Raw genomic sequence first — 123,739 nt, forward strand, 5'->3', positions numbered from 1 at the left:
ATTATAAATATATTAAGTTTTACTATAGCTAGTATTATTACGTAGTTAAATTAGGAAAAAATACTTAATAAAAAAAAATAAAACTAGTAGTAGCCTGTTGCCTTTTACTTTTAATAGCTTTATAAACTAAAGCTAAAATATAAGGTTTATAATTAAGAATTACTTATAATTATTAAGTTTTTTAAAAAATAATAATACTACCTAAAGGGCTTTACATATTTTATATATATTTAGTGTAATTATAATAACTTGTAGTACTTTTTTAAAATAAAGGTTTTAAATTAAAGGTAAGCTTATTAGGTAAAGTTATTAATAGCCTATAATTTTAAAATTAAGTATAGGCTAGAAAGGTTTAATCTAGTAAATATATTATTAAGGCGCCTGAATTATTAAGTAAAAAATAAAAAGTATTAAGTTAGTTTACTTTTAACTTTATAAAAAAAGTTAAAGTTATTTTTTAACTAAATTAATACTAAACAGGCGCCGGAGGGCCTAGCTATTTTTTTAAAAAAAAATTAAAAAAAGTATTAGCTCCTAGGGCTAATATATTTTAAGTTATAAGTTATAAAGGCAGCCTGTAAAAAAGAACCTACTAAACTAACTATAAAACCCCTTTAATAAAGGCTACTTAAAGCCTAATATAAAAATACTCACGCCGGCTATATTTAGTAATAATTAAAAAAAATAATTTTAGTTAAAATAAGGCAGGGCTCTTATTTAAAGCACTAGTATATAAAAAATAATTTTTTTTTTATTAAAAGGCTATTTATATCCCTCCCGTGTTTATATTATAGCATAAAATTATAAAAATATACTATAATAATTTTTATATAAGCTACTTTAGTTATAAATATATTATTAAGCTGCTTAAGCACAAGTTTTAGTAAAAAAATCTTAATAAAAAAGTATAAAAGTATATTAAAGGGTATTTTTTATATTAAAGGTTTAAAACTTTATAATAACTAGCCTAAGGCTGGCTTACCTTTTTACTAGTTTTAAATATACTATAAAAAAATCTTTTTATAAACTTTATTATTAGCCTACCTTTATTAAAGTATAAAGGCCGCGTGTATAATATAATATTAGTAATAATAAATTATTTTAGTAAGAAAGTAAAATATATCCCTACCACTTAAAAAGTTAACACTAAAAAGCTAATTAATAAGTTTATTAAAAAAATAATATATAATACAAGGGCGCCCAGGAGCCTAGTTACTAACTAAGGCTTATTATTTACCTTAAATTATTAGTAATTATTTTATTAAATACTATAAATTAAAAAATGCCTTAGCACTGCGTACTATTTATAGTTAAATAATTAAATTAAATAATAAAATTAAATACTTAAAATATACTTATATATTTATTATAACTTTTAATAAAATAACTAGGTTATATTTTTACTAGCTATATTATTTACTTATAATAATTTAAAGTATAATATAACTAGGTATGCATTTTAAATAGCCTTGCATAACTAAAAACCTATTATTTTTTTACTAAAAAATTATAAAAAAAAAATATTATATTTTTTATTAAAAAATAAACTTTATTAATTATAAAAGTTATAAAATAAATTATAAAACTATATAAATAAGGCCTAAAAAAAGCAAGCCCTTTATTATAATAAAAAGTATACCCCTATTAAATTTAAGGTTAGGAATAATATTTTATTATTATTATATAATATTAAAATAATCTAGCTAAGTAAAAAACTTAATTAAAAGTTTAATAGCCTTTTTAAAATTATTAAACTTATTAAAAAGTAGGTGTATTAGCTCCGGCTTACTAGTTATTATACTTAATTAAAAATTTATTTAGTATTTTATATATTTTTACTAAGGCCTTATAACAAGCAACCTAAATTTAAGGGGGATAAAAAAATACCTAATATAAAACTTATTAATAAAAAGTAAAAATAAAAAGTTAAAGCTATTTTTACTAAATAACATGCTTATAAATTAAACTAGTTTTTAATTAAATAAAAAGGCTAGCCTAGCTATAAAAACTTATAAAAGCTACTTAAAAATTTTAAGCATATATAAAAAGCTTTAAAAAATTATTATAAACTAGCTAAAATAGCGCTGGAACACCCCTAATTTAAAAAAAAGTAATAATAATTTTTTACCTACTAGGTTTTTATATTACTAAAGCTAAAGGACTAGCAAAGTGGTTATTTTTTTTTTATATTTTAAAAGGTTTAAAGGTTTAATAAACTACTATTATAAATAAAATGCCTTTTAATAAAATTTAGACTACTTATAGCCCTAAAAATAATATTAAACTTATATATTAAAAACCTAAATAAAAATAATTACCTTTTTTTTTTATTTTATATAGTTTTAAGGTTTAATAAACTATAACCTAAATAGCTCCGGACTGCTAAAATTTATAAGTTATATTTATAAAAGTATATTAAAAAGAAAAAAGAATTTTTTTTTAAAAAATAAAAAATAAATAAAATATTAAAGTAATACTAGGCTACTAACTTAAATAGCTAGCTACGTGCTAAAAATATAAATAAATATAAAACCTTAAAAAGGGGCATAAATAAAAATATAAGGCTTTTAAAAAGTAAAATTTAAAATTACTATAATACTAAAATTAGTTATATTAAATATATTTTTATTATATATTTTTTAATACCTTTTATTAAAAGCGGCCAAAGTCTTGCCGGCGGATAAGTAAAGTTTATTAATAAGTATAAAAATAATATAATATAGGTTATTTATAAACCTAATTTTAACTAGCACCTTATTAAAAGCCTTAATAATATTTTTCACGCGCTTATTAAATATTTTTTATATACTTATATATTTTTTTAAGCTTTTATTAGCGGGTAAGTATTATAAAATATTAATATTATTATATATATAAACTAAAATAAGCTTATATTTATTATTATTATTATAATATTAAACACATGCTAACCCTAAATCCTAAAAAATATAATTATAATAAGGCTTATAAAGGTTCCCCTTAAAAAATACTACTAGTTTATTACTAGTAGTAAAAATTTACTAATTATTTATATTTTTTATTTTTTTATTATTATAAAAAATTATTTTAGTATATTTAAGGCATATTTAAAAGCTATTAGCTATTTATACTAAAAGCTATTTAAAAAAAAATAAAAAAAACTTACTTTTTTTAAAAGGGCAGGGCCGGCTGTAATAAAAGTAAAAAAAGTTAAAGTAAAAAAAATAAAATTAAAGGGGGTAATTATAAAGGGTATAATAATACTAGTATTATTATTAGTATTATTATTATTATTATTTAAGATGTTTTTATTTAAAATGCTTAATAAGTAAAAAAAAAATTAAAAAATATATTATTAGGCTTAAAAAGCCTATAATAATTATATATATTATTTATAAGTTAATTAATAATAGCCTAATAAAAAATAAAAAATAATAATAAAATAAGTTATTAGTTTTAATAAGTTTTAAGTTAATATACTTTAATATTAATATATTATTACTAAAATACCTTTAAATAAGCTATTATAAATAAAAAAATACTTATTATTAAAGTAAAGCCCTGCATATAAATACAAGCTAAAAAAAAAATTATTTTTAAAATTAATAAAATAAAAGGGTATTATTTATAGTTAGCTATTTATTATTACTTAAAAAAAAGCCTTAAAAGCTTTATTTAAAATTATTTAGGGGACTTACTACTAGGGGAGTAATTAGGCAAGTAATTAAAAAAAAATAATTTTTAAAAATAAGGGGCTTTTAAGATTTTATTTAAACCTTATTTTTTTAGTTTTTAATAAAAAAAGTTATTAATTATACTTTTTTAATATTAATAAAGCGCAGCGCTGCACTAAAAAAAAAATAATTTTATTTAAGTATAATTAAAATAAAAAATAAGATAAAGGGGTAAAATAAAAGCTAAAATAAAGTTATATAATTTAGTTATATAAAAGTAATTTAAGGTTTAAAGTTTTAAAAAAACTAGACTTAGGTTAAACTAATAAAAAAGCTATTTTTATAATTAGGCGCCTTTTTAAAAGTAAACAAGTAGTAAGATATTTTAAATAAAGTATTAAATATTATTTAATATTTTAAACTAAAAATAATAAATAATAAAAATAGTAATAATAAAAAACGCTATTATATTATAATATAATAATAAGTTAGTATTATAAATTACTTACCTATTATTTTTTTAAAATAGCTAGCGCTAAATTATAAATAATTTATTTTTTTAAAAAAAAAGAAATTATTAGGGCTAATATTAATTTAGGTTATGTTATTAAGTAATACCTAAAGCACCTAGGTTATATTATTATAAAGTATTAATATTACTTATGCAGGATGTTTTAGGCACTTATTTAGCTTAGTAAACCTTATTATTATAAATTACTATATAAGACTTAATATAGCGTTAAATTTAATATAATATTAAGTTTAATATAGTGTTAGCTTTAACTAGGGACCTTAGCTTGGGGATTTTAGGTTTTAGGCACTATTTAAGTAATAAAATAAAGGCATGCCTTGCACTAAATTATTTTAATAACTAAAAAATAGTTATAAGGGGCGTAAATATAAAAATATTTAAATACTACCTATTTTTTAAATAAAAATAGCTTAAAAAATTATTTAAAGGCCTTAGGCCTTTAGGCAAGGCCTATATAAAAAGGCTAAAGGCCATGGTATATTTAATTCTTTAAGTAATCCTTTTAGTTAAATTTATTAAGGTTTTGAATACTTTATTCTTATTGGTTGAAGATACTTTGCCAAGCTTTATCATTATTAGTAAAGAACATCTGGGTGCTAGGGCGCCCTTACATTAATCTAGCTATTAGGTTGGAGTTAAGGGTTTAAATAGTAATAATTTTTTTAAAAGTGGCCGCTATATTTATAGTATTTATAAAAATAAACCTTATTATCCCCTTGCTTTATTTAATTAGCCCATTTTTTTTATTTATATTATTTAAAGGGTTAGTAAGTGCTTTAGTATAGGGTTTTTTATAATAAACCTATTTTTTTTACTTTCCTAAGAGCAGGGCCGCGGTGGCAAGTAGGATAATTATTTTAGCTTTAGTTATAATATTCTTATATAATTATTTTAGGTTATTCTTGCTATAGTTTTTTAAAATTTTATTAATTAAAAATAATTATTAAAATATAGCCCATGTTTTAAGGTTACTATGGATTTCTTAAAAAACTAATAATATAGTAATATTAAATTTAATAATAATATATAGGTTTTTAGTAATATCTCACGTGGTTATAAACACTATAATAAACTTAAAAATAGTAAAAAACTAGTTCTTGTGTATGTTAATAATACTAAATACTACCTTAGTAATTTAGGGTACACCTTATTTAATAATAATCTAGTAAATTATATTAAATATTTTATTAGTATACTTTATTAAATATAGGGATTTTATAATTTTAATATAAATCTTATAGCTAACTTAGCCCAGGAGCTAATTAATAATAAGTATTAAGTAATTTTTTTATTATTTTTAGTATAGTTTATTTTTAGGAGGCCTGGTAAGCAAGAAATTAATTAATTAAGAAAGGCGTAGGGCTTGTAAATACTTTTTTACTTAATTAAATTACTTATTATAGTTAGTTTAGCCTAAAAGTTTAATCCTAAGTAAGTATATAATAATAGGAACTATGGCCCTAAGCAGGCAGTGCTTATAGTATGCCTATTTAAGTAAGAAATTAGGGGGATTTATTAACTAAGTTACTTGCTAAAATATTTTTATAGTAAAATTAGGTATTCTTACAGTGGGAATAGCTTATTAAAACTTAGCTATATTAAATATTAAGTTTTAATTAATTAAAAAATTATAGTTTTATTAATTTATAAATGGTAGGTGTTAAAAATCGCGTTTTAAAAAGGTAAAAAAAGTATATAATAGTACTTATTACAAGCTTTAAAGCTTATAAAGGCGCTTAAAAAAGTTTTAAATAATATTTTAAAGTAGTTAAAAAAGTTTAAGGGCTTATAACCTAATAACTAGTTAATAGCATTACTTATAGTAAACCTTTAAATTATTTATATATAGCAAGCGGTAAGTCATAAGAAAACCTTAACCGTCACGTGCTGCGCTAGTCCTAATCGGGATAGGCGCGTCCCGGGCGCCGGCCCTCCGGGCGTCCGACAACCAACCAGCAGCTTGTTGATTTTACACTTACTGCGTGACTCTGCTAGTTGCGACGCTCGTTCATCAAATACATGATTTCCTCTATTTGGTCCGCTCACCCTTGCTTAAACGCCGAGTGGCGAGTGCCGGCTTTGTAATGTTCGGCGGTGGTTGGTGGGATACCGCGGTGGGATCCCGACTTCGGATCCGGTGGGATGAATTTCAGACTCAACTTAGTCTAGGCAAATTGGCGAATATAACAAGAAATCAGGAGTTCTCACAATGCTGAAAGCTTCCAACCGCTTCGAATGTCATTACCCCGGCTGCAACTCAAGCTACCAGCGCAAAGAGCACCTCCGCCGTCACGAAGCCCAACATGATGGCCGTCTCGCCTCCACATGCCCGTTCTGCAGCCGGACATTCGCACGAAGGTAATGCGCCCTTAACCACCACAATGGAACTTTCTAACGCTCAAACGCAGGGACACTCTTAGACGCCATGTCCGGCGCGATCATGCGGATTCCCAGTCTCAGCTAGAGTCAGCTCGTGCATTGCAAGCTTGCGAAGCGTGTCGAGGCGCAAAAGTACGTTGTCGGGGCGGACATCCGTGCACTCGATGTCAACTGAGAGGGAGTCAATGTGTCTTTGATCATCCGGATCATGTCCTTGAGCATGAGCCTGATGCCGACGCTGATATCGACACTGATGCTGAGGTAGATGCTGAGACATCGGAGGTGCAGAATGATGAGCCACAAGGACCGCAGGCTAAAGCAGTTTGGGAAGCGAGACAATTGGAAGACGATAGTCATAATTTCGACCATGCCCCAGTGACCTCAGACTCTACAGAACAGAACAAGTTTCAGCGCTGGGTGCACCTCTACTTCACACGTTTCCATCGCCACTGGCCCATTCTGCACCGAGGCACATTTGATATTGCGCACGAACCACCGCTTCTGGTCCAAGCTGTGATGATGATCGGGCTATGGGTTAGCGGGACACCGAAGGCAAAAGAAGCCGCAATTGAGCTCCATAGTAAACTGGGAGAATCCATCTGGGAGCACAGGGTATGTGGTACTACACCGTCAGCCGACTGAAACTAACCAACTCAATTCAGAGCACCTGGGCCAGGACATGCGCATTGCAAGACCAGCCCGGCCAAGAAGAACGCGAGCAGGAGAACGACAACCCAACATCCCAGTGGCCAATAGCGACATACCAGGGCATTCTCATCTACCTCATATTCTCGCTGCTTTCTCCCGGGACAAACAATCCCTCCTTCGAATTGAGTTTAACGTTCCACATCCGGCCCAGAGACCGCGATATCCTCTCCGTCCTCATCTCCGCATGTCTTGAAAACAACATATTCTACTACCCGCGTATGCTGGAGCGATACTGGGGCGTCGAGAACATCACCTGCATCTGGGTTGGGGTTGAGGAGATCAAGAGACTAGGGCTGGCGCTGTATCGGGTTTCTTGCTTGTGTAGCACGGTCTCGAACGGGATACTCCCGCAACACCTGGAGGATGGTGACCATGTCCGGCTATTACACCTATCTGACTTGAGATTTCCCCCACCGGATAGCGGGTACCTGTGGGAAGCTGCGTCGAACGAGGAATTGTCGAGGCTGCTGAGGGTTCGGAATTTGAACCTGGAGACTCGGCCTGCTAGTGAGCTTGGAAGGACGGTTGATGGGAGAGACGAGAGGAATTGGATTTCGGCTGTTACGGGTCGTTGAAGATTCGTGTATAGACTTTCTAACTGTCTACTGCGCCGTCCTTCGGAATGTAGATTGGGTGTGGGATCCCATATCGGTATCCCACCGGAATCCCGACTCGCTACACCCGTCTCCAGGTCATGGAGCGCCTCCCTGACCAAGCCTCTAGCGTCTCATTCGATTACTTGAACAGCCCGGCGGCCTTGGAAGGGCCAGCGTAGGCCCTACCTGCCGCTTCAGGAATGTAGTTGGATGAATGGTGTCTGGACTTGACGGAGTAAGTTAGAATGATAACCGTACCTCGCTTGGACCTCCACTAAATGGCTTAGGTACAGGTGGTCGCCGAAAGAGTGGAGACCGAGCTCTAGACGCCCAGCAATGTCGCCGAAGTCTCCGGGCTGAAATCACATAAATCGATGTTGCCCGCCTCAGTGAGGGCATGCAATAGTTGTATAGCTCAATGGAAACCAACAAGGAGCCCGCCCTCCCCAGCTGGGACACCGACCCAGCAAACGCCAGGAACTGGACCCTGCCCAAGAAGCTCTACAACACCGCCGTCCCGTCTTCTCTCTGCCTTCTCATGCAAGTACTCAGCCCAGACAGGGCGGTATCTCACTAACCGATACAACAGCTCCTTTGCCCTCGCAATCTACTCCCCTTCCCACACCCACACCCAGGAAACCTTCCACACGAGCACCACAACCTCCCTCCTCCCCTTCACAACCTACGTCTACGGCCTTGCGTTCGGCCCCATGATCGCCGCCCCACTGAGCGAGACATACGGGCGACGCCTAATCTACCTCCTGATGACGCCGCTCTCGCTTTTGTTTATTCTCGGCGCTGGCTTCAGCACGAACATAGCCGCCTTGTTAATATGCCGCCTGTTCGCGGGCCTCTTCATCTCTGCGCCTCTCGCCGTGGGCGCCGGAACAATTATGGATATCTGGACTGGGCCCGCTGCGCACTGCGCTGTTGTCATCCTCATGACGACCGCCTTTCTGGGCCCGGCCATTGGGTCTCTCGTTGGCGGCTGGATCGCCGAGTATAAAGACTGGCGATGGTCGCAGTGGACGACGCTCTTCCTCGGTGCTGGCCTGTGGGCGTTTAGTTTCGGAGCGAAGGAGACATACGAAAAGCCCATTGTCCGCAGGCGCGCAGCTAACATAGGTCTCCCTGTCCCGCCTAACCCTATACCATCTGGAATACCCGGGATCAAGGTAATGCTGACCTCAACCCTAACTCGTCCGCTGTACATGCTCCTCACCGAACCCACCGTCCTCCTCTGCTCGCTATACTCAAGCCTGAACTTCTCCGTCCTCTTCTGCTTTCTAGCCTGTGTGCCCCTGGTCTACAGCACAGTCTACGACTTCTCGCCCGGGCAGTGCGGGCTCGTCTTCATCGCCCTGGCGATAGGCTGCCTCGCCGGCGCGGGCATCCTACTCCTCAACGTCATTTATTCATCACGCAGGCCCACAGCCGCGAATACAGACGCAGAACCCCGACCACCAGAGACTACCCTCTACCCCGCGATGCTCGGCGGCCCGCTCATGGCGGCATCGCTATTCACGTTTGCATGGACGACGACAGAACCGCGCATCCATTGGATCGGTGGGGCCATCGCACTGGGACTCTTCGGGTGCGCGAATATCATGGTCTTCGTACGCTCCGCACCCCTTTCCCTCCCCGCCTGGGCTCTTGCTGCCTATGTGTCTAACAAACGGGGACGTATGCAACGCGCAGGTCTCAACAGCCCTCTACCTAGCAAGCGTCTACGGCGCCTCCCATGGCGCCTCGGCGCTCGCCGCAAACGGCCTCCTCCGGTATCTCGTCGGCGGCTCGTTCCCGCTGTTTACGATCGCGTGTATGTACCTCGCCTCCCTAGACATGGACCACGTCCCCGTCCATTGGCCAAATCCGCGAACTAACAAGGGCGTCCCTTTCTTGGCCGCAGTGTACAATAACCTTGGCTTCGCGTGGGCGTCGAGCCTACTGGGTTTCGTGGCCGCGGCGTTTGCGCCTCTGCCGTGGGTGTTTTATGCCTTTGGGGGGAGGGTTCGGGGGAGGAGCTTTTATGCTGTTGCTTGAGAGGATCGTGAGCGTACACTACTCGTGAGGAAGAGGTAGCTGTATGCCGGCCATGGATCGTGTCTTGATGTCTATGTTGGGTACCACAGTACCTTGAGCTAGATAGTGTGCGATTCTCGTGTCCATGAAATGAAGTAGATGTAGATGGGAAGGTACAGGCGCAGCATACGTACTATATAGGCATAAGCATACTATACCCACCTACCAAGGTAGCATGATACCTAGCTCTATACAGTGGCCTATGCTCCGCTATCCCCAAGGCGTTGAACAGTCACCTGGGCCCATACCCAAGTCACCTGTCTGACCGTGTCCACTTTGCGCGTGTGGTCTTGCGTGGCAGAGACCTGTTCGACGTTGCACCAGTGGTATAAGGCCAAGGTTGTGACCAGTAGAGCGTTCGGCCGCATCCCTGTCTTTCATCTAGTGCAATCCAGTTCAGTCGTGGTCTGATCGGATAATCCGGATGAGGGCTAATCTCGAGATCCATCGAGTTCAGCGGGAGGGGCCTGGGCGGCCTACTATATCCCCAATCCATGCAACAGCAGACAGAATATGTCCAATTTCTTCCCTAATCACACATCCCCACTCAGAATCCCCCTCGGCCAAGCAAGGAACTCCCCATACCCGCCATCCAACGCCTCCTCCACACACTCCAACCAAGCACCCCCCTGCCCGCCGACAAACCAGTACTGCCGAAACGCATGCAGCTGCGCGCAGTAGAACGCCAGGAATACCAGAGCGACGGGGTGGCGCTGCTGCAGGAACGCAAAGAACTCCTCTTCCAGTGAGAGCGGCCACATGTAGAGCATGCCGACTTCGAGGGGTTGTCGGGCGTTGCAGGCCTCGATGCACGCGGACGTGGCCTTTAGGCGGCTTAGGGCTTGGAGGAAGGTTGGCTGCGATGTTGGCGGGATGGAGGGGGTTGTTGCGATGAGTTTATGCAGGGCGTCTAGGTGGGGGCTGAGGTTTTTGAAGAGCGCGGGGGTGGAGGGGGTGTCTCTGGACGAGTCTAGATGTTAGATCCATGGGATGCAGCTGCAGCCAGGCAGGGGAAGATATGGCAAGGCAAGGGGACTCACGACGCAGCAGCCTCATCACCCATGAACTCCGGCTGAAACAGATGCGCCAGCGAGCTCTGCCGGATGCGGTCGAAGTACGGGTGCAGCACCAGGGTCCCGCGGCACAGCACCAACAGCTCCAGGATCGACGATAGCCCGGTGTCCACGGCCGTGTGCTCCCTCGGCGACGCGTAGATGTACACCATGACCAGCCCCGAGAAGCAAAACAGCGCGTGGCAGTTGTCCCTCGACGGCGCGAGGATCAGCCGGCGGTATGTCCGTAGCCCCAGCGACATATGGAACCCCGCGAGCGCGAGGTAGTGGCTGTACCGCTCCGGCCTGAGGAAGGCGAGATGCGACGCGGCGAGACCCAGCAGCCCGTGCATGAGGAACTCGTGGCCGTACGCGATTTCGGGGACGGACACCTGCCACGTTTCCTGCATTGATGGCCGGTGCGCGAATGCTTTCGATGTGTGCAGCGTGTAGTGGTGCATGAGCTCGGCGTCTTGTCCTGTCCATTCGTGGGGGAACCATGTCCCCGTGGATAATCTGGCGGCGAGGAGGTGGAAGGGGTCGGTCGAGTTGCTGGATGCTGACGCTGGGCCTCGTATGTCAGGGAGGAGGACGCCCATGTCGTTCGATGGGGGGATGTCGGGGGTGGCGCTGCGGTTGTCGAAGGAGCAGGCCATGCTGCGCCGGGTGCAGTTGCGGCAGGGGCGGGCTTCGTCGCACTATACTCCTTGAGCGTCATATAACAGAACATTTGGATATAAGGACCTTGATGCGCCGGCGCTTGCACTGGTCACACCCATTGCGGGATTTCTTGTGCGATCTCCGAGTGGCCATGGTCGGATTGGCCACAAGTACCACCAGGGAGGCGTGGGTCTGACGTCGACAGAAACGGATGTATTGGAGAGTGCGAGAGGAACGGGCCCGAAATCCCAACATAAACTCAGCAAAACAGCGATACGTAGAGGCAATGGCAGTGAAGACTGAAGAGGTACGAATACGGAGCGAACACGAGGAGAGAACGAGCACGAGAGATTGCGGTGGAGAAGAAGAGAACAGTAAAGGCTTCATCCAGCCAATCAGACTTTCCATTTGGATCAAGACATCCACTCAATCAGAGGCCTCCAGCTCCTCCCCCAGCATGCCCATCTCCGCCTCCCCCCGATCCTTCCCCTTCTCCAACACCACACTCGGATGGCAGACATTCATCACCACCATGGCCAGAAACATCAGTGCCGAGTCAAACACATACATAAACACCTCATGGCTAATCAGGTACCCGTCATTGCCCTGCGCGTACTCAATCAACCTGAACACCGAACGCACGAGGATCAGCACGCTGGCCGCATACAATCCCACCAGGACAGTCTCCCAGCCTCGCCTCTTCTGCCGCCGCAGATGCAGTGAGAGGGCTGCTACTTCCTGCGTTGGATGTCGCCGGATCCGCCGGTGGAATAACCCACACGTCACCATGAAGACGCTGAAGAAGAGCAGCTGCACGGAGAGACCGCCGATCGTGATATTCTCGCCGAGTTCGTAGCTGGATATCGTGCCCGAGGCCATGATGCCGCCGCCTGTCATTGCCAGAACTCGTCAGTACCATCCCAAGCAGTAGCACCATGACACTTGGAAGAAGGCTGGGGAGACTCACCCGCAGCCTGCATCACAAACGCAATCACATCCCCCGCGACAAAGATCTTGGTCATCCAGCGCACGGGAACAAGACTGAGCTGGTGCGCGTGCAGGAATGTAATCAGCCGGCCGAGGACCATGTAGATGGACGCCGCGTAGAGCGGGGGCGCGAGGAGGATCAGGATCGTCTGGATGCTGTAGATGGGGATGGACTCTTTGTCGTTGTGTGCGATGATGCGGCAGACGTAGCCGATGATTTGGACTGGATGGAAATAATGATGGTCAGTCGCTTTTGCTTGTCTGGCCGGGACATGGACAAATTGGTGGAGGTGCATACAGACTCCGCCTACGACGAAGGCGATGAAGTACCACGCTCGTCGGCGCCAGATCTGGTAAACATGGTACAGCGTTGTCAGGAAGAAGAGAGCTACGAATAGCCCTGCTGCGGCTTGGTTGGGGGTGTATCTGTAGAGCTGGAAGTCGATGAACCCTTCGGCCATTTTGTCTGGTGTAGATGGAGTATGGAAGTATGGAAGGAATAAGTGAATCTTTAGAGCACTGCGGTACTTATACTTGTATTCAACAGTCAACGTGCATCCAGGGATGGCGCAGCAGTTTCTTCCCATTTACTCGTAGTGGATCTAATACTTGCAATATCCTAAAAGGGTACGAGCACGAGCTCGGATACGAGTACGCTTCATGCTGTATTCCTACCTCCAGTCAATCTCGAACATGGTCTTTCAACTGCTGCCCGAGTGGAGCAAGCTAGATGTCGTCTATAAATACTAGCCTCACTCTGCGCACTCGAACGTGGTTCCTCATCCCGTTCGTTCTCGGCGGATACTGTAAGCTGTAAGCCCCCTGGGCAGTTCTTCCTTCCTCCCTAACTACCTACTATGCCCGCCATGGAAGCCCTAGACGCAGAACTAACCCCTTTCTCCCTCCCCTATGCTAGTTGAATCCATCGGCTACATCGGCGTATGCAAAGGATACCATAGGGTATGGTATCGGCCGCAGGAAATACCAATCAATCCATGGATGCACTACCAACAGATGGATATATGAACAAGGAAATACACCAGTTTAAGTAACTGCATTTACGAGTGTATGTTTACTATACCCGAAGTGACCAGGTAAGACCCAACAGCATCCCATAAGTTCACTCAACAGCACCAAGAGCATCAAGTTAAGAACCCCCAAGCCCAGAAAACAGCACACACAAACGTCAAGCACGGATCCCCCCCGTCTTCGCCAAACCACCATACTAGGTACCTAGGTAAACAGGCAGGCTACGCCCTAATGGATCTCCTCGGAGACAACCACACTCCCAAACGCATCCGCCACCTCGCCCAACGCAACATCAACCAGCACACCCGCCCCAACACCAGGGATACTCCGGTCCCCCACCGCATCCCGAACAACAAGGACATCGTACCCCAGCTCCGCGCCCGCCCTGGCCGTCGTCGAAACACACACGTGCGCCATGTACCCCGCAAGCACGATCTTGCTCCCTACATCGCCTAGACTCTGCAGGTACTCATGCAACTCTGTCTTTGCGAACGAGGATGGGTAGTTCTTGGTGATGACCTTCTCCCCTGCCATGGGAGTTAACTCGCTGAATTCATCTGCGAGGTCTGTGCCGGCCGTGAAGACCGGGGCGCCGGGTGGTGTCTCGTGCAGGACGTGGATGATATTGCTGCCGTCGCCGGAAGAGCGGTACCTGGCTAGGAGGGAGGCGATGACGCGGCGGGACTTGTCGACATCTTGGACTTTAAGCTGGCCATGCGCGTACTCGTTCTGGGCGTCGATGATGATGAGGGTTGAGGTTGTGGTTGTGGCGGTTGAGGGGGGGATGCCGATGATTTGGCGGAAGGATTGGGTGGACATTTTGCTGGTTGGTTTGGTTGAGGGATAGGTGCGGGTTGGGTGAGGTGGTGAGAGGGTGAGGATGGTCAGATGGGTTCGTCAGGGAGATGCAGGGTTTATATAGGTACTGCAAGGGGCGACTGCTTGCAAATCCCGTGGCGAAGGGTGGTGGGAGGCCGGTGGGATCCCGAGGCCTGTCCAGAAAGTGGTCTTGCCCTGCCATGGTTATGTACCGTGGTTGCTGGGACAGGTCTGACTTACGTTACTCTCCGGCTTTAGGGCTACGGGCGGATTCGCCATCGGGACTGAAAGAGACTCAGGGCTAGACGGGATCTCATCTCTGGACATGGCCGGCGAAGCATCTCTTTCCAAATTCAGGCCCCAAATACATACGGTCCCGTGGTAAAGACCAGCAATTCTCACCAACTCCGGATGGTTTGCTGCAGGCATTCGTGGCTGGGAACTTCGTACCTACCGACCACATCCTAGGTATCTCTGTGGACAGTATCTGTATGGGAATCATTGTATCATTTGTCTTAGTAGCCCTAGGAGTAGAATGCAGAAAAGAACATGGTCCTTAAAAACAACTCAGGAACTATCCATCGCCATACCATCGTCACCATCACCAGTATTGTCTGTCCGGTTGTCCAAAGAGGGTCTCTCCAACCAACCAGGAGAATGGGACGCTCTATCTAGGTAGCGTACCTGAGTATTCCCTCGACTTCTGTCGAGGTCCAACTGAGTGGTGGGCAAGTGCCCCGGCCGTTTGTGTCAAAGCGGCAAAGGCATGGTTGAACGTGGAATGGAAGACAGGCCACAAATGGCACAAGTCCGCGGACTTGCAGGTGCCAGGAGTCAATGTCGAGAAGGCTTGACTCAAGAACAAACAGCGTGATGTCATTGCCAAAGACATGCGGCGTGTTTAGCAGGCGCCCTCAGCCACGAAGCCCAAAGGCAAGACCGACGAGAGCGAACGCGGGACCGAGACCGAGGGTCAGTGGCTGTCTCTCCTGTCCCGGAACTTGCGCTTAGTCCGCTTGGCAAACAACTCCAAGCCACGTTGAGGCCCTAGCGTGCGGCATCTCTGCTAAATATGGCAGTCCACAGGGCTGGCGCTGCATCCGCGGGCCTTGATAGGCGCACGGCCAGGCTGAGCGTCTCCAAGTCCGGCGCCACGCCCACTTGGGGATGTTTCCTGCAGTCTTCAGCCTTTGGCGCGGGCAAACGCTGCTATTTATCACGGCGCGGTGGGCAGGAAAAATTTCATGATCCTCCAACTTCTCGATCGTTGCCAGCACTGAGTATCCAGTGCATTATCGCTGTGCAACAACACGGCGAAATGCGATCGACTGCATATGGATATGATGCGCTGGAGGTTCAGGAGGGACGCAAGGGTATGTTTGACCCTCCAGCTTGGAAATAAACCCAGTGGCTGACATCTCCAGACGCATACTCCTGCAAGCGCGTCGACTGGGGAGAAAACATCTGGTATCGATCGAATCGGTGGTATCGACGACTCGTCGTCTGGTGCACCTGGCTCTTCATCGTGCTCGGGGCGATCAATGTCCTCGCCGTCGCGGGTCTCTTCATCCTGATGATGGTCAAGTTCTACAACACCACGTATCCGGACTTTGACCTGTACAAGAACTCGCGATTCGCTGAATGCGCCGCCAGCGCCCCCACGAACGCAGTCAACTGCAGCATGATGGCAGACTTCGCCGGTGGCGTTGATGGCCCCGGTCGATACCACATCATTGGCTCGAAATGGACCATCTATCCCAACTGGACGACCGAAGGCACCCCATTCGAATGGTGCGATGCGATGAGCTGCTTCAGCGACTTCAAGGTCATCCCCTCCTCGGTCAACCGTCGCGCCATGGGGGGTACGACCTTTGGCGGATGGTGGTTCACCAGCTTCAGCGCGCTGAGCGCCTTGTGGGCGTTCAAAGGTGTGTGTCCGTTCTTCGATGACGACGAGTCGGAGAAGCGCTGCAAGGGCATCCGAGAGCTTGGCTTCCTCGACTGGATCTTCACCATCTGGGATATCTGCGGGCCTACCCTGTGGTGGTGGATCTCCTTTGCCCTCACCGTTGCGCGGCACGACCCCAGACCGTCGCTATCGACGATCGCCTGGACGGTCAGTTGGAAGTATTCCTACCTCGTCGAGTACCATCCTTACCGCTGCCTCCTCGCTCGTTCTCCTGGAGCCAGGAAAGCACTGCCCTGGATCTTGCGCTTGCTGGCGGCCCTGCAATGGGGCGCAACCTTCTACGTCGTCTACATCATCCGAGACACCACCTTTGTCAACGACCGCTACACCTGCAAAGCCGACGACACCTCTGTCTGGCCCGGAACGTCTACCTGCACGACCGAGCAGCTGTGCTCCAAGTCGTGGCTCTTCGGTAGCAACGACTTCCGCACCCCCGGCTACCCTGCGAACACCCTGCCTGTAGCTCTCTTCGCAACGTCAACCATCATGGTCCTCCTCTACCCCGGGGAGCTCCTGATCGCGAAATCATTGAATGTGTGTTGGCCCGGGTCGATGAGTGACAAATCAATCAAGCGCTTCAAGCACTTCTTCTCGCCCCTGTCCTGTCTCGCGTTGTGGGCCGTGGTCATGGTCGGCTTTGCGAGCTATACGGGCGCCGCCTCGGTCGGGACCAAGTTCAGCCAGGCGCATCGTGATGCACCGGTCGCCATTGACTATCAGTGTACGGCGCTGAATGTGGGAGTCAGTCCGTGGCGGTATTTCCTGGATATCAGCGAGTACGAGAGGGCGCTGAGGATTGTCATGTTGTGGTTTGGGGTTTAAAGCTTTGCAGTTATGTGGTTTCAGTTCCATCTAATATCAAGCTAGATACATGGATGTTATTCTCGAGATTATTCCAACTCTGGTGTATCCGAGTGCAATGTTGCCATAACCCTAAGTTCTCAGTAATTAGCCCAAAGCCCTACCGTTGAAAAAGAAACACCCACGCAGCAGGATACCTCTCCCCTCGAACCCCCTTCCTCGCGTTCTCCGCTAGACTCCTTATCGATCTGAGCGGAACGTATGCGACCCATCCTCCTGCCTCGGAGCCCGAACCTCGTCGCGACGAAGACGTCGTCTCGTTTGCCGGGGTTGCGCCTCGCCCATTCGCCGACTGGATCTTCGGCGTCGAGGTAGATGTTCGCCATGTCCCAGAAGCGCAGGCCAATGGCATACGCGTGGTCTAGCAAAGACAGTCTGGCTTCGAGGGGGCTGGGGGAGCAGTAGAAGCCGCTTAGGCTGCCGAGGCCGAGGCCCATGCTGGGGATTTGGGGGTCGTTGGGGCCAAGGGTGCGGGTTGTAGGGGCATTTCTTTGCGGGGGAATGGTGGGAAGGGATGAGGGAAGTAGAAGGGGCTGGGGATGGGTTGACGGTGGAGCAGAGTCTAAAGAGGCTTTGTGGATAGCTCTAGTCAGTAGCAGAACTTCTCAAGACGACTCAAGACAAACAATCAAATCATTCCCTCTAGAGACCGTCAGGGTACAGCCCCAGCCACGAAACAGGCCCGGTAACAGCACAGCAGGTCTGTCGAACCCAATCGCAAGCCCGCATCGTAGTTCCAACCACCAAACAAGGACGCCGTAACTGCCTCCTAACCACCCCGAGACACCAAAACTCCACCCCATCCAGCGCATCCCCCTTCTGCCTATGAAGCGTGCCATGCTCCGCAGCATCCAGCAACCCCTGCACCGTGCGCCGACACCATTTGGCCAAAACCCTCTCGCCAAATTCCAGTCCGCAAAACCAGAACCCCGTCGCTGTGAGGTAGAGGCCTAGACCCTTGAGCGTCGCAAGAGCAAGAGTCTCAGGCGGGATCCAGATCAGCACGGCGCTGCTTATTGCGTACCATAATGTGCATGCTTTGAGGCTGAGAACGCTGGGAGGAGATTAGTATACGAGCTAAAGTTGGACTGCACAGCATGATGGGTGGTGGATTATGGGGAGTTGACGGGCTGACCTAGGCTCAGACCCAGTGCTTGCAGTCTGTTCTGCGACTGCCAGGACCTCTAGTTTGGACCTCAGAGCCATAAGGTCCCTTTTTAGATGATCCTTGCGGATCCCAGCTTCCAATTTTAGATGTTCCTTGTGGAGGATAGCGTTCCATTGCCGCGGCGAGATGGGGCTGGGACTGGGGTTGCGCTTTGGTGTACCCGCTGGGGTGTAGTTCATTAGCCTCCTAGTACACTTGGAATAGATAGATGCAGTAGGCAAGACGTCTTGTGTCGTCTGAATGCTAGGGTTGTTCTTACTATTGCTTGATCCCAAGGAGCTGCCCGTGTCATGTCCCAGAATGTCTCTGACAGTTTCCAAATATGAAGACAGGTTGCGTGCGGCTGAGCTTCTGCTCGCTTCGAGTTGGGCCCAGATATCTTTATCTCCGGACGCTCTGGCCGGCCTCACTCTTCCTCTTTCTGGTGTTGTATTATCGAGGGTATGGCGGTTCGAGGGCGCCGGTCTGGGGACGGATTGCTCCTGGGGCCACGGCCACTGCCACAGCAACGCGCGCATGCTTGCCGTTCGTCGAGACGGTATGGTTATGGTGATCTTAATGGACTTTTCAGCAGAAGCGAATGTGGCTTGCGGATTTTTTCAAGATGGAACTGCGTTCCGCAGCTTGAGGGGGAGGTTTCATGTCCGGTTGGCTGGGGACGCAGCCCTAGGTACCTATCCAACCGGTTATTTCATCCGATGACGGACGGGGCCTGGATGAGTGGAAGCCAAACAGTTAGTTATATCCTCGAAGATACCACATAGCCTTATTCGCGGATATACCATGAATATCTGTACTCCTTGGGTACAAGAACTACGTCCCTGCACCGCGGAGTCTATCCAGCATCACGCGTCTGTTGAAATAATCAGTGGCAGATTTGTCCCTTCTTTGGATAAAGGAACATTGCATTTTTTCCTCTGCTATTCTAGCTGAAAGTTACGTTGGGAAGCAATGGCCTTGCAAGAGCCGCGGTATCATATATCATCCTGGAAATGTAGCCCCCCAGTGTTCATACTGACACGCAAGCTGGCGGAAGTGATCCAGAGCACCAGTGACCTATCCCATGACTCCTACATAGTTTCTCTCGAGAAGCATGAAGCCAAAACCTGCGTCATGGGCAGCTACATGAGGCACTGATTTGCTGGGTCATTAAGCTAATGGTGAATATCCTTACGTCGGTTGCCACTTCTACATCATCGAAACTACATATGTGGGCCATTTTGTTGGTAAATAAACGTCAACTTCGGTAGGCACAGGTAAGGACCTCCGGAAAACTATGGGACCTACGGTACGTGTTCTACAGACACATCTACTGAAGGTCCATCTAGGTGCAGGAGGTATGCAGTGAGCAGTAGATCCGTTGCATTGGAAGAGAAGAGAAGAAATAAGCAAAGATCAACCAACCAAATAAAGGATTGGGCCGTGGCACAGGCCGAGGCGTACAGTCTGACTCCCCAACCGCAGAGTAACAGCAGAGTTCAACACCAGTGTAGAGGTCTGGATAGCGGACATAGACATATGCTCCCCGGGGCAACAGATACCGTCCACACCAGACCACTGCTCTCGAGGTCCTAGGCCACCCCGTCACGCTTCGCACACCTCCTCATCCTCCCATAAAGGCTCCCTATTGCGATACCTCGGACAAGGTCCATTTGCCTTCACAGCCATTCGCACCCAATTTTCAACCCCATTTTCAACTCCCTCCATGCAGCTCTGGTTGCGGTAATTTTTGGCTAGCATATCGCAGCTATAGCAGAAGACGAAGACGTCGCATTCAAGCGCGTATTTCGATTTCATCAGTTGCCGTTCATCCCGATATTTGCGTTCGGCGTGCTTCAACCCAAGCGGACCGAATCTCGTCCATAGTATCAGCGGGTCGCAGCCAGCGACGAGTCGTCCGTCTTCAAGGAGTTCGTTTATATGGCGTAGTCTTAACCCCGTCTCGTCCATCTGCATTTTCAACTCCGAGAACTCAGCGGACTCGGCATCATTATTGCATATCCCGTACTCGATGATCCCTAGGCGGTACTCCGGTGGTTGGTAGAGAAGCATCCGCCGCCAGCTTGCGTTGGGCCGCTGGTAGGCCTCAGCTTTGATGGGATCAAGAGGCAGGAAGTACTTGGGGGTGGCGAACCCTTTCCGTCGGAAGAGTTCGTGCCAGAGGCGAGGGATGAGCGGGTTCATTTGTCGGTGTCCATGGCGGCTGGATGCTTTGCGCGAGGGCTTGAAGAAGAGAGCTTGTTGAAGTTCGTCTTTGTTCTTGATGAGATCGTTCCAGAGCCGGCAGACGCGCTGGGCGGAGGTTAGGAGTGTGCGGGGATCGGTTTCGAGGAGGATCGCTTCGACCAGCTCGGGGATGGAGAAGATCTTGTGGTGGGGGGTTGAGTTGGACATGGTTAGTTATCGTGGCTTTTGGCGAAATGAATGAGACGTTGGCACCTGGGCGGGCTTTTGAGGAAGATGATGATTTCCGGTGACTCATAAGCGTAGAACTTTTAAACTTTGAAATAAATCGAAAGTCCTACGTCATTAAACCACTTCAGCCCCTTACTGGACCAAACAAACAATTCCCAACCGGTAGAACAAAGTACGGTATGAGGCCGGAGGCAAGATCCATTCCGGCTCCCGCCTCAAGAATCGTTGCTGAGCTCGGGACTCTGGTCCCATGACAAGATTCGACGGTACTGCCGCTGCAGCCCGAACAACAGAAGAGGATAAGAGGAGGAGAACAACAAACCGGTGGTGAGAGGTTCTGGGATTGGAGGTACCCCCGGTAGGTGTATCCGGCAAAGTCGTAGGTGGCCACCTTAATGGACCAAAGATGCGGAGACGCAGCGTCCAATATAAATACAATAGTCAAGGCTGAATTATATGTCTTACCTCAGTAGGCAGGATATCAGAGTACTCCGTAATGAGGAGCGACTGGGGACGCAGAGGTTATCAGGACATGCATGCATTAGGTAGGAGGCTGTGGCAGGGGATGCGCTAGGCCGGATACGGTAGGTATGGAGGCGGTGCGGAAGGGCAGTATGCCTGTTTCGGCATAGTGGACCTTGGGGATATCCAGTTAGGGCTACACCGACGACTGCAAGTTTAGGAAGCCTAGTCTTTGATCCGCCATGTCATGAGATCCCAAGTTTGTCCCAGTGGTGCAGTGAAACTAGGCAGTAACGTATGGGCAGTGCATAATGCCCGAATCGAGCCTGGCGTAGCGAAGCGGTGCTTTTCTGCCATTCTATATATAAGCGGTCGATCCAGTCACGGATTGCTACAAGACTCCCTACTAGGACATAGCTTCTCCTGTCTCACGGCCAGTTACCTACCCTGCATTTCCCAATCACCAGTCATCTAGAACGAGGCCTAGGGTAGAATGAGAAGTCGACGAGCAACTAATCCCGCCACTGCCAGCTGACAGCTGCCGTGGTGGTGCAGGATCGCACCTTCTATATAGGTAGTGTAAACAATGAAGAGCTGTTATGTCTCAAGATTCGCCCGCGCCAGTTTTGTCAATCTCCTGCACAACCTACCCGTTTTCATAAGCACGTCTAACATCTTCACAGTTTCTGATAACCTCCCCATATCATCCAAGATGAGTCTGACCCTTGCGATTGTTCGAAGAATAATCACATTAGCCGAAAGGCGTGGAAGAATATCACGCCAGGCCGCTGAAGAAATCCGCGCCAAAACCAAGCAAGAGGCCGACAAAGCCAACCAAGCCCTTCCCTCTGTCCCCGCCTCCTCCCTCACGATGACCGAAGTCGAAAAGATCTTCGGAATAAAAATGGCCCAGTGGGGTTTCTACTCCTGGGACCTTGAGGCCGACTAGCCTCGACCCCGGCACGCTTGGCTTAGTAGGAGCTTCCATACTCAAGCGTTGATCTGATTAATACTAATACCATAGTCATTAGACAAGATGCTAGACATTCATTGGAAGAAAATGGGCGAATCGCCCCGAGTCGAACCTGTTTCGCGGACCCGACTCGACATAATCATGCTGCTGGTAGGAGCCTACCTCGAACAAAACGGGTTGTGCCCTACATTGGGGAAGAAGCTCTATCTCCAAGCCGAGACACAGGCCGAATGGCCAATCACCCACAAGATGAAGAAGAAAATGCTGCGTGGGCGTTTCGACTACTCATTCTGGTATCAGGAGGCCCAAACCCTTGCCAACAACCTTTTCATCATCGAAGCCAAGCCGGAGACCTGCACCGGTGGAGAAACCCAACTTCTTGCCTATATGGGTATGAGCAGAATCAATCCCAAACAACTATAACGATTATAAACTAACTGCTATCAAGGCATGGTTCTTGCTGCTCGTCAGAAACAGCACAAGGCCAATACTGTTCTTTTCGGTCTTTTGACCGACTCTTGGTCCTTTTGTTTTTATTGGATGAATAAGGAGGGCAAGGTAAGATTTTGCTGGAGCCCTAGGCCTGATTAAGGCCTTAGCAGTTTAGTCATCTGAGCCATTGCTAACCTATAATAGTACCGGAGGTATCTCCTCAGTTGGAAAGGGGGCGAAAATGAGCAGGACATGATCCTGGGCTTGCTTGGGCGGTGCATGTTACATGCAGCCGTGGTGTCCCCCGAGGGGACTGACAATGCCGACGGCCAGCCGATGGACATAGATACAATGTTAGGTTAGAGTCATCGGGGTATAGCTTTTGTGCAGGCAGTTTTGTTACGGCCGCTGGATTGGCATAGAACTCATCAAGAATACAAATTGTCCTTTTAGGGCTTCTGGCCCTGGTTCAAACTGTTTTTGGTGTTCAGTCATGGACCCTTCTCATCAGGTGCTCGCGTCCACCTTGATTATGAAAAGAGTTATCTAAAAAAAAAAAACCAGGGCATGGAGTCAGACTCAGCATTTACGTACGAAAAGCGAACAGTCCACTACACCTGCGATGCTTACTCCACCCCATGTCGGGAACCCAAACGGGTCAAGCTCACGCCCATCCATCTGGGATCAATCAACGCAGGTACATAAGCATTGAATCCCGGACTCTCTCCTCCGTAAGCAAGAAAGCCTCGGGCAGATTTTCTCTTCTCTCCTTCCCAACCATCATCAACCCCAGACTCTCACCTACAAGCCAGGCAGCGGGCATCCCATACCCGTTATACGCCGCCGCTATCCACTCACCATTACCAGGGCGGCCCGTAAGGTCTGTTGGGAGCCGACCAACAAGCGGCAGAGAATCGGCAGAGAACCCCATGATGCCTGACCAAGACGTCACGAGGTTATACTCTGTTGGCGAATGACCAAAAAGCGTAGCGAGCGACTCCTGCAAAAAGTGCACCGTGGTCTGCGAGTGCGCGGCCTCCGTGTCGTCGGCCGAGAGCTGTAAGTCCAGAGGCGACTTCTCGCCGCCGAAGAAGTACATCCCCGAGCTGGGGCTCTGCATCCCATAGATCAGACCGTCCGCGTAGGCGCCGGTTGCTTCGTCCAGGGTCGCCTGGTAGTGGATAGCCCAGGAGGTTGAGGGTTTGGCTGAGGCCGATGGTTGACGTTCTTGGACGGTCATTGTCCCCTTCACTGGATACAGGCTGCCTCGAAGCCGCGGGAGAAGGTGACCAGTGTACCCGTTTGTGCAATGGGCTACTTGAGCGGCTCGAACAGTCCCTCGAGGGGTGTGTATGATGTACGGATGGTCGGGGTCAGTATCTGGATTGTACGCCACCTTCGTCACGGGGGTGTTGGTTTCGATTGCCAGACGGTCAGGGTAGTTGGTTAGGAGTGCATCAAAGAGGTTCGTGACGACGCGGTACGGCCAGATCGTGCCAGCGGGATGTAGGATGGCCCCTGTGGCGCCGTGGATACCGTAGTCCTGGAATCTGGATTAGCATGTTCATCTGGATGAGATGAGCCATGTCCGTGCATCATACCCTACACTCCCCTTCAAGTAGCACCTTAAACAACCCCTTGAGATCCGGATGATCCGTCTCTAGCTCATCAATCCCAACACAGGCCTTCAAAAACGCATCGCCTTCATTGTCCGACAGAAACGCCCTGATCTTAACAACCTCATTAACCTCGGGGTCCATTCCAACCCCCCGGAACCGCACCGCAACCTCCCTCACAGCATCCAACGTCTTGATATAAAACCGCACAATCTTCCCCGCCATCTCCTTGCCGAACTTCTCTTTAAGCCCTAGATACCGCTCTGGGGCACTAATCGCCAGCTGCCCGCCATTGCGACCGGTCGCACCAGAGCAGAGCGTACGGGCTTCGAAGACGGTAACGTGGACAGCGGGGTCATGTTCCAGGATGGCTTTTGCGACGCTGGCGCCAGTGATTCCAGAGCCGATGATGGCGATGGAGGTGGTTTGGGGCAGCGAGGGGCTGCGGATGTTGGAGAGGCTGTGAGGCGGGGTTTGCCAGTGTGAGGCTGTTGGAGATGGGCGGGGGAGGCCTGGGTCAAGGGTGATGAGGGAGGCGAGATCGGGCTTGGAGGAGGACATCTGAGCTTGTTTTGTATCTTTTGAATGATATGATGTGTATTTAATTGCGGAAGTGATTGGATGGAGATGGATTTTATTCGGTAAGGAGTATCAAGAGACCTAGGAGCGAGCTGCCGCATCTATTTGACGACCAAAAGCCTAAGGTAGAGGCTTATCTATTCTGGCGCACTAATCACTGGTTGAGACTAACCCCGGAGAATAATCAGAATACGATAAACTTCCGAGATTCACCATGACAGTGGTGTGTGGAGTATTTACCTTGATTTTCAGACCCTAGGATGATAGCATCTACATAACCCTAAGAACATTCCCAACAGACGTATGCGGCGGCCTCGTGTAGCCCCAACTTCCTACTCCAGGACGTAACCATGAACTGTTTGCTCTTTGTCTATTATATTCGGGGGTGAACAGAACATGAGTGGCATATTCTCTTGCGCGCTGGGAATTCCTTTCGCAGAGGCATGCCATTCAGGTGATGGAATGTCATATAATCAAAGGACTGTCAACTAAACTCCTGGAACAGTACAAGAATAAAGATCAAGGTAAGACAATAATCATACCACGTGCATTCTCAGAACTATACAAGCAAAGCCTTTGACAGCGTTGCAAGCGTGTTCATCTCCTCGACCGTCTCCTCCCAACGCCTCTTCTGTAATTCCTGCCCTAAACCCAAAAGTAGACTTACTCCACGATATCATTGCCCCTAATTCGTTTTGACCATGCCCGGACAGACCAGGTTCAGGATAAGTTTATCAGAATCCACCCTTAGAACCCCATCCATGCCGCAGCAGTCCATTGAAGTCATTGACGAGAAGTAACACTACAAATGAACTCGTGACGTAAATTCTGGTGCTGCGGGTGTTTAGAAGATAAAAGCTCAACTGCATCATGCTAAGGCCGAGACGATAGTTGAAAGACAGCTGGTGCATGATTGTTCTGTCAATTCTCAAAATCGTTTTCTCTTTGTATACAGTCAGTCGGGGTGCTGTCTCAGGTCCCGACTCCGCCGCAGTATCAAGCGAAAACCCCTGTTCAAGACCAACAAAGAAGCACCGGCCATAAAGCCACCGTGGTGCCTGCACTCGAATCACATATGGCAAGAGCCAAATCTATCGGAACCATGGCCGGACAGCTCCAAGCATCGTAAGTCAACCACTCCCCGTCTAAACTCCAGAATATGCAAGCCCTAACCTTCCCCCCCAGAACCTTCACGGGCGGAATCGCACACCTCTTCATCGGGCCCAACGAAATCCTCTTCAACGTCCATCTGATCCTCCTCTGCTCGGCCTCGCCCTACTTCACCGCGCTCCTGAAGAAGACCCCAAACACATACATGAAAGTCCTCGCGACCGACCCAGACGTCTTCGCCGAGCTCGTGGCCTGGCTATACAAGGGCTCTCTATGCCCGGATCTCTCACCAGATTTCACGCTCGAGTTCGGGCTGCCGAAGGTTCTTTTCCTGTTGAAGTTGTGGAGAACGGCGTATGGGTTCGAGATGCACGAGTTGCAGGTCGCTGCGCTTGAGGCCGTCGAGCGTCTGCGTACGCATCCGCATCCGCATTCTGATTCCAATGCGGCTGCTAGGAAATTCCCCAGGAAATACAAAAACGGCGGCATTCTCAGCGCGGAAACCGTGGACTTTGTCTACGCGCATACGGAGGCAGGGGATCTGGCGCGCGAGCTGGTCGTTGATGTGTGGTTTGTGCATTCTTGCCCGGAGGCGTTTGCGTTGCAGAGGCGGGGGTTTCCGGTGGAGTTTGTGCTTGATCTTTGTGAGCTGCTCATTGAGCAGTTGCCTGCTTTGGAGAATGGGAAGATTAAGGAGAGTGATGGGGTCGGTGATGAGGGGAGTGGTGGGACCCTGGTCAGCTGCAGCGATCGGGGGTCGGAGGTGCACCCTGACTCTTCGGCTTCGGCTTCTGGGTCGCGGAGGGGATCGGGGGCACAGAAGCCCCAGGAACCATGTCGTTGCGGACGTGGCCTGGTATGTGACGACGGTTGAAGAGATTTAGGAACATGATTTCCTATAGGCGAAGTGCATGGTATCAATAAGTAGTCGGTTTGGATATGGCATTGAGTAGACCAGTAAAGAGCCAATGGATAAATCATTGCAACGAGACAACATTAAATAACGACTCAGCCCAGCACCTTCTGTTCCTAAATCCGCGTGATATCTCAAATATAGCCACTCAGATCCGCTCGATCTCCGCTTCCAGCATCCATCCCATCATACCACAAACCCATGCAAAGCCGTGAGTGCGGCAAACTCAACTCTCAGCACCGTGTCCAACCTCCCTATGCCCACATGCACAGACAGCCCAACCCTTTGCGTCAGTCCAGGAGTACTTGTACGAGGTACATGCGCACTGCGAGCCATTCTCGTATCGAGCGGCGCAGCGCTTCTTGTGCTCGTCGTTTCGGTGCAGGGTCGGGTGGTGGGTCGTGGTCACGGCCATTGCTTGGTACCTAGGTAGAGTATGCTTTCGTAGATGCTATAATATATGATAGGCTGGATCAGATCGGGATCATGGACTGGGTGAACTGGGATTCTGACACTTTCGTAGGTTTTAACTTACGGTCAATGTATGCGGCTCGAGAGTGAGTGAGACGTGAAGTGATGAGGGATAGTCAGAGGATTGCATGTGCGAGGTGACAACAGCCTGATATTTATATGGCAAAGGCGCAAGGCTGAAGGTTAGTGAGTATGCACCTAGCCACCATCCACAAGGCTCAGGAGCGGGGTATCACTTGGCAAGGCTGCCCAACATATATTTAATGTTAATATCCAGTCCCAATACGAAGCTATACAAGATCGCAGCAGATGTAAGCATATACCTATTGCTCGAGACAGCCAGGGTCGACAAGTTAAGTTGGCCCGCAGAACAACTCCGCCGCTTATTTGTTTGTTGAACAGCGTGAACCCTTGAATCATTTGAGTCAAGTACTTGATTAGGGCTCAGCAGCATTCCCTCTTTGCTTCCATTATCAATGTCAAGGGGCTAGCACATGTTCTTCAGCCCTTCGATCAACGCATGTACTTTGAGGAGCAAGCCAGATAGAAGGCGCAAATGAACGACGAACCACACCTACTGGACGAGACCTTCTGCCAGTCTCTCGAGTTTGTCATTCGGTCAATTGCTGGCCAGGACATGGTCGTCGACGGTATGACCATGTTCCTGAGCAGTAACTACAATATAAAAGAAATCATAACATTGCGGATAATGAAGGAAGGCGGAATAAATGATTAGGAAAAGCTTAGAATGAGGCAGGGCTTGGGGCTAATGCCAATGCCTTCATTTGGTTTATGTTAGCTTCTGTCTTGCATAAATGTATTGGTTAAAGCGGTGCATTGTGATTGAAGTCTATTAGGTAGATAGGGCTTAGCTCAACGCTCGGAGCGCTCGCCTCAGCAATCAAATACACCGTTTCTACCTCCTTCACCCTAGCCCACCCAACCCTAGCCCACCCAACCCTAGCCCTCCAACACCCCCTCCGGTCATGAACCCCCATATCCATTGCCCCCCGCAAGAATTAGGCGCCGGCAAACCGTCTAGCAGACCTTGGCACCGTTCGAAATCTGGCTCCCTGTTGATCCTAGTCAGCAAACCGCCATCAGACACGTTACCAGGGCTTCTACTCACCACCAGCTTCATAAAGACGCCCATCAGTGCGGATATAAACGTCTAGACAAATATCAGCTCGATCATCTCACTTGTAGGATTAAGCGCACTCACCCCCATAGTTCGCAGGCCAGCCATAAGTCACCGAGTTCGCCTTTCCAGGGCAAACAGCCGCGTCAACCCAGAAAAACGCCCAGCCGCCGCCGATGTTCACGGAGGCGCCGTTGGCCAGGTAGACCTCGGTGCCGGTGGAGTCCTGCACCCAGCCGTTGTGGCCGAAGGAGTTGTGGAAGTTGGTGGCGGAGACGGAGGCCACGGCCGAGAGGGCGAGGGTTGCGAGCTTGGTGAAGTGCATTGTTGCGGCTGGGTTGGTACTTGTGGTTGTGGTATGATTGTTGGCTGGGTTGGAGATGGGATTGAGATGCTGTGGTGAGGGATGGATTGAGGGCCGGGGATGAGGGGGCTTTTATACCTTTCTCTGGTCACTCTTTTGAAGGATGGCCTTGTGACCTGGCTAGATTGAGTCTAGATACGACCCTCCACTGCTTGACAATACTGCCTTAGCTCTCTCAGCTCCTGCCTGTGCGGCGAGCGTCTACGCCGTACTCTGCCCCGTTGGATTCTCCACCAACGAATGGTACCATCCAGCTGACCTGTTTGACAATTGATCAGAGTCCACAGCGGCTGAACGGGGCACGTGGTGAAGTCCTTGCCTTTCCTGCTTCAGTCCTGCAAGGTTGATGCAACCATATCCAAACCAAGTATCGCAAACTGCACGAACTGGCCCCATTAGGGCTAGACGACTAGTGCAGGGTCCGCCAGGGACATTTTTCCGCACTTCACTTCGCGTATAGGCTTACCCTATCAAGGAACACTAGTCCGCGACGGCCCATTCATACGCGGTCTAGCCTGAGTAGAACAGACACACGCGAGCCGCCGTCGAATCTGGCGTCTCGGTCTCACCGATCGAACCGGTGCTTGTAGGTCTAATTGGCCAGTAACCCTACCACTCCCCGCATAATAGGCTAATGATGTATATACTATACCACAATTTGGGTGTCATGCTGAGGTGAGCTTGCATGTAGCTAAGCATGCAGGGCAAAGGCTGGGCGAGCGCCACCAATTCCCTGCTTGGGCTTAGTGGCGGGCCTCTCCGAATAGCTTCATTTAGGGCTAGAGCCTGGACTGCTCGTCACAGCGGTCACTAAATTAACCACCCTCTTATTCAAAAAACAGTTGCAACGATTGATGAATGGATTATCCCGTTCCATGTATACTGCATACCTACCTACCAGGAAGACAGAAATGAAGACACATCAACCCTCAAGGCACTTTCATGGCCGCGGCCATAACTAATAGCCTCAACCCACCATCTCCTGCCCCTGCGCTGCAGGTCTCAGCCCTGTGGGTCATGACCCAGGCTGTGCAGTCATGCCCTCTACCCCCGCTAAGGACTTGTACGACCCGAACGGGCATTATCCCAATCCTCCGCGGAGTCCTCTCAGCCGCACGAGACTAGAAGTGATTGATGTGGCTAGTTGCAGGCAGAGCACATCCAACACGGCTAGCATCCCTTTTTTGCGTTGCTATGTGTTATCCCGCGGAGATACACCGTCGGATTCTAATTCCGGGTTGGTTTGTATTAGCGAAGATTGTCTGCCTATGGGAGGAGCAGCACTAATGGAGGAAGTACTGTTGATTACGCAGGACTTTCGCCCGGAAGACACGCCCAACGCTAGACAATCCCGTTTCCGAGGTAAAGGCCTAACTCTCCTCAACAACGTCTGGAAGTTCCGACCACGTCCTGGCCACTTCCACGGCTTACAGCCTCGTCGATCCTCCCGGAGAGCTGTTCCTACCATTGCACAGGGCAAGCGCTCAATATGGCCTCATCCATGAACCAAGGGTTCTGGTCTCAGCCCACATCGACAAACCTCGGAGATAAACCCCGGTCATTTCCCTGTTCCAGTCTATATAACCTCACACAGGTCCCAGCAGAACATGCGCTCTTACATATCTCGCCTCGATCATCCCAGCCTCTCGTGACCGTGCCCGTCAGCATTGGACCTGCCGTGTCCCTATTGCATCAAACTTCTCTTGCTGTTGCTTCACCAGAGCGGGGCCCACCATGGCCGGTCTGGACTTCACAGCCGTACCCTTCCAATTACTTGGCCCGGAAATGGGGGCGGTGATACTCGAGAAGGCGTTTCTGGCCATCTCAATATCCGTTCTACTCAGGCTTATCGACCAGCTGTATAGCTGGAGGCTTCAACACGCCTGTTCTCGTTCCCGAAAGCGAGCTCGGAGATCTGCTCAAGTCCAAAAGCCGAGAAATGTACGAGGCCCTGGGGCTGAAGAGCAAGATCGCCCCCGGCAAGACCCGCGCCATCTGGAAGGACGATAACTACCGCGTTGACCTTGGCCGTACCGTGCAGGGCAAGCCGCACCTGAACACCTGGCATCTACAGGTTCAGCGGATGGCGAAGTCGGGCGCGGCTCGAGAGCTGAGGGGGAAGTAAAGTATGGCACGCATAAGAAGTTGTTCGGGATGTGATGGATATGGAGAACGCGCCTGGCTTCTCGGCCTGGATGGTTCGGTTGCTGTCTATTTCGATTGGGGGATTCATGTCATATCACTGTGATTGATTTAAGGAGTGTTTAAGGCTGCCAACTGTGGATTTCGCAATCGAGTTCTTCTGATTCAATGATGACTCGGGGGAGCGTATCTACCGAGATAGCGTTCACCATCAGTTTCAGCACCAGGCCCGCCATGCGCTGGATAGGCTGTGTTCCTTCATCACCACTAGCACCATAACCGAGCGCAGCGAGATATGATTTGATCAGTCGGTTGCGGTGGCGCACTGGTTTGCGGAGAGACCGTGTCCCCACGTTGGAAAGGAACATTGTGTGTGTTGGATGAGTACTCATCTATCAATGAACATATTGCGATGGAGTTGATAAGGAGAAAGGGCCTCGAGGTCTATTGAATCCTTCCACTCCAACTCGGCCCTTGCCACGAGTCAATAATGGTGCTTCTTATTGTCCTCTCCAACTTGACTTTATTAGGACTAGTTTGTCATATCAGGAGGCAGGGTTTCCTCAGTGCTGTACTCTCGCGTAGTTCTGTATCTCCTTCATACTAAACCAGCGATCAACGTATTCCCCTGCTGATATGCTCATCGGTAGAGCAACACTGTAACTAAAGAAATGCGGGCTTTTTTCCCTCGCAATCACGTTAACATGATAGGAGCTGAAGTAAGATTGTGCGAGCTTTGGAGGAAGCCCTGTTCTTCACAATATCTGGCCATGACTGCTAAAGGTGCCGGACAAAAGGCTTGAACCACCCCACTCGAATAACCGGACATGGCCATGCGTAGCGCTGGGTTACTAACCGGCCCAATTGACCTCAGCGAAGAAAAAGCGATTGAAGAATATATAGGCTTCGGCGTCCAGAGTGAAATTCCGAATACAGTGTAGTCCAGCTTAGCACACTTGAAGATCGGACGGACCTGAACAGGCGTATGCAGCGCCTATGATGGGAGACCTCCGCGCAAAGCATATCCCAAACGTCGACGAGCACACGCCTGGTGTCGAAATGGGTTATCTCCCGATCAGCGCCAGCCACCTCCTCTGAATCTCCTCCTCGCCCATTAGTGACTGCCGATATCCCTCAAGGGACTCCAACCCCTCCTCCTCAACAACGCCCCCATCAGGCGTCGGGATTCCCTCCAAGACGTCCCAGTCCGACAAACCGGCCAGGTACATCCGCCACGGATCCCAAATCACGACGCCGAGCCGACGGAAGGGACGCATGTCCCAAATGTCGTAGTTGGGTGGTTGAAGCCACGTCATTCTTTCGCAGCGGTCTTGGAACTTCATCGCTGGTAGTGTTGGCTTATTGTAGGTGCGCGGATGGCGCATGCGGCCCCAGTCCCTGTTTACGGGCGTGGGCAGTGGTGCTGGGGGAGGGCAGTAGACGTTGTCAGAGTATCGGGGCGGTACTTCGAACGAAGGGAAGAACGGGAGCGGGGTGTTTTTCCGAGGATAGAAAAAGATGGGCAGGGGAGGTTCTTGCGTATGCGCGTCCAAAAGCTCACTGGTGATCCATGCTGGAGGGAAATTGGTGTAGCTCTTTAGCCTGTGCATATTCTGGTTTCGGTACGACGGGTTGAGACCTAGATCAGCTAGGATGGCGGCTACGGTCCAGACTTGCTCAGATAGCCAATGGGAGAGCCAATGCCGCTTCATATACCCATCTAGTCCAGTGCACCGAGACTCGGCGGACCAGTTCCAGTGGCCTTTGGCCGCTGTCTGAAGAGCGGAGAAGTGCTGAAGCCGCCAGATGGCCCAGGAAACGCGGTGGTGCTCGATCCAAGAAAAAGGCTCGCTTTTGATTTTCTGCGCGCGGGAATGGCCCGACGATGGTGGGCCAAACGACGTGTTTTCAATAGCGGTGGTGAAGTTGTGATGCATCGTGGCCAAAACAATGCCAGTCAGACGTTGATTTTGCGCAGCGATGTGGATTAGATCCGATAGTTCTGCGGCGCTCATGTGCTCCGGAAGGCCCTCTAACGGACGTGCATTTTTATACTCTTCATGGCTCGAGTAATAGGCGTGTGGGTGACGGATTACCGCTATGTTCTGGTAGAGCTGCTTAAGCGATGCTGTTTGGATTCCTGAATTGGCCGAAAAGAGGCCGAGCGTTATAGGGCGTGGTTTGGTGTCGAAGATAGCTCGAACCCATGGCGAGACTGAGAGAAGGCTGTCAGTCCCAACAAAGTCGGTACTTAGACTAAGGATCTCGTAAATAATCTCAACCGGTAGTTTGCTGAAGGGGTCGTCCATGATGATCAAATTGGGTGGAAAGGAAAGAAGCCAAGAGCTGAAATAAAAGAGACGGGTCGACCACCGCCAAGATAAACTAGACACAAGTAGGAAAATACAGATTGTACAGAGAGAGCTAGGCCTGACTAGGACCTCGATTAGCGCACCCTGTCCAAATACGGACTTTCTTCCAGCTCAGGACAAGGCATCTCTGTACCGTCGGCGCATTAATAGATCATCATCAATTGCGAAGAGACATCCTACGCTGTACGAACGACAAACATGCAGATTCTATGCCCCAATCTCTAAATCTTTCGCTCTCACCCAGCGCATCGGAACCGCCCTCTCCATGTCTCCATCTAGAGCATCAGCATCACGTCTCGCCCTCAGGTTCTTTCCAGAAGCTCCCATCAATGAGACATTCCCTCGGTACTGCCAAAACGTCCAAATAAGGATCGTGACCACGGTCAAGGGAATTGTTGTGACCCAGTAGAGCCAGAACTCCGAAGACGCGGACCACGTGCTTGATGCAGGGCCGAAGAAGTTCGTGCTAAATATGGTCTTGAAGGTGTATCATTAGGCCATGGTCATATATAAAAAGGGTAATGAACGGTAACTTACGGCGACAAAGGTTCCTGGCAAAAAGAACATTGTCACAGCAGTAATCGCCATAATGCTGCTACTATCTGTTTTTGCACTCCGATGTAGAGACTGAGATTCAAGATTGAGAGCCTGTGATGCACGTATCAGTGGCTGTCACATATAGATTTAGGGTTTGGGCGTACCAGGCTGATTTCATTCATATGCCTTTCACTCAGTGAATGTAACCTCATCTTCAAAGTGTGAGCCCTCCTCATTTCAAAGCAAAGTCCCTGCTGCGTCTTAAGCCATGGTCTAAGAATGTCATTGTTGCGGAATATCTCAGCACATTCTTGTCGCCAGCGCTCTTGTTCATTGACCAGTGCCTGCAGTGTTTGTTCTGCTACTTCGATTGTCTCTTGGTAGTGAAAGAGATGCCGGGCAATGTCATGGAGGGGTGTGAATGCAGCTTCACTCTGGATGCTTCTATCCTGTTCCGCCATGTAGTACAAAGCGTTGAAGGGCGCAAAGACAGGCCATGCCTTTTCTTGCTTGCGGACGAGGTCCCGCAATGACCATAGCGCGGTGTCGTATCTTTCGAGAACCTCGTGTGAGAAGATCCTGTGCCATACGAACGGGTTAATCATTCGCTCTTCGTAGTCCGGGCTACGGTCCAAGAAACGCTTTGCGGTATCGGGAGTCGTAGGATGGAAAATATCGAAGACGAATATGAGTTGACGGCCAGTCTGGCAGTCCCACTCTACATGGATGCAAGGCTGTCTCCAAACGTAATCACTTGCTCCCCTCACTTCCTTGATCTTGAAACAGGCCCAGGAAACTGTATTTGTCAGTCAAAACGTGGAAAATTAGAAAAGACATAGCTAACCTTTAGGACTAATCCCGCGACTGCTGACATCGTATTCACAGTGGCAGGCACCGTTAATGTCCTTGTCTATTACCGGCCTGAATGTTCTGTCGAAACGGCGTCTATATTTAGCGATATTGAAGTTGTCTAGCGCGAAGCTGCAGGGTATATCAGCTTTGGTCTCTCAAGTCAGGCTCAGTCAGATCCGTACACGACAAAGTTTCTGTCCTGCTGTTGCTGCATCGCGCAATCTGAATTAGCTAAATGGCTTCATGATTCAGGTAAATCGATTCATGCATACCTCGACTGTGTCCAAATTCCACCCACAGGGCTGCCAGTCGTTGGGATCTGGACTAAAGTTCAGATATCTTTACCAAACGTTCAGATGCAATCTTTGCACGTACGTGTCTCTTCAAATACCAAGATGCCCTCTTGAGGAACCGCGGGTTTCTCTGGGTAAGAGATAGTCGAGAGGGGGCCTCTTCGGTGTAAAGAAAAAGAGGAGACCGCGACCGCATTGGTAATATGAGCAGCAGCTGGCTGCCACGAGTCCCATTCCGGTTGCGTACTATGAGACTCAAATGATAGTGATGTAACTGGACTTGGGGGTTCCTGATCACACGAGGACTGCTGGAGTGAGGAAAAGCGCGTGCTCAGTGAGGCAATAGGTGACCCCTCGACCATCTCCGTGAAACGGGAACTCGGATCAGGCATAGACACATTTTCTGTTCCAAATGCCTCTTTCACTTGGCGTATTGTAGCCATCATGGGCATGATGTAGGCTTCTCCGAGGGGATTCAGACCTACCACATAACCATAGATCTGATTGGTGATTAAGTCCACGACTAAAGACCCAGAGTCCCCTTTTTCCAACCCTGCAACTTGTGTGAGCATGGCTTTGAATAATCCAGGGGTAGTTACACTTACCATGTTCGCCTGCGAACGCGACATTCCATGCCTCACATGGACTTGGGCGATTTATACCGCCAATGAAGGAGCTCCCAGGGAGCAACGTGCCTCGACGCGGACAATGGATTGAACGGATGATAAGAACTTCTCTCTCCGCCCCAGGGTGCTGCTCCGCAACTTCATGTAACAATCTAGGATTTGCAGGATCTTCGGTAGATAGACAGAAATTGGGCTTTCTACTCTGCCCATTGGAAACCTCCGCTAAGGCCCAATCAAGATCAGGACTGCTCGGATCTCCATCATCCTTCAGATGCAAGACCACGGACCGTTCTTCTTCTTGACCGACCCCAAACCTTTTTTCCGAATCTGGTACAGCTACAACAGTGACCCCAGTGGAGTCGCTTAAAGTGTCGCCTTCTTCGGTTGACTCGTACTCGATATCGTTGACGGCAAAACAATCGTCATGGAAGCCGAACTCGCTAAATGATCGACCTGAGACATGACGGTTGTGGCCACCGTTCGGAGGCTCACCTTTCTCCGGAAAACTGCTAACCAAGTGCGCAAAAGCATGGGCGACTGTAAGCCCATACGTGTTCGAATCAACCTCCAAAAGACAGGCTATTGTCGCACTGGATCCGTCATAGCCAGTAATTTTCGATCCGCACATTGTCAAATCCGACCATGGAAGGTTACCAGTGCCCTCTGGCTGTCGGATCTGGAGCCCGTCGGCGAGACGGCTCGCCCAGAGCAGGGTCCTATTTGGCGTTCCACGCCAAAAGTATATCTTGAATCTCGGGATATGTGCGCCAGCTCCGTTGTCTATTATGTTTGCTCGCCAACGTCCCAGACGCCGTGGATCCGGAAGATAATATTGCTTCGTCAGGTGTCGACTGGTCAGCAGTCGCTCGAGGTCACGAAAGACCCTCTCTGTGCAGCATACAAGTATAGATGGATGAGCTTCCTTGGGCGACGGTCCACATTTCTTTAGCATATAGTCTATCTCCGAGACGTGCATCTTAAGTTTCTTGTCGCTTTCCACGTTTTGCTTGAACATCTCGACCACGGTGCGGAATCGTTCATGGTGATTTTCCCCGATATCGGACGCACTGTATGGGTATACATAGACTGTGTTTCTCTTGGTCTTCGGTAGCACTAAAGCGTCTCGGAAGGCGTCAGGCTGGGGTGAGGGTTCGGGCAGCGAAGTCCTCGAGGCAGCCGCGGTTGTGGGAGCGGTTGTGGGAGCGGGGATCGAGCTCTGGTTTGAAGACACTTCGGTAGTTGTCGTGGAAGCATTTTGGCGTGGTGTCGTAGGCCATGTGCTAGAATTCGAGCGGAATGGCGGAGGGGTGTTGGAGAAGAGATGGGGAGTCTGAATGGGAGAACTGCGGCCGTCAGAGGAAGGAGCGAGGCCAAGTCACATGAGCGTTCGCCTACCGACGCACAACCTGCAGTGATCTGTCTTCTGCTTCCATCGATGATCAATCCATATGGGGGAAAGCTGCCTTTCAGAAGAGTTCTGCGACGCGGGATGAGAATAATGAAGATGAAATCAGCAGCAGGAAAATCTCGCATCTTACGCCGCCCTGGGATTCTTACTTATCGCATGATATTATAGCCTCGCGACGAGTTGCCAATGGGAAGTCGAGTCAGCACAGCCCCAAGAGGGGGCTTTGCAGTTCGGGGCTCAATGTTACACATCCTCGTATTGCTCTTAAGCTGGACCTTGGCCGGAATCACGCTCAGCTTTTATTGACAATCATCGTCAATGACTCCTCTGTACCGCTGCACTATCTACCGTCGTATACAATGCGTCCACTAGAAGAGACCGAAAAAGAGGAGATCAGGCGCGAATTACTTTCGGATACAACTCCTGCATCATTTCCAGCTTACTTTGCGCTCTATGAGTCAATATTCTGCCCTTCAGACCGTCAAAGCACTATCATCCAGGTCGACAATTCAGTCTTCACAACCCATGACGACGTCCTCCAGTGCGCAAAGAGACTTCGTCAGAATCCAACCTTGACCCGCGAGGCTTTTGCGAGTATTCTGTCTCCCAGTAGGTCGGTTTCACAAAGAGAAAGGGAAGATGCTATTTAGTCAGTCGTTCGCGTCATGTTTATGCTGGACTGCTCGTTAAAGGACAAATACTCGAAGAACTTTGAGGTTGGAAACTATTCGCCTGCCCGGTGGGAGGCAAACGAGCCATTCGTCTCCTACGTCGAACGCTCTATTCCAATTAGACCAGGGCAGTTCGATGCAAACCGGCACAAAAAGGTCCTCAGGGCGTGGAAGCTGAAGAAGAGATATCAACTCCAGTTTCGACCGACAGACAACATTATGGAGCACCTATTGTATGATCCCTTGACAAGAACTGTGCACGTCTTCCATCACACAGGATATCTCAAAGCTCATCTCAGACGGTCAAAAGACCAACCTATCGATCAACAAGCGTCAGAGAGCCTGAAGCTGTAAGTCCCTGCCAGCAAAACCCCGGGTGGTCGCCTCTAACCCTATTCTTCAGAGGCACGCTCCCTCCCCAATTACTCCTCGAGACTCTCCACACAATCCACTTCCTCCTCTTCCCTCTATCGAACGATCCGCGCGGACGATCAAGCCGATTCCTTGCCAGCCTAATCCGCAAGCAGAACTTTGATCCCGATGCACAATGGGATGAAGGATATATAAGAGATGATGTTCCTCCAAACTTCAGCTATCGATACTGGAACGCTCGCCTAGAACAACTCTACAACATCGTGAAAAATCCTCCCCCAAGAAACAGACTCATCTCGTGGGTGGAACGTCACACCTCGGAAAGAAATGCTTTGACGGTCGCGATCCTCGGCTTATTCCTAAGCGCGCTTTTCGGATTCCTGGCTTGTGTTATTGGTGTCGCCCAGCTGATTGTTTCCATCTTTGCTTGGAAGCAGCCGAGGCAGCCATCCTGAGCCAGGCGGCTAATCCCGCAGCGAGTATACGCATGCCTTGGATCGCAACACCATCACCCCAGCCCGAAAAAATCATCCGTCCCCAATGTGCAATTTCTCGTGATCATCTGACATCTCGGTACAACCACGCCGCTTCCCAACCAGCGGAACGCGCTTCAATCCACGGTTCACCACGCTCGCTCCCGGAACCATCAACCTTATCACCGGCGTCGGAGCCCCGAGCCAATAAAGGCACGTAGAAGGGCTGAGATGGCAACAAATCGCCAAAATCCACTTCGTGACTCTAAACCAATGCCGACGCGACGTTGAACAATGGGTCGTGTTTGGGTTTTGTTGCACATGGTTGGGGAGACCAAGGGTAAGGGTACGGGTACGGGTTCGAGCGGAGGTGTTGGCCGGGGATGAACTCTGATTGTCCCTTCTAATGATAGTCGATGGCATCAGCGGAGAGGATAGAGGGTTCAGTTATGCTGCAGTTAGAATATTTTAAGCGGACCGGCTATCCCAGGCCGGAGAGCACCTATAGTTCGATATTAAGGTCCATTCCGGAACGCGCAACCCTGAAGGATATCCATTCTGGGCTGTCCTCGGCCTATCTAGGTAACCTCTCGAGCTTGCTAGATGAGTTTAGATGAGATTCGACGATTGGGGCTTCTTACAGTTTACAATCTGGACAAGGGTTGGCTTAACCATGTTCTACGGAGTACTACCTTAAGACAGAGCCCGAGTGCACGAGTAATTGATTGTTTGATTCTGACTGCAAGATAAATGGTAGGATAATAAAGATAAATTTATTTGGCAAGGATACCTCTCAAACAATAAATGGGAAAGAGAGCCAAACTCGATACCGTCCAACATGAAGAATGTTGCAGGTGCCCCACCCAAGCCCTAACTTGAAGACCCCAGCCAAGGCCGGGACGAGACACTTACCCAACTCCAAACGCCGTAGATACAGAATGGGAATAACAAGAAATATGACTTTGACAGAGGCTTTGGACATATCACAGCCACTCAGCAACCCCGTTAGGAACCCACTCATTCACCTCCCACACCGGATAGTTATCGCCCCATTTGTCCGCATCATAACCGCCCCCTTGAGCATTCGCCCACGCATTCAGCTCCTCCGGGTTGCGGAGACACCAGAGGACCACCTCGCGCGTGGCAAACGTATCCTCAAGACAATCATGCCCTGAGTCACCTGCCTGGATCGTCCTGCCCAGGAAATCATGGGCAAGATTCCTAAGGGCAAAGGAGCGGCGGCAGGAACGGCCAACGGCATGGCGTGAAAGGAGGACTGAGTCGACAATGCGAGCGTGCGCCATCCCAAGGACATCCAGGTCACACTTGAGGTTGTGGCCGATCAGAATTGTTTGCTGGTCCATGTGGTCCCAGAGGAGTTGGCGCGCAGCCTGCCAGCCTCGAACAGAGCGGCCCTCTTTCACCATCTTTCTGAGAAGAGGGTAAGAGACGCCGCTGTACCGAGTCCGCCAGGCAATGACGTTATCCTCCGGCTGGACGAAGATATCAACCAGGATCTCGCCGGTCAGGAAGTCGACTGCATTGAGGCGAACGACGTCGCTGACTTCGTGTTTGTTTGGGCCTTCCACGCCGACCATTTCGCAGTCTAGTGCAATTGCTTTCCGCACATTGGGATTGGGGTTTTCGCAGGACCAGGGGCACGGCTTTGTATCTGCGACTTTGGCGTCCGCTGGGCCGAAGGTGTGCTCGCGTGATGAGCAGCAGCCGTTCTTGCTTCCGCGCTCGCCGCATTTGACGCAGTTCTCTTTGGCGCCTGTGCCTCGGCCACGGATGATGCCTTTCTGTGAGAAAACAAGTCGTTAGTCAAGCATTCTATCTTGAATCAGAGGCGGCTAAGATCTTGCGGTTGACTTACTTTCAGATCTTCCCTGTCTGGATGGAAGCGGCATGCGGAGGAGAAGTATTTCGACACCTTGCGCTTTGACACTGATGCGATAGATGGTTAGTTTGCTTCATTGGGAAGTCTTTAGGATGGAATAAAGGAAGACTTACTACCACAATCAACACACTTTCTGGTCGCCTCAATCTCCGCCGGTGTGGCGCACTCGGTAAAGTAGCCCTCCAACTTCAGAACTCCCACCGAGTGGCATTGCGCCCTGAGTGCAGCGAAGATAGAGTCTCGCTCCGCCAGTGGAATGCATGACCAGTTTCCATACACAGTGGGCTCCGAAGGCTCAAGAGTATGATCCTCCGAGATATCCTGGATTTTCTCTGAGCTACGGGGTGTAGTCGTCTCGGTCTCAGACTTGGTGCCGGTAGTAGTTTTCTCGCGGATAGCCAGGGTCAAGTTCGAGATCGAGTTCGACTTTGCAGGCTAGATATATCGAGAACGGATTAGTTGAATCTGCTCTACCTTGGTCCAAGAAATCAGGAATGGAAATGAACTCACAACATGCACGCTCGAGTTCTCATAGTGCATTTGCAGCGCCCTCGCGTTAACAAACGGCCTTTGACATTTCTCGCAATAGCTTCCATCCGAAGCAGCCTCGGCCGCCTGGATTCGTTTCGCTTTGGACATGTTAGACTTCGACATGGTACAGGTACTCAATACAGTAGTGATACACGATATGGATAAACCTGAATGCTCAAGAAAGATGGATGGAGGATGGATGGAGAAGACCGTCCTCGACAAGATAGAAAGACATATTTATACTCACCCAAAGATCCGGGGTTTTTGATGCTGGTGACTCAATACTATTGAGTCAAAGGTTAAAGACCATTATGAAGGGATCAAGGGCCAGGCTTCCGGACCATGAAGTTCTTGCGCGGCAGTACCATTAGCAAGATGGAACAAGGCCGGCGAATAGACAGACGAACCATGGTTGACTTGAAGCTTCTGGTGACTGAACTGGTAAATTCATACTCCATGCTGGTGCACAACCTGAGTCACAAAAGTCTGAAAACCCATCTCGATACGGCAGGGCCGCGGTGAATCAAATGCTCTGCTGGGTGGCCCAATGCCCCAGGCAGGTCTCCCGTCCTGGAGGTCCCAGGGCCAGTCCACGCAGCACATCTTCGTCTCCGGCGCAACTGAGACCCGGTAAGGTTCGTGTGGCGGACACGTTCCACGTTCCTTCCTCATGGCGGAGCTGGGGTCCGGCCATCATTTCCGTCAGGCTCAAGTGCAGGTTGCGAAGACAGCCTCTGGATAATGCCTTGACTGGCAGATTCACTGCAAGCGCGCTTTTGGTGGTGGAACTCCGCAGGGCACTGCCTTGACTAGTCTGGCTGAAGGGTATGTGAGAGAGAAATAGAGGAGAGAGGAGAGATGGGAGCGCGGCCAGGCCAGCAGGCCTGATGGTGAGTAGCAGATATAACTCCTGGTTGCATGAAAAGGTCATAGGAGATCGATGAACTCTTGGAAGAACTAGGAAGATTCCTGTCATGGATTGAGTATTACTACTAGGCTATCAAACGGCCATAGAATTTACTAGTATGTTAAGTCTCGCCCATGGCGGGGTCGCCAAACGGAGGCTCCTTGCACCTGTAAGGCCTTCTAACTATCGACAAAGTGCGTGTTATCAGAGATGGTATGTAGAAGATGTACCGCCTACTATATTGTAGACCAAGGTTTAACTCCAGAGAGCTGATAGTGGCAACTACGCTCCTCCACGTAAGCCTACACGGGGTGCTTTATTAGACTTAGGGCTCATCCAACACGTGCAAGTACCAGTTTCATGTACTTGCACCCCCTTGATCAGCCAATGCAAGTCCCTCCAGACTCAACAAACAGCATCTGGAAGATAATTCCGCTTACGAGATACAGACTGCAGGATTTAGCCGAGAAAGGTTCAAATCTAGCCGCGTCCTGACATCTGGTTGCAGTCGTGCCATAGGTTACCCTAGCCTAGCCTAAGCCCAGTGCTTCCGGCGCCATGGTCTGGCCGGTGGCTAGATTGCTCTCTGCTTCATCTCATATACCCAGATAATAGTCCAGAAAATGGACAATGGCATTACCAATATCTAATGTATCTGGGACAGCCAAGCGATCCAGGGCTGGTGCTACTGCAGACTAGGCATGCACGCGGATGCGCTAATGTCGTGTGGCGCTGTCACTTGTCACGCCATCGGAGATTTGATCGGAGAAATTACTCAGATCCTGCGGGAAAAGGTGGATTCTCTGGTTCTGATCCTCGGTTGATTTTCATTTCCGAAGCGATTAGGACGGTGGGTATGGAGGCGGGAGGATCGAAGTCGAGGACGGAGGAGCGTGATCCGAACTGCGATCGACTGTGGGAAGCCCATTGTAGAACTTGCCAATTCCATGGAATTGCCTTTAGAAGGTATTCCAGGTGGCACTCGGGTAGTCAAAGACGTCTCAGCAAACAGTGTAATTGTAGCCTCTTCTTAGAACCGTCCACGGTCTTCCTGCATCCGAGGATGCTGGTCCTCAATCTCGACTGTGATATCGACCGTTCTCATAACCCCCTGCTTGCCCATAGCCTCCTGTGTAAGACGTCTCGTACTCTCCGTTCCCTCACTCGAACTTGAGCTCCGCATCATTGCTCCCTGCGTCTCATTATGATTGTGATTCGTCGTCGTGATCTCTGTAACAACTGCGGTGTCCACATTCCTCGGGTCAAAGAGCGAAGAGTCTCGTCGAGCTCTCCCGTTTCCCCTGCCCCTGTCTTGTTCTCTTTCCCTTGACCGTCCGCGCGTTCTGTTTCCACTACCTCCGGCCCAGTCTCCACTTGAAGATGTCTGATTGATATACGCGCTCGTTTTTGTCTTAGCGTATTTGCCTGTTCCTGTGCGGGAGAGTTCGTGGCTGTCGGGAAGCTGGATTTGCGTTGTTATTAGGCCTGAGTGCAGTCCTGCGAAAATGTGGTAGAGCGTTGGGACGCAGGCGATTGTCACCGATGTGAGCATCATAGCTTGACCGATTACGTGCCATAAAGTTGAGTTCCCTGTTCGATTAGTTTGAGGACGTAAAGTTGAGAGGTAGAGCTCACATGTGATGTCGTTGGAGCGCACGAACGAGGGGAGGACGGCTAAGTGTGCGATTGCAAGGCCAACAACACTGTCCAGGATTTCTGCGATTAGCCCATGAATGAATTGTTTGGGAAGGTAATGAGGACGTACCATAACCGCGAAGAAAACGAGCACAGGATCTTAACTCTCTTCTGCGCAGCCATCTGCACATTCTGCATCATGATGAATGGTAGGACGACGAGGACAATCTCCGTAAGGATATTGACAACTGCAATAGGGTAGAATAACGCTCCCTGGAGTTCTCCCGATTAGCTCATTCAGGTCCAACACTTTCCCATACATACCTCTCCAGCACATCGCTCCGGTCTATAAAGCCACGCCTCTGGCAATTGACATTGAAACGAGATACCAAACAACGCAAATATCGTCCATCCGACGACAACCCCTGCTGTGATGGTGCAGTGCAGGCGCAGGCTTTTGCTCGGCGTTAATTTCCAGATCAGAAGTATTGTCGACAGTTTGGTAAGCGAGAGAACGATCAAGAGGAGGAGCTGAGCGGCGAACGAAAACTGAGACTGGTCAGTACGCGATCGAAAATGACAAAGCTGCGCTCTGCTTGCCTTGCTCAACGTCTGGATCTGACTCTCGCTGAGTCGGTCCTCGTGTCTTCCGAGTCCATTATCAACAGCCTTTTGCAGGACTACAACCTGGATTATGGAGAGAATCTTTGTAAAAGGCAACAGAGTCAGCTTTTTACCTTTCTGATCAGACTTGTATAACGTACCAAAGCAACCCAGATCGGGGTATTCACTGCCGTCCGCCGCTGCTTAAAGTAAATCGCAGACCCAAACTTGGCCAGGACAAATATGACAGCGACGATCAACAGACAGACCGACACTAGAGTGACTATAGGCCCGCGATTATCGCTCGACAGTTGTTGGAATGGAGACAGGCCCTCTGCGGTGGACATGGTTCGATCGGAAAGTCACCATACCATGGAAGACCATGACGCGGTCGAGTTGGAGTCGAGAGGGCGGAACACATAATAAAGAGAGAAAGCTATTGTGCTATTGCATCCCTACCATTAATTCGACGCCCTCATTGTTGGGAAATTCCGAATCAGCCACTCACTCCTGTCGTCTAATCCTGCAGCCGAGGCCCTCCCGTGCAAGGGTACGTACGACTGCCATTGGAAAGACAACCGAATTGCGCATTCGTGGCAAGGATTCAGATCCCCGAGGCAGTTACATCGGGCTGGATATTGGCCAGTCTGGACTGCGCTCGACCGGTTAGAATCAGACAATGGCCGGGCTAAGGATTTAAAGGATGCAGCTAGGAGGCACCGTCGGGCTGAGTGACCAGGGTCTTGAGACGGACCGTTCCAGCATGTGGGAGAGCTGTATCGAGTGCGCCGTTAATCTATATCCCTGTCCCTGTCCCGTCATGTTGCCTTCGCTAGAAATACGGGGGAAGCAGTCCGAGTACTTCTTGCCGTCTCGTCTCCTCTCCTCTGGTCCTCCTCTTCTCCACATTCTTCCTTTGTCTTCTCTCCACCTTTGTATGTGAATCGACACAATCGTTGCCAGTATGCAGGAAGAGTTGGAAATGAAGAGCGGGAGTGCTGTGCGATCGGGGCCAGCAGATCATGCACAGGGTGGTGGGAGCGTGGCGTATCGGCAGAAGCAGCAGTTGGAGGTACAGTCCTCCCTTCCTTTTCCAAATGGCATCAACGACTCTAACGACTGCAGAGATACCTCAGCTTCTTCTCATCCCTCGCCTTCTCGGCGACCCTGCTCGCCTCATGGGAGTCAGCTGGTGGCAGTATCCAATCTGGCTTGCTCAACGGTGGCCCGGCAGCCATCGTCTACGGCATCATCATAAGCACAATCGGTAACCTGACCATTGCATGCTCGCTGGCCGAGCTTGCCTCTGTGTATGTCCTCAGCAGCATTGGGTATGATGTGCGCTTGCTGACCGTGTGAATAGACACCCGACTGCTGGCGCGCAGTACCACTGGAGCTACTTCCTTGCGCCACGCTTCCGTCGCTTCATCAGTTTCTTCCAAGGTAGCCTCGCTCCTCCATACAGTTATGTTCCCGCTAACCTGGCAGGCTGGGTCACCGTGTTCTCCTGGTCGGCGCTCGTCTGCATCTCGCCGTACTTCATTGGGGCCCAGATCCAGGGCATGATCGCCCTCGCTCATCCCGACTACGAAGTCGTACCATGGCGCAGCACGCTGCTCATGTGGGCGGTTGCTCTGATCCCCATTGTGATCAATATCTTTGCGCGGCGTATTCTAGGGCCAATTGAGGTCGCTGCGGGCATCATGCACGTCGTCTTTCTGCCTGTCACCATCGCCGTCTTCGTCATTCTGGCCCCTCGCAACCCGAACGAATTCGTCTGGAATACCTTCGTCAGTTTGGGTGGCTGGAGTAACTCTGGGGTGGCGTACTCAGTTGGTCTTCTCGGAGTCATCACTCCGCTATCCGGTATTACCCCTTCCCTTCCCCTACTCATACATGAAGCTGATGAGTGTCCAGGCGTCGACGGTGTCATCCACATGGCGGAAGAGGTCAAAAACGCCAAAACGGTCGTCCCGCGCTCCATGATCTACGGCACCCTCATCAATGGCGTCCTCGCCTTTTCCTACCTTGTCGCAGTCCTCTACTGCATGGGCAACTACGAAGAAGCCCTTCTCAGCCCGACCGGCTTTCCGATCATCACAATCGCTTACCAAGCGACGGGCTCTTTGCCCGCCACATTTGTCCTGATGGCGATGGGTATGCTACCTGGCTGGATTGCACTCTTCAACGGCCTCGCATCCGTAACGCGTCTCGCCTGGGCGTTTGCACGAGACAACGGCCTCCCCTTCTCCGACTTCTTTGCGCGCGTAGACCCGCGTTTCAAAATCCCCATCCGTGCTTTGTTCCTTGTTGCGTCGTGCATAGTTGCCCTGTCATTCATCCAGATCGGATCCAGCACGGCTTTCAACGCTATCCTGTCTCTCAGCACACTGGGGCTCTACATCTCCTATCTCATTCCGCTGTGGCTTCTCGTCTACAAGCGCGTCACAGCGCCCTCGGACATCCCGCGGGGCACGTTCAGCCTCGGCAAATGGGGCCTTCCTGTTAATCTGTTGGCTATCCTCTTTGCGACGTACTTCGTCATCTTCTTGCCGTTTCCGCCGCAAGTGCCGGTTACAGGGGAGAATATGCAGTATGCGGGCCCGGTGCTCGGATTCGTTATGCTCTTTGCGATTGGCGATTGGATTGTCCGAGGCCGGCATAGGTGGGAGGGTCCGACGGTGAGTTTGAGGGCGTATGGTAGGGAGTAAAAGAACACAAGTTGGGCCAGTGTCTGTGTTGGCGGTGTTGCTGTACTTTAGGTGTATATATTGGGGTGGTTCGCTGTCTTGTTGGATACTTCGTACTTTCGCGATCTGTATGTAACTGCCTGAGATGCGGTATACATCAAAATGTTTTGATTTTTCTTGTTCCGAAATCAATTCTGAAGTGATAGTCAGTATATCTGTGCCCAATCAGCCCATACCCATGAGAACCTACCGATATTGTAGATGGCGGGACAATGCTCATCAACCTGAAACTGCTCCTATGCACGTAGGTAGGGCTAGCAACCTTCCCATGCGACCACTGAAACTAGAATCGGAGCTCCTCAATTGAGTCACCATTGCAATACCCCTGCCACATCCAAGTCCATAAAAATAAAGCCGGCCTGGCCCTGTTCAACTGCTCAAATGCTCCTGACACGTGCCGATCTGCCTAATTGGGAGCATCTCGCTAGGCCGCAGCCTCCGACAGCGGTAACGGTCGTTCACCGGAAACGAGTCAAAGGACCAGTGCAGTCTTTCCTATGATGTCTCGTCATAAACAACCGCAAGTTAAGAGGCAGGCTGTAAGACAGGTACTATGCGTAAGCTTTAGTAGATACAACTTTTGGGTACTGCTCTGCTCAAGCACGCATTTCGATGGGATTGGGAGATGGAGTTTGATGTTGCCGGCATGTAGATAGCTCATGGCTTTGGCGATACTCGACCGATGACTTTTGGGCAAGATTGGCGCTGTTGGTATTGGTATTGCGTGGGCCATACGGTAGTAGATGGACGGACTAAATGGAGGTTCCATTGTCATGTCAAGCACCAATGCCTCTTGATGCCGAGCCCTGCTTCCATCCTAGGGCTGACTGTGGGCAAGAAAGCAGAAAGAAGGATGACACGAGCAGGTGTGCAAATTAGTATGAGGCATCTCCTTCTAGGGACCAGGACTTCATCAAGGATTCCGTAACATGAGTTGCTCAAATTTTTGAGTAGATACTCTCCGTTGAGACAGCTGAGTAGGGTTGATGGTTGTGCATACCGCTTGCGAAACACCCACGGAGTCGTTCATTTCTGGTAGGATAGCTTTTGAAAAAGAAAGCTCCTGGCCGACGTGAGATCAACCGGGTCGCAGAGGACAGGGCTTCTGATGGTGAATCCAGTGCCCACCTATGCATATATTTGTCGCGGTGTCAATTCAAATGATAAGGGACGCTGACGTGGTCTATAGATAGCAGGCGAATTCAGCGAACTGTTCGCCTGCTCAAGATCATATTCTGGAGATGGGCATCGGGCTACCGAGGTATGACCGGGCAAGTGCTATGACTTGCTCACTCCAGCCTTTGGCTCATGAAGCACAAGTCGAAAATTGTCCACCATTACCTATGCCCTTGGTCCAACAGTCGGCATAACTCTTTGAGTTCAGCCTCGGCATAGTTATCGTCCTATCAGGGATTGTCTTGTTGTGGCTAGGGCTCATAGTATATTTCCGAACAACAACCGTACCCGATGACAAGCTCAAGTCTCCAAGCTGAGGGTGCTCAAGCGTAAAGGGTGAAGAACTAATATTTTGAAAGGCCAAAGCGGAGAAAAGATAATCAGCTTATTAGGACGACCCTGAAAGGCGTTTGGGCCTCAGATACACGCCAAGCTGCGTAGGGTCTCTTGTCGAAAGCGGGCTATATTGCTGTATCAGGCGCTTGTGCTGCAATGTAAATTGAGATGATATCATTTGGCATCTTTTCGGGGACCAGGTCGCGGTCGATGTTTGTTTTCGGTACAGAAACACTGTATTATCTTTGTTGCCAGAGACGAGCGTTGAGACTTTGGAGGGATTATGCCTGCGACTCACCAAGTGCGCATGGTTGGGACACGGTGCCTTGACCTGCAGCCCGTCGAAATCAGGCAAGGAAGAACCAGTCGGCTCGCTAGACCATGTTCCAAAAGCTCGAGCACACTGGGATCTCTTCATGACGCATAATCCAGCTATGTCTTAGTCAACCGGAAGAGAAACCTGATCACCCGATAGCTTGCCGTACTTTTTCTTTACCAGGAAAATGATCCTGGAACTATTGTTGCAACAAAGAATTAGTACTTTCTTCTGCGTCAAGCAAGCATGTGAAAATGATATCAGGATGCCCCTACAGAAGGAGGATAAATGACCCATTCCACTTACAGACCCATGAAACAGCCGCATCAGCATAAGGATCAGCGTCGTACAGTTTCGCATGCATTATGCATCCCACATAACTTACTCCGTATCTCCAGTAACATATATGAGATGTCCGAGATCGAAGCATTGAACGGACGGCCCGCCACGGGACGACGCAAAGGCGCGAATACTCCCTCCCGTCGGCAGCCAAGGATCAAAACTCGGATGCCGGTCGTGCATCGTTGATAATCTCCTATTCGACGCAAAGAAAGAAAAGGACGCCACATGATACGACGCAATGCGATAGATGTAGGGAGATCCATCTGGATCCATGTCGACAGGCCGGAGGCCGGCGAGGTGAGTGGAGTATCACCAGTGAGGTCAGTTGTGTACGGTACGGGGAACACTACAGTCCGGGATGGACGGGACTCGGCGCTATATCTGGCTGTGGTATGACAGGTCTGCAGGTAGGTATCGTCACGTTCATATGCGAGCCACGCTGGTGAATCCTGGGCTTGGATTGTCATTACTAATATACAAGTGGGTATCGATATCGAAATTCATGCTTCTTCGTCTTCAACTTCCTCGATTTGGACGGACTTGAGTTCTTGGTTGAACCGTCTTTCTTCATCGAGGAGTTTTTCCTGTTCTTCGGCGGCAGTGACCGTCCCTGCAGGGCCGGCGTTGTACCCGGCCTTTTCTAACCGGTCGAGCTCTTCCGGCTCTAATAGTTTGCCCTGGCCTCGTATTGATTCCTGCTTGGTTCTGACCGCGGCCGGAATGAACTTGCTGACGGCTTCTTGTCGTAGGTCACGGATTTCTGGCTTGGCCTCGTAGACCGTCCTTGATTCTGTCACCGGGGGCCTGGCCGGAAGGGAATGCGGGCCGCGAGCCTGGCCGCCTGCATTTGCCTGGTTTCTTTTCTGGTACTCGCGTGGAATAGGCGGGGGCGTATCTCGGGGCATCGGTATCCTCCGGACATCTTCGTCAGTCTCGCTGCTGTCGCTATCCTGCTCCCCAAAGCGCCCATGGCCATCTCGCCTCCGCTTCCCCAATACCCCGCCGTCCCTACCTTCGTGCGGGTGATCGTCGCCCCGCTGGCGCTGCGAGTTCGCAAACTTGGGTGCCTTATCTCCCAATGCTTCCCGGGCCTTTTGGACGGCCCGCAAATCCCGTTCGAGAGCTTCCAAGATCTGTTTCTCACGTGGTCGCAGGGCCTGCCCTGACTGCTCCATTTCCTTGAGCTCATTGATTTGCCGTTGGATGCGCTCTGGATTTCGACGGCCGAGTTTTTCATTCCGGCGGGCTAGCGCCTCGGCCTTGCCTTTTTTGAGACTCTTTTGCTTCTCCAGCTTCCGCTGCGCGGCGGCCGGATTGACCGAGCGCTCCTTGTCTTTAGGCATTGTAGTCCAGAATCCACGTCCTTTTCTTTCTTCCTGACTTTTCCCTTTCCTCCAGAAACGATAAAACCAATTGACCTCAAGGGCGGTGCAGGCGAGGGTGAGCTAACAAGGTTCAGCTAGATAACAAAGAGAAGCTCGGTTATTCAAGTTGAGCGATGAATGCTTATTCGATGAAGTCCTGTTGACGGCAAGATGGCGTCAGTCCGTGCTCTGAAACTACTTTAGGCAAGAAGGGAGGACCGTCTGCCATGGAGGGGTAGCGGGGAAGCATAAAAAGACCTGCAGCAAACTAGACGGGCTTGAAAGGATCGGGGAACGCTCACAGGCTGGGAGCAGGAGTAAGCTGCAGCAGTGGTAAAAAAGAACTGAGCAAGTCGGGTCCGACGCGGGGCTTCCCCAAACCCAATGGAACAGTCCAGACACGATATAGGGCTCTAGCCTCACAGGTTGGGCAGCGGCAGCTCAGGTCGCCCGTATGCGCGAGGAAGCTAGGAGCAAAAACGGTTGGAGAGGCGTCAGGAGAGACGTCAAACGCGGCAAGCCCGGACGCTCGGATCACATATAATCGGAGGAGAGGAAGTTGATTGGTCGTGGAAGTGCTAATGGCAGATGTCGAGATTGGATTGAGGACAGGAAGATTATCGGAATTGAAGCTGGAGTTGAGAAGGACCCGGGTGTGAAGGCGGTGGGCCAGCGATACATCATGATTCATACATTATTGACCTAATTTTTGATATTCCTGCATAGTAAAGCTGATAGGTTCAGCCGTCTCATCAAATCTGGCCAGGAATTGAGCTCTGAGATGCTGTTGGTTGGAATGTGAGGCTCATAGCGAGTATATGTCGAGGTGCAGCTTCAGCCGTTGATACCTTCATCTTCACGCTCCCCCCGTGTACCTCGATTACTTCCCCGAACCCTCCCCATCTGACCGTTCTCCACGCTCTCTCTTTTCTTTTTCTGTCCTCCTCCCTTTCCCTCCGCATCCTGACCCGTCCCTGCTTATGGTCTGCCCATCCCTGAACCGCCTCACTTAGTTGTGCCATTTATATCCCACCCTCCCACGTCCGCATCCAAGGGGCCTGATCGTGACTGAATCCCTCAGTCCCCGTCAGTGTAACTTCCGACTGCCTCGAGAGTCGCCGCGGGCTCTTTTTATCCAATTTCTTGTATGTTTTGTTCTTTTCTTACCGCCGACGGTCCAATCCGTTTGCTCCCTCATCAACCCATCCCTCCACCCTTCGTCCTTTTCCCCCTACCTGATCCCGAGAACGCCAGGTTAATGTCCGCAGAGGATTCGTCTTCCATTTTCTGAAAAGATAACCCGCGTCGTGCCGGGGGTGCTCAGCCTGTCCTCGTGCCACTTCTCCGACACTACCCCTTCTCCCCATTACATCCTCCCGGTCTGCCTCCTCCACTTTCCCCGTACCGTCCATAACGCCCACCCACGTCTCCGCAGTCCGCACCGCCTCGCCTCCCCTTCTGGTCTTGGGTATCAGCATCATGAACCTGGGTCTACCGTGTCCATCTACATTGAGATCGGCTGGCGCTTCCTAGACTTGTCGCGGTCGGAGCATGTCTTTGCGCGGACCAAATGTCCGTAGCCTCGATTCCCGACACCTCGCTTGGCCTCACCTCCTCCGAGATCCAGATTCTCCGTCAACAACAACAGATTGCTCTACAGGGTGGTCATACTGGCAATGGGGTTTCCAGGGGCAGAGGTACTGGGCGTACAAGCAACTCCAGCTCGCGCGCTGCCAGCGCCGCCAGCAGTCACGGCCGATTGCTGCTGGACCCGATGAGCCTCCGGGCACTTTCGCACCAGCTGGACGGGTTGCAACAACAGATTCAGAATCGCCTCGAACACGTACGTCTTCTTTTCTTTATTTTCTGTTCTTTAGGAATTTATCCGCTTTCGTTTCCGCGCAGCGCGAGCGAACTCCCGACGGACCGTTGAGCCACTCTTCGCTCTTCCACCTGCGCAAAGCAAAAATGCCCAGTAGCCGATCTTGCAGCTAATTTAACCCGCATTAGCTGGAGGAGCAAATGCAACTGTCTATTCAAAATACTTATGACCGCGCCGGAAACGTTATCCGCAACGCTGACGCAGAGATCGCCCGTGCCCGTTCGATACTGTCCTCAATTGACGATTTGGAGAATGAACTTGCAAAAATTGGACACATTAGAGAGATTGTGAGGGCCTATCGTGGCCGAATAGAAGGCCTAGACCAACGTCTTGACCAAGCTGCCCGCCGCAGACGATGATGCATTGCCCTTCCTCCGGATACCCCTCTGCGATGATACCTACATTCGACCACTCCCTATTTTCTTTACACCAACTCTCAGGAACAGAAGCTTGACACTGGCGCCGGGGGCGCTTGCTTCGATCTTGCACCGTCTGCCACCGCATTTGCCTAATCATTTGGCCTTTTCCTTTATCTTAATACACATGACACGAAGCCCTCATCTTCTGCATACTCTCACGAAGTACGACTTGCACGACTGCTCTCAACGACGGCTATGACAGCGACATGAAGGAGAATAAGCTCGAACGCTCCAAAACCCTTATATACTGTATCTTGTCCTCGCGGACTCTATGATTTGAGTTATGCCCTTGCTATGACATGACATTTGTGGCTTTGCTGGCTTGCGTGTTATGTTGAGTTGCTTGGCTTTTATTTTGGTTACTGCTGCCGCTTCTCGGGCGAACCGAGGGAGGCTTTCTGGCTCAATTCGCGAAGATTGGATACGTGCCTCACGGCAACCGTGGCTATCGTGATGCGGTACAAATGTGCTGATTCAATACGAGTACTCACGCGATAACAGTCTAATTATGTTTCTAGCGTCGGAGTTGACTCGCGTTGGTGGGTGCTTGGAGTTTACTGCTGCTTGCTATTGCGTCTGTCATCGCTTTCCCTGTCTAATATAGCTCATCTTCTTCTGACTAGTCCGTTGTTTCTCTTTTTGCCGAGACCTCGGCAGGGCTTCTGAATACGCCGAGGTCGCGAAACCAAGCTATCTGCCTTCAACGGCAAATGAAAGCATAAGATCTCGCTGCTACCACGGGTCCTCCGGCGGCCGTGGTTAACGAGCAGTTGGTTCTTGATCCCAATTGCCGTAGCGCGGGGAATCCCAGTCGAATCACGGAGTCCGAATCCTAGGCTGGTCGTAGATGGTCGTAGATGGATGCCCTCTATATCAAGCATTTATTTCAAAAAGCCATCCTTCGATTCGATGCGCAAGTACGACCTAGCGACTGCTGAGCGGTGGGCTCGGCCTGGCATTTCCATTCTATTGAACAGGATTCTTAATCCTGGCGGCAGATGAGACTCCGAATGGCCGTCACGCGTACACGTCGGCTGGGTAGGCTGCGAGAATATTCGAGCATGCGCCGGCATTTCAAGTCGGTTTGTCCGAGTCTACCACATTTTCTAGTTGTCCCTCCTTCCTCCGGTCGATGAGCTTCCGGCTCCGTCTATCTGTCTGAGGGAATCGCTTCTCTGTGCTGCAGATGCTGCAGCGCACGACCCGTACCTCCGCCCATGGCTTCTTGGCTCCTCGGCTTGGATTTCTGGTCTCGTGTGTACAGTTCGTCCCCGGAATCAATAATGTATCGCAGCGCTTGCAAAACGACCGTTTCTGTTCAATTGGTAGACGAGTTTGTGACTTCTGAGACACTCCGCGCATCTGGGCGATGCAAAGTCGGGCAACTTTAGGGGCGTGTTCTCTGTGACTGTCGCTACGAGGTTCACTCGCTGAAGCTGGTACAGTATGCGCGTCTGACATCACCGCGTCTTCTTGGTTTGCAACGTCTTTGGCTGCTGGAGCTGTTTTCGCGGACTGAAGGTATGCCGCGGCTTTGTATAAGTAGTTGATTCGCGCTCGTACATGGCTGTTGGCTCCGCCACTGGGGCCTTTCTTACCCTTTGTCTTTGCCATGAGAGGGGTTGTAGTTGAGTGAAGAATTGTTTGTGCTTAACCCAAGCTGTGATGTGGCAAAGGAGCTAAGCTCAAAGCAGTAACAGGCGGCTCTAAGTGACTGACTAATGCTAATCACGTGCTGCAGCTTGCTTTCTTCTCCCCTTCCCTCAAGGCTTCACCACACCCTTCTCTTTCATCATCGCCCTTTGTTCAATTCATCCCGCAGCGTCCATAAAAGCTGCTGTTTGTGTCCCCACTGTCAATCTCACCTTCGAACCTCTATTTTCGACTTCTTCGACTCCGCTATCCAGAAAGGCTCCCAGCTTCAGACGCGTCGCATTAATCAGCACCTACCCTTCGCGTTCATCCTAAATTAACTCGCCACAACCTTTCAACATGTCTCACGAGGAGGATCTCATTGACTACTCCGATGAGGAGCTTCAGACCACTGATGCCGCAGCCACCACTGCCGCCCCCTCCGCTAACGGGGGCCAGGCTAAGAAGGACGGCGAACTGACGGTCACCGGTGGCCGTGCCGACAAGAAGGGAAGTTATGTTGGTATTCATTCGACCGGTTTCCGCGACTTTTTGCTCAAGGGCGAACTTTTACGTGCCATCACCGACTGCGGTTTCGAACATCCTTCGGAGGGTTAGTCCATCACATATTCTTTCCCAATAGCTCTCCTCCATAGCTCCAAGTTGCAACGTCCGTCCATCTCCTCGGAAAAGGGAATCCATCCAAGTCGCTTCTTGTCATCTGTGTCTCGGTCTTCGGCGACATGAAAGGATGTTTCTGAAAAGAACATCACGAGAAATGTTGCGCGCCGCGCGAAAAAAAGTGCTCAACAGCTTATACTGTTTCTTCATTGATTCATGGCGAAAAATTGCTTTCGCCGACACTTGCCCAATATATCGTTATTTGCGATAGTGGGTGAAACAATGCGCAGCCTGAAATACGGTGCGCCTTGCCACAGATCGGGACGAAATCGTCTTCGCGCAACGGGGGTCTAGACGTTGACTCTGTCCCCGGCGGTTGATCTGATACTTTGGCATGCTTATGGCTTGCACTTTCCGGCTGTTTTGGCGAAGATGGGCTTGGGACCTTGACCTTGCGTAGTCGATCACTCGGGGGATGGACGGACCTTGGAACGCGGATTGCCTTTTCTCTTTCAAGTTTCATGGATTCGAACCAAAGTCTAACATACCGTTCCGCCTCACCATAGTCCAGCAAGTCTGCATTCCGACTGCTATCCTCAACGTTGATGTTCTCTGCCAGGCCAAGTCTGGTCTCGGTAAAACCGCTGTTTTCGTCCTCACCACCCTTCACCAGCTGGAGCCTGTTCCTGGAGAGGCCTCCGTCTTGGTTATGTGCCACACTCGCGAGCTGGCCTACCAGATCAAGAACGAGTACGCTCGATTCAGCAAGTACCTTCCTGATGTGAAGACTGCTGTCTTCTACGGTGGTACTCCCATCCAGAAGGACATTGAGGTCCTATCGAACAAGGACACCATGCCGAATATCATCGTCGGTACTCCCGGTCGTCTCAACGCGCTCGTCCGCGACAAGAAGCTTTCTCTCCGCAACGTCAAAGCTTTCGTTCTCGACGAGTGTGACAAGATGCTTGACCAGATTGGTAAGTTCGCCGCTTATCTTGGATTTTGATCTTCGCTCACTCGGTTAGACATGCGCCGCGATGTCCAGGAGATCTTCCGTGCCACCCCCACCGACAAGCAAGTCATGATGTTCAGTGCCACTCTCTCGCAGGAGGTCCGACCTATCTGCAAGAAGTTCATGAGGAACCCGCTCGAAGTTTACGTCGACGATGACACCAAGCTTACCCTTCACGGTCTCCAGCAATACTACATCAAACTCAGCGAGGCTGAGAAGAACAGGAAGCTGAACGAGCTTCTTGACAGCCTTGAGTTCAACCAAGTCATTATCTTCGTGAAGAGCACAATCCGTGCCAACGAGCTCGACAAGTTACTGCGCGAGTGTAACTTCCCCAGTATCGCTGTGCACTCAGGTGTCAGCCAAGAGGAGCGGTAGGAACTCTCACAAAGCAATTGAAATTACGCTTACTAACAAGGCTGCAGTATCAAACGCTACAAGGAGTTCAAGGAGTTCAACAAGCGTATCTGTGTCGCCACTGACGTTTTCGGACGTGGTATCGATATTGAGCGTATCAACCTTGCCATCAACTACGACCTGCCCGCTGATGCCGACTCCTACCTGCACCGCGTTGGTCGTGCCGGTCGTTTCGGTACCAAGGGTCTCTCTATCTCGTTCGTCAGCACCGAGGATGATGAGAAGGTCCTGAAGGACATCGAGAAGCGTTTCGAAGTTGCTCTTCCTGAGTACCCTGAGGAGGGCGTTGACTCCAGCACCTACATGGCTTAGACGCCTACTAATTGATTCTTTATCGAGCACAGTCTCCGTGCTGACTTTTATTTTCCTATCTATGTTGTCAGTTTGTTTTGCTTTTGGCGCGATGGTTCGGTTGTGATTTGTTGATGCGCTGGGAAGGGCATCGGGGACATCTGGATCGAAAACTGTACTTGCAATAAATTACTGAATTCTTCCCATGATTGTTCGAGTCTTCCTCGTAGTCTTCAGTCTCTCGGCGTGAGTCCTCCCGTAGAGATGGTTCTTGACTGCCTTGACCACTAGTATCAACGCAATATACAGCAACGTCTTTGAGCTTTGTTATCATATATATCGATTTCTTATCCCGTTATATAGCTCCAGCCTCCCTAACTATCATTCGCAAGAGCATCTACTCAGTGCTTACTCGCCCTCGCAGTCTTGGACTGCAACTTCCTAGCCCTCTCAATCCAGATCTTCGCTGCAGCCTCAACGCCTCCATCACGCGCACACTCCCTCTCCACGATCGCCGTAACTCTCGCCAGAACCTCCTCTTCTGTAACCCCATTGCCGCCTTGCAGTCCACTCCCGCTCGCACTCCTGCTCAACCTCGACGATAATCGAGCCCGTGGTGGCTTTCCCTCTGCCTCACCCTGTGACTCTGCCTTTACCATGGATATTCCGCCGACGATGCCGATGTTCCTCGTGCTCGGGATGCGTAGTAGTGTCTTTACTACGGTGTCAGAGTCGGCGCCAGTTCCGGCGCCGACCTCACCGACGTATGCAGTGCCCGTAGCGAGCTCATTCGCTATCGCGATAAGTTTATCTGTGAGTCCGCCGTAGGTCGAGGCCGAGAAGGCCTTGGTGTTGTGGGGGTCGGACGCGGCGAGCTTGGCTTTGCGCATGGCTTTGAGGTCGCCGGTTTCTGGGGAGTTTTTCTTCGTTTTGGGCTTGGTTCTGTCTTTGCTCTTGCTTCGGTCTTTGCTCTTGCTTCTATCTTTGCTCTTGCTTCTATCCTTGCTCTTTTCCTTACTCCCACCCTCTTCCTCGTCCTTATATTCGGGCCGGTCTCCGTCATGAGGTTGAATCTCGGTTTCGCCTTCGGCTCTTTGATGATTTTGTTCTTGCGTAGACGAGGATGAGGGCTGTGGCTGATTTCGAGACCGAAAGCGACCCCGCGCCCCGGAGAGGAAATGCGAGCAGCAGGGTATAGCTAGGAATGGCGGTGGGCTTGTCGGGTTGAGAAGTGCTGCGATAATGGGTGTCCAGAGGGTGAGTTCGTCTGCGTGGTTTGAGATGATGAAGGTGTTCGGTGGGAGGGTAGAGAGGGATGTGCCAGGGCGAGCTGTAGCAGCATCATTTGATGCCTGGCCTGGTTCGGGGTGCGTTGGTAATGACTTGTTTAATTCAGCTTGGATCTGCTTCTGGTCCATGTCCATGTTCTCATCCTGGTCCTGGCTTTGATCTTCAATGGGAAGGACATCGGAAAAGGGCTTCGGGATGTATATTTCCTCCTTGAGTCGCTCCTGCACGCCACTTGGAAATATACTCCACGTCTTCCTGCGGCGCGCATCGAAGCCCCAGCCGGAATATCCCTCGCTGATCAGGATGTATACAAGCACGCCGTTGCCGCAGGCAAGGTCCACAAACCCCGGAAAGCACCCTGTGCCCACTCCCAGCGTTGAGCTTGAGCCTTGTTTCCGCTCATCTTCCGGCAAAACACCATATAGATCCCTCCACAACTCCACCAGGAACGCCGCAATGCCTAAATCCTCAAAGACATGCTTGCTCGGCTCCGTGCTCTCCACCCACCGCTCCTTCAGGTCGGCCGCATACTTGGCCTTTAGTCGGCAGTACGTGTTTTGCATACGATCCCGCGGAATCACACTGTCCTTGATGGATGAGTGGAGGGATGCTGTACTATTGCGTACGATCCGGCCCATCGTAGTACGGATCTGAACCTCAATGAGCCTTCCAAGGGACCGCTCCAGGCGGTTCGTGATCGACTCTTGATCCCAGGGGACAAAATGGATGGACATTGTGCCTGCTCCTTTCGAACTCTTCTCGCCTTCTGGCGCCTGGGGTTGAGGCTTAGCCTGCAACTCAGCCTCTAGATCATAGTCACACTCATACAGAACCGCCAAAGCCCGAACAAGCGGGTGGTAGTACGGCATCTCCTCCTTCGAGTCCACATGCGGCGTGTAGACAACCATGAACCGACCCGTGCCAGACCTTACGTTCCAATCCGGCCTCCCCTCCGCTTGCGCTTGGTCGCGCTTCCGCCTCTCCTGCAGCTGGCCCTCGTGCCGATAGAGATGACACGTCTGCACGACCGGCGCATCGAGCTCCTGGTTCCTGGGAATAAGTCGCCGCACGAGCGTCCTCCGCAACTCGAACCCTGGGAATTGCCGGCCCGGTTTTTCGGCCACGGGCTCCTTTTCCTCTTTCACGTCTGCATTCTGAACCGTAGACGTAGAAGTAGACGCAGATTCTGCTAACGCCCTCTTCCTCTCCTTCTCCTTCGCCTCAAACTCAGCGACCGTGATACAGTCCCCACTACGCCCTAGGACATCCGCGCGGAAGAGCACGCTCGAGCTCAGTCCCGGGTTCTCGAGTAGGTATGCTGTCGTGTCTACGATCTCCTTCTCTGCGTAGGGCAGGTTGTATTCCGTCAAGTCTGGCGAGGTAACCCAGTGTTCTTCTGGGAATGCTAACACCGGAGACGGGATCAGCGTCTCGGATAGCGGGAGGCCTGAGAGGCGGGTAGCATCACGCAGGGACTTTTTGGACTTGCCCATCGCGGTTGGCGTTTAGGTTTTGGATGAGTGTATGGCAGTGAGACATGTTGATGGAGAGAGTTGGGCAGATGGGGAAATGTGCTTAGTCATTGATGAAGCAGTTATGGTCGGTATACAGTAGGTATAGGTATAGATGGCTCGCAACAAAGAAATTCAATTCATTTGGCCATTATTATTGCGTTAATAGAAGGAAGGTACTAATCATCATAGGAGACTCTCCCATGCTGTACTAGATTTGAGTTCATTGGCATGCATACCCACATGACACACCCTTATACAGCCATGACACAGCTGGACTAAGACAGGCACAACTTGATAAGCGTCCCCATATATGACGCAACCCTGTACATCCTTGCTAGGTACAAATTCCCCCTCCCCTCTTTTCCTACAGAGTACATTCAATCCCCCTCCTCAATACCCATACCTGCGCCCTCTTACCTCCATCCATTCTAATTCAACCCCCGAAATGGCCCCCCGCTGCTTCATCATCCGCCACGGCGAGACCGAATGGTCGCTGAACGGCCGACACACCGGAATCACCGACCTCGCACTGACCGAGAACGGCGAGAAGCGAATCAAAGCGACGGGCAAAGCCCTGGTCGGAAACGACCGTCTGATCTCGCCCAAGAAGCTCGTGCACGTCTACGTCTCCCCGCGCGCCCGCGCGCAACGCACGCTTGAACTCCTCGAGATCGGATGCCGGGAGCGTCTGCCCTGGACGGAGAAGCGCAAGGCCGTCTCGGACGAGCCGATCCGCACGGAGGCGAAGGTTACGGTTACGGAGGCCGTGCGGGAGTGGGATTACGGCGACTACGAGGGGTTGACGAGTAAGCAGATTCGTGAGCAGAGGGCCGAGAAGGGAGACGGGAGTTGGGATATTTGGCGGGATGGGTGTCCTGGGGGAGAGTAAGTCGCCATTGACCCTGAGCCATTTGCATTGGTGTGCACTTTGCGAGAAGTGTATGAAAAGTACTATGCAGCAGCTGACTATAAGTGCATAAAAGATCCCCCGAAGACGTCATGAAGCGGCTCGATGCGCTGATTGCCGAGATCCGAGAGAAGCATCACAAGCGATGCTTTGACGGCGAAGAAGATGGTGGAGATGTGCTTATCGTCGCGCACGGGCATATCCTCCGTGCGTTTGCGATGCGCTGGACAGGCAAGCCGTTGACGGAGACGGCGCTGATTCTGGAGGCCGGTGGTGTGGGCACATTAAGGTATGTACAACATCAATGAAGCTCTCCGCACGCACAGCGGTCCGGTGTCGCGTGGAAATTGCAGCGCGAAGCACATGCTGACAAGCGTACAGTTACGAGCACCATAACATCGAAGAGCCCGCGATCATTCTCGGCGGTGGTTTCGTCGTGGAGAACTGAGCTTGGCGGGGCTGAACTCACTCGTCGATTATTCTAAACGATAGTTAGAAATGCATAATCCAGCATCATAGACCACATAGAAAGAAAGCAAATACTCACTTTACCGTCCGGTCCCTCCCGTTCATAACCCGTCAAATTCCCTCCCTCTCTCGCTTCCTACAGAACCGCAATGGACTGACCCAGGCCTATCTCTCTTCTTCCATTTGCTGCTCCTGCTCCGCCTGCTGCTGACCGGCCTTCTTAACCCCCTCCTCACCGAGCACATTGGCAGCGCCCATGAACAGCGCACCGACATACCCTCCGAGGAAACGCATATCATTCGCTTGCACGGCCGTGATCTCGAGAAGACTCTTAGTGGCTGCGAGATTCGCATTCAGTTCGGCGAGTTTCGATTCCAACTGAGCGTATTGCCGGCTTTTGGCGGGGGACATTGTGGAAGCGCCGCCGGAGGGTGCCATCGAGTAGCGGGCGGGGTAAGACTGCGATTGCGAGTTGGAGTACGAGTGTGTGTATTGGTGAGATGGAGGCATCTTGTCGGTCGTCTATCTTCCCTAGGCTGATATGTTGGGTTTTGGTCGGGAGAGAAGTGTCAAGCGGAGTTGTTGTTTGTTATGGTCCCGATCACGTGGGGCAACCGATTCATCGAATATCAGATTACGACTTACAAGGTAAATGCTGTGTGGCTCATTACAATGAATCTAGCTGCTCGAGTGATTCAATTCTCATTTATTGTCAATCAGATAGGCACAACGGACCAGAACCTCATTAGGAAAAACAAGAACCAGCCAAGTCAACAAAAAATCAACCCATGCTCTTTTATGCGCCGCAAATACAAACCGTCAAGGAAAAGTGATGGTGATGGTGGATGGCTATAGCAAGCCCATATAAAATGACGATGACAAACACAAGGAAATTGAGATATAGTCATGGGGAAGGAATGGGAACATCAGCAAGTGACGGTCGGATATGGAACACAACATCAGATGATGCGCAGACAGGTAATGTACAGCAATGTCATGCATTAGTATGATTCGCGGCTGTGTTCGAAAGCATCGTGGTATAATTGCAGCGAGTCAGAACCGTTCTCCTCGCGAGGACTTCCGGCTCCGTGTTCATTAAATAAGACAATGTCGCAGGAGTCAAGGACAAATGACCAATGCGATATAAAGCACCCACCCGCAGATGCGCCCACCCGAATATGAAACAAGAGGGAAAGAAAACAGAAACAACCACGTCCCTTATGTCCCTTATGTATATGTAATCAACAGAAACAGTACGGCAGGGTGTCAGCTCTTATCCCCTTGCCAGGCATCTCATTAGAAGGTATTCTTTATAACAAGTAAACAGCGCTGCGAAATGAAATCCTGAAAACGTAGGAAATAGCGGGAATGAATGCTGGACAAGACGCGGATGCGGAAGGAAATGAGAAAGGATGGTTGCTTCGCTCGACCGGCGCGGCGAAGGGGGAGGTATGCCGGTGGGTATCGTCGTCGTCTAGCGAACGAGCGCCGCTGCCGCGGCTTGCTGCGCGTTCAAGCTGATCTGGCTGCTGTGGGCCGAGTTCTCGGATTCGAGTGTGGCACTAGCTCCGCTATCACCACTCTCAGCGCTAGCGCTCGCACTTCCGGTCAGACTTCTTTGTTTGGGAGTACCCTTGGCGGAGTACGAGTTGCTCACCCCATAATGTTGTTCAACTTGCTGCGGTCCTACAGCATTTCCTTGCCCAGGAGGATGCCTGGGTACGGGCGCCCGCATGGCCCCCGGTGGCGACGGATGGCCTCCGTTCATATGACCATTCATGCCATTAGGCGGGCCATTTGGAGGACCGTGAGGGTGCATATGGCCATTCATAGGACCATTCATATGACCGTTCATTGGCCCGTTCATTGGCCCGTTCATCGGACCATTGGGCGGGATGAAGCCATCTTGGGCGGTGCCCGGTCGGCCCATTCGAGGGCCGGGACCACCAAACGGCGTCCCTGGAGACTGGCTATTCCGCCTGCTTCCAGGATATCCAGGGTGCGGAAGATCACCCATTCGGCTGGCGGTTAGAGAGTTCGCTCGAGATCCTTGATGCATCTGGTTCCTGTCAACAGACCCGTAGCGGTTCGACGAATATGCCATCATGGGGTTGTCCCTGAGGGAGTCGTGAAGACCAGGGATCTCTTGCATGATGCGATCGCTGGTACGGTTTTTCCTTCCTCCAAAGTATCGGCCAAACGAAGATCTGCCGCCGTTGACGTTGATCTCGGGGTTCTTGCGGAAGTCTCTAGCGCTTGGAGCCTTCTTCGTCCGTCGAGACGTTATACTCATCATGTCAACGTTATCCGGGTCGATGTTTGGAATGGGGATATTATCCATGGGGTCAAAGTAGTCATCTTCGTCTTCCTCATCGAGCACCGACCGGGGCGGAGGCGGCCTGCGTGGCCCTCGTCTCATGCTCATTTCTTGCTCTCTGAGGGCCAATTCCCGCTGCCGCAAGGCAAGCTCCCGTTCCCTGAGGGCTATCTCTGCAGCGGAATTGGGAGGACCAGGGGGTCCGCCAGGGGACGCGTCGTGGTAGCCGTTGGTTGCAGGTGGAGGGATCGCGCCCTCCGGAGCATCCTCATAGAGCATCAAGTGACTAAACTCTTCGAGACCTTCTAATGAAGGTTCACGAGGGATACGGCCAGCAGAGGGATGCGGTTGAGCACTTGGAGGTCTCGAGGGAGGTCCTCGTCGCGGCGGTGGCATCATCGCTGATGAAGCTCTAGCATTTGGCGGACGCATCGGGCCGCTTCTTGGAGGGGGAACCGAGGAGACTCGAGGAGGGGGTAGAGCCACGGCAGGAGGTGTTGCCTCTCGGGGTTTGTTGAGGTTCGTAGTATTGACATGATGTAGTAATGCATATAGAGTTTCGATCCGTGGAACCTTAACACCTGATTGCGTAGCCAGTTTTATGGGTGATCCAAGATATGTTTCGAGTTCCATGGGGCGGCGGTGTTGGAAATCCTGGTACATTGTGCTGGGTGTATCAACCGATGTCATTTTTTCAATCGTTCTTTGACTGAAATCGCTCGGAAAAGAGCAACCATGCGCTGCAGCCAGGTCGACAAGTTCTTGGATGAGATCGGAGACCAGTTGTCGGGCTCCTACTTTGTCTAATAGTTGTTTAAGGTTCGGGGTTTCAAACAAGACGCTTGCCGGGTGGAATGCAATAGGACTAGACTGTCAGTGACTGAGAAAGGAGAGGGTAAAGCCGCGCTTACCCGATCATACGCTCAAACTGCTCTTGTCTAATATTGTTCGATACTTTGCAGTCAACCTGTCCAGACACCAGCGTCATTGCCAGCGCCTGGGCCATATCATTCTGTATTTCAGCTGGAATGCCGGAGTTGCTACTCGTAGCCCCAACCCAGATGTCTGAAGAGGTGAGATGCTCGAATTCGCTCGGTCCTGTTTGCGTTATCTCGACGCCGGACACAAGGGACAAGACGACATTGGTCGGAAACCGCTGTTCCAAGTGGGACTCGACACCGAGGGTATTTGAAGTATTGACCAGGATACACGTATGTTGAGGGGTAACGACGGATTCGATGACGGCGGCCAAATCGTACACATCGGGGAGTGCCTTGACGCACAGGATGACATAGTCGAATGCGTTTTCACGAGATGCGGCTTCTTCCGGAGAGCGGACGACTAATGAGACGTCAATCAGTAACGCAGTTCAATAGAAGTGTAAATGCACGAGTATCTCACCATGACGAGGCTTGAATCGTTCAGTTCCGAATGCTTTCGACCTAGATAGCCGTTAGAATACTGAAGGCCTCGGGGCATATCGTGGGAACACACTTCATAGTCACCCCATATTGCGAAACGGCCTCAAAATTGGATTTCCAGACTAGCGTCACGTCGCAGGATGTGGTTGCCTGAAGTCTCCAGGCGAGGAACGCAGAGATGCCATTGCTGCCCACTAAACAGGTTTTTGTTAGACGACGGACCATTTTCGGAGGCGCCGGAAGGGTTGTAAAGGACTGCTCTGAACGATTGCAAGGTGTAATAGGGATAGGCACTGGAAGCACCAGTGTAATCGGACGAGCAAAGCCCCGGAGTGACTAACCTGACAAAATGCGCAGGCGCGGCGGAGGAGCCATGATAAGCGATCAAAAATGGAAGGAAGCTGTTCCCGCCAGCCAAGATTCGATTAAGATTAAGGGCGACAAATATAAAGGACAACAGAGGCACCGATGGGCGTTTTCTATCGCGGAACGAGCGGACGCGATTCAATGATCTTAGCCAGGGCGATTGGCTTCGATAAGAGTGTCGGAGAAACAGCTAGGCACCGGCAGGACAGAGAAAAGGAAAGCAGCGAGAAACGAGGGTAAGAGAGGGGGTAGCCGGGATAGAGGGAGCAAGAAGGGGACAAAGGAGGGAGGAGAGGGATGAGATATCAGAGAGGAGCAAAAAGAAAGATTGATTGAGGAGATGGATGGAGAATGATGGGATGGACAGTCTGGTGGATAAAGGTGTGGGAAGCAGGAAAACGGCCAGGTCAGGTCTGTCTTTCCGCCCGATAGTCGACTAGACTGCGAGTCTCGACGGTTTTTCCTTTCCTTTTCCTTGCCTGTCACTTGTTTTTTTCTCGTTTCTTTTTTTCGATCTAGCAGTAGTGTCCAAGCCTCTCTAACAATCGTGGATCCCCGCCAGAGCTCGACCGGAAACGGAACCAGGAGGCGACAGTTTGGGTCTGCAAGCGAGAAAAACAGAGCAAGAATGTACAGTCTGCTACGAACTACGAGGCCTCCGGATGCGATTGCATCTTCTAAAGCCGAATGCATCTCCCCTTTTCTGGTCAGGCACCTCTAACGCAGCGGTTTTACGTACTCCTGCCTAGTCCACCTATTTATAAGGCCGAGGCGCAAATGAACGATCCTGATTATGCGTTTGAGACACGACTGCAGCCCGCTAAGCTGGCCACTAAATCCACTTCTTAAGTCCAAGTGCTGCCCTGGTCGGACCCGGTCAGCATCCGAATTATGCGCAGCAGGATTTCGATATCGATAGTTTTATCTCCCTTCCTTGTATCTGCTGTTGTCTACTCATCAATACAAAACGCAGGACTCAGCCGGCAGATCTAGATCACAACTCCATCATCATATGAGCTCTTGTGAGATGTACCGGTACTTGAGTAACACGGCCAAGGGAGCTGCCTCCTATCAATGAAGCTCTGCAGCTGCCTTGCGGCCGCATTATTGAACGGGCTGATCGGACGCGGCCATGTGTAGTACAAGCTGGGATGCATCCTGTTGCTAGTACGCAGCAGCTTTCTCTTTCCGCTTTGGCAGCACTACAGCTTCTCCTCCTTTCCTGTCAGACCGCCGCATCCGCACAATGCCCATTGCAAAGCGCATTGTTAACTAAGCACGCTACAGTACCCATGATACCAATGAACGAGGATAAAAGAAGGGGGAGGTAGCGTTCTTATCCCAGCATGCCAGAGCTTCTCCGGGGTAGGGATCGGCGCCCTTGAACAGGGACACTGGAGCGGGTGTGCTGTTTGCAGCTGCTGATTGCAACCGGTGCTGTCCTTGGCTCCTTGTCTTCAAGAAAGCTGTTGGCTGCCACTGGCCAGGTTCCTCATGGTCTCACTCAATCTCTCCCTCCGGACTCCGTATCCCCAAAGTATCTCCAGAGTCCATAGATTTGGGTCTTTTAGTCACTGTGGCACGTTAAACTTGCCACCTGTCGATCCCGATCTACCGAGCAGTAACGGCGTAATGATATACAGCGGCCCTTGCGAGAAGGTACTTAATCATGACTTCAAGTGATCGATGCTTCGGCCATCGGATGTTATACTGTCCGGCGTACTCCGGCAGCAGAAAAGCAGAAGTACAGCCAGTTGGAACGAGGAAATATATGCCGAATGCGATCGCAAGTCAGTTACACAGCAGTGCAAGCCCCGTCCCGTCCACAAGATCTCTATCTTCAGAGCTGCAGAATTATCATGATGCTTCAAACACGGACTGGCCCTGAATCAAATCAGAAATTCCATAGAAACCAGAGCCGCTCCACTCAACAAAGATAGAAACAGCTCTCAAGCACTGATTGGCTGGGCCACGGGCCAGACTCACGCAGCTCCACCAGGTTATTTTCAGGTTTGGAATCTTGGAACATTCGGGTGTGCCTTAGTGACCACACTTCAGGGTTCGCTGCTGTTTATGCATAACGAGGGGCAATAATATCGGCATCCTCAGATTTAAAGCATAACAGTACATTCAGCCAACTCAAATATCAGCCTTTCGGGCGCCGGCCGCCAGCTCTATACCTATAGTCGCGACTAAAAACGCCCTTGACGTCAAGATGATCTCACCCAGGATGAAATTAAAGCGATCAGCCATTGAATTGCAAGCACTTAATTCCGGCCCATGGTCCCCACCGCAATTCCGATGCACAAACCGTTGGGCGCGGTCCATGCTTCATCGACTTGTGGCTTGACTCCTGAATCCTTGTCCCGGCTATCCTTATCCTGGGTCTGGCGTTGTACAATGCATTGCGACTTGGACCACTCCACGAGTCCACGTCGAGCAATTGAGTTCGTAGCTGCCACTGGCTCGCCCCGGCTTGAAGAAGCTTACTTCTTATGGTCCGAGTTTCCTGGTGAGCACAGCATCGATATCTCGCGATTGACTTTCTCAAAATCCCCTGGATTCTGGATACATGTTTGCTGTGCTGCCACGTGATTAAAGTGCGAGCTAGAGCTTAACTCCGGACCCAATCACGTGGGTCTGACCTTCCGGATTACGTCAAAAGCTTGGCCCGGCCTCTATACGAAAACAAGGCATCGATACGCATTACGAGTCCTCCCAAGGAGCTTGTCGATGCCTCGAAACTTGGGACGGCTAGTGTAAAGCACGCCTGACAGTGACAAGCTGTCGGCTTGTGATCTGTCAGAATGTTTCCCGCTTGGGCCTTGGGTTTGACTCCTCGCGTGTCTGAAGGTGTTTCATCTCTGCATCATCCTACCCCGAGTCCGTGACCGCATCAATCGCTGATCTAGATCAAGCACGAGTACAACTGAGAAGTGAGAACAGCTGAAAATCACACGCTATGGCAGAGCTGGTAAGCACTCCTGTGCCTGAGGCTCTTAGGCAACCAAGCTTTCCGGCCGCATTCCCAGCCGATCAACCAACTCGGCCATTAGAAATCCCCGAGGGAAGTATATACGGACTCCCTATATCCATCCCGACTGCCTTTTTCTATATATCGGTCCTTTTCTATCATCAACAAAGTTGAAGGACCTCTCCAGGATCTCTAGGAATTATACCCATGGCCACTAAGCTCGTCCCTAAAATCGCCATCAGCGGCGGTGGCCCAGCGGGCCTAACCCTCGGCCTCCTTCTACACAAGTCAAACATCCCTTTCACAATCTACGAGCTGCGCCAAAAGCCCACAAAGGCCGACCTCGCCAAACCATCCGGAATGCTCGATTTACACGAAGAGTCCGGTCTCGCGGCGCTCAGGGAATGCGGGCTCTATAATACATTCCTCACCCTGACAGGCGAATGCTCCGAGGCGCAACGAGTGGCTAATATACACGGCAACATCGTCTACGCTGATGAAGGCGAACTGAGCGAGAGGCCCGAGATCTCAAGGCATGCGCTCACGAATCTCCTGACTGAACACCTACCACCGGGCTCAATCAAGTATGGGCATAAGCTTCTCTCTGTCAAACCAGATACCAAAGAGCTCGACTTTGGTCCTCATGGAAAGAGCCCATTCGACCTCCTCATCGGCGCTGATGGCGCCTGGTCTCGCGCGCGAACTGCTCTAACAGATGTCATGCCACACTACACCGGCACGCAAAGCATCACAGTGACAATCCCAGCCATCAGCTCAAAGTATCCGCACCTATCATCCCTCATCGGACGTGGCAGTTTCTCAGCCCTAGGTCTCCGCCACGGCGTAATGGCACAGCGCGGACCCGCAGACTCAGCCCGAATCTATACCTTCCTCTCCATAACCGACGAGCACTTCCCCTCGTCATCAGGACTCGACAAGCTCGATCTAAAGTCCGCCGAGGAGCGCATCCTTACAGATGCCAACCTCCTCGGTTCATTTGGCGAGCCGCTGAAAGAATTATTCTCCGCTTCTTGCGCCGAGGAGTCGCAAGGAAACCCCGGTCTCACTACGCTGCCGATCAAGCCCCTCTACACTCTCCCGACAAACACGACCTTCCCCCACAACAGCCACCAAGATACCGCCATTACGCTCATCGGTGACGCAGCGCACCTTATGCCACCCTGGGCCGGGGAGGGCGTGAATCTCGCGATGTGGGACGCGCTTCTGCTCTCGAAGGCCATCGTCAGTGCGTTTGAGCAGAGCACCGGCGAGCCTGCGTCCTTCCTTTCTGCTCTTGATCCGCTACTGCAAGCCTTCGAGACGGAGATGTTCTCCCGAGTACATGAGAAGACCGAGGAGACGGAGGCGAATGGCAAGATGTTATTTGGGGAGGATGGGGCGATGGCGTTTAAGAGGTTCTTTGAGCGCGCGTATGGGGAGAGCAGGCCCTGATCGCATTCTCTATATGGGCTACAGTGGGATATAGATGGGATGGTAAGTATATAGAGCGTCTGGCTTGACTTATTTTGCCACATGAGGAATTGATGAAAGTATACGGATGAATGTATACTAACTACATTTGAGTTAGATACAGAAAAGGTATATAGTACTAGATAGATACCCCATAATGTTGAGTTTTATTTATATAGACCTATAATTACATTGAACCAGAAAGCCACCAAAACTCCAGCCAATCTTAGATGCAAACGAGATGCAAAACATAAAACAAGCTCTATGCATGGTATCTGTCAGACATTAGATTACATGATACGTGGGCCAAAGCGGCGATAACCGCAGATGGAATAAGAGATATGAGTGGAGATAGCGTAATCACGCAGACGTAGAGCTAGAACCACCGCTCTGAGGCTGAGCACTAGCCTCAGCAGCGCCCGTGCTTGAAGCAGCAGCGGCACCCGCAGACGCATCCTTAGCCTTCGCCCCCGATTCAGACGGGAACTTCAGCGCCCGCTTCAAGCTCGCAGCACGACTACTCGCAGCAGAGGATGCCGCATTCCTCGCGGCCGCCGCGGCAGCTGAGCTGTCCTTCAGGCGCTTGATACGCTCAGCGCGTCCTTCACCGGGCAAACTCCCCCAAACGGGCTCGATGGAGTCGGCGCGCCAATTGGCACGGTGGCTGGGGAAAGCGCTAGTGCGGGAGGAGTGGAGCGGGATGATGGGGGTTCCGCCAACGCCGGCCTCCCCCCACATGCGGACGCGTTGGAGCTTACGTAGCTTTGCGAGGCCGTAGACGCAGACGAGGGCGGAGATGGCGAAGCAGGTGACGGAGACGGCGCCGAACCCGAGGTCGGATTCTTCAATGAAGTTCTTAAGGTTCATGCCGTAGAGCGCGGAGAAGAGGGTTCCTGTTGCGAGGCCCAGCGTGCCGATGCTAAACTTGAGATCGAGCAGCATGAGGGAGTTGCGGTTTGCGTCGAGAATTGCTTTCACGCTGGTGAGACTGGAATTAGCAAGGTTCGCATGGACGACTAAGAGAGGGCTAGCTTACACTTCTTCCGTGTTGCGGATGCTGGTCACCAAGTTCCCGCTCGCTTGCACGATTTCGTCGCATACTTTGTGATACGATTCCAGAAGCATCTCGACCTCCTGGTGGTCGTGCTCCTCTCGCTGGAAACCATTTGCTCTCTCACTGAGGTACATCGAAGCCAGGTCATCGTCGGCTTCCAGTAAATCGTCGATCGCATCTCGGACGAGCCGCGCCTTTTGTTCAAAGGTACCTAGCTTCTTGGAGTAGATAAGCAAGTGCCGGAGCTTGTCCCGGTCAATATCTTCCTCCAAGGCCCGCAAGACGCGCACGACTGGCTCCCGGACACCGTTGAATTCTTCCTCTAGCCCCGTAGTCACGCTGATCAAGACTGCTTCGAGGGCACGGAACTCATATGGAAGGGAGCCTGCACCCGTACTTTGAGCCTGCTTTTGCCGCAGCTTGCCCTCCAAGTCATACACAAACAACGATTGCATATATGAATCCGTTGAGCCATATGCGTCGAAAACCAAGACGCGGTCCGCTTTGATGAGCACACGAAGATGGAGGAGGTTGATCAGGATAGTACGAGGCCGCACAAAGATATGGGGCAGCGTTGATGAATCGATTTTTCGAAGATCACGCGGGAGTAGACCATACTATTATACTCTTAGTCTCTTGATCATTCCAAGTCACACTCTAATACCGACCTTGGCTATCAGCTCGCTTTTCTTGAACTCTCCATTCATCAGTGTCACGTTCCCGTTGAGATCAAACTCTGTGCATCGAAGGCGCAGTTCGTTGGAGGCTTTGGCTGCTAGCGCTCGCGCAAGACTCAAATTTTCTGTGTCATCAAGTAACGAAGGTCCGCGGCGGGGCTCAACAGCCTGCTTTTTGCGTCTGAAGTCCCAGAATTTGCGTAGAATCGGTCGGCTTCTTGTTGAGGAGAAATTCCGGCATTGCGGTGATCTCGAAAGGCGCTGGAACGCGGCGGCAGGAGTTAAATTTGTCTCGCATCGTGAAGTGCGGCATCGCGGAAGTTGGACATCAGTAAAGAGACGTATTTGACACGGGTTGAGTTCTATATTCGTTCGACTCGAAGGCTCTGCTGATGACAACGGGTTAGATGAGCGAGGCACCCTGGTAGAGATGCGGCGGCATGCCGATGGCTGGTTTGTCGAGAAGAGGGCCGATTCGGATTGAGCGCGCAGGAATCGGAGGAGTGACGTTGAAGGGACAGAGGGTTTCAGGGGTGACGGTGAAATCATTTCTGTCTTTGCTGGAAGTCTCCGGCGAGAGGACGGCACTATTCCTTCTCGCAATTTCAAATCCAAACTTCTCGCCCGCGGTTGTTCAACTCCGTCGACGTCTTCCGCTCGGATTTTCCTCCAAATACTAATCGGGTCAACTATGTTCCGACCATCTATATTCATCAAGTTTCGACTTCAAAGAGCGACACAGCAATGGCAGATATAGAATTTGTAAATTTGTTTAGTGATGGCAGAGCTGTGTCCAGACCTTCTATACAACATGAGTGAACCTGCAGATTTTGTGGCCTCGCGAATGACTGGTTTGAAGAACAAGACACTGATAGTTAAACTGTAACGCTGCAAATGTTTTGGGAATTCGACAAACGCCTCCCTCAGAGCTTGCAATCAAGGAACCGCATAAAGCATATGATGGCCACAGAAAACTGGAGATGAAGCTAGGTATCAAAACTAAAAAGAAAAAGAAAAAGAAAGACCTCACAATTAAGAGCAGAAAACGGTAAAGGCGCTCAGCTGCATCTCGCTCACCAATCATCGTCGTCATCTTTCTCGTCATCTAATATCTAGTCAGCAACCATACGTCAGACGTTACTAAGAATCAGGACTTACCACTACCGCTGACTTTCTGCTTTCTCTTCGCCAAGGCGTCTTGCAATGCTCCTGCCAATCCTCCTTGAGGGCCGCCGCCTGTGCTAGGAGCAGCTGCTGCCGATTCACTGGCCCCGCCGGGTACCATAGCTCCACTTCGATCTTTCTTTTCGGAATCCTTTACCTTGCGCAAACCTCCACCACCCTGGCCACCGGAAGCTCGAATGGCAGCCAACAAGTCGTCCCTACCTCCACTAGGTTGAGGTAATGGCGGTGCTGCTCCGTTAGGAGGAGGTGGAGGAGGAGCACCAGCGCCTGTAGGAAGCGGTGGCGGTGGTGGTGGTGCGCCGGGCCCTGAAGGTGGGGGAGGGGGCGGCGGGGGTGCGAAGCTTCCTGTCGCTGGAGGAGGTGGAGGTGGTGGCACGGGAGGTCCGGAGCTTGGCGGCGGCGGGGGAGGCGGTGGAGGGGGTCCAGCTGCACTTGGTGCTGGGCGTGCCGGTGGAGGTGGTGGCGGAGGGATGTTTGCAACAGGAGGTGGGGGAATAGGCCGTGATACACTCGGAACAGGCGGAGGGGGCGGCGGTTGGGAGGCCGGGCTTCTTGGAGGCGGCGGTGGAGGTCCTGAGGAAAATGCGGGAATTTTGGGCGGAAGTTGAGGTGGTGATGCAGGGCTTGCTGTACGTGGTGGAGGGGGCGGAGGACCTCCCGGGCTACGGCTTGGTGGTGCCGGAGGCGCGGACACCTTGCGCTCACCTTGGAATGGAGGTGGGACTCCAAATCGAGGCGCCCCATCATCCATCGGAGCTTTCGGGGGTCGAGGCGGCGGAGGTGGCCCAGGTGTAGCTCCTGACGCTGCTCGTGGACGCGCAGGCGGTGCTGGACCAGGCGTATGGGCGTATTTGCCGGCGTCTGCTATAGGAGGCGGAGCGCGGAATCTTGGCCGCGGCGGCGACGGATCTCGGGGAGGCGCAGGAGCTGCGTCTTCTTCTGCTTTTGCTGGAGTCTTGCGCGAGGGCGGAGGCGGCGGAGGAGCACCACGTCGGCTGCCTGAACTACTGCCAGTGTGTTGAGGGCTAACGGCAGTAGCCTTAGGAGGGGGTACAGCGGGAGGAGGCGGAGGCGGTGCCTTTGCTTTCCTGTCGTCGGCAGGAGGCGTCGCAGATTCAGCTTCGCTGGCTTTCTTTTGCTCGATATATGACTTGATGAAGTCTGCATTGTCCGCGATCTGGTCCTCCGTGAACCCCATAGCCTCGAGCTCGCTCAGCAGCCCCTTCCATGATGGATCACTTGTGTCGAAGGGGAGTTCCTTGCGTGGCGGGCTAGCTGCCGGTGCAGGAGGTGGTGGAGCGACTTGGATTGTCGGCGCGGGGGGCAGTTCCGCGGGCGTTATCTGCGTGGGCGCACTCGAGCGTCCCAACAGGCTGCCAAATATGGATCGACCCATGCCATGGTGCTTTCCATTAGCGACTGGTGTAGGCCCCTGGCCTCGTACCGATGCAAAAGGAGTCTGGCGTGTCTCTTTGCTTGCGTTCTTCTCCCGCTCTATCATCTTCTTGATGAATGTCTTCGCCTCTTTCTCATCGGCGAATGACAAACCGGCGGGGCAATCGTCCAGCTCAAAAGTGTGGAAGAACGTTCGGTCTTGGTTATATTGGAAGTTCTCATATATTTCCTGGTCCCAAATGACACCCTTTCCAGCAGGCTGAAGCAGAGGGGCGCGTTATTAGAATGCAGACTTCCAGGGCCATGGCTTATCACTTACCGATACATCCACCAACTTCAACCAAAAGGTGCGCCCGACCAAGTCATTTGCCAGGACAAGTGCACCTTGTAGGCCGGTGTAAGTCCATTTGTGCGGGTCCGGATATGCCACAAAGAGCCGCGCAACTGCAACTGCGTGTATCTTATTTGCCGGTTTCGGGACATTTCTCTTCACCGTTTCCTTGTCGGCGTCACTTAAGATAGATGGCATATCGGATTAGGCGGGGTCGAGGCGGAGTCAGAAATCCGAACCGAATCGAGCACTAGGGGATAGATATGGCCTCAAGTCAAATTGGCTGGGCACATTGCAGAACGGTTTGTAGTACAATAGGGGCGCTGCTCCTGGGGACAGATATAAAGCTCCTGTCAGCGGCAGAGACGGATCGAAGCTAGGCTACTAGGAAGTCGGTATTTCGTGGCTGATGTCGGAGGACAGATTCGAATCAGGCTGAGGTGTAGTGTTAGGAGGTTTCCCGGCGAGGTACAATAGAATTCGTTGTAGGGAGTAGGATTGAGGACGAGCGAAGTCGACCGGCGGAGTTGACTGAAGAGACAAGAGGGAGCGGAGTTGCAGGCACTAAACAAGAGGCACCGCCTAGTGGGGAACGAGCAACAGCAGCCTTACGACGTCGATGCACGCCTCAACGGTTCATATTACAGTCCTCCTATTGTTAGCTGGAGGTTAACTAAATAAACGTTGCAAGAACCAGTTGACGACCTTAACTTCATATAAATCGTTGTGGGAATTGGTTGTTAATACTCAGCACATACCAACGGGGTGGAATTATATATTCTGCTCAAGGTTCGTCCAGGTTATCTACAAGAAACCCTTTGATTGCGTACCGTAGGACAACCACATCTCCCCGCACAGGAGAATGATCCGGGACAATAGGCAGCGGCTTTTACTGAACTATATCAGGACCTATCATAGCCCCTCAGACACTGGCTATTTACTTTGACCTACTCAAATGACGTCACCAACGACCACTACTTCTATATAGAACAAACTCTAGGCATCTTTCTGCCTTCATCCACAAACCGTCATACCTCCCAAGCAATCCTTCTCTAACAGACCAAAAACCGAGAAACCAAAAAATCATCAAAATGCCAGTCCTTCCTGATCCTAAGAACCTTGTTTCGGGTAGCAACAGCGATTCATCAAGTTCCCAAGACCAAAGCAAGAAAGCAACTGCTCAAGATCACATCTCCAAGGGCCCTCAAATCCCTGACAGTGAGTTTTTTTCATAGCTTACATAGTCCGCATCCAGATGGCTAACGGTCCATAGACATGCCGTCTAAAGCGTCCCGAGAGGAGATCGAAGCGCGCATGAAGGAGCTGAACAAATAAAGGATTCCTGTTTCTAGGGGCAGTGGATGCCGAACAAGGTGATTGTAAAGTTGCTAGCTGGAACTAGTTATTGAGTCCGAAATTGTCATGACCTTATGAGTGCCTTCAAATGCGCATCTACACAATGTAAATACCACTGAATTCGTCAATCTTGAGACAACGACTCCGCAATCCCATCGTAATCTCTCCTGTATGTCTTCTTAGCATCCTAAGCTTTTGATGCTGAGAAAAATGAAGAGACTTGGGCAACCTGCATGTATAGATTGCATCATACCACGTGACCTCGTGTCTACCTTGTGTGTCACTGCGCGACGAACTGCTCTACTCGCGTAAAGAGGCTCCTCATGCCGCCTGAACGACAGAATGCGCCGGTGAAGCTGTCACTGCCTCTGGTATGTGCTCATTATGTGCGCTATCTTTCTATGGCTCATGCTTACAAGAGACGTCACAGCAATTCCAGCAGGACATCTTCACCGAACTCCGCGGGGAAGATGAGCTGGTCATCCTCGCCCGAGGCCTAGGGCTCCTCCGTCTGATAACGAATTTGCTTCACTTTTATGATGCGGCGGGAAACAACTTGGTACTCCTAGTCGGAGCGGACGATCGGGAGAACGAATGGATCGGCGAGGGTATGTTTGTCGAGCGTCACCCGGCAAGCAGGACACTGCTGACACCGTTGGAGCCCTGGCGGAGCATTATGCGGTTAGCAAATCTCCTCTCGCCAGGGGTCTCAAGGTCATCAATACCGATAGAGCTACAGTTCCGATGAGGTGCGTGCAATGTCTTAAGCTACTAATTTGGAGACTAATTGATTTAGAGAGAAGATATACGCCGAAGGTGGTATTTTGAGTGTAACATCCAGGATATTAGTGGTGGATCTACTGTCTAGTATGTCTTTGCCAGCTGTCGCTGATAATGAGTTCTTAACCAGCCTCAGAGTTACTTGACCCAGAGAAGGTGACTGGATTGGTCGTACTTCATGCGGACAAGTAAGCCCTCTCTTCTCGACTTGTCTAGAAGCCAACTAACCATATAGGATCGTCGCGACCTCAACCGAGGCATTCATCATTCGGATCTTTCGTAATGCGAACAAAAGCGGCTTTCTGAAAGCCTTCTCCGACTCTCCGGAACCTTTCACTACGGGGTTCGCACCCTTGGCTAACTCTCTACGAAACCTCTTCTTGCGGAAAGCGTCATTATGGCCGCGGTTCCACGTTACCGTCGCAGAGTCGCTGGAGGGGCATCGCAAGGCTGAAGTAATTGAACTGGAGGTTCCCATGAGCGATAAGATGCGCGAGATACAAAACGCGGTCCTCGAGTGCGTGGAGCTCTGCATTGGAGAGCTCAAAAAAGCAAACACGGGATTAGACATGGCCGATTGGACGTTGGATAGTGCCTTGCATAGAAGCTTCGACATCTCCATCAGACGCCAGCTTGATCCTATGTGGCATCGTGTGAGCTTCAGGACCAGGCAGATTGTGTCCGATCTCAGTGACCTTCGGGCAATACTCCAGTACGTTACCATGCGCCACTGCGGTCTCATCATCAATACTGACAGCAACCAGTGCCCTGCTCACTTACGACGCTGTATCATTTGTCAAATATCTCGACACCATCGTCACCGCGCACTCCCCACCTCCAGGTTCTACGAGACACAACTACTCACCGTGGTTGTTTCTTGACGCCGCCCACGTTCTCTTCCAGACGGCGAAATCACGAGTATACGCAGGAAAGATAGGCAACGATGCGGCTCGCTCGTCAATGACGTCTTTACCAACCACACTTCGTCCTGTATTGGAAGAGCAACCGAAGTGGGAGGTTCTGGCCGAGATACTCGAGGAAATCGAAGTCGATGCGTACCATCACCCAGTCCACGCCGATGAATCAAACAGTACCGTACTGATTATGTGCGCTGATCAAAGAATGTGTCGTCAACTGCGGGAGTATCTGGGAACAATGCATACTAAAGTGGAAGACGAGAGGATGGATAATGCACATGATGATGAGGACAAACAAGGGAAGAAACGCTCAGGAGAAGTTATGCTTCGCAGAAAACTCAGGGAGTATATCGACTGGAAGCGCTCATTGGCCAATGTCAGCAAGAACCTGACAGCAAAACCAGCGAATGAAGAACCACGTCCAGGGTCAGGACGAGACTCACGACGACCAACTACCACCCACCATGGTAGGGCCCCTCCGAACAAACGGCGCCGAGTCCGCGGAGGAGGCGCAACCTCTGTTGCCACTCCTCGTCCTCCCAATAGCAGTGTGCAAGCAGACAACGAGCCTTCAGAGCAGATGACAGTTCTACTGGATGAGATCCAGCCTACAGAAATTGAAGAAACTCTTAAGGATGATGTCATCATTGACGACTTTGAAGACATGGGTGATTTTTACGAGCTGTATGATATGGATGACTTGGTAATGGTACATCCTTTCGACGGGGATATGGATGAACATATTCTAGAAGAAGTCCGTCCTCGATACATTATCATGTACGAGCCCGACCCTGCCTTCATTCGCCGCGTGGAAGTTTACCGCAGCTCCCATGTCGGCAGGAACGTGCGAGTGTACTTCCTGTACTATGGCGGCTCCGTCGAAGAACAGCGCTATCTCAGCGCAGTGCGACGGGAGAAGGATGCCTTTACAAAGCTCATCAAAGAGAAGAGCGTAAGAACCCCAGTGCCCATACATCCTTCGTCTATAACTAAACAAACCTAACCATTAACAGAACATGGCTGTAACACTCACCCACGACAAATCTGCCGAAGACCCCCAAGAGCAATTCCTCCGCACAGTAAACACTCGCATCGCAGGCGGCGGCCGCCTAACAGCAACTGCCTCGCCCCCGCGCGTGGTCGTCGACGTGCGTGAGTTCCGCAGCGCGCTCCCCTCCCTCCTCCACGGCAACAACATGGTCATCGTCCCCTGCCAAATCACGGTAGGCGACTACATCCTCACGCCGGACATCTGCGTCGAGCGCAAGTCCGTCCGCGATCTCATCTCCTCCCTCCGCAATGGCCGCCTCTACAACCAAGCGGAACAAATGACACAGCACTACAAGTCACCACTGCTGCTCATCGAGTTCGACGAGAACAAGTCCTTTACCTTCGACGCTTTCACGTCGGCAACAACACCAGGCACGACCTTCCTGACGGACTTCGGCTTCTCTTCATCCGGAACCCTCACAACGTCCCTCTCGTCCAGCAGCGCGCTAATAAACCCCTCCGCCCCCAAATCAGCACAGCACCTCCTCGTCCTGCTAACTCTTGCCTTTCCACGCCTGAAAATCATCTGGTCGTCGTCGCCCTATCAAACTGCCGAGATCTTCGCTGAGCTGAAGAAGAATGCACCCGAGCCGGATCCTGTCCGCGCCGTGCAGATCGGGCTGGATGTCGATATCACTGAGGACACGGGGTCTGGCGATGTCATGACGGCGTCGGGGATCGAGCACCGGACGTTTAATTTGCTGCCGCAGGAGATGCTGAGGGCTGTGCCTGGGGTGTCGCCGCAGGTGTTGGAACGGTTGATTCTGGAAACGGGAAATATTGCGGAGATTGCGAATATGAGTGTTGAGGAACTAGATCCGTTTATGGGGAAGGAGGCGGCGAGGCAGGTTATGGGATTCTTTCGGAAGAGTGTTTTTGATGGGGACTAGATGGCTACGGAGTAGCATGTTTGAGGAACAATGTACTCTACGAATCATAATACTAAGATTAAGAGGAATGTGATCATAACCCTTTCATGAATTCTATCATCCAAGCTTTTTCAACAGGAAAAGAAAGGAGCAGTAGGTAGAAAGAGAAGCAAACAAATGAATCGGTGGCACGACGTATGTCAGCACAGCTGACACCATAGATGCTGCGTCCATTGCCTGCAATACCTGGAGACCTCCAAGGAATGTGCTGGAGAATGAGATATCCGATATCACTATGGAATGGTACTCCGGTAACCCAATATCAATGATCCGTACTCTGGAGCTTGGAAGAGCACTGGTCTTCTGAGGAAGGCCGAAGCGGGGGAAACCGCGAACCTCGATTTTTCGTCACGATTCTATTACCGGTAGCGGATAAATGTGCCGCAGTCGTAATGAAGGCTGCGCCGATGATAGAGTCGAAGGCCGAAGACAGTCGAAGCTGGCGGGAAGAACCCAGTGGCTCTTGTGGGTACGGAATGCAAAGACATCGGAGGGGTGTGGTAAGGCTTTTAGAGCTCGTCGATATCGACGTCCTTCTCGTCTTCGCTGTCGCGGTCCTCGTCGAATTCGACGTTGTCTTCGAAACCCTCGTGACCGTAGGTGTCCGTTTCGTTGATCTTGGCGTGCTCGGGCAGCTCGCCGTAGGCCTTCAGACTTCTGGCTTCGTCGGCGGTGTACTTCATGATGACGTCGCCCTTTTCGTCTTGGTAGTCACGCAGCGAGAGAAGGATGATATCGCCCTGGTTGATCCAGACCTTCTTTCGGAGCTTGCCACGGATATGAGCGAGACGCTTTTCGCCGTCGAAGCAGAGAGCTTCGAGACGGCCGTTACCGAGCATCTTAACGACTTGCGCATACTCCTGGCCTTCCTCCTTGAACACGAGTTCACGCTTCTCGTTGTCGTTCTCGTTCTTTCCACGACGACGGTTCTTACCGCCCTGTATGAGAGGTGAGTTAGCATTTGATTATAATGGCGAGCAGAACCTGGGTGTCTAAATTCTGTTGTCGCTTCTCCACGCTCTACCGTTATATTTTCGCTTCATTAAGGTCAAGATATCGTGGGCGTAATATTGTGGTAAAGCCGGAGGCGAAGTTGGGTGGCACACAGCAAAAATCTGAGGGCGGGGTGAACGGAGAAGAGAAATAAGCCATACCTTTCCCTTGTTCTTGGGCATGCTGAAAAGTCCCTAGCAGGTGATACTTGCTGGGCGCGGTATGTCTGATCAACAGAACAGAGGAGACCGGGGTCTGTGGTGTTAGAAGATGGGCAGCCGAAGCGACGTGGAAGTGGGGGGATCGTGCCCTTAAATAATATCGCCCGCTCTTTGAATCAAGTTTGGAAGCGCTTATGTCAGCCGTGCGTGGCGGCCTGAAGTTTGCCTGGATGAAGTACTCCACCGCCTCGCATAATGACCGCTTGGGGAATTATTTTGACTGCATGACTTTTGATCTCGCTGTTCTTGCTCTAGGCCACTTCGGAGTCATTGTCGTGGCTGCTGCGTCGTGATCAGTCCTCAAGCAGCCTTGAGTCACTCTTCACCCAGGAGTGTTCTTGGGCCATACTGACACAACCAGGCGCAATCCAGTCCCTAAGCCCTCGCCGAGTCCTCCTCCCAGCGCCGGTACCTTCGTTCCTTTGATATACGCCGCTGTTGAAAATGAAGATACTTGGGAAATCCGTGACGAAATTCTTTACGCCGAGGTTCGCCCCACAGCCAGTCATCTCGCCGATTGCTTATCGATACCTAGCGGCAAAGACAAACCCTATAACGCCAAAGATTCACCATATGTGCAAAGTCCGTGATCGAAACACTCTGTGGTGGAGAGTCAACAATGTAGACATGGCCTCATACAAGTCGGTGATTCGGTCATGGGCCGCTCGAAGAGCGCGAGCGGCGTTCAAAGAGGAGTTGAAAGCACGGGGATTTGATTCAGAGGGCAGGAGGCTGGATTCAGAAACTTCAGACTCTGATACTGCGCTCGGATTCTCTGGAAACATGACAGGGACATTCAATATTGATATTCAGCCGGCTATCCTCACGGCCACATTTCCCGCTATCCGGGAGGAGATGAAATACACCATAGATGCCTTGATTCAAGAACAACAAAAAATGCAGATATCTGCACAGAAAAATCCATCGGCTATTTCAGCAGGGAACAAACAAAGAATGAGACCTACAACCCAGGAGCAACCACGGAACGAACTCGTTGAACAACAGCCGAGACTGGAATTCGCACAGAAAGAGCTATCCCGACAGTCAGGAGGCAGATTTAACCACAATCCAAATGGACGAAGAGATGGACCATCCAGCAAGACCGGAGGCAGATCTTATCGCACTCCTTATGAGCGAGATGGTGGACCCGACGATACAGGACGAAGAGATGGACCATCCAGCGAGACCGGAGACAGATCTTATCGCACTCCTTATGAGCGAGATGGTGGACCCGACGATACAGGACGAGATGGACCATCCAGCGAGACCGGAGACAGATCTTATCGCACTCCTTATAAGCGAGATGGTGGACTCAAGGAAATAGGACGAGATGGACCATCCAGCAAGATCGGAGGCAGATCTTATCGCACTCCTTATGAGCGAGATAGTGGACCTGTTAAAACCAGAGGCAGATTTGTCCGCGATGCCAATGGACGGGCCCAATGGATCGGAGGGTGAAATGAGGCGTTAGGGCCTTAATTCTCTTGTGATTACTGTTAGATGATACCCAAGTATGATTAGCTGTATAGACTATCGAAGTAGATTTAAAGCCGGTAGAAATAAATGGACGATGTCACTCTCCACTCGAATAGCTGAGCACCCCAAATGCTCAGAGAACCCGATGACGATTGCGAGTTAGTCTTCCGACGATTGCTCTGGCAGGCACGCGGCTCCCCAGTCTGGCTGCGGCTGGTCCAGCTTGGCGTTTTCGCTAACCGGGGCCGATCTCCAGCAGTCAACAACCTACTTTCAACCCCCATCGCGATCTCTCCCTTTCGTCCAGTGCTCTCCTTCGCCTGTTGGTGTACTGTTCTCGCGGACCTGCCGAAACGTGCTGCAACAGAATGTTGGTCTCCTTGACCGTCGGAAAGGTCGACGCTGGAGTCGCCGTCCTGTTGACCCAGGACAATCGCCTAGTAAGTCCTCCGACCTTGCAGTAGGGGAACCTCGAAGCTATTACCTGCTACGGGTTCATCGGGGGCTATTCATTTAATGGCGGGGTTCAATGACCTTCAAGTCTCAACGCATAACCCCACGCGGCCACTAATACTGAGCCTACACTAGATTGAATTCCCCTCGGTCCTCCTCCCTAACAATATCACTTCCGGAAGTATCGTGGACATTACCGTGTCGCGCAACCATGCTGCAGAAGCTGCCAACACAGCCGCTTTCCAGGCTCTTCAAAAACGCATTCTCAACACCTATGGAATCAAGACCCCTTCACCACCTGTACTCCGCCTCCGCAACGCTACGCAAACCTCCCTCGTCCTCGAATGGGACCCGATCGACCTAGCCACCGCTTCCCTAAAGACTCTGTCGTTATACCGCAATGGCTCCAAAGCTGGTTCCATACCCCGTCCTCTTGAGACGCGCAGCACCAAGATCAGCGGTCTAGCAATCCATTCCGAATATACCTTCCACCTCGTTCTACGTACGACCGCAGGCACATACCAATCAGAGAAGTTGACTTGTCGGACGCACAAAATGACAGACCTATCTGGTATCACAGTCACGACTGGCGTTCTTCACCCTCAGCGGAAGGAAGCCCTTGCCGAAGCTCTTGATCGCATTGGCGGTAAGCTTATTGATACGGTCCGAATTGACACCACACACTTCGTCTGCACCGAAGGCAGAGGTCCACTGTGGGAAAAGGCAGTTGAAATGAACATCCCCGTGGTCGTGCCAGAATGGGTGGACGCCTGCGAAGCGGAGGGCACCATCGTTAGCGTGAGGGGCTACTATCTGAATGCCGACCCCAAGGCCCGGCAACTAGGACCTATTCACGGATCAATACAGCACCAGCGCACTACATCATCTATAGCGTCTCCTTCACGCCTATCTCAGTCGCAGTCTCTGTCCTTACCTGTAAACCAACCAGAGCGGGACCAGAATGCCTCCGAACCGCCCCCTACTCCGTTTCCTGGAGCAAACATGAGCGGTCAGCCAAAGGCAGAAGACGGGGATAGAGTCTCTTCGGAAGATGAAGAGTCTCCTCCGCCGCCGCCTCCAAAGGATGAGGAGCTCGAAGCCAAGGAGTCGCGGACGTCGACACCTCCAAGTGCTCAGCTGGAGACGAACGGAGACATCAAGTCCGAGACGGCATCCTTGCATAATGGAGATACCGATGATGAGGAACTCAACGTTGGAAGCTCCTCGCACGGCCAACCTGACGAGAAAGAGCACGCAGAAGACGAAGAAGAGCTATCTAGTGCCAAGGAATCTGATAAAGGCAAAACAAACGACACTGCGGGGGATTCGGATTTCAACGAGGTACCTCTCTAATTATACCTAATTGACTGTTTCAGCGCTACGTTCGAGTATTGTATATCCTATCCACCCACTTGAGATGACTTTCCGTGAATTGATATTGAGCCTTTTATTCAGCAGCTTGAAGCTATGCCATTATGCCTTCGTTACGTACGCTTCTTACTTTGCTTCTTTGCTTTACCCTCCATTCCCATTTCCCACCCTTGTCTCAATTGCGACTTCCGCGCTTTGCTCTATTGACTACTATTCTGTATAGTAGATGGTTTCAGTTTAGACAGCCCTCTTTTAATGCTTCCTCTTACGAATGTGTATATCAGACTGCATATCCACTTCTTCTAATGATTTATATACAATTTACCTTTTACGTTTGTAAATAGTGCAAATTTGGTAGGTCCGTACTATGAAACTCAAAAATATATATTTGGAACGTTGCACCGCTGCTCACGCTATTTCAGCGATGCAGGTTAACAACGGTGGTGTAGGTAATAATTTATGCGTAGATACATTATATCGTTCTATTCTATCTATGCATGCGCTATACAAGTACATACATACACAAGTCGTAATATTTACCATACCAGAAACCTTCTACAGTGTGCTTGGTTTAGTTCGTGTTTCGTACAACCTCGTTAATGGCTCGGGCAACGTAGTTCACGTTCTTCGGACTCACTATTTGAGGAGACACCATTAGTTCAAATATGGCAAGTCAGGGGAAAGGAAGGTAAGCTTACGGCCGCTGATGGAGGCTCTGCCGGACTTGAGGAGGTAGATGTGGAATTTGTCCTTGAGGGCGTAGACTTGCGAAGGAGTCAAACCGGTGTAAGAGAACATTCCGTTCTGGATCGATTGTTAGCGTTTGGCTTATTCTTTTTCATGGGACTGGTAGGTAGCAAGGGAAAGGCGCTTACCTGCTCAACAATGTGCTTCCAAGTACCCGGAGTCTCGAGTCTGACAAGCTCATTGTAAAGGGCTTCGCGCATAGAGATGATGCGCGAGCTCATGACCTTGAGATCCTGGTGCCATTGGGCCGTGAGATCAGGACTCGTGAGGACCTTCTTGACGATGTTGCAGCCCGCCGTCGGACCCATGGAGTACTCGCCACGGATCAGATGGCAGAGGTTGTTGACGACGGTGTCGCGAAGATCCTCCGCGCCCTGGTTCAGGACGTAGTGGAAGACGCCGACGCGCTGGCCGTAGAGACCGAAGTTCTTGGAGAACGATTGGGCAACGCACATTTCCATTTGCGGCTTCTCGTTGAGCACGTACCGGACGGCCCAGGCGTCCTCGTCTGCGGACCCGGATGCAAAGCCTTGGTATGCAGAGTCGAAGAAGGGGAAGATGCGCTTGCGCTCGCAGACTTCGATGATGGCCTTCCATTGCTCCTGGTTGGGATCCAGGCCTGTGGGGTTGTGGGCGCAGGCGTGGAGGAGAATCACGTCGCCTTCTTCGGCTTCGGACTCAAGAGTTGAGATCATGCCATCATAATCGAAGGAGCGGGTGGCGGCGGAGTAGTAGGGGTATGTCTTGCGGGGAACGCCAGCGAGCTCCCAGATTGTGAGGTGGTTTGCCCAGGAGGGGTTGGAGAGCCAAACGGTCTTGGGCTTCATGTGGTGTGCGAGGAAGAGGGCGCCGAGATGGTTTGCGCCGGTACCGGCAACTGTCTGGACGGTGCCAATGCGTGCTTTGGCGGCTTCTTGCTTCTCGTCGGAGGATTGGGCGTCGAAGCCAAACATGAGGTCCCGGGCAAGAGGGAGGAACGCCCTGTCGCCTTCAATGGCTGTGTATTCATGGCGGAAGAGGCTGTTCTCTGCGGCGAGTTGCTTCTCCGCTTCTTGAACAACGGGAAGAGGCCATGGCTGGCCCTCGTTGGTGCGGTAAACACCTACACCGAGGTTGACTTTTTGCGGAAAGTCATCGTCGGTGTATGCGCGGTTGAGAGCGAAGATCTCGTCCGGGGGAACTGGGCTGACGTTGAGTACGGTCATTGTGAGTGACGTCTATGAAGATGTTGCAAAGCAGCAGAGGTCTTGCGCGGGGTGAAAGTGCGGAATGCAGGGTGGAGCGGTGGATTCGGTTTTATACTAGGCGAGATCGTCCCGTAGTATGAGTCAAAAGTCGAGAACTATGCCCTCTATCTTCGCAAATGCCTTTTGCACCATAAGTTGAAGACCTCCGAAAATTGGAGGACAGCATCAAGATATACCCCGGAGCCCTGAAACTGACAAGCTTAAAGCCATATCGCCTCGTGGGTTCCAGTTATTGGGTTCCATTGTCATTGGTTCTTCATAAAATTTCTGATGGAACCAGAAAGCCGGTCCGGCAGATACAGCCGCTAACCTGAAGGATTGTTCCATCGTACGAGAGCGATGCATGGTCCATCCCTTCATCTTGTTGATCAGGCTAAGGTATTGAAAATGGACCGACGTGCCAGTCAAGATGGACAACCTCATAGTCCGGAGTCCGTATTCTCGCCGCAGCGTCAACAACACCGTCCTGTTTCTGCGGCTCTGGACTTTGTCCCATTCGCGCCACCAGTTTGGCACCGACCGATTTGCTCATTGTGACAGGATCGTAGAGAAGCCTCTCGGAATCCTTAGACTAATTCATGAAGTCAGAAGTCAGCTGGATGTGCTCAACAATATCCGATGTCATCTAGCGTGTTGATGAAGATAGCCGGTTGTAACCGAGCAGCACCGCGGGTGGAGATATCTCGAGGACGGCCGGATTGATAAAAGTCAAGAAAGTCTATCGAAAAGGTCTCTTTGATACCTAAGAGGGGAAGATAACGCTCTTGGGACAGAGCACTGTGCTGTGCACTAGAGGTGTGGCGGAGTTGGAGAGGGTAAGATAACAAACGGGTTTGTTTGAGGAAGAGGAGCACTGGGGTATCACACCCCGCATCCTCATCTCAGTGCCAACTGACCTTTACCTACCTCTCTATCAAGCAACTCCAGTGTTTCAAAGTTATTCTTGTTGTCATAATTTAATTGTTTGCTTGAACAGTAACCAATGGCTGGAAACAAGGACCTGCATGAGCTGCGGCCTGGATTTCTTGTCCAGCCTCTACACAACAGCATCCCCGCAAAGCTGCTGCCTCGCTTTGACCCGGCCTACGTAGAGCACTACAACAAATACAATGCCGGTCGTCTGCACACCCACGAGGTGCCGATTGAAGCATTCCGCAAGGATCCAGCCAAGTACTTGACGGTTTACGGTCGTGCACCAGGCCCGGATATTTTCCGCATCACTGAGCAGACATGCGCGGTTAAAGACGGAGAGATCAAGATCCGCATGTTTGAGCCCGCGCCTATCCTTGATGGCCAGAGACAGCCCAGGAAGAGAGCCGTTTACGTCAACTTCCACGGAGGCGGCTGGGTTTTTGGAAATCTGGCGACTGACCATGACTACTGCAAACGCCTGGTTGACGGGCTGCACGGTCACTTGGTAGCATTCGACGTAGACTACCGGCTTGCGCCTGAGCACAAATTTCCCACGGCTGTGGATGATTGCTGGGCCGCCTTCAACTGGGTTGGTCCTCCGTGTACTGTATATGAGCGCTCTTACCTGACGGACCTATAGATCAGAGCCAGAGCGGAAGAGTTCAACCTCGACCTGAATAGGGTGTCCGTTGGCGGAGCATCTGCTGGCGGACATCTTTCAGCGGTGATAGCGCATCAATGTCGCAATGCAAACATTCCGCTGGCGCTGCAGGTCCTAAATGTGCCAGTCTGCGACCTGCACAGTCCGTTCACACCGGATGGAGAATTTGACCGTGAGAACTGCCCGTACGAATCGTACAGGGAGATGGAGCATACGGTAGCTCTTCCCGCAGCGAGAATGTCATACTTCCATAAACATTTCCTAGGCGTTCCACGCCCTGCCCCATCAGAGGATGTAAGTAGCCCTAGATGACCGTGTCCTTGTCTAAAGTCTCATTGCAACCCTACCAGGACTGGAAGATATCGCCCATGTTGGCCCGTGACTTCACCAACCTGGCGCCAGCTTTGGTCTTCAGTGCCGAAATGGACCCTCTCCGAGACGAAGCTGAAGTGTATGCAAGCAAGTTGAGAGCGGCAGGCGGACGAGTGGAATTGATCCGCGTTGCAGGGGCTCCGCACACCTTTTGCGCCCTGGACGGGATCTTGGAGTCGGGCAAGATGTTCAATGCAAAGGTTATTGAGACGATGAAGAAGATGTTCGTTTCTCGGCCCAGTATGCTTTGAAGAAAGAATGGCGAAAGTCAAGGATGAAGGGAGATCTAGAGGATTTTGGTTTATCCGCCAATACGTTATACAGCTCCATACACAAATTTCAGGCAATATCCCATACAAACTCGTACTTGAGTACTGTGTAATACCGGGCCGGGAGAAATCGGCCGGCGGCTTCGGACGGCAGCAACAGAAAAGCAGCTGGAGACCTCAAGCTGTCGCAGAGCACTGGATCCTTAAGTCTGTTGTGCTGGCCGCCTTTCGGAGTCCTTTTTCCTCCTTTCTTTTCTCCTCTAGAGGGCACAAGCACCCCAATTGCCTCGATTCCTAGCACAACGCTCGAATTCTGTTTATTTTATACACCTCGGCATTTAGTCTCTCACCATGGCTTCCCGAACCGCGGTGCGCTCGATGAGCTCTTTGACGCATGCGGCTGCCAAAGCCTCCAACACCTCCGCAGTGGCCCGCGCCGTGACGTCCATGGCTGCTCGCTCCCCCGCCTCGTTCACTAGCCGACGCGCGCTGAGCTCCAATAGCCGACAAGTTACACAATTCCCCCGCCTTCAGTCCTTCCAGTCCCTCTCCAGCAAGAGATCTTTCAGCTCAACCGTCACAATGGTACGCCGTCCTACGATGTGGAACGACCTGGCGAGGGCACTCTAGGTCTTCGCGAGCAAGGCGCTGATTTTTTTTATTGTACAGGCTTCCGAATCCCGCACTGAGAGCGATGCCTTCGGAGAGATCCAGGTACGACATTTTGTCGCAAATCGGTCCCGGAGGAGGTCTAACTGAACCGCTTTAGGTCCCTGCCGACAAGTATTGGGGTGCCCAGACTCAGCGGTAAGACTCTGTCGAACGGATATACAGAGAGGAAGCATTCGCTGATGGTTACTAGCTCTCTGGGCAACTTTGATATCAACCAGCCTCAGGACCGCATGCCCGATGCCGTCGTCAAGGCTTTCGGTGTCCTTAAGGGTGCCGCCGCTACTGTCAACATGAAGTACGGCCTTGGTAAGGATGAACCAGAAACATTAGATGAGAAAGCGGTTGTTAATGGCATTCAGACCCCAAGGTTGGTGAGGCTATCAAGCAGGCTGCCGCCGAGGTTGCTGAGGGTAAGCTCCTTGACCACTTCCCTCTGGTCGTCTGGCAAACTGGTTCCGGCACCCAGTCCAACATGAACTCTAACGAGGTAATCTCCAACCGTGCCATTGAGATCCTCGGAGGCAAGATGGGTTCCAAGAAGCCTGTCCACCCCAACGACCACGTCAACATGTCCGCTTCCTCCAACGACTCTTTCCCCACTGCCATGCACATCGCCGCTGTTCTGGAGCTCGAGAACACTCTGCTCCCTGCCCTCACCAGCCTTCGTAACGCCCTGCAGAAGAAGGTCGAGAACTTCGAGCACATCATCAAGATTGGTCGTACCCACTTGCAGGACGCCACCCCCCTTACTCTTGGCCAGGAGTTCTCTGGATACGTTGCTCAGCTCGACCGCAACATTGAGCGCGTCCAGGCATCTCTTCCCCACCTGCGCTACCTCGCTCAGGGTGGTACCGCCGTCGGTACTGGTCTCAACACCTTCAAGGGTTTCGATGAGGCCATCGCTGCCGAGGTCACCAAGATGACTGGCACCGAGTTCAAGACCGCTCCTAACAAGTTCGAGGTTCTCGCTGCCCACGATGCTATTGTCGAGGCCTCGGGCTCTCTGAACACCCTTGCCAGCTCCCTCTTCAAGATCGCCCAGGACATCCGTTACCTCGGATCTGGTCCCCGCTGCGGTCTTGGTGAACTTATCCTCCCCGAGAACGAGCCCGGTTCCTCCATCATGCCCGGAAAGGTCAACCCTACCCAGTGCGAGTCCTTGACCATGGTCTGCTCTCAGGTTATGGGTAACCATGTTGCTGCTACCATTGGTGGCATGAACGGTCAGTTCGAGCTTAACGTGTTCAAGCCTCTCATGATCCGCAACCTGCTCCACAGCGTGCGCATCCTCGCCGACGGCATGAAGAGCTTCGAGAAGAACCTTGTTGTTGGTCTTGAGGCCAACGAGCCCAGAATCAACACTCTCCTCCACGAGTCGTAAGTGCTTACCTGCTTTCATTTAGATATTTGCAGGTGTGCTAACGTGTGCAGTTTGATGCTTGTTACCTGCCTGAACCCCGTCATTGGCTACGACATGGCCTCCAAGGTCGCCAAGAACGCCCACAAGAAGGGCATTACTCTCAAGCAGAGTGCCATGGAGCTCAAGGCTCTCAGCGAGGAGGACTTCGACAAGCACGTCCGCCCAGAGCTGATGCTCAGCCCCAAGGAGAAGAAATAGACGAGCATGATAAGATTCAGAAAGACGTCGTAGAGTGGTATAAAATATTGTAGCGACCTTTAGCTATTTCAGAGCTGTATATTGAAATGTATTGTATTTATTTTCTGGTTTTTGTGTGTACTCCGTACGGGGAGAGTTTTCCTGGACGCAGTTATTTTTGGAACTTGATGCACAAACTGCAGAGAGCAGCCCTACTCCAACAACATTGCAGAGTAGGCCATGATCTTTCTCTCTAAGCATAAAAATGACGACGTCAATCTGAATGATAGGTGTGTTACTTACTACTAGATTTGTAGATCTCATTAGACTGCACTATTAAGTTAAATGAGGTCTATAAATAAATCCTCGAGTCGTCCAATCTGCGCCACGGTGTCTCAGGTGCGACCGACCACGGTTCAGCTCCTTCCAGGGCCCTCGACAGGTCCCTGACTCTTATATCTACTAAAGAGTCTGCCATTGTTCTCAACTGTTCTCACTCTCTCAACCCAATCCAACATCTCTCGTTCATGATCCAATTCTCCAAATAGAACACTCTTTATAATTGATCGCCCGTTCACCGCCGCTCCATCACCCCTCTTTGACCTCGACCACCCCGCGCCGAACCCCTTCCCCCTCGCAACACTCACGCTCTACTCAATTCCTACAAGCTCAGATACCCAACTCCTCACAGCCGCCAGAATGACCGTCGCCAACGCAGCCTCCGCCGACCAACCCCTTTTCTCCACGACTCTTATCTCCCCCTCCGTCTCCACCGCCCTGCCCGAGGGCTACAAGATCCGCCCTGTGCAGCGCTCAGATTTCCACCGCGGGTACCTTGACGTCCTGCGCGTTCTGACTACGGTCGGCGAAATCAGCGAAGAGGCCTGGAACAAGCGGTATGACTGGATCTCGGCCCGCAATGACGAGTACTACCTTCTTGTGATCGTGGACGAGCAGGAGAAGATCGTTGCTACAGGCAGCCTGATTGTCGAGCGCAAGTTCATTCACTCGCTGGGGATGGTCGGTCACATTGAGGATATTGCAGTTGAGAAGGGGCAGCAGGGGAAGAAGCTTGGTTTGAGGGTTATCCAGGCGTTGGATTTCGTGGCTGAGAAGGTTGGATGCTATAAGGTGGGTTTCTTCGTGCGTGCTCGCGTTCCTGAATCATGGCTAACTATATGCTTAGACTATCCTTGACTGCTCCGAGGCGAACGAAGGCTTCTACTTGAAGTGTGGGTTCAAAAGGGCTGGACTAGAGATGGCCCATTACTATTAGGGATGTCAACGGATGTCGATTTTATGGCGTTTGTTAATGCTTGTTCTGGACCATGTCTAAAATTGTTCTTCTGGCGTTCAGAGGCTCGCGACGGGCGAAGCCTGCTTGCAGCGGCTGCTGCATAGGATAGAGTCTTACATAGATTAATGGCGGTTTATAACTTGTCTCCCAGTCGTCCATGGCTTAAAGGATCTGGTCTGGACATTGTAGAGAACGGTCTACGTAGTTATGCATGCGTCCCGTGTCCAGGCAGAGTATAAGTTGCGCTCGATAACCTTGACTTTCGTAGCCACGACTTTTGTCCTACTCGTACATGGTCAAAGACGGGTTTAATGGGTCCCAACACAGGTACAGCTTGTTCCCATGAGCTGGGTAACGTAGATTTACCATGAAGTGGTAGCTCTACGGGCTGCCCAGGGTGCAGCGACGCATGAAAGAGAAGATACGGAGGATGTTCCCAGCGTTCAAGAAAGCCTCCGAGAGTTGATGAAGAGAGGAACCAAGACCGAATATCAATTCCCAGTAACGAAGTTGAAGTTCCCATTTGATGATGATGAAGATACGAGACCCGTAAATAACTAGCCATGCAACGAAAAGAACCAAGCGAATCCCGCAAACCGCAAAACCGTCCCCGTAAACCCGGCTCCTTTTCTGGATCGAAATCTCGAGTATCGCGTGCGTTGGCGTTCGTTGACCGATTGAAACTCTTTTCAGGCTAGCAAAGGGCGGATAAAATGGATATTAGCCGCCCAGGCCGTATATGTCTGTACTTTTCTTTTCTTTCGTGGTCGTCATCGTCATTTCTCCGCCGCGATTACCGGTTCATATTCCTCCGCTCGCTAGGGCATAATCTAGTTGCCGGGGTTGGGGTTCATCTGTTGAGACGAGTTGTTAGCTCGATAATTCTGTGGCGCAGTTCCGGTCGGAGGGACCAAGAAGGCTCTGCTAGAAGGAGTGGCCGTGAAGCCTGTCGTCCTAGTCCGTTCTTCCATCCTCCGAGTATCAGGTTGGTCGTACCTTGCGCTTGCCACCGGTCATGGTAACGTTGACGAAACGACGAGTGTACTTGAGGCGCTTCATGGCGCGGCCCTTGGGGAGCTTCTTCTTCTCCTGGGCCTCGACCTATATCATGAAAGAGAGTCCGTCAGCCCGCCATATCCCCACGTATATCACGGTGCCTGTGCTTGTGCCGATTTCGTCCACGAAAACTCCTCCATCAGACGCTCATTTCTCCCACTATTTCCTCGCCTTTTTGTGTCGCCTCTTATTCAAAAATCCTCCTCTTCTCCAACATAACCAGCACAGCACGCCACCTCAAAGAGTAAAGGAGTAACCCACCTTAGGAGTAGCAGACTTAACCTTACCCGCACGGGCGAGAGATCCGTGAACCTTACCCATGGCTGCTGGTGATGTAGAACTTGTCGATCGAGATGGGAAGTTGTCGAAAAGTCGAGGTGGGAACTTGTAATGGGGGGTTTGATTGAGTCACCACTTTGCTGGGCTTCTGTGGGCGTTTCGCGCTAGTGCTGGTCGGTAAGCGAGATGGCAAAACTCGGAAAGGCGGAAGACGCCTTAGTCAGCGACTTGGCGGGTGTCATTACCGTGGCTTTGATGCCTCAGGCTCTAATTGCCACTTGCAAGGGCTGCTTTTGGTGAGACTCAGGGGTGTGATTTGCCGTGGTTGTCGTGTATACTTTACCGCCTGGGTATGTGATCTCTACTGTTCAAGCATCTATATATCCTTGCTGGTTGCTCCTTGGGTCCCTCTGTCTGGACTCCGGACTTAAGCCCGAGGCGGGGGCTACGTTATAGATCCGAAACGGGTTAGGCTAGGTTTTGAGCCCTAGATGGGACTGGAGCGCGGAGGCTCTACGGGGTAGTAGAAAGTACAGACGGGAGTATACGGATATCAAACGTATGCCCAACAAGTATATGTATATATTGTAGAGGGATTGTTTTGCTGCATGGAACCTGCGTTGCTTAATTGGATCTACCGATTAATCCTTTGTATGGCTCACGGGAAGTGCAATATTCACCCATTGTCGAGCACGCCTTGGACGATGCGCATGGACCCGATATCTACTTGAGGCTCAAGCCTAGTCATATCGACTACCAAAGCGTTGACAATGAGGAATTCTCGGATGCGCAAAGCATGAACAGTATGAACATGTAGGAATTACACTAACGCGATGTATCTAGCGGCCATCTGCGATTGCATGTATATGGATGGCGCGCGATTGGTAGCGCTTATCTGAGAGCCATGAACCCGCAAGTAACCGTGTTGTACGCCGATAGTTTTGGAGAACATTTCATTTTTGGTGGTAGGGAAAACACATATTCCAGCTCCAGTAACCTCCCAAATTCCGTCCACGAAACTCTTGCCTTCCGCGCCCAATCCCAAGCCAGACCGTTATCTATTCCTTAGCGAGACTTGGCGGCGACCTTGGGGGCAGAGCCCTTAGAGCCCTGCTTGCTCTGGATGCGCTGAGCAGCACCCTTAGCACCAGCAGCGGCGTTCTTAGCCTTCTCGGCCTTCTTCTTGGACTCGGCGGCGGCCTTCTTCTCCTTGGCGTCCTTGATGGCCTGCTGGCGAGCGGCGGCACGGGCCTCGGGGCGCTGGGAGCGGCGCTCCTTGATAACGTCGAGGGAAGCACCAACGATGGCACGCTGGGACTTGACAACACGGCGGGTACGCTTCTTGGCAACCTCCTGTTCACGTTGAATCATCCGTCAGTAATGTTCCCAATAACACCAATATTGTATCCTCCAGATCATCTCAAAGCAGTTCCTCCTCTTGAGTTTCGACCCGATGGGTATCACAATCCCGTCCCACATATATCATGCCAATAACCAGACTCGAATCCAGTGGTAAAGAAAAAGGCGGTACGGACCTCAGAGATACCCTTCTTGTGCTGGCGACGGTAGAGGACAGTCCAAGCTATCCGGCGAGGGTTCTTGCGCTGGAGGAAGAGGGACTCGGACTTTCCATTCTGGAAGCGGAAGATCTTGCTGTCGCCACGGACGTACAGCTTACCCTGTTGCAACAAAACCGTCAACAAAAGATCCTCATATATTATTTTTGATTTGGCGATGATTTCGATCGATCGTGTAGCCCGTAGGGGCTTCGGCGGGACTTCATCGTAACCGGCTGTTTGGCGGATGGACAAAACGCACCTTTCCAGGGTAGATCTTCTGACCGCTGAAAGAATCGTCGTAGGTACGCATCTTGAACGTTAGAGATGCGCGACCGGTTGAACGAGATGTTGTCGATTGGCGTTGGGTGGTTGAGTCGAATCGGTCTTCGCGGCGCTAGACTGTCACAATTCTGAGGGTGGTGCGGTGCGGAGCTCGCTTAGGTCGCGGACCACGTGACCGCGCGCTGCCCTTGACTCGTCATCTACGGACTATAACGCGGAGATGGCTAGATATGCTTCATTATCCCATGGCTTTGTTATGATTAGGATTGGTTATTCTGATGTCATGGCCTTGTGGTCTCATTTGCTGTCGATGCTATGTTTTTTTGTTATTTGACATGTCATGGACACATTTTCTTCGAGACCTCTCCATAGGCGCAATAGACTCTCCTGATGCCATGCCAGTGCCAATCGCTTCTTCAAGATGGCAGCTAAACCCCTTGCGAATGGTTGATTCAATTTGCGCGGCGTAATGCGCGGTTGAACTACGTCTCTCGGGCATTGGCTTGCTTACATCCAGTACCCTGTTGGAAGCTTCGACGCGCGCAAATCAGACTGCGACTAATCGTGCCACTCGCAGGACGCCCAAGGGTTAGGCTTGCACTCCTGTACATTTGGAAAGTGTTCAATAAGCAAAGTGCATGAGTGACGATCCTTGCGGAAGGCTTACCTTGCACTGGATATCGCGGCATATCTCGCTTGGGCAAACACCGCAGCACTCGGGGCAAACGTATCTTCCGCATCCGTCAGGAGGAGTGCACTGCGAGAAAGTGCCGACATCCTTGGCGTAGATACCGATCTTGTCGATTATATCCACAAGACGCTTTGCGTCATCGCGTTCCTTCTGGTCCAGACTCTCGTCGACAGCTTTCTTGGTAGCTTCTTCCTTCACACAGCAAGACGCATTGCAGAGAGGGCAAGCCTTGCGACAGTCGACGCACCAGAGGTTCTTATGGTCCCAAGGTCTAGCCTCATTGGGTCTACGAGCAACTTTAGGATCATGGACGTCAATGGCACGAATTTCGGTTCCGGTCTCGCGGCGGAGATAGGCGAGCTTTTCTCTCGTCAGACAATGCCTTCAGCGGTGAGTGGTGTGTACTTACCAGTTCTTTGATAGAGCTTCTCTTAATATCTGGGGCGCCTGCGTCCACCTTGTCGCTGTTCATGGCTGCCTGAGCCTCACAGTAGTCGAAGTCGATCATCGTATAATCTTGTGATTGGTATGATCAGCCATCATGCGAGCAGCGGAGAAGGAGCTATTTAACTTACCAGTTGGCGATCTGAGGTACTTCCAAGCGCTTGAAGGACTGGTTACGCTGTCACCTCGCTTCTTGCCTTTCGAGTGCTGAATGATAGTGGAAACCGAAAGTGGACTGCGTTCGGGAGAGTTGCTGTCCTCTGTTGTGCTCGAATCCCGGAATGAACTGGACAAGATTTGCGAGCTTTGAGGCGGGGAGGCTTTCAATTCCCGGCTGTTACTATTGAGCTCTGGGGGTTTCTTTGCCGAGCCTAAGGTAAGCGCTCGAATGCGCTTTCGAAGGGAAGTTTCGATAGGGGAGTCTGCTTCACCAGGCTTGTGTTGTTCGGACGCCTGGGAGGGTCCGGTCACAGGAATCCTGGGTGAAGGCAGGCCAGCACGGTTGATGTCTTCGATTTGGAATCGGTTTTCGTTCTCCTTGGTGATATCTTCAAAAAGCTTGTCAATGCCAGAAGCCTCGGGTGACTTGAGGCTGTTGGTGTTGCTTCTGTTAGCAGGACACAACAATGATATCACACAGCAAGACTGGGCCTGGGGAATCCAATTCTTACCTCTTTGGCTTGCGAGACTTCTTCTTGCACTTGCTAGGCATTCTAAAAAAAACTTTCTTTTGGTCTGCTGATCAAACTGAAGTTGCTGTGTTGTGCAGAAGGAAGTGAAAGATGGGTCCGGAATCACTTAGAAAGGCCCGGAGCATGAAAATCAAGGAAGAATAAGCAGTGTCTCAATGCTCTGCCTTTTCTGATTGTGTTTAGACTGCAAGGACTTTTGAGCTTGTTTCACTGTTGTCATGATCAGGCAGTGAATAACACTGTCCTAGATCCACAGTACTGTCATTGTCAAGTCCTACAATACACCCTCAAAGTGAATGCAAAAGAATGGATCATGTACCTTTCTAAACTCACACCAGATTTCTTGTCAAGAGCTTCATTGGGGCCAGTAATGGACAATAATGTCAAGAGCTTACAACCAAGGACCTACGGATCAGTGTTTGAGCCCGAGCTGAGTAAAATATAAGGAGTTCTATTTAGATGATTCTAACATAACTGTTGAATAGTAATTCATGGCTCTGGGGAGTGCAGGAACTGAAGATGCGGCTTGCCTGGAAGGAGATAAGTCGTCGCCCCTCGCCGTACATCAGCGTCTCGAGGGTAAAACAAACCAGATTGGATGGAATGCAAATGTATTCGAAGAGACGCGGCTCCTTCCTCATAGAAGAAACAAGGCTAAATTTTAGAATATAGAATTGGCCCAAGTTCATGCAGGGTACGCCAAAGTCGCAAGTTTTCCTCGTGGTCTCATCAAGGTCTCGTCGATGATCATTCGCACGGCAAATGATAGACACATCTGGGAATCTAAGTCATCGCATGGGTTATGGTCCATTCCTTGGCCGTCTTGATTGCCGCGGCTTCATCCTCCTTCCAGCGCTGCGCAACGTCGTTTGCAAGGGGATCGTCAGGGTTGGGGGCTCCTAGCAGAGCCTGGATTGAGAGTAAGATGGTACGGATCTGGAGGGCTGGGGACCAGTTGCCTAATTAAAGGTTAGTTGCATGCGCGCAAATCGTAGAGGTTGAACAGCATACTCTTCAGGACATCCAGACAGATCCGCCCAAGACGATCGATATTGGGGTGGTAGATCTTGGTCAGGAATCGAATCTTGGGGGGGACCATGGGATAATCTTCAGGCAGAAACAGTTCAAGGCGGAAGATGCCACCTTCGTATGGCGATGATGCTGGGCCGTGGATGCTAACATCGAAATAGCGCAAGTTGTCGTCGTGAGGTACGGCATTGATACCCGGGACCCTGTGACGGAGAAGAATTAGTATAGCTCAATGGAATCTCGAGGGAATTTGGTGGCATACGGATCCGACAAAAGTCGTTCTGTCTCCTTGACGATTCTCTTAGGCAAGCCGGCCATTTTGTGCTGTGCTATAGGCTCCTAGGTATCCCAGCGTGGGGTGTTTCTTGGACTTGAGATTTCCGTCTCGTGCCGGATTTGTGAACGAAGATATCTCAGGGTGTGCTAGAAAAGCGCTGGAATACAGCTGCAATGAAGCCCCAAGACAATTAGACCAACAGACTATCAAAGCAAGGCGAAGTAAGTACTATTTTCCAGAATAGAGTCCGTCGCAAAGGATTGCAACGACGTAACCAGCGGAGGGGCTCTGCATTTCGGGTCTCTTTCGGCCTCCCTATCCGGAGCTGCTGACTAAAAGCTGTGTCTTGGCGCTCTTAGCTCCGCGGCAATGATCTAAGGTCCGCCGCGTCTTCCCCGGAGTCCATGCTCGCTCTGGGGCGATCCATTCTCTGGCGGAACTGAAGTTCAGCCTGTTGTTGCCGGTTAGTTGCATAATTGCCATTCGATATCTTATGGCTCACAGAGTCTGCCAGGCCTCAGAACTCTAGGCCTCTTAACGCTGTTTCCCCACGATATGCGGAGTGCCTGCGATTAGCCCTTGAGTTGCCCTACATCATACAGTCGACAGCGACAGCTACGGGCGCTATGTCGAGATGAGAGTTGCTACAGGCACTTGCAGCGCGCGCGATCAATGTGTCTGCCGGTCTCTTGAGATTTACCGCCGGTAGCAGAAAATAGACGGGGCCGCTTGCGACCGGCGCCCGCATACGCCAAAATGTCCGACCACAATGACCCCAGGCCATTGACTTCGGCGTTTGAAAGCCCGACATATGGAGAGGACAGTTCCTTTCACGTGGACCAACCAGTTGGTTCTATGTCAATATCGCCATGCGGTCGAGACGTTGTACTAGCCTCGAAGGAGGGCCTTCACATTATCGACTTGGACTCCCCATACTCCCCGCCTAGATATCTTCCACACCATACACCCTGGGAGGTGGCGGATGTTCAATGGTCGCCGTTTGCTGCTCGAGACTATTGGGTCGTGAGCACTTCGAACCAGAAGGCGTTGGTATGGAACCTGGCGATGAAGAGTTACCAAAACTCTATTGAACATGTCTTGCATGCACACACCCGGGCTATCACGGACATCAACTTCTCTGCGCATCATCCTGATATCTTGGCGACATGTGCCGTCGACAGCTTCATCCATTGTTGGGATCTCCGGGTTACTTCCCGGCCGGCTATCTCGTTCTCGGATTGGTTTGCTGGAGCAACTCAGGTCAAATGGAACCGACAAAATCCGAACATAATTGCCAGCTCCCATGATAAATACCTTCGGATTTGGGATAAGCGAATGGGTGCTTATCCGATTCGTTCTATTGAAGCCCACGATACCAAGATTTACGGCGTTGATTGGAATAGGGTTCGGCCGGGGGCCTTAGCAACTTGCTCCTTGGACAAAACCATCAAGTTCTGGGACTATACTGTTGAGGACGATGTACCGGAGAAGGTTATTAAGACTCCATTTCCTGTTTGGCGAGCACGGAATACGCCTTTTGGCTGGGGTGTTTTGGCTATGCCCCAGAGGGGGAACAGTGATCTCCATCTTTACAGTCGCAGGGCTCCGGAGAGCGCGGAGTCTGACGGTCATCTTCCCCCTGTGCATAGCTTTCCCGGCCATAAAGGCCAAGTAAAAGAGTTTCTCTGGAGGGCGCGCGGTGATGTTGTTGATGGTATCGACCACAGGGAATTCCAACTAGTCTCTTGGGGCACGGATAAGGAACTGCGCTTACATCGAGTTGATCCTGATGTCCTACAAAGAGTTGGTTACGAGAAGGGTAAATCGTTCATATCCAATCTGAACATTACCCGGAAGGGAGCAGTTTATAGGAGCTTTCGCGATGAGAACGCTGGCCTGGAACCTGAGGAAGATGGTGCTATGTCACCAGCATTCGAGGCTCCTGCGCCTCCTCCCTCTCGCGGGCCCGGTATCAATACCATATCAATTCCGTACGCTCCCGCCTGGATACAAGGGGGGAACGCCGACTCGAGGATTGGGATGAAGAGTAGATCCGGCTTGCGGGCTGATACAAATCCTATTTCTTGGATGAGGGGTGTGAAGATATCTGGATGGGATATTGAAACTCTTGGAGACGAAATCACCCACGTGGGTGAAAAGTTCACAAAAGTGGCTTTTGAGTCAGTTGATATCAGGCGGCGGAAGGCCACAATATCCTTGCATGGTCCATGGGGTATTGAGGGGTCTTCGCTTTTCATTCGAGTGGACATCAAATTCCCGCCGGAATATCCTAAAGATGCGGTTCCCACGTTCAGCGTACAAAAGACTACCGCTGTTAGCGACGAGCTCGCTAGCAAGGTCATTGCGGAGCTACAGACTATCTCGGAGACGTATCTGTCACACAAGCGAGGCTGCCTTGAAGGGGTTGTCCGGTACCTTTTAGGCGAAAGCAGCCTTGAAGAAAGCATCGCCTGGATCTTGGGAGAAACAGCGGAAGCAATCAAATCACCAACCAATGGCCACGTTGGGGGCGATGAGTCCAGTGACGAGGATGAAGTTGGCTTATCACAGAGTCAAGACTTAGCAATGAGTTCAGAACTGATTCGACCTGTCAATGCGAACGTGATGGTTCCCAGGGCCAGGGAGTGCGGGGCAGTCTGGAGCAATGACGGTCGTCTAGTATGCTTTTTCCCGACGAAGAAAGATAAATCGGCGTATTCTCTTGAAAACCTTGGGTTCAAGGAGATGACGAGACTGTCGAGATCTGATAACCTCTTTGAGAGATTCGGACGGTTTGAGACGAGCTCACCAGGGCCACGAATAACGGGGACTATTGCAAGCACTGACGATGGCCATTCCGAAGACTCCGATGACTCTGAAGCTGAGACATCGAGCTCTTCTGGGTCATCAGGTATCTTATCCGGGCTTCAACACCGGTTCCCCACACCCCAGACATGGCGCAGTGCTGGTAGTCTTGGGTTTTACCGGCCACGCTCGACAGACAATTCTCAGAGATCAACTGTCGGCGCGATGACTTCACAATCATCTGACGCACCGCAGAATGTTATCTCTATACATGACCTCAGTGATCTATTGCCGGCCAAGCGAGAGCTCGCCAGTGGATACCGTATATGTGGCAAGGTCGTTGATGTGTGTGCTCACAATGCAGCGGTCGCTCTCGATCATGGCTACTACGAGCTGGCTCGTATATGGGGATTGGTTAAACTCATTTTGCATCAGACAAGATCATTTCCAGGTTCAACCAAATCTAGCAGGACTTCGCGCATCCAGCGCAAAGACAGCGCAGTAGACCTGAGCTACGACGCTCTCCACCCCGCGAAGACATCCCGTGATACAGCAAATGTCGTTCAATGGGGCAACCATCCCTTTGGTGGCCATTGGCTCATCCCAGCTCTTTTCGCGCACTTCGAACAGATAGGCGATATACAAATGGTCGCAATGCTGTCTTGCGTTCTATACGAGCCTAACCTAGAACGAACCGCGCCAGAACCGTCCCCAAAACAAGCAGATCATCATTCTTTCCCTCTTGATATCTCTCATAACGCCACCTTGGGTACGGACAAATCGCAAGCGGTGACACCATTACACGCCACGCCGAAAGATAGCCATACCACTCCGGGTACGCAGTATTCGGGACGTTCGTCGTTGGAAATCTGGCGATCAGGCACGACTCCCCCTTATTCCGCAGGCACGACGCCTCCTTTTCTTTCCCGTGCCGATGGATTAGGTATCGAGCGGAAAGCAGTAACACAGAACCAGTCGTTGGCTGCTTCTCCAGATCAACAACCACAACCGAGAAGCGCCTCGGGGTTCGGTTCTGCTCTTGCCTCCTCTCTCACCCGGTCTTTCAACACATTCGCGCCATCCTCAGCCTCACCACCTGCAGGTGACCTTCTTAGAAGGAGGTTTGCCCAGGTCGAAAGTCCTCGCACTGCCGTAGGATCGGGGACATGGACCCCCACCAACTCTACCCCTAAACCTGCAACCGCAAACCTAGATAATCTTACTACAACGGCGACATCCGCCTCGCAAACCCACTCTGATACAGAGAGTGAGAGGCCCAATGCGAAGAATGCAAATTCGACCAAGAAGGTTCGCATTACGCTGAAGAATAAAGGCGCTTTTGAAAGCGATAACTCTACGCAAGCCCTGTTTATCGACCCAAAGAAAGATCGACTGTATCGCTCTTACCGCATGGCTTATGCGCATCTACTCTCCATATGGGGATTACCGGTACAGCGAAGCGAGATGTTGAAGATCGGCGACTTGGAGCAACCGAGTCCCGACGATATTCGTGAAGGAAAGCCTAGCGACCCCAGAGACTCGTTCTCACTTCCGCGCCTTCCTCGTACAGCTTCGCCCGAAGCCTTGGCGGACGAGGATGGCAAAGGGCTCGGGATCCAACGCCATTGCATTAGGTGTGGAGCTCCACAATTATCCATATTCGCCATCCAAAGCACCGTCGACGGTGCGGTGACCGCTAAGAACAGCAAGACCAAGGGCGATGCGACAGCAGTAATATGTCCCAATTGCAAGCCCACGCGGCCACTGCCACTCAAACTTCCTTGCGCCATTTGCCACGAAGTGGTCGAGGGCATGCTCACGCCGTGTCTCGGGTGCGGCCACGTCAGCTGCTTTGACTGCTACCGCGAGTGGCTCTCGGTCGTTTCGACCGAACTGCAGCAGCAGGATGACGATAGCGACCAAGAGCTAGACTCTCAATTCTGCCCTACCGGCTGCGGCTGCAAGTGCGCTGAGCACACTATAACCGATATTCCGGCCCTTTCGGATTGGAGCCGGGCTCCGTCTCCGGTGCACGAGAGCGAGAGCTCCAATTCCAACTCGGGGTATAGACATCAGAACAGACGCGAGGGGTCAAGGTCCATTGACGGTCTGGTTAACCCGAGTCATGGTCATGCTGAGGATGACCTGGAGCAGTGGGGCGCGTCTCCATTTGCTTCTCTTGCTCGGGGTCTCGGTGGAGGCCTTAGCAGGGGTTTGCGCGGGAAGGAGGATAAGCGGAAGTCGAAGACGAGCTCGGCCTTTGTGCCTAAGAGGTCTTCTATGAATCAGGTTCTCACTTGAGATGGGTTGGGATGGGATTATGTGCGTGGTTATATTATATTATTCCATTAGATGACGGTTATATACCCTGGGCGTTAATGAATTGTCTTATATCGTGTCTATCTACATCTATTCTCCCTCTATTCCAAATAAAACAGGTACTTCATACGAAACCCTACTCACCCCCTTCTGCCTACTAATCTTCCGAATCGTGATTCTCCCGGTCTCCTTCGTACTAGCCACATGCGTCCCCCCACAAGGATTCGCATCGAGCTCCCCAATCTCCGCAATGCGTACCTTCCCCATCCCCCCAACCTCCCGCCCCTCCACCATATCCAGCTCGTCTTTCCTCCGTTCAACCTCTTCCTCGCCCCACCAGCTAATCTTAACCGCAAGGTCCAGGCCCACAAGCTCATCCACTTTCGCCTGGATAAGCGCCTTGTGCTCATTATACAGCAGCCCTTCAAACTCCATGCACGCCTCCCCGGGGAAATGATTCGCCTTGACCTTCTTGCGCTCCCCAAGCTCCGGAGCGAGCAGGCGCATCGCAAGGCCAAGGATATGACCTGCCGTATGTAGGCGCGAGTGGTAGTCGCGTTTTTGGGCGTCGATGCGCAGGGTAACGGGTTGGTCGGCCGCTAGTTGTAGGGCTGGCTGTTGGGTAAGGGTATGGGTGCTGCTAGTACCGGTAGTAGGGAAGCGTCCAAAATGGAGGATCTCCCCGTCGGGCGTCTTGCGGACGAGGAGGACCTGGAACGCATTCCCCTCTCCATCACCTTCTGCATTCAAGCCTGGTTTTGAGGCTGCGGAGGTGCGGAGAGCAATGAGTCCCGTGTCACTTGGCTGTCCGCCGCCCTGCGGGTAAAAGACTGTTTTCTGGGTGGTGATGGCGAAGATCTCCCCATTTTGGTCTTCTGGGACGTTTTTCGCGAGGTGCTTTGCCTCATCGCTTAGGCCTGATAGAGGCGTGTAGGAGATGACCTGCGTATCCATTGTGTGCAGGGTGGCGTCGTCTAGGTAGAGGGCTTCGGTCTTGGGCTGGGTTGCGTTAGCTCTATTGTAGGAGCTGGGGCGGTGGATCTACCATCTTGGCTTGGGAAACGGTGATGTCGAGCTCTGCTAATGAGGCTGGCTCTGTTATATAGATTTTATGATAGTTGGGTTAGGAGCATGGATGGTGGTCGGAAGTTTCCGTGGCCTGGATCGGGAAGGTGGAGAAATGGGGTTGGAGAAGCATCAGGGTTAACCTGCTGGCTACCGTGTCATGGGTAAGTATGAGAAAGCAAATTCGTCAAGTATTAACATTCAACCATAGGGCTATATGATCGATAGCTAGCTGACAAAATTAGATTGCAGTCTTCACCAGTGACTAATTCGGGCCGTCCAGGATATATATCCTGAACCAAGCCCCATGAACCTCCAAGACCCTAAATTCCTCGTAGTAAACATGAAAGACTAAAGCCGCCCCAGATATCCCCCACTCGAACTCATGTCTAATGCATGACGACAGCAACATGATCATCCATATACTGCTTGATGCTGCCCAAGAAGCAAGCGGCTAGAATCGAAACACCCCCAAACCCAATACTCGCATAGTAAACCCACTTGTAGCTCTCCGCGTACGCAATCTGGCCGGCGCGCACAACAGCGTCATACGCAGCCGGATTACCTGCGATTCCCGGAATCTCGTGCAGTCCTTCCAAGAGACTCGCACTGGTCAGCTCGATTGCCTCGGTTATTAGGGCTACGTCTGTGATGTTGAGCTGTGTTGCCATCACGCCGCCGATGTAGTGCGTTGCGTTCGGGACGAATTTGTTCACGAAGACGTTGTAGTAGATTGTGTAGCCGATGCTGCCGCCGACGACGCGGATGGAGAGAGTTAGGGCGGAGATTGTGGCGATGAGGTCCTGTACATTCTATTTAGTGCTAGTTCTTGGAGAGGAACGGTTTGAGCATACATCGGGGCAGATGATAGTCGTAATGATGGATGCTGGGACGACTATCCCGCCAATTCCTAGCCCCGCGACGACTAGTATGCCCCAGAGTTGGTCCATGTTGTCGACGTCGGCGACGGCCATCGCGCCGCATCCTGTAAGAGCCCAGTCAGTATACCAGAAGATTACTCACTCACTTGCCGCCTATACGTACCAGCTGTCATCAGGACACTGCTCGCAATCAAGAGCTCTTTGTTATGGCCGCGGAGCACACTAAGTAGCCACAGGACAATGCAAGCACCACCCATGATACCGAAGCCGATAGGAAGACTGCGAACGCCAACAGCAGTGGGGTCATGGCCGTATACGTTGAACGCCTGCGTAGGCCAGAACATGAGAACCGAGAAGAAGTTTGCGCCAGAGATGAAGGTAATGACGAGCGTTAGGATCAAGGTACGAGGCTCCTGCTTGAGGCGGCTGGGGAAAATGGGATATTTTGCGCCGTAGATTTCCCAGAAGGCGAAGGCGACGAGGAGTGCTACTCCAAGAATGAGAGGGGCGAGGACATGCGCTGAGTCCCAGTCATACTATGATCATCGGTCAGTTCACATGGTTGGAGACACCTGAGACCGATGAGAAAGCGTACCTGATATCCACCCCACTGCATGCCAGCCATGAAGAGAATCAGGCCTACGATGCTCAAAAAGCCGCCAACAAAGTCAATCCTACCGACAACCTCCGCTCGAGTAAGTCCTTCCGAGTTGACTCGAGGCGGAGGGAAGTAAAAGACTGCCGTAATGATCAGACCAAGACCAGCCCAGCCCGCGCAAAAAGCACCGACGTGACGCCAGTTGCCTGCTTCTGCGATTAATTGGGCCCACAGCACGGATGGTGCGAACGGAGCTATCGTGAAGATCAAGATCGCAACGTATTTGCCTCGTTGGCGAGTAGGTGCCATCTCGGCAGTGGCGGCCAGTGCCGTCAGCTCGTTGACCCCTGCGCCTGCGCCTGCGATAGCCATGCCGGCTGCGGTAGATTAGCATCTACCAGATTGGGGTGAGTATGCAAGCGGCCTGATTCGCACCGATAAAAGTATTCATTGAATGTGCCGTCGAGCAAACAATCATTCCGACTGTGACCAAAGTAGCCCCAATGAGAGCGACATAGCGGCGTCCGATGAGATCAGAGAGGGACCCGACGAAAGGGCAAACACCAGCTAGGGCTAGCAGGTTCGCGAGGACCTATCATAAGAGTGTAGTGTTAGTCCCTGTAGACGTCAAATGATGCGCAAATGTAGTGAGAGCACATACAAACCAGACCCATCTATCCACTCCACCAATGTCACCGTAGATAATGGGCGGAATGCCACCAAAAAGATAGACAGGGATTTGGCTGCCGGTCCAGAGGAAGGCCATGGCAGTGAAGCCCATGAATTGGCGGAAGGACATCTTGAGATGGATTAATAAACGCCTTTTCGAAGAATCTGAATGGCTTAAAGACTTCACTGACCCTTGTATGCCCAGTCCCATGTTGAGAAAGCCCAGTCTCGTCAGCGAGCGTCGCGGCATGCTCTTGATGGCTAGCATTTGGCTTCAGATTGTCGTATGTATGCACCATTGTCTTCTCTTCGACCTGGGATTGAACGGAATCGGTAGCACTCGAAGCCATTTTGATGGATACCAAGAATTGAGAAAAGGGAGATAGAATGGGATCTGCAAGGAAGTGTTAAGTGGGGATTGGAGCAGCAAGATATACCCAAGCTTCAGGTAAGCCTGGGCATGATATACTGTGGGTCACGCATTTCCTTTATCGGCAATCCCTACCCCAGAATATGACGCTTATTCACTTGGCCCGGAGTGGAAGATAGAGGTCAGAGGCGAATGACGGCAAAGAAGGAGGAGTATCGAAGAGAAACTCTGAGACAAAAATGGAACGGCTCTTGAACAGCCGCGGCAATCGTCGAGGGGTTGAAGCTGCATTGCCGATAGCAGGAGGAACAGGCTTTGTTACTGGATGGAAGGGCGACAGGCAATGCCGGAGAATGCGGGGGTTTCCAGGGAATTCTGCATTGAAAACGTGGACGGCGAGGCCTGTCCAATAAAAGCGACACCTAAGTACTGCCTAGTCGAAGTCAAAAAGACCTGGCACGGAGAGGGGCAAATCGATTCGATTGCCATGCCATGCGTTACGAAGTGGACGGTTTCAGGACTTGCGCTGACTGGACAAACGGGGCATTTTAGACGACGCAGTCAAGGGTCAGGACTCAGGCGACTCAGTCTTGCTACAAGTCATACAGAGTTCCGCACATCGGCTTTAAGCGTGGCAGGTGTTCCTGGGAGGTAGATAGTGGCGAGTACTATGCTTGATGCTGAATGCTGAAAGAAATAAAGGTAAATCCCCGGGCCCCTTTTCAGTGGCTGAATACATTCAAATGTGGTTCCCATATCCCTTGACCCGGAGTATGGGATACTGAGCCTACCCGCCATATCGTAGGAGGATATCCAGGATATGAATGAGAACTGCAATCCTTCCATTGACCTCATAAATGAGCCAATTGGAGGCTAGCAGTAGGGATCAAAAGGAGTCATCCAACTCCCGCAGCTTATACCCTCGAGGCACCACAAAAAGCCCAGTGGCTTCGGCGTACACATCTCCACTGCTATTCTGAACTCGACCCCTCACGTAAGCCTTCCGATCCGTGCTCCGTTCCTGGTCTAACTCCGCAACGACCACATAGAAACGGTTTGAGTAAGCTGGTTTTTTGTAATTGATATCCAGATTCGCAGTGACCGCAGTACGCGCAGGCAAATGCCGGATAGCGACTCGAGCTAGATGCTCGTCGAGTATAGTCGCGAGTGCACCCCCATGGACAACTAACGGCCAACCTTCCAATTGCTTTCCTAAGAAAACGATATTCACTGCCCGCATCCCGTTGCGAACGGAGAAGATTTTCTGTGAAAGCGATCAGTTAGCAAAGGGGGATCGGCCTTCCGAGACTGAGCACTCCGAGCCGGCACTTGCTGGAATGGATCAGTCCATGGCCGCTCTGAAGCCGACCAGCCATGCCTTGCGCATATCTCCTTGGAGAAGCAGCGTATCATGTTGCCGGAGTACTGAAAGCAATAAACCACATACCTGACGCAATTTACCACTCCCACTCAGCAGCCCAGATGTAAGTCTCTGTTCTAATTCTTCTTCCGTGAAGTTACCGTAAACCTCCGACTCAACAAAGCCTGGGTCTTGCACTACTTCAAGTTGTGCAATCTGCTGCTCCTCATCCATATGGAAAATGCCATACTTCACGGCTTGAGCTCCGAGCCAGCTAAAGACACCGAAATAGATGAGGCGTCGCAGCCATGGGCGGCGCTTAGGAGTAGGTTGATAGCTAACCGTGCTGACAGTTCTTGAGGCGAGAGGAATTAATCGAGACACCGGTGAGCATTGCGCTATCCCAAAGCGCATCCGGGGACGTACAACCTGACGGGCCGCGATCATGGTTGTGGCTGTCACATTGCACACTGAAAGGTTGTTGTGCAGACGGGAGAGCGACAAACAACCCCCAGATTTGCGGAAGCCGAGGCACGACTCACGTGACGTGCGACTACCCCAGATTGGCAGGGCCTAGAGTGCACCTGGACACCTGCATTTGCCGCATACTTACACTACCATATTATTGAACAGCACAGGTGGGAGATGCTTAGCTTTGATGCTACGTAATCCGGTGCTCTTACGTAGAACTTCCCAGTTGGGACAGATTAGGACATGTACAGAATACTACTTCTATTGAGGTATAGTTTTATGACCATGGACGGTCCCACCAAGAAGCAAAACTTGAAGACCCGAATATATTCGTGACATGCATTAACCTATGCAGAGTATGTCATTGACCAACATGCACCTGTCGTCTGAACTGGTTTACTCAGTAGATGGCAGATCGACAGCACGGTAGAGGAGGATAAGAGCCGAATGAGATTCACCTAAGAATGCGTTAGCAATGGTCGCTCTCAATAAGGGGATAGGACAATGTATAAAATGTCAAAGAAGGTAAACTTACCACCTCCAGCAAGAGTCTCGATCTTCGAGCCCTCTACCTCAGTTACCTTGTCGTCGTTGAACCACCACCACTTGTCGTCACGCTCCTCCTTGCTGTTGCTGCTCTGTTTCTTGACGTACGAGGTATAATGGCCGCTGTCGGCACTAGCACCTTGATGCGTGATCACACCTCTCAGCTCATAAAGTCCGGTTTTGTTGGTACCGTTGTCTGCGGCCAACTTTGAATCAAGGAGCTCGGCCAGTTCCTTCTTGGCGGCCTTGATAGACGCTTGCTTTTCTGCCTCGTACTCAGCATCAGTCTTGTAAGCATCGGTCATTGCGGTGTCCTCATCCTTCCCAGAGCTCTTCGCTGCCTCCTCCTTGCGCTCTTCAGTTGCCTTTTTCTTCTGCATCGGCTCCAAGCTAGAAGCACCTTCCTTCTGGGCGTCTTCCTCTCTCTCATGGGCGATCTTTTGGCGTTTTCGCGCACGCTCAACGTCGAGCTCCTCCTTTCGAATGTCTCGTACTTTGTCTCGGACGGGAATAAGCTGTTTCTTAAGCTCGTCGGTGCAAAAGTCGACGACATCAAGCTCGGCAGGGAATGTCACCTTGCGCATAATCTTTGCCTTCTTTTGCGCATCGCGCTTCCAGAAGAATCGAACAAAGTGTACGGTGAGGTATTTTGGCAGCCGCGCAATGCGTGATCGCTTGGTGTAGAGGGCATCGCGGTCCAAGGTAGGAGAATGCTTCTCAATCTTCTCTTCGAGCCCTGAAAGTATACCATCGTGCAGATGGTTTGTGTCCTTGTCGATGTGGCAGTCGAGCTTGAAGAAAACGTCGGAGCTTTCGCTAGGTTGTTCACCAGCTTCCTTCGCCGCCAGTTCATCACACTCAGTAACAGACTCGAATTTTCCACCCATGTATTTCTCCACAAATGATACTTCAGTTGCAGACTCACTCTCGCCATCCTTAATCACCAGCTTTTGCCGCAGCTGCGACACGATCTGTGACCAAGCCTCCTCCGCATCCTGCTGAGCGAAGCCATGGCCGTTTCGATCCTGTTGAGCAAACTGAGGATACACGTTTCTCAAGGCATTGAGAAACACGATTGGAGGAAAGCCTTCCTGGGTCTCTGCCATCTGCTTGAACAGATCCTTCAGCGAGGATGTGAGGTCCATAGAAGCACCCAGACCGCCGAGTCCGAGATCACTCAGGCTTGAGAGATTCGATGCACCAGTGTTCCCAGACGGACGGTATTTCTGCAGCTCCTCGTGTAGCTCTGGAACACTCCTCAGCGTTTGCAAGGTGGAATTCAGGTAGCACGTATTTCCCAGGTTCTGCAGCCCGGCCGGCAGGGCTCCTACTGCCTTTGCAGCCTCTGCTTCCGTCATATCCTCGAGAAACTTCACTGCCTCCTTTGGTCGTGTCAATTCCCCGGTACCCTGGGCCCCAGAAGGGGTACCCATCATCATGAACGTTTGATTCGGTTTCGCATTGATCGAGGATAGTAAGGTATCATTTTTGAGCTGGCCACCCTTCACTAGGATCTTTTGCCGCTCAGGCTCAACCCCGGTAAGAGAGTATAGCTGAAATTTGAACGTTTCACCGTTGGAGTTCGGGTCGAGCTCGACATCGTAGCGCTTTCCTTGATGCTTGACGATAACTACGGTGTAGAGTTAGCTTTGCCGGTGCTGAAAAGCATGGACTGGTCATTGAGGACCATACCTGGTATAGATGCCATTTTTACCGTCTTGTCGTTAGGATGAATGGAAATGAGGGCCCTTCGAAGCTTCTCCGTAGAAGAGTGTAGTGGCGTAAGTACATCACAGCGATTGTCAGCTTGTTTGGAGAGGCGTGGGGCCCGGCTGCAAACAAAGCAAACGTCTCCAGGCTACATTGCGGGACGTTGCCCATCCCCGAGATGACCACTCAACAACCTGGTCTCCTACGCTTGCTCTGCAACAAACTTCTGAAAAGATTGCATTGATGTCCGAGAAGCTGGGCTTATAGGAATCAAATTCTATCTGAGCAGAAAGTGGTGAAGTTGACGCTTTCTTCCCAGCTCCCCCAGCCCTCCCGCGACACCGCATTCTACGTCACCCCTCAATATGGTAAGTAGCGAATGAACCAAGCGCTTCTGGCAGTTCAACTAACAATTATAGTCCCAATCCTTGCGACCGTATCTCCAGTGCGTCCGGTCATCGTTGACTGCGGCGCTCGCCATATCCAACTTTGCGTCCCAAACCTCCGAGCGACATAACGTACCCGAGATCGAGGCCGCGAGCTCCCCCGAACTCCTCCTCAATCCATTGACTATCTCCCGCAACGAGAACGAGAAGGTCTTGATCGAACCCAGTGTGAACAGCGTGCGTGTTAGCATTCGGATAAAGCAGGCGGATGAAATTGAGCATAGTAAGCTTGCCCTGTGCCGCTGTGGAGTGGCTTGCATAGAACTGTCGGACTCTACGCTAACTGTTCAAAGTCCTTGTCCACAAGTTCGAACGCTTCCTGACTCAACGCGCGGAATCTTTCTTCATCTTACGAAGAAAGCCTGTGAAGGTATGAGGACATTACCCCCGGGAAAACTTCATGAGATCTAACCTATTGACCAGGGTTACGATATCTCTTTCCTCATTACGAACTTCCACACAGAAGCCATGCTGAAGCACAAACTGGTTGACTTCATTCTTCAATTCATGGAGGAGGTGGATAAGGAAATTTCTGAGATGAAGCTTTTCGTACGTCACTCTCCCGTTTGCGATTCTGAATTGACAGTCCAAGCTAACGCTTCCAAGCTGAATGCTCGCGCTCGATTCGTTGCTGAATCTTTCTTGACACCGGTAAGCACTCTTGGCCAAACTCCAAGCCACTTTTCTTCTAACCAAAGCGGTATAGTTCGACTAGATTATATTGAAGCCCGATGACATTACAAGCGTCAATGTTTCTTCCTCAGTCCTCTGCGCGAATAGTTGTGCGGACTCTCTAGGTTGGCTTGTGTATATCCCGCTGACCGAAGCATTGTTCTTCATATATCCTCAAGCTTTATATTGCATTAAATACGTACTATTTTACAGTAAGGCGATCAAGCCCTCCGCCTCATGGGCCCGTATGCTATGTGCTCTCCTCCAAGATCCTCATGTACGAACTCCGGTTTCATTGATGTCCTTTCCCTACCATACCTTTAGTCTATCCCCTTTCAAGACAACCCACTCCACTTGGTTGCCATTTATGCATGCGGACTCCACTATAATTCAATCGGAACCTCACTCTAGCTTAGGAACTCTTATTTAGTAGTCCAGGCCAGGCCTTTAACAGCTTTTGCCACGGAGTGCTCAGTAGTCGCAGTGGAAGCTTCGCCCAGGCTGTTCCTGCACCCCAAGCGTTAATTTCAGACCTCGGTCTCCGTGCTCTCTAAAGGTGCGTACACCCTCTGGCCTAGATATAAAGATATAAGAAAGATTGACCTGTCCGTGTTCGTATGTTATAAGCAATATATTCAGTGGACCATGTCTAATTGTCTATAGCATAAAGTAACCACTATAATTTGGCCATGGTCCAAAGCCTATAATCATGTAAAGGAACTAATAAAGCATGGACATGATTCTTAACTCGCTGTTCTGTACTATATCCAGTACTACAGACCCGTCCATGGCCGTTATACAGTGACTACCAAAACAGGTAAACATTCACTGCTTGACTCCTCATCACCTTATTTAATGTATGTCCCTAATTTTTGGTCCCTATTGTGCCTATTCAGACAATACAACAACATAAGTGTTTCAGCATCCCCCTGGATTACTGCCCCCATATTCACAGCAGCTGTTAACAACCTGAAGGCAAGTAACGACTCAGCAACAACTCAGCATGTCTCGGCAAAGCAATGCCCACTGGGAATATAACTCTCACTTTGCCTTCTCCCCTCTTCCCCTTCCTTCCCTCTCCTCTTCCTCTTCTCTCCACCATCGCATTTCCTGTATTCTTTTCAGATAGGACTCGAGCCTAGCTCTCCTGTATCCACCATGAACCCCCAATCCCCGGATTTCATGCCTCGTTACCATGACCAGTCAACCGATCACTGGGCGCTTCCTATTGACGGTAACACTGAGTCAAACCACCAATCCCCGGATTTCCCACCTCGTTACCATTACCAGTCAACCGATCACTGGGCACTTCCTATTAACGGTAACACTGAGTCTGATGCCTTGTCGGTCCATGATCCTTCCCCCATTATTCCTCAGTACCCCTCTATGAAGACCCAGCGTGTTTCTTCTCAGACATCTTCGAATTCCAGCCAGCATGTTCGTGATCCTGCCGCTCAGGCCCAGCGTCCTATGCTGGCGCAGCCCAAGTCGCGCGTTGACACCTTTCCGTTGCACCAACGCCTGAATAACCTCCAGATTCAGGACATGGACGATGGTTCTCAGGTCCTAGATGCGTACACTCGGAATGTCGACAAAACTACTAACCCCGCATCCATGCCCATTGGCAGCTTGGCCGCTCTGAAGGGGCCTGCCAAGTGGGGTGTTATGAAGATCTCGAATGTAAGAAGCTCGCTCCTGCACCCCGGATTTTCGCTGACCCACCATAATATAGATACCTTACAATCTCACGAAGCAGGAGATATTTCAGTTCATCGGCCGCCAGGCGCGCCCTATCACTGACGATATGGGCTGCCCAATCCATATCATTATGGATAGATCCACCGCAAAGACCATGGACTGCTATGTCGAATTCAAGACTGTTGAAGATGCCCATAACACCGTCGAACGCATCAACCGTACGACTGGCACTGGACGCGCACCTCGCCTTGGTAGCCGTCATGTGGAAGTGGAGATGAGTGACCAGGACGCCCTTCTGAAGGATCTGTTTCCCCGTGCAAATTGTATCGAGTGGGAATCTGGGATGCCAAAGCTCCAGCCGAACCGCGACCCTATCGGTTGCTCTGGGTTCAACGGGTTTATGACAGGAGAGGAGCTGATCATGGCTATTAGGCACGCTGAGGTCCCTAGTCGTGTAGGTTCTTGTCCTTCTCTTCTCTTGTCTTCTTGCTACAGTTCTGGCAATTAACACAAGCTACTTAGTCCCCGTTTGGAGAGAAGTGCCCTGAGCGTACTTATGAGTCCACTATCAGCACTCTTGACAAGGTAAGGTTTCCCTTGTTAGACTGCAACGCACTAGTTCCTCTCAGAAAACAGCTAATCATGCTCCTCAATATAGTTTCCCTGGTACGCTCCTCGGTTGTACACGGTGCAGGATAGAAACCGGATTTTCGACCTCTCAAACAGGCATATTTTGGTAGGTTTCCCACTTCAGCCCCTGTCAAGTCTAAGCTAATCACCTTGAATCTTTTACATCAGAGCCTCTCATCTCGGATTCATCAGAAGACAGTGGGTCTCAGCAGGAAGCTTCTCCAAGAGCTACTCCATGCCGGCCTGAAGTGTCCTGCATTCAACGAGCGCCAGAAGTATACCCTGTGTGTTAACTCGGGAATTGAGTTGGAAATCAACAAGCTTTCGGACATGGCCAAGTGGTTTCCGTTTGATACTCTGTCCAACAAGCCTGACTTTCATGATGCCATTCACAAGGTGTGTGTTTGTAGCAATCTAGACAATCTTCCCTAAGTACTTACTAACTTGAGCAGTACTATGCGGACCTCATCTCTCAGGGCACCGTTTCGAAGACGGAGAACATGGGCTTGATCAACAAGTTCCCACATGACCTTCCATATCTTCGTTCACCGTACGGAAGCATTTGGCTTGAGTGGTCAGCCTCTGCTGACAACATCTTGTGGGAAGATGCTGTCGAATACGAGCTCAGTATTTTGCATGATCTGGTCCTTCGTGGCTGGATGAACGATGACAGGAGTAACATGTCAAACTTGCAGTACCGACAAACTTCCAAGGAGGTGCCCTCCACTCGTGTTCGCAGTGGAGGCCGCAACTTATCTATGTCATTTGCACCCTCTAATACCATGGCAAGCCAGGCTGGGCTGTCAGCTCGCAGTGGCGCGTACTTAACCCCCTCTCGTCGTGCAAGCGAGTCTACTGGCACTGGCAGTATTTCTGGTCTCAGTGGCCTCAGCGGCACTTGGAATCATAAGCTGCTCTTTATGTCACCCACCGAGACTCGCCCCTATCGTGACCACCGCCGCACCGAGTCGTCGCCCATGTGCCTCACACCCATCACTAACACTTTTGGTGAAGATATCACTCGCTAAGTAAAGGTATAGTCTCAAACATTTTTACTATTAGTTTTGATTCACGCAGGCATATGCTAATTATAATGCAGCGACAGTACTTAGGCTCCTGGATCTTCATCCCATTACACTCCTCGGGGGCCCAGTGCCTTGTCTTGTTCTTAGAGTTCTTTTAGGTTCGCTTCTACCCATAACATATGACCGAGATATCACGTTAATGGACGGCCTGGGCTGGTCCGTGGTCGAAGTCCGTTGGAAACCATCACGTCTGAGATATCATCGTTACGATTTTGAATTGGAGGAAGAATACTTGGGAGACTTGAATACAAGATACATTGTCACTCTTTCTCTACAATTGCGCGTCATGTCTCCTCCCTCTGTCTCTGAACGAGGGTTTGTTTTTCTGCATTGAGATTGGAGGTTTGGCGTGGGTTAGATGCATTTAATCGACTTCTGCAGTCGTGATCTCCTCCGGGGTATCTTATGTATCTAACGAATCCCATATTGCTGCCTCATCGTTGTCCTCTGTGTCTTGACCATTAGCCTTCGCCTTCGTAGCCTGGCTCTCAAGCATCTTCTTCCTCGCCAGCCCTTCAGCCCTCATCCGCTCCTTTCGTTTCTGTGGGTCTTCCCGTTCCGGCTTTTTGCAGCTTTCTGAGGAGCAATTATTCAGAAGCGCCGTTCGAAATCGTTGCTTTCGCTCAGTGTTCACCGAAAACCGCTCATTCGCCATCGTGACTAGCATCTGGAGATATTCTTCCGTCACCAAGCTTCTGACAACGTCGCTGACGTCGTCATAGTATCCTATCACAGACTCCAGTGCTAGGCCGGCTGATCGGACAGCGACGATGGGACTCGGCCCGTTTTCACCTTCTACCAGGCATCGAAGACCCTGGAGGCCACTTTCGCGGAAGCCCGAGCTTGATGCCGCTGAGAGGACTGGTTGCGCGTTGTGGAGTGTTGCGGCCATGATATGGAGGATCATGGGCTCCCAGGAAAAGCGTACGAGCCGCGGGGCGTGACCATCATCCATTCCCGGTGGCTTCCCATCTCCAGGAACCATTCCAAACAGCTCAAGCAAAGACTTCCCCTCTTGGTTGTCCAGCGGATCATGCGAGACATACAGCCATCTCCCGGCTCCTTTGCCACCGGAGGGTACGAACTTCCTTTGCTCCCCTTCCCGCGCGTCCTCTTCAGGCCCCGGCCGATTTGGGGCCTTTCTCCCTTCTAAGAACACGCTGATCCGACCAGCGCAACTGCTTGTTGTCACCAAGCCGGGAATATTGTTGATGTCCTGAATCAGATCTCGGATTCCCTCGTCAACGGAGCCCTTGGGGGAAAGATCGGAGTAGTCTTCCTCTGGGGTCGCAAGATCAGCGAGGATCTTGTTTTTGCGAGATATGAACACTGGTGGGATCATTTTGCCCTTCTTTCCTGCTTTTTATTCTTTATTGCTCTTGCAAATGCTGTCTCTTATAGTAGAGAACAATTGCTAGAAAGGATGGGCCAGGGCCTCTCTGGTGATACCTATCCGTATTTCGTGCACTTGTTCGTTGATTCGTCGACAATCTTTGCCTGAGGCATAGAAATAAGTTAAACAAAGGGAATATTCAAACCAATGTATTTATTTGGAAAAATCCCACTTGATGATAAAACTCAGATTGGAATACCCCGACTTCCGATAAAACTCACTGAAGCTCTTGCTCCGAAAATCCTTGTCCGGTGGGTCAACTGATCGCTGCTCAGTGCTTGGTCGGATGGTCCTAGCGGAATCTCGCCCCTTCCAAGTCCACGCGGGACTCTCATCATTTCAGGGCGAACGCTCGAACCACCCCCGAACTCAATCGGCGGCTAAATAGCGGCCTGGCGGATACATAGTTACCTACATACTAACGTCGTTCAAGTGTCATCGCCGATCCCATTTTCTTGATCACTTTCTTTAGTGGCCAACATATCTGCAAACCCGGCACTGTCCCAAAAGTCTTCTACCTCCTCCTCGTCCATTCCACTCCCAAACGATTCCAAAAACTACATCGATCTGGCCGTGTACTAGTGATGCCTCGATCCACTCGGGCCGCTCCCGCGACGGCGGCAGCAACTCCAGCATCTGCACCCAAGAGGCGCGCATCCGCCAGAGTTGCTGGAGCCTCAGCCGCGGCGCTAAAGAAACAAAAGTCCGATTCGGCACCTGCAGCCCCTGACAATTCTGTGAAATCGACCGCCAAGCAAAGCAAGTACTTCAAGAAAGATGAGGCCGCAAAGCCAAAGCGCAAGGCAAAGCGTACTGTGAAACCAAAGGATGACTACTACGAGTCTGAAGACGCAGATGGGAATACGTCAGACACAGACTCTGAGTTTTGGCGCCCACAAGCAGCGACCACGGCCGGAAAGGAAGCAGTTTCTAAAGCAGTCAAGCAATTCGCCGAGAGACGAAAGACCAAGTTGGAGGCCCCAGAGGACCCAGAAGAGAAAGAACTGTGGAGAGAAGGTGTCAAGACTGGCCTTGGGCCTGGAAAAGAAGTCTTTATCAAGAAACCCAAAGCAAGAGATCCCGGAGACACGCCGTACGCTGACGACACCCTGCATCCCAATACGATGCTATTCTTGAAGGATTTGGCCAAGCACAATGAGAGGCAATGGCTCAAAGGTACGAGTGCCTGTCCGTTTTCATTCAAGGAGCCATTCATTTATGAGATGAGTTTATAGCCCATGATGCGGATTATCGATCCTCCAAGAAAGACTGGGATACTTTCGTTGAGACCTTGACGGAGAAGATCACCGAGCAAGACAGCACTATCCCTGAGTTACCTGCGAAAGATCTGGTGAGACGCGTCAAAAGAAAGGGAAGGACAGATAATGACCTAAACTTTCTAGGTATTTCGTATATATCGAGATACCCGATTCACCAAGGACCCCACGCCGTATAAGGTATGTTGTCTCCCTGACCGCTACCAGATTGTCAAACCCAAGTCGTATCGAGACCGCCGCTAGGGACCGCAACGCCCAGGGGAGGCAGTCCTAGGGCAGCGCTAGGGACCATGGTCGGGACCACCAAGCCGCAAGGAACACTGACACCTTGTAGACACATTTCTCTGCCGCATGGTCTCGCACAGGGAAGAAGGGTCCTTATGCCGCGTATTACGTTCACTGTCAGCCGGGAGCCGCCTTTGTCGGTAGGTAGCCATCTCTCCTTTGTCATGGTTTACACCCCATGGGTGTGGATCATACACTCGCTACAGTTTGTATCAGCATGTAGTCCTTGGTTGGACTTTTCTGTGTTGCAATCCGCCCGAAGGAACTGTTCCCCCAACGCAGCCACACAACCACAGGCGCAAGACAGCTCCTAGTATCTCAATCACGCTCTTTCCGCCGTATGCAATATGGTTATCGTTGTTGTTCTAACAACCATATTCTCTTGACGGTAGGCTCGGGTCTTTGGCATCCGGAAGCTGACAAGCTGGCGCTTCTTCGAGAAGACATCGATACGAACTCACAAGGCTTGAAGACGGTGCTCAGGGAGGAGGGACTGCGACGTGAATTCTTCGGCGGAATACCCGATGATGACGACGAAGCTGTAAAAGCTTTTGTTAGCCAAAACAGTGAGAGTGCGTTGAAGACCAAACCCAAGGTAAGAACCGGCTTTCATTGCGTATTCCAAGATCCATAGCATCATGAGATCGAAGTCTCATCCCACCATCCCTCCTGATGACCGGGTATACCTGTTCTTGAAACAATGCCTCTCCTCGAAAAGTGAACCAACGGGGTGGTGAGAAATTTGACCATTTGCCTTCGTCACGTCTTCCGGGCGCGTCGGCCTATCCTGGTTTCGACTCAACCGGCTTCAGAAGCATTGTTGCTGCCGCGCTTCAGTCGTCATGGAGGAAAACAACGGCACCGAAGGATGGAGGTGTGCTTGAACTCAAAGAAAGATGGATTTGAGCCTCACGAAGCATCTTGGCGACAGTATCAGGCCACGGCCCAGTAATGGCACTTAGTGAAAAACTCAACGGGGACCAAAAGAAAGTACGAACTGGGGAGAGAGTTGGAGACGCGAAGGAACTTCTCAACAGAGCGCTTTGCAGCAACCCAAGCCTGCTGCTGCATACATCGCTGTGTGGATGTTTCAGCCGGGAGCGTGAGGGCTCCCGGGCCTTCCTCCCGGCCCGCCCTGACTCGCGACCTCACCTCCAAACCCGCTAGATGGCCAGAATAACCTAAGTCAGGCCAGGCTGCCAGGCCTCTAGTCCTACCCAGTTCGGAAAAGTGTCCGCGTTGCATTCCACGGTTCAGCATTCCATCGCTTTCTCACCCGAGGTTACGACGGATTTGATTGGGACCAAAAATCTACCATCGCCAGGAACTGACTCGTTTCCTCTTTCACAGGGCTATGACCTCGACAATGAGAACATCCAGCTCCTTCGCCTGCGCAGCTTCACCCTCGGCAAAAAAGTCTCCGATGCAGATCTCTTGAGTCCTGACGCGCAGGACAAGATCGCCGCACTCATTGGCATCATGGAACCATTTGTAAGCCATCCTTTCTCCTTGATATAACTATGGGCAACTTGTGGCCATGACCGGATTCGGCCGCGATTCGCGTCTATTATTGGGCACTAGCACTTTGTTCTGGCGGTTCGCCCTCCTATCAGGCTATCAGTATCATCCTTCGTGCCCGCCCCTCCTTCTGTTTCAAGCGCTCTGCTGTGGCCTTGGCCAGAACGATGTCGACTTAGGTTAGAGCGAGCATCAAGGCGATGGAGAACTTTAGTATACGTACTTTGTGAGACAGGCCAGCTAACCAGGCTCATCTTGCACAGGTCACGTATCTCAACAGCGTGGTGATGCCTGACGCAGCGGGCCAGGGCAACGTTGCGTCCGACTCTTCAGACGAGGACTGAAATTTGGTCGGCACGATGATCTTTCACGGCGGCGAGCATGACTGGCCGCCAGCCAAGGTGTGTAGACTCAGACTGACGCGCTTTGACTTTCGGGCTATTGATGTACCTTTTTTCGGCTTGTATTTCTCTACGTTTGCTTTTTGATAGGTTGGCTGCTGGACTTCTGCTGTTATTCGTCTTCCCTTGTTTGTTGGAATCTATCCTGTTTGTCAATTGTCCTGCTAAGGCCTCGACACTCGGACATGTCCAGAGTGGCAGACAACGGCGTCTCCAACTCCGAATCTCCAACCATTACTCTGTATGGAGGTGACGTGCGTGCTATGACCTGCTTTCCCGTCATCCATTCTAGTTACACATGCTGGATTCGCCTTCGCCGGTTCCCCGTCGCCCGGGCAGCATAAATCGCTCAGGCTTAGTCACAGACTTTTGCCAATGCATCCGTGCCCAAATAGAATCATTAGACCACGACTGACCGCGCTCTCAACAAATGCATGGTCTTTTGTCTATTCATGCAAGACATGGATAGATCCGTGTATTGTTCTGGTTTTGGCTTCAACTGTGTATGGTCATCGCGAGCACAAACACAATTACAAGAACAAAGGGCCGAAGATGGCATTTCTTCTCTTTTCCTCGAAACAATGGTACTTCTTTCTTGCTTATTGACGTGACGTCCTACTAGGTAGGTCACGTGGCGACGACAGGGGTATGGATGGACGCCGTACTTTTCGATGCCCTTGGATCATCTCATCAGATTCACCATCACTTCGGTCTGAGCGGCTGAAAGGGACGGATCGCTGAAAAATGTTCGCATTGACGGTCCTAGTCTCGTCTCATACCACCAAAGCACTCCGTGCTTTTGACCTCGCTCGAAGCATATCCAGGCTAGGGCTAGATTCCTCCCTTGGTATCTTTCTCAACTACGGATATCAAGCAGGTACTTTTTAATATTCTCCCTCAAAACTAGGTTCCTTCCGTCCTCTAGTTTAGGAGTGTGGCCCCTACCGCAGTGGATCATTCGCAAGCGCAAAAAACCCGGGAAAGGCACGCTCTTCCAGCGCCTTGGGTCGCCAATCGAAAGCAAACATACATGAGGCAAACATGCAGCTCCTTATTATGCACGCCTCTTGACAGCGAAACGCGACTTGAAGTCCAAGAAGTACGCGACAGACAGTCTAGAACTGTCTTGTCGAAGTACGCTTTGTCCGCAAACATGGAATGCGAGTGCTGCGGTGATACATGGGTACGAAGTACTGGCTTCTGGATTTGGATGTGAGTACATTGTATGATATAATACACCATGCTTTGGACGAGGATGCTGATCTCATCCATATCCTGCAGAAGCAACAAGCTCTCCAGAAGTCCGTCGAGTCCAGCCCGGACATTTTCATCCGGTAGTCTAGCCCCCTGTGCATATCCGGTCTGTCCTTGGCCTCGTTCTTGTGCCTTCGAAGTTTCGCGAGAAAGATCACTCGGGCTCATGTGGAGTAGACCCAAGCTCGCTAGCCAGCTATGCTGCAGCCGGTCGGCTTGAGGCCCTACGCCAGGATACGTCCATCATAGCACCATTTCCCAGTCCATTGTCTTCCTGCCTTGGCGCTCTTCAAGATGAGGACGGACACGTTGACCCCTTGGGCCAGTCGGGCGATTGAACTCGAGCAGGCTTGGGCCAGGGCTTGAGACTGGTGATAATCGCTTGCCACTGTATGGTTCAGGACTCGGCCATCATCCTCGTACAGGCACTTGGTATGCAAAGCAACTGCAGGTGAACGGAACTGGAAGGGATGGCCAGGGTCGCAGAGCACTTGCGGCCTCCGAAGCCTAGGAATTCGCTTTCGGGGTCTGGAATACCTCGTCAAAAGTCAATACAAGGGTTGGGATCCTTTTGGTCGGCGGTCATAGCTCGTTGGCGCACTTTCCGATGGAGAGGGGTGCATGGATCGTCTCTGCGGCAGGACTGCATCTGCAAACATATTGAACTTTATTCCATTTTTCTCGAAGGTTTGTTAAGCTCTCGGGTGGACTCCGCCGCATCAGCATTCAGCATTCAGCACCCTCAATCATCACAATGTCGCACCAATGGGCATGAGGGACTTTCATCACCAATCCGAGCATTGAGCGCACTCCCAAATAAGCGAAGCAAACAATCGTTGTTATTCGGGCCCGTCTGAGCGCCGTCAACCCGTTGAGGTGACGCTTCTGCCCTCCCTCGTAGGGCAAATAAGCCCATCCGAGCATTGAGCGCGGTCCCAATGAGCGAAGCAATCAATCGTTGTTATGTGGGCCCGTCTGAGCGCCATCCAACCGTTGATATGACGCTTCTGCCCTCGTAGGGCAGACAAGCGGAGGGCAAACAAGCGGATCTCGTCGTCGTCGCCGCGTCGACCGTCCCGAGCGAGCGGTCTCCAGCCATGCATCTAGCGGACAAACAACACAACGCATCACCGACTCTCGGTCATGGTCCAGGGCAGACGTCATCTAGCGCGAGGTACTTATGAATCAGCACTAGGTTTCTGTATAAAGCTGCATACATGGGTACTGAAGCAAGGGAATGGCGACAAGTTCAAATGAAGCGCGGGGATGACAGGGTGGTCGAGGATGCAGCAGACAGCGGGTACTTTTGAGTGAGTACTAGTTATCTGTACCCAAGCTCTGCATACATGAGTTTAAAGAAAGGGAATGGCGACTGAGTTCAAGTGAAGGGCGGGGATGACTTGAGAGTCGAGGATGCAGCAGACAGCCGGCGATGCGTATAGAGTGCTTACGCGCCAGGGCTACGGTGCTGAGAAGAGAAGATGAATCAAGATCCATGAGTGGCGCTCCTTCCTCCCGAAGGCTTCTCGATCTTTGGCAGTACGCAGTCATTACACATATTGATACCGCGAATCTTACCTTATTATTACATGACAGTCCGTCTACACGAAAGGCGCTCAGGAAACGCCGAAACGGTACTAGGAGCATGAAAACGAACAAGTAAGAGAGTTGAAACCAATCAAGCTGAGAACAAACACCGGCCGTACTCTGGGCTCTGTATCTGATTGCCAGATATACTCTGCAAAATCCGGCTATCAATGCGTAGGCAACCCGGAGCCGGCATCCTGTGAAGTATAGCACTTTATAGCCCAGGTTCTTCCCGGGCGTATGCGGCCTGCCTACGCGACCTGCGAGATATTATCATGGTTAGTCCTATATAACGAAGTCAGTCCACAACGATGAATCTGGATATCACAGGAATGCATTCCTCATTTGAGGAAGGAAGACCCGATATACACGCGACGACCACCAGCTCCGGAGTAGAAGAGGTGGCGAAATCGGTTGTTCCCTTAAGACAGTCAGCAAAGCACCCATCTCTGCAGACCACGCGGTGTATCTAGTGCCGAGCGGCAGCAATCTGGCTGCCAATGGCATGCCGAAGGCCCTTCCCAACGAAATCTGGGGGTGGGGCAGTGTCCGAATGGATTTGGGACTGGGACGCCGGCACGGCGAGAAAACGAAGGGTCAAAGTCAGGCATCCCCTGCCTTCGGCCCTTCATGCGCATCAAAACTTACTCCGTATCTCTGGGCTAGGCCGCTCGGGTGCTAGATTGCGTTTCTGGGGGAGATGGGTCCCGCGAATGGCTGATCACGCTGGCCGGCTGCATAAATCAATAGAACGACTATTATGCATCTTGTTTCCAGGGTGAGAGAAATTCGCATTGCCAACTCGACCGGCCCTTCGAAGTCAAAGTTCGTTGTGTGCAAATGAAACCAAGGC

The 123,739-nt window shown here is 51.0% G+C and overlaps 46 protein-coding genes across 46 annotated transcripts; 20 read left to right on the forward strand and 26 right to left on the reverse strand.

Moving 5' to 3' along the window:
* Positions 1-6,394: 6,394 nt before the first annotated feature.
* Positions 6,395-7,847, forward strand: DSM5745_07753 (uncharacterized protein; the record flags this gene model as incomplete). Its single annotated transcript, XM_026749769.1, has 3 exons — positions 6,395-6,543; positions 6,594-7,176; positions 7,227-7,847. The coding sequence occupies 3 exons, from the start codon at positions 6,395-6,397 to the stop codon at positions 7,845-7,847; spliced, it is 1,353 nt and encodes a 450-aa protein (XP_026601801.1).
* Positions 7,848-8,286: 439 nt separating this feature from the next.
* Positions 8,287-9,911, forward strand: DSM5745_07754 (uncharacterized protein; the record flags this gene model as incomplete). Its single annotated transcript, XM_026749770.1, has 3 exons — positions 8,287-8,387; positions 8,458-9,484; positions 9,567-9,911. The coding sequence occupies 3 exons, from the start codon at positions 8,287-8,289 to the stop codon at positions 9,909-9,911; spliced, it is 1,473 nt and encodes a 490-aa protein (XP_026601802.1).
* A 572-nt stretch (positions 9,912-10,483) lies between these two features.
* Positions 10,484-11,503, reverse strand: DSM5745_07755 (uncharacterized protein; the record flags this gene model as incomplete). The annotated part of the gene is made up of 2 exons (XM_026749771.1): positions 10,484-10,910; positions 11,010-11,503. The coding sequence occupies 2 exons, from the start codon at positions 11,501-11,503 to the stop codon at positions 10,484-10,486; spliced, it is 921 nt and encodes a 306-aa protein (XP_026601803.1).
* Positions 11,504-13,906: 2,403 nt separating this feature from the next.
* Positions 13,907-14,497, reverse strand: DSM5745_07756 (putative isochorismatase family hydrolase; the record flags this gene model as incomplete). The annotated part of the gene is made up of 1 exon (XM_026749772.1): positions 13,907-14,497. One exon carries the CDS (start codon positions 14,495-14,497, stop codon positions 13,907-13,909), a length of 591 nt encoding a protein of 196 aa, XP_026601804.1.
* Positions 14,498-15,789: 1,292 nt separating this feature from the next.
* On the reverse strand, positions 15,790-18,674 carry DSM5745_07757 (uncharacterized protein; the record flags this gene model as incomplete). The annotated part of the gene is made up of 8 exons (XM_026749773.1): positions 15,790-15,825; positions 15,930-16,592; positions 16,656-16,931; positions 17,052-17,318; positions 17,367-17,399; positions 17,453-17,912; positions 17,989-18,381; positions 18,463-18,674. 8 exons carry the CDS (start codon positions 18,672-18,674, stop codon positions 15,790-15,792), a joined length of 2,340 nt encoding a protein of 779 aa, XP_026601805.1.
* Positions 18,675-20,079: 1,405 nt separating this feature from the next.
* On the reverse strand, positions 20,080-20,889 carry DSM5745_07758 (uncharacterized protein; the record flags this gene model as incomplete). Its single annotated transcript, XM_026749774.1, has 1 exon — positions 20,080-20,889. The coding sequence occupies one exon, from the start codon at positions 20,887-20,889 to the stop codon at positions 20,080-20,082; it is 810 nt and encodes a 269-aa protein (XP_026601806.1).
* Positions 20,890-22,084: 1,195 nt separating this feature from the next.
* DSM5745_07759 (uncharacterized protein) lies at positions 22,085-23,140 on the forward strand (the record flags this gene model as incomplete). Its single annotated transcript, XM_026749775.1, has 4 exons — positions 22,085-22,289; positions 22,404-22,736; positions 22,794-22,903; positions 22,982-23,140. The coding sequence occupies 4 exons, from the start codon at positions 22,085-22,087 to the stop codon at positions 23,138-23,140; spliced, it is 807 nt and encodes a 268-aa protein (XP_026601807.1).
* A 325-nt stretch (positions 23,141-23,465) lies between these two features.
* Positions 23,466-24,954, reverse strand: DSM5745_07760 (NAD(P)/FAD-dependent oxidoreductase; the record flags this gene model as incomplete). The annotated part of the gene is made up of 2 exons (XM_026749776.1): positions 23,466-24,320; positions 24,379-24,954. The coding sequence occupies 2 exons, from the start codon at positions 24,952-24,954 to the stop codon at positions 23,466-23,468; spliced, it is 1,431 nt and encodes a 476-aa protein (XP_026601808.1).
* Positions 24,955-26,074: 1,120 nt separating this feature from the next.
* DSM5745_07761 (BTB/POZ domain-containing protein) lies at positions 26,075-27,035 on the forward strand (the record flags this gene model as incomplete). The annotated part of the gene is made up of 3 exons (XM_026749777.1): positions 26,075-26,097; positions 26,158-26,938; positions 26,985-27,035. The coding sequence occupies 3 exons, from the start codon at positions 26,075-26,077 to the stop codon at positions 27,033-27,035; spliced, it is 855 nt and encodes a 284-aa protein (XP_026601809.1).
* A 1,469-nt stretch (positions 27,036-28,504) lies between these two features.
* On the reverse strand, positions 28,505-28,929 carry DSM5745_07762 (uncharacterized protein; the record flags this gene model as incomplete). Its single annotated transcript, XM_026749778.1, has 3 exons — positions 28,505-28,539; positions 28,596-28,637; positions 28,689-28,929. The coding sequence occupies 3 exons, from the start codon at positions 28,927-28,929 to the stop codon at positions 28,505-28,507; spliced, it is 318 nt and encodes a 105-aa protein (XP_026601810.1).
* A 1,773-nt stretch (positions 28,930-30,702) lies between these two features.
* DSM5745_07763 (uncharacterized protein) lies at positions 30,703-31,093 on the forward strand (the record flags this gene model as incomplete). The annotated part of the gene is made up of 2 exons (XM_026749779.1): positions 30,703-30,779; positions 30,826-31,093. The coding sequence occupies 2 exons, from the start codon at positions 30,703-30,705 to the stop codon at positions 31,091-31,093; spliced, it is 345 nt and encodes a 114-aa protein (XP_026601811.1).
* Positions 31,094-32,174: 1,081 nt separating this feature from the next.
* On the reverse strand, positions 32,175-33,419 carry DSM5745_07764 (uncharacterized protein; the record flags this gene model as incomplete). Its single annotated transcript, XM_026749780.1, has 1 exon — positions 32,175-33,419. One exon carries the CDS (start codon positions 33,417-33,419, stop codon positions 32,175-32,177), a length of 1,245 nt encoding a protein of 414 aa, XP_026601812.1.
* Positions 33,420-33,689: 270 nt separating this feature from the next.
* Positions 33,690-37,223, reverse strand: DSM5745_07765 (uncharacterized protein; the record flags this gene model as incomplete). Its single annotated transcript, XM_026749781.1, has 8 exons — positions 33,690-33,959; positions 34,020-34,130; positions 34,184-34,815; positions 34,864-35,000; positions 35,144-35,195; positions 35,247-35,717; positions 35,770-37,133; positions 37,186-37,223. The coding sequence occupies 8 exons, from the start codon at positions 37,221-37,223 to the stop codon at positions 33,690-33,692; spliced, it is 3,075 nt and encodes a 1,024-aa protein (XP_026601813.1).
* Positions 37,224-37,863: 640 nt separating this feature from the next.
* Positions 37,864-38,696, forward strand: DSM5745_07766 (uncharacterized protein; the record flags this gene model as incomplete). Its single annotated transcript, XM_026749782.1, has 2 exons — positions 37,864-38,219; positions 38,273-38,696. 2 exons carry the CDS (start codon positions 37,864-37,866, stop codon positions 38,694-38,696), a joined length of 780 nt encoding a protein of 259 aa, XP_026601814.1.
* Positions 38,697-39,697: 1,001 nt separating this feature from the next.
* Positions 39,698-41,253, reverse strand: DSM5745_07767 (uncharacterized protein; the record flags this gene model as incomplete). The annotated part of the gene is made up of 4 exons (XM_026749783.1): positions 39,698-40,516; positions 40,591-40,661; positions 40,728-41,049; positions 41,125-41,253. The coding sequence occupies 4 exons, from the start codon at positions 41,251-41,253 to the stop codon at positions 39,698-39,700; spliced, it is 1,341 nt and encodes a 446-aa protein (XP_026601815.1).
* A 1,829-nt stretch (positions 41,254-43,082) lies between these two features.
* DSM5745_07768 (uncharacterized protein) lies at positions 43,083-44,637 on the reverse strand (the record flags this gene model as incomplete). Its single annotated transcript, XM_026749784.1, has 4 exons — positions 43,083-43,755; positions 43,818-43,960; positions 44,012-44,392; positions 44,452-44,637. The coding sequence occupies 4 exons, from the start codon at positions 44,635-44,637 to the stop codon at positions 43,083-43,085; spliced, it is 1,383 nt and encodes a 460-aa protein (XP_026601816.1).
* A 617-nt stretch (positions 44,638-45,254) lies between these two features.
* Positions 45,255-47,001, forward strand: DSM5745_07769 (putative GABA permease; the record flags this gene model as incomplete). The annotated part of the gene is made up of 3 exons (XM_026749785.1): positions 45,255-45,362; positions 45,416-45,600; positions 45,654-47,001. 3 exons carry the CDS (start codon positions 45,255-45,257, stop codon positions 46,999-47,001), a joined length of 1,641 nt encoding a protein of 546 aa, XP_026601817.1.
* Positions 47,002-49,710: 2,709 nt separating this feature from the next.
* Positions 49,711-50,553, reverse strand: DSM5745_07770 (WW domain binding protein 11; the record flags this gene model as incomplete). Its single annotated transcript, XM_026749786.1, has 1 exon — positions 49,711-50,553. One exon carries the CDS (start codon positions 50,551-50,553, stop codon positions 49,711-49,713), a length of 843 nt encoding a protein of 280 aa, XP_026601818.1.
* A 1,591-nt stretch (positions 50,554-52,144) lies between these two features.
* DSM5745_07771 (uncharacterized protein) lies at positions 52,145-52,815 on the forward strand (the record flags this gene model as incomplete). The annotated part of the gene is made up of 2 exons (XM_026749787.1): positions 52,145-52,417; positions 52,585-52,815. 2 exons carry the CDS (start codon positions 52,145-52,147, stop codon positions 52,813-52,815), a joined length of 504 nt encoding a protein of 167 aa, XP_026601819.1.
* A 2,052-nt stretch (positions 52,816-54,867) lies between these two features.
* DSM5745_07772 (ATP-dependent RNA helicase SUB2) lies at positions 54,868-56,869 on the forward strand (the record flags this gene model as incomplete). Its single annotated transcript, XM_026749788.1, has 4 exons — positions 54,868-55,120; positions 55,695-56,105; positions 56,154-56,514; positions 56,566-56,869. The coding sequence occupies 4 exons, from the start codon at positions 54,868-54,870 to the stop codon at positions 56,867-56,869; spliced, it is 1,329 nt and encodes a 442-aa protein (XP_026601820.1).
* Positions 56,870-57,249: 380 nt separating this feature from the next.
* Positions 57,250-59,631, reverse strand: trm44 (tRNA (uracil) methyltransferase; the record flags this gene model as incomplete). The annotated part of the gene is made up of 1 exon (XM_026749789.1): positions 57,250-59,631. One exon carries the CDS (start codon positions 59,629-59,631, stop codon positions 57,250-57,252), a length of 2,382 nt encoding a protein of 793 aa, XP_026601821.1.
* Positions 59,632-60,097: 466 nt separating this feature from the next.
* Positions 60,098-61,007, forward strand: DSM5745_07774 (histidine phosphatase family protein; the record flags this gene model as incomplete). The annotated part of the gene is made up of 3 exons (XM_026749790.1): positions 60,098-60,537; positions 60,636-60,848; positions 60,941-61,007. 3 exons carry the CDS (start codon positions 60,098-60,100, stop codon positions 61,005-61,007), a joined length of 720 nt encoding a protein of 239 aa, XP_026601822.1.
* Positions 61,008-61,192: 185 nt separating this feature from the next.
* On the reverse strand, positions 61,193-61,537 carry DSM5745_07775 (DASH complex subunit HSK3 family protein; the record flags this gene model as incomplete). Its single annotated transcript, XM_026749791.1, has 1 exon — positions 61,193-61,537. The coding sequence occupies one exon, from the start codon at positions 61,535-61,537 to the stop codon at positions 61,193-61,195; it is 345 nt and encodes a 114-aa protein (XP_026601823.1).
* Positions 61,538-62,501: 964 nt separating this feature from the next.
* On the reverse strand, positions 62,502-64,990 carry DSM5745_07776 (uncharacterized protein; the record flags this gene model as incomplete). The annotated part of the gene is made up of 4 exons (XM_026749792.1): positions 62,502-64,209; positions 64,256-64,685; positions 64,746-64,786; positions 64,839-64,990. The coding sequence occupies 4 exons, from the start codon at positions 64,988-64,990 to the stop codon at positions 62,502-62,504; spliced, it is 2,331 nt and encodes a 776-aa protein (XP_026601824.1).
* A 3,322-nt stretch (positions 64,991-68,312) lies between these two features.
* On the forward strand, positions 68,313-69,557 carry DSM5745_07777 (FAD-dependent oxidoreductase; the record flags this gene model as incomplete). Its single annotated transcript, XM_026749793.1, has 1 exon — positions 68,313-69,557. The coding sequence occupies one exon, from the start codon at positions 68,313-68,315 to the stop codon at positions 69,555-69,557; it is 1,245 nt and encodes a 414-aa protein (XP_026601825.1).
* Positions 69,558-69,935: 378 nt separating this feature from the next.
* On the reverse strand, positions 69,936-74,415 carry DSM5745_07778 (uncharacterized protein; the record flags this gene model as incomplete). The annotated part of the gene is made up of 6 exons (XM_026749794.1): positions 69,936-70,554; positions 70,612-71,246; positions 71,298-71,982; positions 72,384-72,411; positions 72,465-74,145; positions 74,206-74,415. 6 exons carry the CDS (start codon positions 74,413-74,415, stop codon positions 69,936-69,938), a joined length of 3,858 nt encoding a protein of 1,285 aa, XP_026601826.1.
* A 1,481-nt stretch (positions 74,416-75,896) lies between these two features.
* Positions 75,897-79,210, forward strand: DSM5745_07779 (ssDNA endodeoxyribonuclease RAD1; the record flags this gene model as incomplete). The annotated part of the gene is made up of 8 exons (XM_026749795.1): positions 75,897-75,944; positions 76,004-76,181; positions 76,235-76,322; positions 76,370-76,440; positions 76,490-76,541; positions 76,589-77,065; positions 77,118-78,222; positions 78,284-79,210. 8 exons carry the CDS (start codon positions 75,897-75,899, stop codon positions 79,208-79,210), a joined length of 2,946 nt encoding a protein of 981 aa, XP_026601827.1.
* Positions 79,211-79,758: 548 nt separating this feature from the next.
* DSM5745_07780 (translation initiation complex factor eIF1A) lies at positions 79,759-80,424 on the reverse strand (the record flags this gene model as incomplete). Its single annotated transcript, XM_026749796.1, has 2 exons — positions 79,759-80,187; positions 80,404-80,424. The coding sequence occupies 2 exons, from the start codon at positions 80,422-80,424 to the stop codon at positions 79,759-79,761; spliced, it is 450 nt and encodes a 149-aa protein (XP_026601828.1).
* A 666-nt stretch (positions 80,425-81,090) lies between these two features.
* On the forward strand, positions 81,091-83,745 carry DSM5745_07781 (putative chitin biosynthesis protein (Chs5); the record flags this gene model as incomplete). Its single annotated transcript, XM_026749797.1, has 3 exons — positions 81,091-81,917; positions 82,199-82,379; positions 82,528-83,745. 3 exons carry the CDS (start codon positions 81,091-81,093, stop codon positions 83,743-83,745), a joined length of 2,226 nt encoding a protein of 741 aa, XP_026601829.1.
* Positions 83,746-84,334: 589 nt separating this feature from the next.
* On the reverse strand, positions 84,335-85,715 carry DSM5745_07782 (putative aspartate transaminase; the record flags this gene model as incomplete). The annotated part of the gene is made up of 3 exons (XM_026749798.1): positions 84,335-84,399; positions 84,462-84,567; positions 84,639-85,715. 3 exons carry the CDS (start codon positions 85,713-85,715, stop codon positions 84,335-84,337), a joined length of 1,248 nt encoding a protein of 415 aa, XP_026601830.1.
* Positions 85,716-86,739: 1,024 nt separating this feature from the next.
* DSM5745_07783 (alpha/beta hydrolase) lies at positions 86,740-87,953 on the forward strand (the record flags this gene model as incomplete). The annotated part of the gene is made up of 3 exons (XM_026749799.1): positions 86,740-87,258; positions 87,310-87,624; positions 87,681-87,953. 3 exons carry the CDS (start codon positions 86,740-86,742, stop codon positions 87,951-87,953), a joined length of 1,107 nt encoding a protein of 368 aa, XP_026601831.1.
* Positions 87,954-88,322: 369 nt separating this feature from the next.
* On the forward strand, positions 88,323-90,261 carry DSM5745_07784 (class II fumarate hydratase; the record flags this gene model as incomplete). The annotated part of the gene is made up of 6 exons (XM_026749800.1): positions 88,323-88,556; positions 88,641-88,685; positions 88,741-88,778; positions 88,834-88,949; positions 89,003-90,020; positions 90,075-90,261. The coding sequence occupies 6 exons, from the start codon at positions 88,323-88,325 to the stop codon at positions 90,259-90,261; spliced, it is 1,638 nt and encodes a 545-aa protein (XP_026601832.1).
* Positions 90,262-90,939: 678 nt separating this feature from the next.
* On the forward strand, positions 90,940-91,516 carry gup1 (glucosamine 6-phosphate N-acetyltransferase; the record flags this gene model as incomplete). The annotated part of the gene is made up of 2 exons (XM_026749801.1): positions 90,940-91,371; positions 91,427-91,516. 2 exons carry the CDS (start codon positions 90,940-90,942, stop codon positions 91,514-91,516), a joined length of 522 nt encoding a protein of 173 aa, XP_026601833.1.
* An 851-nt stretch (positions 91,517-92,367) lies between these two features.
* On the reverse strand, positions 92,368-92,914 carry DSM5745_07786 (40S ribosomal protein eS30; the record flags this gene model as incomplete). The annotated part of the gene is made up of 3 exons (XM_026749802.1): positions 92,368-92,391; positions 92,534-92,638; positions 92,855-92,914. 3 exons carry the CDS (start codon positions 92,912-92,914, stop codon positions 92,368-92,370), a joined length of 189 nt encoding a protein of 62 aa, XP_026601834.1.
* Positions 92,915-93,937: 1,023 nt separating this feature from the next.
* On the reverse strand, positions 93,938-94,741 carry DSM5745_07787 (60S ribosomal protein eL24; the record flags this gene model as incomplete). The annotated part of the gene is made up of 3 exons (XM_026749803.1): positions 93,938-94,225; positions 94,408-94,551; positions 94,691-94,741. The coding sequence occupies 3 exons, from the start codon at positions 94,739-94,741 to the stop codon at positions 93,938-93,940; spliced, it is 483 nt and encodes a 160-aa protein (XP_026601835.1).
* Positions 94,742-95,271: 530 nt separating this feature from the next.
* Positions 95,272-96,560, reverse strand: DSM5745_07788 (uncharacterized protein; the record flags this gene model as incomplete). The annotated part of the gene is made up of 5 exons (XM_026749804.1): positions 95,272-95,316; positions 95,381-95,764; positions 95,814-95,920; positions 95,980-96,440; positions 96,520-96,560. 5 exons carry the CDS (start codon positions 96,558-96,560, stop codon positions 95,272-95,274), a joined length of 1,038 nt encoding a protein of 345 aa, XP_026601836.1.
* A 763-nt stretch (positions 96,561-97,323) lies between these two features.
* DSM5745_07789 (E2 ubiquitin-conjugating protein UBC13) lies at positions 97,324-97,887 on the reverse strand (the record flags this gene model as incomplete). Its single annotated transcript, XM_026749805.1, has 3 exons — positions 97,324-97,499; positions 97,552-97,772; positions 97,832-97,887. 3 exons carry the CDS (start codon positions 97,885-97,887, stop codon positions 97,324-97,326), a joined length of 453 nt encoding a protein of 150 aa, XP_026601837.1.
* A 715-nt stretch (positions 97,888-98,602) lies between these two features.
* On the forward strand, positions 98,603-102,952 carry DSM5745_07790 (Mtc5p; the record flags this gene model as incomplete). Its single annotated transcript, XM_026749806.1, has 1 exon — positions 98,603-102,952. The coding sequence occupies one exon, from the start codon at positions 98,603-98,605 to the stop codon at positions 102,950-102,952; it is 4,350 nt and encodes a 1,449-aa protein (XP_026601838.1).
* Positions 102,953-103,060: 108 nt separating this feature from the next.
* On the reverse strand, positions 103,061-103,924 carry DSM5745_07791 (uncharacterized protein; the record flags this gene model as incomplete). The annotated part of the gene is made up of 1 exon (XM_026749807.1): positions 103,061-103,924. The coding sequence occupies one exon, from the start codon at positions 103,922-103,924 to the stop codon at positions 103,061-103,063; it is 864 nt and encodes a 287-aa protein (XP_026601839.1).
* A 500-nt stretch (positions 103,925-104,424) lies between these two features.
* DSM5745_07792 (putative MFS drug efflux pump) lies at positions 104,425-106,533 on the reverse strand (the record flags this gene model as incomplete). Its single annotated transcript, XM_026749808.1, has 7 exons — positions 104,425-104,838; positions 104,890-105,020; positions 105,080-105,452; positions 105,512-105,891; positions 105,950-106,106; positions 106,176-106,313; positions 106,375-106,533. 7 exons carry the CDS (start codon positions 106,531-106,533, stop codon positions 104,425-104,427), a joined length of 1,752 nt encoding a protein of 583 aa, XP_026601840.1.
* Positions 106,534-107,780: 1,247 nt separating this feature from the next.
* DSM5745_07793 (uncharacterized protein) lies at positions 107,781-108,360 on the reverse strand (the record flags this gene model as incomplete). Its single annotated transcript, XM_026749809.1, has 2 exons — positions 107,781-107,942; positions 108,001-108,360. 2 exons carry the CDS (start codon positions 108,358-108,360, stop codon positions 107,781-107,783), a joined length of 522 nt encoding a protein of 173 aa, XP_026601841.1.
* Positions 108,361-108,780: 420 nt separating this feature from the next.
* On the reverse strand, positions 108,781-110,638 carry DSM5745_07794 (ubiquitin-specific protease UBP6; the record flags this gene model as incomplete). The annotated part of the gene is made up of 3 exons (XM_026749810.1): positions 108,781-108,842; positions 108,920-110,560; positions 110,623-110,638. The coding sequence occupies 3 exons, from the start codon at positions 110,636-110,638 to the stop codon at positions 108,781-108,783; spliced, it is 1,719 nt and encodes a 572-aa protein (XP_026601842.1).
* A 367-nt stretch (positions 110,639-111,005) lies between these two features.
* On the forward strand, positions 111,006-111,801 carry DSM5745_07795 (actin-related protein 2/3 complex subunit 4 family protein; the record flags this gene model as incomplete). The annotated part of the gene is made up of 6 exons (XM_026749811.1): positions 111,006-111,008; positions 111,060-111,309; positions 111,380-111,456; positions 111,510-111,635; positions 111,693-111,737; positions 111,793-111,801. 6 exons carry the CDS (start codon positions 111,006-111,008, stop codon positions 111,799-111,801), a joined length of 510 nt encoding a protein of 169 aa, XP_026601843.1.
* Positions 111,802-112,916: 1,115 nt separating this feature from the next.
* Positions 112,917-115,114, forward strand: DSM5745_07796 (uncharacterized protein; the record flags this gene model as incomplete). The annotated part of the gene is made up of 6 exons (XM_026749812.1): positions 112,917-113,438; positions 113,491-113,910; positions 113,979-114,041; positions 114,115-114,192; positions 114,255-114,482; positions 114,539-115,114. 6 exons carry the CDS (start codon positions 112,917-112,919, stop codon positions 115,112-115,114), a joined length of 1,887 nt encoding a protein of 628 aa, XP_026601844.1.
* Positions 115,115-115,574: 460 nt separating this feature from the next.
* Positions 115,575-116,513, reverse strand: DSM5745_07797 (tRNA wybutosine-synthesizing 3 family protein; the record flags this gene model as incomplete). Its single annotated transcript, XM_026749813.1, has 1 exon — positions 115,575-116,513. The coding sequence occupies one exon, from the start codon at positions 116,511-116,513 to the stop codon at positions 115,575-115,577; it is 939 nt and encodes a 312-aa protein (XP_026601845.1).
* Positions 116,514-117,148: 635 nt separating this feature from the next.
* DSM5745_07798 (DUF2461 domain-containing protein) lies at positions 117,149-119,988 on the forward strand (the record flags this gene model as incomplete). The annotated part of the gene is made up of 7 exons (XM_026749814.1): positions 117,149-117,740; positions 117,800-117,915; positions 117,968-118,021; positions 118,176-118,266; positions 118,519-118,721; positions 119,330-119,617; positions 119,908-119,988. The coding sequence occupies 7 exons, from the start codon at positions 117,149-117,151 to the stop codon at positions 119,986-119,988; spliced, it is 1,425 nt and encodes a 474-aa protein (XP_026601846.1).
* Positions 119,989-123,739: the final 3,751 nt, after the last annotated feature.

The sequence above is a fragment of the Aspergillus mulundensis genome (genome assembly GCF_003369625.1).
Source record: "Aspergillus mulundensis strain DSM 5745 chromosome Unknown scaffold_8, whole genome shotgun sequence".
Taxonomy (NCBI): Eukaryota; Fungi; Ascomycota; class Eurotiomycetes; order Eurotiales; family Aspergillaceae; genus Aspergillus; species Aspergillus mulundensis.